This window comes from Myxine glutinosa, chromosome 3 (genome assembly GCF_964187855.1).
Source record: "Myxine glutinosa chromosome 3, kmMyxGlut1.1, whole genome shotgun sequence".
Classification (NCBI taxonomy): domain Eukaryota; kingdom Metazoa; phylum Chordata; class Myxini; order Myxiniformes; family Myxinidae; genus Myxine; species Myxine glutinosa.
The window spans coordinates 145479302-145623480 of record NC_136263.1 but is presented as its reverse complement, the minus strand read 5'-3'; positions in this window follow the sequence as shown (position 1 = coordinate 145623480).

Sequence of the window (144179 nt, the reverse complement as noted above, 5' to 3'; positions counted from 1 at the left end):
ATATTATAACACCCTTTTCTTCTTTTCCTACAAAAGGATGCTTTCGTCTTGCTCACCAAATCTATTCATTCCAAAAAATATATATAATACCATCTCTTACAGTTCCTCCTTTCTACATTCCCTAAACTATCCAGAACTCCACCCCTCCTTCAGTGTCCTCAAACGTATTTTTGACTCGAAGGTCTCAAACTCATTTTGCAAAAAATGTTCGTTTCCCATGAATCGTACACTTTTCAAAATCCAATCTCACCCCTCCCCTCCAAATCCTCCCCATCACCCATCCCTTTCAAATCTCCCCCCTTGCCCCTTCCCTCCCCTCCCTCCTAAACTCCCCCCACACCCCTCCCCTCCGAGACTCTCCCTCGCTCCTCCCCTCCTAGACTCCCCTCTCACCCCTCCTCCTCAAAGCATCCTCCCTGCTTCTTCCTCCTTCCAACTTTCACCTTCATCTCCCCAAACCTTCTGCCTTGCTCTTCCCCCTCCTCAAATAATACCTCACTGTGCCTCACCCAATCTCCATCAAACCTTTTGTCCGCCCCATTCTTCCCTTTCTCCAAGCTATTCTGAAATCTCTGACACACCTTCAACAGCTCTCCCTACCTCTTCCTCCTCTTCCACATCTTACCCTACCCCTCCCCCCCCTGTTCTGGACCCGATGCTCCCCCTTCCTCTTCATTAACGGTATGGACCTCAAACATCCGGGGCCTTCCCTCAAACTTGACTGACCTCTCCATACAGGTTGCTTCTGACAAACCAGATGTGATCTGCTTAACAGAAACTTTCCTCCTTCATGATGTCTCTGATGCCTTGGTATCTCTCCCAGGTTACTCCCTCCTCCGGTATGATAGACCTGAGCCTCGTCCTGGAGGTGGGGTTGCTATCTTTATAAAAAACTCTCTTCCTCACTCGCCCTCCACTGCCCTCTCTCCACCTCACCCCCAGGAATACCTTTGGCTATGGCTTCCCCTTCGCTCCCACCTCTTGTTCATATGTGTGTTGTACCGTCCACCAATCAGCGATGACTCCATCTACATCTCACTGTCTGATAATATGGACCAACTTCTATCTACCCATCCCAACTCTCTCTTCCTCATATGTGGTGATTTCAATTGTCACCATGCCAGTTGGCTGGGTGTGGGTACCTCTCTCACCAGCCATGGCTCTTCAGCAAAGGACTTCTGCGACTCACTGGGACTGACACAATCTGTCAATTTCCCGACCCGGATCTCAGTCAACGGAGCATCTTCTCTTCTGGATTTGGTTATGACAAACTTCCCTGAAAATGTCTGCTGCTCTTCTTCTGCTCCAATCGGCTCATCTGATCATGTGCTTGTCAAAGTGGACATCTCTCTGACCATTCTCAGAGAGCCTCCTCAGCGTCGACGAGTCTGGCATTTCACTCAGGCCAACTGGCACGGTCTTCAAGCAGCCATCAATCATCTGGACTGGTCTCCCATCTCTACCGCCCGCCTCTGACATCAACTCATCCTGGGAATTCTTTCAAAGTAAATTGCTCTCTCTCATGCACAGATTTATACCATCTCGTCTTCAGTTGTCATACCCTTCCTCCCGTCCATGGTACACGGAATCTTGTGGTGAGGCTGTTGCCCTGAAACAACTTGCTTTCGTCTCCTGGAAAGCAAATCCAACGGAAGGAAATCTCATTTCCTTTCACAATGCCCGAAACAAGTGTGTGTCCACCCTCAGGAGAGCCAGGAAACAATATCTCACCATTCTCAAGATGGAACTCTCTTATCTGTCTCCCTCTTCCAAATCCTGGTGGCGTCTGGTCAAATCTGTTTCTGGTGTTTGTTCCCCCTCCATCCCCTCCCTCACCTCAAATGGCTTAACGGCTGACTCCGCACGTGAAAAAGCTGAATGCCTCAACTCTGTGTTTGCCTCTAAATCTTGTGTCCCAAACCCATCCCTCTCTGTACCCACCATACCCAGTCGTACCCAGCTGCTCCTGGACTCTGTGTCCTTTCCTCCTGACAAGGTGGAAAAGTTTCTGTCAACCCTCGACTGATTCTGCAACTGGTCCTGACGGCATCAGCCCACGGGTCCTAAAATCATGTTCTTCTGCTCTTTCACTCCCTCTTTCTGTTCTCTTCACCCTCTCTTTTGCTCAAGGTCATCTGCCGTCTGCTTGGAAATCAGCCAACATCACCGCTTTGCACAAAAAAGGTGCAAAAACAGATCCCAGCAACTACAGACCAATCAGCCTTCTCCCAATTATCAGCAAAGTCATGGAATCCATCATTGCTTCAGATATTAAATCTTTCCTCTTCTCCAATGGATTGATCTCTGATCATCAATTTGGTTTCAGACCTGGTCACTCTACTCTGGACATGCTGCTTCTGCTTTCTCAACAATGGATGGAGGTCCTCAACGCCAAACAGGAAATTAGAGCTGTCTCCCTTGACATTTCACGTGCCTTCGATACGGTCTGGCACCCTGCTCTGCTCTCCAAACTCTCCTCCTTTGGTATCCATGGAAATCTCCACGCATGGCTGGCAGACTTCCTCTCTGGTCGTAGTCAACGTGTGGCCCTGAATGGGTTTCTCTCATCTCCTCTTCCTGTTCAGGCTGGAGTTCCCCAAGGTAGTGTTCTGGGCCCTGTGCTTTTTCTGGTCTTCATCAATGATCTCTCTGACTCTCTTGAAAATCCTCTCTATCTCTTTGCTGACGACTCTACTCTCTGTCGCTCCATTCCTCATCCCTCAGATCGGCAGTCTGCAGCCTCCTCACTCTCTGCAGACCTGGACAAAATCACAGACTGGTCAAACAAGTGGAACATGTCTTTCAATCCTGACAAATCTCACACTCTTACAATGTCTCTCCGAAAGGACCGACTGGACAACCCTCCCATCTACTTTCTCAACAATCCTCTCCAAGAAGTTCTGTCGCTCAAGCTTTTGGGTCTCACTATCTGCCATGATCTTTCTTGGGAAAACCACATTTCCAAGCTGGCCTCCAAAGCCAGTCGCCGACTGGGCATCCTCCGTCGTGCGAAGTCCTTCCATGGCACACCTGAGCTCCTCACCACATACAAGGCTTTCATCCGCAGCTCAATGGAATACTGTTCCCCACTCTGGGCTGGTGCTCCTGCCTCACACCTTGCTCGGTTTCACGCTGTTGAGGCCAAAGCTTTCAGAATCATTGGAATCTCCTGCGATGTAGTCAACGCCGAGGGCCTTTCACTCACTCACCGCAGGCAGGTTGGTGGTCTTTCTGTCTTCTACCGACTCCTCTCCGGCCTTGCTCCCCCAGCTCTCTCTGTGCCTGTCCCCTCAATATTCCTTCAGGTCGCACAAGATCTGCCTGCAACCCTCTTCTGGTTAAACTGCCAAAGTCTAGGCTCTCTGCTCACCTTCACTCTTTCATTCCCCTTTTCTCCCGCCTCTGGAACAAACTCCCCCACTCCCTTCAATCCCACTCCTCCCTCCAGGTCTTTAAAACAGCTGTTCACCACCATCTCTTATCTTCCCCCATCGAAAACCTTGATCTTTTCTACCCCCGGTAATTCACCCCAGAGTCCTTGCAGTGTTCATATGTTTTAATCCTCTCCCACCTCCCCCCAAGTCCTCCCGATGTCCCTGCTCTCAAATGTTGTGTTTGTGTCCTTCCCCCTCTCTTTTGTGTCCTTCCCCCTCTCTCCCCATCTTGTCTACCGCTCCCCTTGTTTTTTTGTGTTTTGTGTGTCGGTTTGTCTTTTTGTGTGATTAATGTTAGCTCTTTCACGAGCCTCGATCTTGTATACAAAAAAAAAAAAAAAAAAAACCCACGAGCATTCAGGAGAGCATGGACACGTCGAGGCATGCTGTTCATGAGATTTGCCAAGGTTTGGACAGGAATCGCTTGCCATGCCGTGACAATAGCCTGCTGCAATTCACACACAGAGGTCGGCTGCTGGTCCAAGTGGTCGATTTGACGCGTTAAATCTGCCCACAAGTTCTCTATCGGATTCATATCCGGGGACATGGCAGGCCACTCCATATGCTCTACACCACGGTCAGCAAGAAAGTGTTGGATCATGCGAGCACGATGAGGCCGTGCATTGTCATCTTGGAAGACAAAGTTTCCGCGAAAGGCTGCACGAGCAAATGGAAGCAATGTTTCTTCCAGAATGACCCTGTACTTGAACTGGTTCAGGTTTCCATTCAGAACAATCAGGTCAGTTTTGCCCCCTGCATGAAAAGCAGCCCAAACGGTCACCCTACCACCTCCAGCTTGGAGTCTTGGCACTATACAATCTTCGTTGTGGGCTTCATGCACTTGTCTGCGCACTCGGACGCGGCCATCTTGACGGTAGACCAGAAATCTGGACTCGTCACTGATCGTCACGTGATTCCAGTGTCCTGGCTGCCATTGACGGTGCTCTCTGGCCCACTGCAATCGGCGCTGGCGGTGTTGTCTGGTCAGGCGTGGCTTTCTCAAGGGACGCCTGGCACGATAGCCTGCTTGAACCAGTCGTTGGTTGACTCGCCTTCTGGATACAGGCACATTTGTCAGTTGCTGCCACTCAGCCCTTAGTCGATTAGCTGACTTGGGCCAGCCATTGCAGACTAACCGGTGCAGCTGGCGATCATCTCTCCTTGTGGTTCTGCGTGGACGTCCTGGCCTCGGTATTGGAGTAGGGACACCCCTCTGAGCATTTCGTTTCAGGATCTTTGACACCTGACCTTGAGTGATGCCATCCTGCTGAGTAATAACACGCTGTTTCATGCCAGAATTTTGTAAAGCCACCAAATCCATATATATATATACAGTATATATATATATGACGGTAGACCGTCATATATATATATAAATAAATATATATATATATATATATATATATATATATATAAATATATATATATATATATATAAATAAATAGTCAGACCCCGCTATTCGCGGGGGATACGTTCCTGGAAAATTCGCAAATAGTGAATCCCGAGAATATGGGGCATTGTTTCAATGGCAAAAAGGGGGGATAGGTTCCCAAGTCGCAAAAATCCGCGAATAGAGAGGAAAAATCTGCGAATGGTAAGGCAAATCCCGAGAATGTCGTCGACAATCCGCGAAGGTCGATGAAAGTCCCGGAAATGGTGAGACAAAACCCGCAAAGGTCGATGAAAATCCCGTGAATGTATGCCTCGGCATTGTTTCAATGGGGGAAAAGGGGGATACATTATAGGTTCCCGGCGGTTCCTGATTCATAGAGGAAATTTTTTAAAGTTTAAAATGTTTTTTTTTACCCCAAATGCACATGATTACAGTTTCATAAAAAATGCTTACATATTAAAACACTAGGTACCATTTCCAATTTATTGAAAGAATGTGCTTACAGTTTATTAAAAGTGCTTAACCAGCTTGACCATACCTGACCGTGAAACCAAAAAAACATTTGCATTCAATAACTTGCAGGGTTGACATGTTTTCGTCGCTGATGGAACATCCTCCGAAGCGTTGTCATTGTGTAACATATCTGATGACGCTTTACCGTAAATTACAAACTGTAATCGATTTAATGAAGCGTTTGCATTCAAAAATTCACGGAGTTGACTTGTTCACACATCTGGTGGGTTATCCTGCGAGGCTCGCTTACAGAGCGGCTAAAATTTGAAAGCCATGGAAATGCAAATCACACCGCAGTGAATGTACGGCACTGTATAAGCAGGAAAGCAGGTCATGCTCGCTTGTGTACACGTCCAGCTGCTTTATGCATGGCTGGTGAAAGATGGGTTTTATAAATGTGTCAAGCTAACGGCTCATGAAAATCTTTTTTGTGCTCCTGAAAAACCATGAATTCGCGGAACATGGCTGTGGAGAGAAAAAAAAACGCGAATTCACGGAGCATGGCCGCAAAGAGAAAAAAAACACGAATTCGTCTAACATGGCCGCAAAGACAAAAAAAACGCGAATTCGTGTAACATGGCCGCAAAGAGAAAAGACGCGAATTCGTCTAACATGGCCGCTAAGAGAAAAAAAGCGAATTCGTCTAACATGGCCGCAAAGAGAAAAAAAACGCGAATTCGTCTAACACGGCCACAAAGAGAAAAAAACGCGAATTCATCTAACATGGCCGCAAAGAGAAAAAAAACCCGCAAACTCGTCGAACATGGCTGCGAAGAGAAAAAAAACGCGAATTTGTGGAACATGGCCACGAAGAGAAAAAACGCGAATTTGTGGAACACTAGGGCATGCCCGTACTATATCTATATCTAAAATTATATCCCCCCCCTCTATTTACATGAAATGGTTTGGTCCAAAGCGAACGGCTTGCGAGTACGGTGACAATCCCCCCCCCTCTATTTACATGAAATGGTTTGGTCCAAAGCGAACGGCTTCGGAGTTTGGTAAAGAAATCGCCATAGCGTGCCCAAACGCGCAGGAAAGCGAAAGAATCGCAAATTTAAGGAAATGCCCGTACTTCCGTAAGGAAGAGAAAAGAAATGAAAAGGAAAAACATTCCAAACCGCGAGGGAAAACAACACGGCACGTCGACACAACAACGTGTCCTGTGATTGGCCGTACGTCGCTGCCAGTAGCTGCCCCCAAAAAAAAGCTTTCACCGTCCGGCGACTGAATTTAAGGGGAAAAATAAAACGCTCTTCGCTTAAAACAACGCCCTTCGCTCTGACTGAATTGGGACAATGTTTTTATGTTTTTAATTGAATTACTATCCGTAATGGCGCACGCTCTCACGGGAGCTCCGGAAGGTCGTATATCGCAGTTACGATGAATCGCAAATTAGTTTTTATTAGTTTTAAAACATAGTTTAAAGCCAACATAGCGCCAACATAGTTTGCAAACGTGAAATAAATGAATACGCTCTCAAATGTGCCGTCCGAGGCAGAGTCTGTTCGCCACGTTCGGCACACGTGATAGCTCGCTGCTCTCTGATTGGTTGAATCGTTTTTTGGACATAGCTCGGTAACTGCTTGTCCGATTAATTTCAAACCTTGAAAAGGCACATCCTCGGGTCCCCAGCAATATACCTGGCAAGTTTCAAGTATATCGGACCGGTAGTTGTCGAGAAACAGCGGTCACAGACAAACATACATACAAACATACAAACATACAAACATACAAACATACAAACATACACACAGAGATTGCTGGAATTATAGATAGATGGCCGCGAAGAGAAAAAAACGCGAATTTGTGGAACATGGCCGCGAAGAGAAAAAAACGCGAATTCGTGGAACATGGCCGCGAAGAGAAAAAAAACGCGAATTCGTGGAACAAGGCCGCTGTAGGAGCTATGCTCCAACGTAAATCGAAAGAATGGACGCGACAAAAAGCTGGAATTCGCCCGAGTTTCTTTATTGTGTCAAATCAATAACCGCTGTTAGGCGGGCCAGGAAGTGATGCCACTTTCCCCAGGCCAAGTGTAACCGTGTGTGTGTGTGTGTGTGTGTGTGTGTGCTCCATTACGAGCCTTAGATCTTGTAAAAAAAAAAAAAAAAAAAAAAAAAAAAATCAACTCGGGTACTCTGAAAAGCCCGTTTATCGGGCAGCAATATATATACACATTATCCCGGAGCGTTTGCCCAGGAAAGGCGAGAGGGGGCATGCCCGGGCGTCCTGGACGAGGCCTGGCAAGTCGAGAGCGGGCGTGCCCGGGTGCGCCCGGGCGTCCCGGACGAGGCCTGGCAAGTCGAGAGCGGGCATGCCCGGGCGTCCTGGGCGAGCCCGGCATGGTGATCGCTCCGCGTCCTCGGTAGGTGCAAGGCGATTGTGTATACCCAGCGGTAGCCGCTACACACGTCCCCCCAGAATCGACTTGCACCGGCAGGGTCAATTTAAGGGGGGTCCTGATGACCCGGCCGAAGCGAACCCTGGCGGGTCGTGGGGGGGGGGGGGTCCGGTGTGGTGGTGGGCGGTCGAGTGGGGGGCACCGTGGATGGGGGGCGGCCTCGCCGCGGCGGAAGGGCCAACCGTGGCGGTTGGTCCACGTCCACGTGCTTGAGGCGGTCCACCGCAATCCGGTCCGACCTGCCGCCGATGTCGATGACGAACGACTTGTCGTCCTGTCGCAGGACCCGGAAGGGCCCGTCGTATGGCGGCCGGAGTGGCCCCCGATGTGCGTCATGACGCACAAAAACGTACTCCGCTGTGCGAAGCGCTGGGGGGACGTAGGACTGGGGGTCACCGTGGTGGGACGTTGGCACGGGGGCAAACCGTCTGGCGGTCTCCTGGAGGTCCGAGCGCTGGTGAGCTGCGGACCAGGGTCTGGTAGCATCTGGCACGAATTCGCCCGGGACGCGTAGCGCCTGGCCGTAGACAAGCTCAGCGGTGGACGCCCGGAGGTCCTCCTTGGGAGCCGTGCGGAGGCCCAAAAGGACCCACGGCAGCCGGTCGGCCCAACCGCCGTCCTGAAGGCCGGCCATGAGCGCGGCCTTCATGGAGCGGTGGAATCGCTCGCACAACCCGTTAGCTTGGGGGTGGTAGGCCGTAGTACAGTGGAGCTTGACCCCCAGGTTGCGGGCGACCGCGCCCCACAGCTCGGAGGTGAACTGCGGTCCGCGGTCCGACGAGATGTCCGCCGGTGCGCCGAAGCGGGCGACCCAGGTGGCGATGAAAGCCTGCGCCACGTCGGCGGTGGTGGTGGAGACGAGGGGAACGGCCTCCGGCCACCTGGTGGTCCTGTCCACCATGGTGAGCAGGTTTGTGAAACCCCGTGATGGGGGGAGGGGGCCAACCAGTTCCACGTTGACGTGGCCGAAACGTCGTTCGGGCACGGTGGAAGGTGCCAGCGGGGCCTGGGTGTGTCGGTGGACCTTGGCCTGTTGGCAGGCTGTGCAGGTGCTGGTCCAATCGCAGACGTCCTGTCGAAGGCCGTGCCAGATGAATCGCGCCGACACCAGCTTCTGGGAAGCTTTCCGGCCCGGGTGGGAAAGGCCGTGGAGGGAGGCGAAGATGCGGCGTTGCCAGGTAACGGGAACGATGGGGCGAGGCTGGCCTTGGGGGACGTCGCAGAGCAGGACAGTGTCCGCGAAGGGGATGTCGGCCAGGCGGAGGCCCGTGTCCGCCGCCCGGAGAGCTTGCACCGTGGTGTCGGTGGTTTGGTCCGCCGCCATAAGCGCGAAGTCCACGCCGAGGTGGACCGCATTTGCGCTGGCCCGAGAAAGACAGTCGGCCACGGCGTTGTCTTTGCCGGCGATGTGCCGGATGTCCGTGGTAAACTCCGACACGGCGGAGAGGTGGCGCTGTTGGCGGGCCGACCACGGCTCCGTGACCTTGGCCATTGCGTAAACCAACGGCTTGTGGTCAATGAACGCCGTGAAGGGTCGGCCCTCCAGGAGGTGGCGGAAATGGCAAACGGCCAGGTGTAGACCGAGGAACTCACGGTCAAACGTGCTATATTTGAGCTCGTTCGGCCGGAGTTGCCGGCTGAAAAAAGCGAGTGGATGCCAAACCCCGTTCACCCATTGCTCATGTACGGCGCCCACCGCGTAGTCGGAGGCATCCGTGGTGAGGGCGATGGGAGCGTTGAGCACCGGGTGAGCGAGCAGTGTTGCGTCGGCGAGGGCCCGCTTTGAGCTTTTAAAGGCCGCGTCCATTGCTGCAGACCAGACGACGTCGTGCTTGGCCGGCTTGCCCCGGAGGGCTTCGTAGAGGGGCCGCATGAGTTGAGCAGCGCGGAGCACGAAGCGGTGATAGAAAATCACCATTCCCAGGAATTCCTGCAGGGCCTTTATGGAGCGGGGACGCGGAAACGTGGTGATGGCCTCGACCTTGGTTGGCAGCGGCACGGCCCCGTTCTTGGTGATGTGGTGGCCCAAAAAATCAACGGCCGTCGTGCCGAAGTGGCATTTGGCCGGGTTGATGATGAGGCCATGCTCGCTGAGGTGCCCGAACAGTGTTCGGAGGTGGAGGAGGTGCTCGGCCCGGGACGTGCTGGCGACGAGGATGTCGTCCAGGTAAACGAAGAGGAACGGCAGGTCGCGCAGCACGCCGTCCATCAAGCGCTGGAATGCCTGAGCCGCGTTCTTGAGGCCAAACGGCATTCGCAGGAATTCGAATAAGCTGAACGGCGTGATGACGGCCGTTTTTGGGACGTCGGCCACCCTGACAGGTACCTGGTGATATCCCCGTATTAAATCGATCTTTGAAAAAATGACCCGTCCTGCCTAACGGGTGGAGAAGTCTTGGATGTGCGGGATCGGATACCTGTCGGGGGTGGTAGCGTCGTTAAGGCGGCGATAGTCACCACATGGGCGCCAGCCGCCCCCTGGTTTTGGGATGATGTGAAGTAGCGAAGCCCACGCGCTATCGGAGCGCCGCACGATGCCGAGGTGTTCCAAAGCGTCGCACTCGGCTTTGGCCACGGCGAGCTTGGCTGGGTCGAGGCGGCGGGCTCTGGCATAGACCGGCGGGCCGGTGGTTGTTATGTGGTGCTCGATCCCATGTCGTACTGCGACGGCCGAAAACGTCGGCCGTGTGAGGGCCGGGAACTCCGTGAGCAGGCGAGCAAACTCGTTCGCCGCCGGGAGGGCGCATGCCAGCTCGGTCGGAGCGGAGCTGCTCAATGTGCATGCCAGGGAGCTGAAGGTCTCGGCGTTGATGAGGCAACGCCGTTGGACGTCCACCAGCAGTCCTTGTGCGCAGAGGAAGTCGGCGCCTAGCAGAGCCATGGGCACACTTGCGGTTACAAAAGTCCAATTAAAGCGTTGGCCGCCGAAGCAGAGGGTGACGTTGCGTGGGCCGAAGGTGCGGATGGCCGATCCGTTGGCCGCAACCAAGGAGGGGCCGCAAACCACGGACTGCCTGTCCTGATCGGAGGCGGGTATGACGCTCAGTTGGGCGCCGGTGTCACACAGGAAGTGCCGTCCGGACGCTTTGTCCGTGATGAAAAGTAAGTTGCCCGTGTGGCCGGCGCTCATGGCTGGTAATGAACGCCAGCCCGGCCATTTCCCGGCTTGCCGAAGGTGCACGGGCGTCGGCATGTCTGGGCCTTCTGTCCGAACCTGGCATGATAATAACACCACGCCTGGTCAGGTGGAGGCTCCGGTCGTCGTGCTGGAGGTGGTCGGCGCGGCGTAGCGGCCGCCAATTGCGTCGGCAGTTCGGTCGTCGACCGTGCTGGGTGCTCGGGCGCCAAGGGCGTTGCTTCGGACGGCGGTGGGCTCCAGGTCGCTGCTCCAATGCGTTGGCCTGCCGCGGAGATCTTGTCGGCTTCCCTGGCGAGGGCGCGGGGATCCGTGATCGTCGTGCTTGCCAGGGCGAGGCATACGGGGCTATGCAGCTGACGGAGGAACAGCTCCCGGAACAGGAATGCCAGAGAGTGCTCGCCGAGCAGCGAAAGCATGTAGTCCATTCGCTCGGACGGGCGCGTGTCGCCGAGCTCGGGCAGGCCGAGCAGTCGCCGTGCGCGTTCCACTGATGAGAGGGTGAAAGCGTCGATGAGGAGCTTTTTAATCGCATCGTATTTATCAGCGGCTGGCGGGCTCTCGAGGAGGCTCAGGGCGCGGGCCGCAGTGGCTGAGCCGAGTGCTGCTACCACATGGTGGAACCGGGTGTCGTCGGCTGTGACGCCTCGCAGGGCGAACAGGGAGTCCGCCTGGGCGAACCAAACCGGCGTGTGAGCCTCCCAGAAGGTAGGCACTTTGAGGGCAACTGCCATGTCCATGTCGGGTCACCAATGTAGGAGCTATGCTCCAACGTAAATCGAAAGAATGGACGCGACAAAAAACTGGAATTCGTCCGAGTTTCTTTGTTGTGTCAAATCAACTCGGGTACTCTGAAAAGCCCGTTTATCGGGCAGCAATATATATACACATTATCCCGGAGCGTTTGCCCAGGAAAGGCGAGAGGGGGCGTGCCCGGGCGTCCTGGACGAGGCCTGGCAAGTCGAGAGCGGGCGTGCCCGGGCGTGCCCGTCGTGCCGGAGGGCTTGCAGCTGGGTTTCCATAAGCCAAGCTTCCCCATTGACATACTAATGAAATAACTGAAGTCCTATGGTGGCCTACGTGTTGCTTGTGGCCTAACTGTGGGGTGCAACCTTTAACCCTTTAATAATGTCATATTTACAAGAATGATGTCATACTTACACAAGTGTGGGTTCTCAAAACCGCAACAATATGCTACCCCTCAGCCAATGATGCTATCCTGCAGCCAATGATGCTGCCCCTCAGAAAATGATGCTACTCTGCAGCCCTGTGCTGCACAGGAAACAACGGCTGTTTATTGGAGCAACATCAATACTCCAGTTTGAATAAGTGGATATAAGCCAATTATGAATGTAATCATAAACGAATGATTTTTACAAAAGTTCTAATATACTAATATAAATTCTAAAAGAAATGTCAGCAAGTAACAAATCACCGATAAGTAGCTGATCTGTGCCTCATCTACCATTCATTCTCTCATCTGTTTATATATACACACACACGCACACACACACGCACACACAAACAAACACACACAAACACATATACCTACTCACACACACACACACACACACACACACACACACACACACACACACACACACACAAACACACACACACACACGCACACGCGCGCGCAAACATACACACACACATACACACAAACACACATACATACACACACACACACACACACACACACACACACACACACACACACAAAGAAACACACACACACACACACACACACACGAAATTGTGGTTCGTTATTCTCGTGTGAAGGTATTGAATGAACTTGGATGGAATCTCACATCGGAAAAGACATTAGTAAGCTTTGGTGTACTTATACATTAACAACAAGAAAGAGCAACAAGAGATTGCAGACCCTCGCCGGGACATCTTTATTTAAATAGCTGCTGTGTTTTTGCAGTTTAACGATGAAGTAGATTTATGTTAGTCCAATATGGCTGTCGAACCACATGACCGATAATGTCATCAATTTAATTCGCCCATACAATTTTTGTGTAGATCATGCTCAAGAAATTTCAAACTGATCTGATCAAGCGTTCCAATTGTCTAATTATGACAGCATAATGAAGGCACTGATGACATCATCATGAATATATGTTGTCCCCCATGGGAAGTACTTGATAATGAGCCATGATTAAATTTTTTCCATGAAGCGGTTTCTGAAATTTCGAGGTGCAAAGTCTTTCGGTTTTTCCAAGATGGCGCACTTACCACATGACCTCGGACATCATAATTATCATAAAAATTTCTACTGGAGGAAGCGCTGATATGGTTTAAAACTCCTGGTAATCAGACCAATGGTTGCAGAGAAAAGCATACTCGCGTTCTGTGCAGACAGACAGATAGACAAACACGCAAACAAGAAATATGTCATGCATAGCACGATACTTGTGAAATCCCTAGAATAAGCTGTTGGCCTCCGGTGATCTCAAAAATAGTTGGTGGTTGAATTATGTCAGCCGATATGTAAATCGTTTTCAAATTTCAAGTCAATCGGATGAAAATTGAGGATTTTAGAAATTAGAAAAAAGTGGTTGAACTTTGGCCTATGTTGACCTTTTGGCCTACGCTGATCTCAAAATAGTTGGTGGTAGAATTCAGTTAGCTGATGTGTAAATCCTCTTCAAATTTCAAGTCAATTGGATGAAAATTGAGGATTTTAGAAATTCAAAAAAAAGTGGTTGACCTTTGACATATGTTGACCTTTTGTCCTATGCTGATCTCAAAAATAGTCGGTTGTTGAATTCCGTTAGCCAACATGTAAATCCTATTCAAATTTCAGGTCAATAGGATGAAAATTTAGGATTTTAGAGATTGGAAAAAAGTGGTTGACCTTTGGTATATGTTGACCTTTTGACCTTTTGATCTCAAAAATATATAGGAATTTGGCAGACTACGAACCCTACCATTTGGTGAAGATTCGTGAAGATCGGTTAAAAACTGTAACCTGTAGGCAAGTATAAGTGAGCGGACAGACAAACACAAACACACGCACACACACGCACACACACACACACACACACACACACACACACACACACACACACACATACACACACACACACACACACACACACACCCACACACACAAACAAACACACAAACCAGAGTGATCAACTTACTTGTAAAAAAAATTTTTTTGCCAAATACCTAACAGACTCAAATGCAATACCCTCTCCTCAGGCAAAATCACAGATATAGCTGAGGAGCTAGGCCGGATAGGAGTCGGTAGAAGACAGAAAGAACACCTACCTGCCTGCTGTGTGTGTGAGTGAAAGGCCCTCGGAGTTAGCTTCATCGCGGGAGAATCCAATGATTCTGAAAGCTTTGGTTTCAACAGCGTGAAGCCAAGCTAGGTGTGAGGCAAGAGCACCAGCCCGGAGGGGAGAACAGTATTCCATTGAGCTGCGGATGAAAGCCTTGTATGTGGTGAGGAGTTCAGGTGTGCCGAGGAAGGACTTCGCACGATGGAGGATGCCCAGTCGGCGACTGGCTTTGGAGGCCAGCTTGGAAATAAGGTTATCCCAGGAAAGATAATGGCAGATAGTGAGACCCAAAAGCTTGAGTGACAGAACTTCTTGGAGATCTCTATTCATAAAGTAGATGGGAGGGTTGTCCAGTCAGTCTTTTCGGAGAGACATCGTAAGAGTGTGAGATTTGTCAGGATAGAAAGACATGTTCCATTAGTTTGACCAGTCTGTGATTTTATACAGGTCTGCAGAGAGTGAGGAGGCTGCAGACTGCCAATCTGAGGGATGAGGAATGGAGCGGCAGGGAGTGGAGTCATCAGCAAAGAGATAGAAAGGATTTTCCAGAGTCGGAGAGATCATTGATGAAGACCAGAAAAAGCACAGGGCCCAGAACACTGCCTTGGGGAACTCCAGCCTGAACAGGAAGGGGAGATGAGAGAAATCCATTCAGGGCCACACATTGACTACGACCAGAGAAGAAGTCCGCAAGCAATGCGTGGAGATTTCCATGGATACCATAGTAGGAGAGTTCAGTGAGCAGAGCGGGGTGCCAGACCGTATCGAAGGCACATGATATGTCAAGGGAGACAGCTCTAATTTCCTGTTTGACATTGAGGACCTTCGTCCATTATTGAGTCAGCAGAAGTAGCATGTCCAGAGTAGAGTGACCAGGTCTGAATCCAAATTGATGATCAGAGATCAAGCCATTGGAGAAGAGGATCTATTTGATATCCGAAGCAATGATGGAATGCATGACCTTGCTGATGATTAGGAGCAGGCTAATTGGTCTGTAGTTGCAAGGATCTGTTTTTGCACCTTTTTTATGTAAAGCGGTGATGTTGGCTGATTTCCAAGCAGATGGCAGATGACCTTGAGCAAAAGAGAGTGTGAAGAGAACAGAGAGAGGGTGAGATAGAGCGGCAGAGCAGGATTTTAGGACCCGTGGGCTGATGCCGTGTGGTCCAGTTGCAGAATCAGATTCAAGGTTTGACAGAAACTTCTCCACGTTATCAGGAGAGAAGGACACAGAGTCCAGGAGCAGCTGGGTTCGACTGGATAAGGTGGGTACAGAGAGAGACGGGGTTGGGACACAAGATTTTGAGGCAAACACAGAGTTGAGGCACTCAGTTTTGTCACGTGTGGTGTCGGATGTGTAGCCGTTTGAGGTAAGGGAGGGGATGGAGGGGAAACAAACACCAGAAACAGATTTGTCCAGGCGCCACCAGGATTTGGAGGAGGGAGACAGGTTTGAGAGTTCAGTCTTGAGAGTAGAGAGATAGTGTTTCCTGGCTCTCCTGTGGGTGGACACACACTTGTTCCAGGCTTTGTGAAAGGAAATTAGATTGCCCTCTGCTGGATTTGCCTTCCAGGAGGCGAAGGCAAGTTGTTTCAGGGCAACTGCCTCACCACAAGAATCCATGTACCATGGATGGGAGGAAGGGTAGGCCAACTGAAGACAAGATGGGATAAATCTGTGCATGAGAGAGAGCAATTTACTTTGGAAGAATTCCCAGGAAGAGTTGATGTCAGAGGCGGTGGAGATGGGAGACCAGTCCAGATGATTGATGGCTGCTTGAAGACCGTGCCAGTTGGCCTGAGTGAAATGCCAAACTCGTCGACGCTGAGGAAGCTCTTTGAGAATGGCCAGACAGATGACCACTTTAAAAAGCACGTGATCAGATGAGCCGATTGGAGCAGAAGAAGAGCAGCAGACATTTGCAGGGAAGTTTGTCATAACCAAGTCTAGAAGAGAAGATGCTCCATTGACTGAGATCCGGGTCGGGAAATTGACAGATTGTGTCAGTCCCAATGAGTCGCAGAAGTCCTTTGCTGAGGTGCCATGGCTGGTGAGAGAGGAACCCACACCCAGCCAGCTGGCATGATGACAGTTGAAATCACCACATATGAGGGAAAATTATTTTGATTATTATTGTCATAATATTATTTAATTAGTTAGAACTATTTAATACAAAAAGCATATTGTCACGAGGCAACAAATGTCACTGGAGCAATTTTATTTGCAAAGTTACACCGTTATAGAGTTTTAATAAGTGTGTGTGTCTAACTTGGCAAGTCACAATACATATTTGTGCTTGATAAAGTGGTTATTTATTACGTCAAGAAGCAGGCCCGACAGAAGCACACAGTGGTCTGTACGAGCTTTGTGTGTGTAAGTGTAGGAATTAAAGTTATTAGTATTCACACAAACTGCTTGGAGGGCCTAATCTACTCAAATACCATTTTGCAAATAACAAAAAGAACGAGCAAAGTGCTGTGAGCCCATCTGCACTGTATCACTTTTAATTACTGTAAACTTTAATACTTCATTTTAGAAACGAGAGAATAAAAAGCACCGAATGGCAAACACAAACCATGTGAATGAATCGTTATATTACTTTGGTCAAGCTCATTTGCAAGATTAATTTTACCTTTTATCGGTCACACAACCGTCCTCGAGCTATTCCCAAGGAAAATAAACCCTTCATCATTAACGTGAGCATGTATCTATATATATATATATATATATAGAGAGAGAGAGAGAGAGAGAGAGAGAGAGAGAGAGAGAGAGAGAGAGAGAGAGAGAGAGAGAGAGAGAGAGAGACTGACTGTGACTGTGACTGTGACTGTGACGTCAGTTGACTTACGGATAAATTACAAGTTCAATATCGGGCACAAAAAAACAAGTTACGCAATTCCTACCTGGGTTCCATTAAGATTTTAAAAGAAAAATTAAACGTTCGCATTTATGGCTAAAAATTAACATGCGTCACATGACCACATTTGGTGTAAGATTATGTATAATCACAGCAGTGGCCTGTGCTTCGTGCATCAGCAATCTTAACAAGGCTCTGGCATGTAGTATAGAGCAAGGCTCACAAGAGAACATTATGAAAGAGAGAGAGAGCGTGCATGACGCTGCCCCTTATGAGCGACCCCCTGCACTGGCTCACATGTTCCGACGATGGCGACTTCGCTCTACACAGGCTGCTCTTTGTCACATTAGCAGCAATTTAAAGTCTGCCACCAAGGTCATTGGGACAATATTGCTGAAGGGGAATTTGCTAAATTGCCTCTTCTTCAATGGTCGTCATTGCCTCCATCCCCCATTCTTCCCCATTGGAGTGCCACCATTTTTCGCTGTCACTGCTTAATTTTCCTGAAACTATTGAGGGGGAATGGGGGTGTTTGGAGTAGGAATTTGCAAGGGGATTAGTTTGTGGGGTCGATACAAAGCAGGCCAAGGTATGAGAGAGATAATTGACTTGATTGCGATTGTCAAGTATTGGAAGCTTGTAGTTATTGGACAAAACGAAACCCAGTTCTATCCTACAGACTAATCCAACTTGGCCATTAACTGAACCACTACTTCCGGGCAGTCCGGTAGGAGTAATGTAAAAAAAAAAAAGTATAATCACTTGGCAAGCTTTTTTGTAATTGTTACCTCCGCCACCAAAGGTGGATGTTATGATGATGGAGGTTATATGTTTTCACCTGTGTCTGTTTGTGAACAGGATATCTCAAAAGGTTGTCGACAGATTCGGGCAAAACTTGGTGGAGAGGTTAGGATTGTTACAATGAAGAATTGCTTCAATTTTGGCGAAGATTCGAAACCACATAGAGGATTTTTAAAAGTGATTCTTCACAATTGAGTGGTCGGGCTAAAACCGGTAAATAACACGATATCTCAAAAAGTTATCGACGGATTAGGACCAAACTTGGTGGACAGGTTAGGTGTGTGTGAAGGGAGAATTGATTCAGTTTTGGTGAATATTTGAATCCGGATCCGGATCAAAGAATTTTTAAGTGATTCTTCACCATTTACTGATAGATATAAAACTGATAAAATCGATACATTGACATTGACCGATACATTGACACATAGGTCGAAACCCGATACATTGACTGATAGCCACGATATCTCAAAAAGTTGTGGACGGATTCGGATGAAGCTTGGTGGACAGGTTGGGTATGTGACAAGGACAATTCGATTCGATTCGATTTTGGTGAAGATCCGAATCCGGATCCGGATATGAGAATTTTTTAAATTTCAAGTGATTCTTCACCATGGACAGATCAGGCCAAATACGATACACATATAGCATTGTATCTCAAAAACTTATGCACGGGTTATGACAAAACTTGATGGATGAGTTGGTTAGGTGGTAATAACAAGCCGATTTGATTTTGGTTCAGGTCCGAATCCAGATCCGACCCACCGGTGGGATACAAAACAATCTGTTCAGCTTGGCGGAGGTATCAAATATCTCTATTTGAAACATAAGAAACATAAACTTTGATAGCTTTGAAACATAAGTTCCGTTCTAGTTAGAAAATGTCATTGCTGGAAGAGGAAATGAGGAATTCATTCAATAACCATCGTGCTATATTTTTGTTATTATAGGATGGCAGGATAGCCGAGAGGGATGCGCACAAGCCTCTGAGCTATCCAGCCTGGGTTCGAATCTCAGCCCAGCTATAAACTGACATCCATGTGTTTCACAGGCAGGGTGAGGCATCAGTGTGTACCAACCCTCAGATGGGCATTGAACTGGGCATCCTGTCCCTTAAAAGATCACACAGTGTCTTTCTTGAAGAGTAGCGGAGTTATTGCCAGAACCATGAACAAAGTACAAATTCCTTCTCCAGCCCACAAGGGGAACTGTATCAGTGGCACAGCCGCACACAGAAATGATGTGAATCCACAATCATGTGTTGTGCATGAAATAATGAGGATTTGTTATTATTTGAACATAATATAATCCATTTGTGTTATTAAAAGTCAGCCATATTTGTGGGTTCGCTGAAATGCAATCAGAACACAACTTTGAGCACAACGGCTTCGACTCAAAAAACTTAAGGAATCTTTCAGTGAGAACATTTTGAAAGTAATTGCCACAACAAATAATTATTTCATCTCAGCAAGTTGCAATACAGGAAGTGAAGATTTGGACGTTTTTTGTCATTCATATGCACAGCAGGGGCAGCTGGTTGAAAGAAGTTCTTTATAAACGAGCCAGTTAGTTACTCACTGATGGTGCAAGACTCCAGGCCGCTCCATATGGCCTTTTCTTTCTGATTGTCATGTCGGAAGTGAGTTCTTGACTCATGGTGTTGATGGTCCCTTCCACCCACTGTCTTTGTGTCAAGGGCTTCGGAGATGCCGCGTGGAGCCATGCCTTGGAACCATTGACAGAAAATTGTCACAAGCATAAATAGCCAGCCTACTTATATTCCCAGTCGCTTTGCATTGTGCTGAAAAGCAACACCTCGAGCAATGCAGTAAGTTGTAATAGGTTAACGACGAGAAGTCTCTTATTATAACTTCAGTTTGTCGGCCTTGTTTTTAATTTTTCTACATACAGGCATAAGCATCGGCATCGGCCGATTACCGATCTGAAGGTTTAATTAATTATCAATATGAAGTGAACTTGTACAAACAAACTACTTCAGGTGAGCTTGGCCTAATCAACAACTGCAAAAAAAAGCCGACGTCAAACATTTCCTAATTTACAACACTCGCTTGATTATTTCAAAACAAATGCGCAAACAAGGTTGAAAGCTACAAGTATCCTTGAAGAGGGAGCAATTAACGAAGGAGAAGAAAAAAAAAAACTCTTCAAGAAGCCAGCCATATCGGTTCTAAAGTTTTTGGAGCTTTGCCAGGGCCGATCTCCGGCCTCCAGGCACAGTTGTAAAGCCACAAACGGTTCTCTGGCAATTGTTCTGCAATCATTTGTCAGGGACCAAGCCTTTCAATCTCCAACCAACACAGCTAGACAGCACAATGCAACGAGGCTTGCCAGTGCATCAGAGATTGAACTGTGTAAATAAACTGTCTGTATCCATCTGCTGGTTTGTATCAATACATACGAGATCTCTCGTAGAGATATGTTACACTGCACTATTATATGGGTTTGCTGTCGATGCATGCACGTGGGTTCAGCAAGGTATGTGTGCTAACTTATGTTCTATGGCATCAGTGTTGCTACTCTATATGCATTCTTCTTTTGCAGCTGAATACCACGAAATTTGCCCTTAAAACTCCCATCAGGCTCAAGAATATATATATATACACAAATAATTAAGTTAAGCACCCCCCCCGTTTTTTTACAACCTCGCACATTACAAGTTTGTTGTCGTCAAAACAGTGTAATATACCCATGATATTGCTATATTTTCTGGAGAAGTGATATTATGGTCACATAAAAACATAACAATCATGCCGTTTTCAATATTTTATTCTGAATAATTTAAGGTGAAATTTTTTGGGAATTTTAGGCATATTTTCACCTCAATTTAAGTATGGAGCTATAGGTCCATCACGGACAGTGTGGATGACGTTTATGTTTTCTAACGTACAGTCATTGTTCTGAGAAGACCTCTAGCGATCTTTGCGTCAATAACGTGTGTAGGACCCACGTGATCGGATCACTGACTCAACCCTACGTCTCATAGACCCTGTAAGCCGTCGTATGCGTTGCTGTGGCAGGTTGTTCCATTCCCGATGTAATGCACGTTCCAATTCATCCAGATTGGCTATTGGAGGGACCATCTTCGCAATTTGTCGTCCCAACATGTCCCAAACGTGCTCGAGGGGGTTCAGGTCAGGACTGTACGCAGGCCAGGGGATGGTTGTCACAGCACCTTGCTCCAGCAAGGCTCGGACGCGTCTCGCACGGTGAGGCCTGGCGTTGTCATCCATGAAGATGGGTCTGCTGGCGAGGGTGTGGTCATCGAAGTGCGGGATTACGGTGGTATTCAGGATTTCCGGACAACGCCAGGCCTCACCGTGCGAGACGCGTCCGAGCCTTGCTGGAGCAAGGTGCTGTGACAACCATCCCCTGGCCTGCGTACAGTCCTGACCTGAACCCCCTCGAGCACGTTTGGGACATGTTGGGACGACAAATTGCGAAGATGGTCCCTCCAATAGCCAATCTGGATGAATTGGAACGTGCATTACATCGGGAATGGAACAACCTGCCACAGCAACGCATACGACGGCTTACAGGGTCTATGAGACGTAGGGTTGAGTCAGTGATCCGATCACGTGGGTCCTACACACGTTATTGACGCAAAGATCGCTAGAGGTCTTCTCAGAACAATGACTGTACGTTAGAAAACATAAACGTCATCCACACTGTCCGTGATGGACCTATAGCTCCATACTTAAATTGAGGTGACAATATGCCTAAAATTCCCAAAAAATTTCACCTTAAATTATTCAGAATAAAATATTGAAAACGGCATGATTGTTATGTTTTTATGTGACCATAATATCACTTCTCCAGAAAATATAGCAATATCATGGGTATATTACACTGTTTTGACGACAACAAACTTGTAATGTGCGAGGTTGTAAAAAAACGGGGGGGGTGCTTAACTTAATTCTTTGTGTATATATATAATAATAATAATAATAATAATAATAATAATAATAAAAGGCAGTATCTGTCCGTCTGTCCGTCTGTCTCCTCCATAACTCCAAAACCATGAAACCTAGCGACCCCAAACTTTGCATGCATACACCTGGACCTCCAACAGATTGCAAGGATGAAAACTGGGTGTTTGGGTGTTATAACATCCTTTTTGAATATGATTAATGAGGTGCTCATAAGAAAAAAACCGGATATGGTGGTGTACCAATATGGCGGCCAGCCGTCTTGGTCAGCCCACTGCAACTCGCAGGGTTCTAAAGCCACAAAAAATTTTTTTGGGCCTACCCAAACGTGCCTTGCCTTGGAAACACGATCGATTATTATTACATAATTGAAGCATATCATCAAAATTTCGATTCGGATATGAGGATTGGATGCTGTAGACTAAATAACGTCCAAATTTGGAGTGAAATCTGACAAACTGTAGGCCTACCATAATCTTTCAATTTTATAACTAAGTGTACATGTGCATTTCTTTAAGTGAGGCTGGGAATCTCGTTCTGGTGTTAGTTTTTAACTATTTTTCTTTGTCAGGTAAAACGCATCTCGCTATACGAGATCGGTGCTGGTGATAGATATACGGTGGTATATATATATACTAGACGACCCATGACCCGTTGGGTCAATGTCAGTTTCAATAGATATGAGAATAGAACTAAAGCGAATGCTGGACATCATCAGGGAGATTATTTGGGCCAGCAAGCCATAAGGCTCACCTCTCCAGCGTTCTAAATCACTTACCTGTGACACGTGATTTCGGCCCTTATCTCCGATCACGTTTTTTTTTTTTTTTAGAAAAAAACACGCGACCCGTGGACTACCACGATTTTGTTGTCAGAGGACACTTCTGATGACGATGTTCTTTGTCGACGATCCTCCATTTACATAAACTCGCACATTCTCTTTCCTCTTCCCTCGACTGAGTGCCACATACAGCTGACCATGCTGGAAGACCGGTTTCTCCAGGTATACCAGCACATTCTCCATAGTTTGCCCTTGCGCCTTATGGATCGTCATTGCGAAGCAGGGTTGTATGGGGAACTGGCAGCGCTGCAAAGGGATATCCTCAGCTTCCGACAGATTTAGTCGGATCCGAGGGAGCATTACAGTTTCGCCTTCAAACGTTGAACTTATGATCCTCGCAACTATAATATTTCGAAGCATGTCCTCAACAATCATGCGCGTCCCGTTGCAAAGTTTCGGAGAGTCCAAGTTCCGCATCAAAATGATAGGGGATCCTTTTTTGAGCTCGAGGTTGTGCGGCGGCAATCCCGAGACTTCAACGGAATCTAGGAATTCCGTTGGGAAGTGCGTCGCATCAGTACCCTCAGTCACACTGTTGAATGCAGCATACTCCTTGCTAGCACCAGGGAACCTTGTGATGCATCTTGAATTGATGTTTCGCATAATATCGTTGAGGGGCACTAATATAGACCTTGCTGAAAAAACCTCCATCAGATTGGCGAATGATGGATATATGGTATCGATGCACTCATCGAGCCCACTCGCTGTCAGCAGTATATCCTCTGGCAAATCTATCTCATCATCCGCATTTTTCTCGATTCTATCCTCGCCGATGTCGAGCAAAAATCTTGAAAACTGCCCACTTCCGTCGGTCAGTCGCATATTCGTTCTCAAGTGAAACATTCCAAAGCTCTGCCATAAGTAGGACTTCTTTATGCACGCATTCTCAACGTCAGCATCACACCCTCTTTTCACCACGGGCAGAAGTTGACGGAAATCACCACAGCATATCGTCAAGATCCCTCCAAAAGGCTCGTCTTTGTCACATACATCACGCAACGTGCGATCCACAGCCTCGAAACTCTCTCTCCTGATCATAGGACACTCATCCCACACGATGAGTTTTGCACTTCGTACTGCTTCCGCACGAGAACTTGAAGGAATGTTGCTATTCGCGTCCATAGACGTGAGGTGTGATTCGTTGTCCGCGTCCGTAGCGCCGTCGGAGGGTTGATACGCCATTCTTCCTGCAAATAGTATTGTGTTTGTGCTATCGTTTTGCCGATCATCAAATGACAAATAAATTACATTGTGAAAATTAAAGATTTCAAATAAACCTATTTAAAGTGTATGCGCATATAAATAATTTAAAAAATCGAAGAAATATCTCTCGGTAATTTCCTGAAACATATTTTACTTCCGGGTAATAATGTTGAATGAAATAACGAAGATATATACTGTATGCCTGTTATTTTGGCGGTGTATTTTTGTATATCAACGTGGCGCGATTTTTAAAATATATCTCTGCAATTTCCCGTGTGTGCGTGAATGTTCTCAATTATTTATTTTACCGAGTCTAAAACCATCGATAAAAATGAAATCAGATGGCGAGTTAGATTGAAGATAAAGGCGTGAGACAGACTCAATGGCCTTGAAGATACAAGCCTTTCAGAATTCATTTCGTTCTATAAACGGAAACTTTCATCGGATTTTCTTCCCGTTTTTTTTCAACCGAGTCTAAAACTATGTTAGCGACTGTGAAAAATGAAATGATATATCGAATTTGATTTGAAATAAAACTGAGAGAGAGAGAGCAAGACACCACGGGCCAACAAAACAGGCCTCAAAGCTATGCGAGTTAATAAAATGGTGGATATTACTACTCTCTCAAAGGGGTAAGCCACGCCCCCGGACTGATCGAATGTTACACACAAACACGCAAGATTTCAATTTTATAATTATATATATATATATATATATATATATATATAGAGTTGGCATGTGAGAAAACGATCCGGTAAACTGTGCCGATCACCGAAATGGACATGTTGATGGATGGTTGACGAAATGGATGGTTGCCTATGCGGCGTTGTTGGTTCAGTTCAAAAAATTTTTTTTACTTTGTCAGGTAAGATGCATCTCGCTATACGAGATTGGTGCCGGTGATAGATATACGCATCTCGCTATACCGTATACGAGATCGGTGTTGGTATGTGTTACTCGGTGTGTGTGTGTGTGTGTGTGTGTGTGTGTGTGTGTGTGTGTGTGTGTGTGTGTGTGTTCCTGTCTGTCGTTTGTTGTTATCTCCATTTGCGGGTTTCAAGAGGTGTGACGGAGTCCTCCCAGGAACCCAAAGTATCCACCTCTTCTTCGTTAAGAGATCACAGATCATGGACCAAGCTGTTCAACTTTTTCTGAGTTTTGTTTTCCAAGGGCTCTTTTCAGGATCGTCACTGAATCACAGATTGCCTCCAATTGTAGTTCATTTGTGGTAATATTCACGGGAATGGTTTTTAAAATCACACTGAGGTTCTTCTTCATCATTCCTGTTGCTCCAATTATCACTCGTACAATTTTCGATGCTCTTCAGCTTCCAAGATTTCTTGACCCTCCTTCTTTGTCTATCCACACTCTGTCCAATTATTTTTGTATTTTCCTGCTCTTTTGTCATTCGCCCAGTTGTTGATGTATATTTCTTGATTTTTCTTTTTTATATTGTTGCGGAACCGGAGTACGGTGCTTCCCCTTAGCGGGGGGGCTTAATCCCCCTTCGAGTTGCACTGGCCGTCTCTGCTCCTGAAGCTGCCCAGCTCCCTCCACGAGGCAGGTGAGCAACCTCGTTCAAGATCGCGGACAAGATGTTATTTTGCCGAGCGGATTAGCAGCCCGCGGCTCAAACCATTAGCAATACTAAACCCGATCCTAAACGTTGGCCAAATCGTGCCACAGGTATTCAATGGGGAAATCACAAAGATGAACGGATGTGAAGAAACAAAAGGGGTAAAGAAAGAACACAGGTGTTTATTAATTATTTACACAAACCAAAATCAAGAAGAGAAGCAATCAAAGTAATATACAGAAAATGGAAGGAGCAGAAGGACACAGAGCAATTTCTAGCTTATACAAGCTTAACTTATACCCAGGACAATACAGACAGAACGAACTCACTCACACGAATAGGGAATTGCAGATTGGATTGGCTGGAAGGAGAGGAAGGTGGGACCACAAGGCTGGAAGGTTTGGCAGGGCGGCACAGCAAGCAGGTCCTCTCCGGGCTGGAAGCGAGCAAGGCGGCGGCGGCACACGTATCTCGTTCGTTGCACGCGGCAGGGCTGGTTCTTGCCTCGACACGCCTCTGGCTCTCTCGGTCATCTGCTGGTGGGGGCCCTCCCCTCACGGGTTATATAGCCACGCCCTACCAAGCCATGACCACACCTTACCAAGCCGTGCCCACCGAGTCCTGGTTGGGCGCAAGGGCTTCCTGGCTCCACCTCCTGAAGACGATGGGCCGGCCACGCCCTTCTCCCCCGAGTTGACCGCGTGCGTAATGGAGTTTGGAGTGAAGAAAACCTCCCAATGCAACGGTGGCGAACGCCACAGAAAACCGCCCAATGCAACGGTGGCGAACGCCGCAGAAAACCGCCCAATGCAACGGTGGCGAACGCCGCAGAAAACCGCACAATGTTACTGGCACTTTGAAGAGGCCATGGGGGTGTCGGAGGGATCTATCTTATTTGATCTGGGGCAATGCAGTGTCAATTAATGGGAAACAGAGCCTTAAACAAACAGAATAAGAAATAACTATTTAGAAGGGTATATGATTTTCTACGTGCATGCGATGGATTAACTAAGGGGACGACCTTTGACCTTTACAATTAACGGAGGTATTTACAAGGAATCATGACACTATTTACAGAGGGTGATATTTACAAACAAAGGATTCTCAAATCCGCAACAATATATTTATTTTGTGGTTTTTTTTGCAATTGATGGGGCTGTATTTGTTACTGTTTCATTTTCTTGTGCGGAATCTTCTATTCGCACCTGTTTTTGGAAATTCTTGATAAGGTGAGTTAGGGATACTTTTTCAGGTGTGTGTGTGTGTGTGTGTGTTTGTGTGTGTGTGTGTGTGTGTGTGTGTGTGTGTGTGTGTGTGCGTGTGTGTCCATGCCATCTTTTTTTTTATAATTTGAGCTTTTGTCATAAAATGTTCAACAAAGCTTCATTATGAGAATATGGAGAAAGCAAATTAATAATTTGACCAAAAGGTCAAAGGTCAACCTCACATAAAATCATCAATTTTTATCTGATTGAGCTGAAATATAAATAATTTGCATATTGGGTCACTGAATTGGTTCACCAATCAAAAGTTGGAAGCCGATTGCTTTTTATATCAACAGGTCAGAGGTCAAGGTCGCCTAAAATTGTCAATTGTTTTGTATTTTAAGCTGTTTTTGTCATGTTTAGCATACGGAAGAGGACGAAGTCCAAATGCAAAGTGGATGCGGACGAGCATTGCATTTTCAGATGCTTTCTTTTTGCAAATTGCATTGTTTTGTATTTCTGTATTTAAATGTACCTCATCCTCCCTAAGATGGACGTTAAGCTGTTTCCTCCATTTGGCGAGCACTACGGTAGTTGGTGGATGTTAACATTATGTTTTGACGATGAGTAAGCGAAGTATCACTCACTCAGCAAATTACAAATTTCTGCCCTAAACTACAGGGGAGCTCTACATCGTTGCCACAGTTGCACCTCCTTCCCCCCAGAAATGATCCATTCAACAGTCACGTGCTGAATACGCTCAAACAAATAAATCATAATGACTTCTCCATAATGCCATGCATTATTATCAGCTGATTGTCTTCCATGTAATGTAAGAATTCAGTAAAGCCTGGCATACATTATATATAAATTTGTGCGAATTTCTTAGAGCTGGGAGCATCAGTATTGTAAACTATTATATGATTTGTCAAAGTGTATTTATACTTACAATCAGGTATTCCACAGCTAACGATCAGCTGCGGATATTAAAATGCCAAATGTTTTTGGCGTGTATCTAGTTGCTCTTCATTATATTGCTGGGGCACTGGTCGTGAGCCAATCACCAAATGAGAAGAGCACGTGATCACTTTCTGGAGTGATTTCTGGAGTGCTGGTGATAGTTCTGTGATTATGGAGGAACATTGGATATCGGTTCAACCCCCCTGGCGTTAATTCAGCGATACACCGGGATTCAAACCCAGGATACTAGGATCCCAAGCCAGCACCCTAACCGCTAAGCCAACACCAGGCTAAATCAGCGATTATGGAGGAACATTGGATATCGGTAAATAATGTAAACTTGCGGAGATGAGGTGCGAGGCCCGTCATGTATGTTTGAAAGCTTGTCATGTCACAGCCGAGGCCATATTATAATTGATTACTGATTATGCCATGTTGTTTAAAGGAAAATAAGTGGAGTGGAGGGGTGGGATTGGCCAACTATTCTCCAGCATCAACATCCAGGGTGTCCATAAAAACATTTAGGAAATTTGAACTTTTATAACTTTTTTAGGTAAACAAGATAGAAACAAACTATAAATAGCCTATAAAAGCATAATTCATCAAGTTCTTATTAAATCTTTAGACTTCTTCTTAACCGCCATCTTTTGTAACACATCGTTCAATCTGATTTTCAAACTTGTTCAAAACATTCTCCAGTTGCTGCTGAGTAATTCCATGACTTGCATTTGTGATTGTAGTCCTTATTTCATTCAAAGAATGCGGTTTTGATTAGTAAACACCAGTTTTACATCACTCTATAAATATGTAGTCCAATTGGGGACAGGTCAGGCAAACGAGGTGGCCCTGCAATTTGTCCACGTCTACCGATCCACTTGGTTCTAAGTTATATATAATCTATAATATAATCTATAATAATCTATAATATATAAGTTATATATAATATAATCTAAGTTATATAATTATATATATTATATATATAAGTTCTAAGTTATATAAATCCACTTAGTTATACAAGTTCAAAGTTGCACAAGGATTTTATGGACACCCTGTATGTTACGGGACAGCGCACCATAACGAAATTTACCTGGAAATGGTTGAACAACGTTATTGGGCAATCAAACAACAACTACAAAAAAAAAAAACACGAAAATCGTTTTTTGGAGAGTTTGTGGGTTTATCGAAGACTCCGAAGAAATCTTATGGACCGACATTGTTTGCAAGATTTAATACTTCCAACATGGATTTGGATACAGACACTGTCACTTCCAAGTTTCTTCCTAGCACTGACAAATCGACTGCCATCAGTATTTCCAGATATGGTCCACAAGTATAGATTGTAACCAATATATATACATTTCCTCTTGCCATTCCCAGATTGGTACATTCTATGTGGAGTTGGCAAGATCTATGTAATGTCCCTGCAAGACACCAGCGCACGGAGGCAGACTTGAGCTTCTTGCAATTGTGTCTTCCTCCATCTTAACTGGCAATTGCTTCTTGCTGAAGACCAAGCTCCAGGGCCACAGCAGCTTGATTCAATCACCAGTCTGTGGTCCAGGCACGCAACAGCATATTTTTAGCAACATAGAAATATTATCAATGCATCAGGTGGGTTACAATTGATTCAAGCTGTTCATGTGGGACGCTTTGCATTTGCCAAGCTTCTGGCTATCCTGCGACTACAGTCGACATTCGGCATCACAAGGCATAGCATATTCATTTGCTCTTGGCAACAACCTAGTTGCCTTTTAAATTGCTTGTTCGGCTAACCGCATAGTACTTGTGCTGTGAAGGGAATGACGCTGAAATATCCTCGCGAAAAGAAATTATGTTGCTTTTTATGTTCCAACTTTGATTCTGATCAAACTAAAATGAAGACGTGCAGATACCACGTGGCCACAAGGTGGTGTGTTGTGGTGCAAACACATGTACAAGTATAATATGGCACTCGGTAGGGCACATGCCTCCGCCAGGCTGGACGGTTTACGTTTTGTATCCCACTGATAGGTCGGATCTGGATTCGGACCTGAACCAAAATTGAATCGGCTTGCTATTGTGACCTAACCAACTCATCCACCAACTATTGCCATAACCCGTCCATAACTTTATGAGATATCCTACTATTTATAGGTTTTAGCCCGATCACTCAATGGTGAAGAATCACTTAAAAAATTATCTGTTCCGTATCCAGATTAGAATCTTCATCAAAATTGAATCAATTCTTCCTTGTCCGACACACAACCTGCCCAACAAGTTTCGTCCAAATCCGATCACAACCTTTTGAGATATCCTGCTATTTATAGTTTTTAGCCCGATCACTCAATGGTGAAGAATCACTTAAAAAATTCTCGGATCCAGATCCGGATTCGAATCTTCATCGAAATTGAATCAATTCTTCCCTGTCAGACACACAACCTGTCCAACATGTTTCGTCCAAATCGGATCATGACTTTTTGAGATATCCTGCTATTTATAGTTTTAGCCCGATCACTCAATGGTGAAGAATCACTTAAAAAATTCTCGGATCCAGATCCGGATTCGAATCTTCATCGAAATTGAATCAATTCTTCCTTGTCAGACACACAACCTGTCCAACATGTTTCGTCCAAATCCGATCATGACTTTTTGAGATATCCTGCTATTTATAGTTTTAGCCCGATCACTCAATGGTGAAGAATCACTTAAAAAATTCTCGGATCCAGATCCGGATTCGAATCTTCATCAAAATTGAACCAATTCTTCCTTGTCAGACAAACAACCTATCCAACATGTTTCGTCCCAATCCGATCACAACTTTTTAAGATATCCTGCTATTTATAGTTTTTAGCCCGATCACTCAATGCTGAAGAATCACTTTAAAAATTCTCGGATCTAGATCCGGATTCGAATCTTCATCAAAATTGAATCAATTCTTCCTTGTCAGACACACAACCTGTCCAACATGTTTCGTCCAAATCCGATCATGACTTTTTGAGATATCCTGCTATTTATAGTTTTAGCCCGATCACTCAATGGTGAAGAATCACTTAAAAAATTCTCGGATCTAGATCCGGATTCAAATCTTCATCAAAATTGAATCAATTCTTCCTTGTCAGACACACAACCTGTCCAACATGTTTCGTCCAAATCCGATCACAACTTTTTGAGATATCCTGCTATTCATAGTTTTTAGCCCGATCACTCAATGGTGAACAATGGCTTAAAAAATTATCGGATGCAGATCCGGATTCGGATCTTCATCAAAATCTAATCATTTCGTCCTTGTCACATACCCAACATCTCCACCAGATTTCGGCCGAATCCTCCACAACTTTTTGAGATATCCACTTCACAAACAGACAGACAGACAAACAAGGGTGGAAACACCAATTCAATCGATTTTTATGTTTCCTAATTTACACAACGAAGACTTCCGATTTTTGGGGATCGTTTTTGGCAAACGACTTTCACGAATCGGCTGGCCAGGCCTGGCGTTCGATTGAAGGTGGCAGCCCTTTGTAATTTGTCCAGGGTACCGACGATAACTACCTATTTTTGTGAAAGATGCCGTGGCGTCTTTAACATCCGGTGCTAGCGGAGCGGTGCGCTCTATTGCGCTCACTATTGTCCTTCCAATGGGAGGCACACAAAGCACCAGGGTGCGCCTGTTTAGAGATGGGTATAGATTCGAACCCAGGCTAGATAGCTCAAAGGTGAGTGCGCCAACCTCAAAGCTATCCTTCCCCGTCCCCCACTCCTCCTCCACCCATGCATTAATTGTGTCACAGTTTACACATTCCTCAGATTTGCCACTTCTGCATTTACCGAAATTATTTGAGTTTAAGTTGGATATTACGTCATTGCTGATCCAACTAGTTTAAGTTTATTTTTAAAATTATGACATCATTGGTGTTGGCTTAGCGATTAGGGTGCTGGCTTGGTATCTTAGGATCCTGAGTTCGAATCCCGGTCGATTGCTGAATTAACACCAGGGGGGTTGACTCAGCCTGTCACCCCTCCGAGGTCAGCAAATTGAGTACCAGCTTTCTGGGATGAATGATCACGGTGTGTACCCCGACCTAGAATAGGTACACCCTGTATCCCTGCGCATCGTAAGAGGTGCCTAAGGGTTGGCGTCAGGAAGGGCATCCGGCCATAAAAAAAAAACATTGCCTCAAAAAGGGAACCATGATTGTCATGAGGCCCACAAGGCTAACCCCCACTCCAGCAAGGAAAATGGCCTTAAAACGATCATTCATTCATTGGTGATGTAGTCTGGTTGACATACTATTGAAGTAGTATGTCGAAGTAGTATGTCGACATACTACGTATTGGATTGAAAAAAGCCTTTAAGAATCATCATCTCCAAAACCGTGTAACAGATCGATGCTAAACTTCATATATATGATCGACTACCCATGGGGAATATTTTTATCTTACTATATTTCACCAAATGTCTGTCTGTCTGTCTGTTCCCAGGTACCGCAAAAACGGCTGAACCGATCGCAATAAAATTTTGGGTGGGTAATCCTGGGACGCCATGGAGTAAAATAGGCTATATCGTTTTTCCAATTTTTCCAATTTTTCCAATTTTCCAGTTTTTCCAAACGATGGAATAATATTTACCGATATGAACAGTGATGTGGCTTTTGTTGAAATTCTACAAATACTGTTTAGATTTTGATGATTTGCGTGTGATATGATTCAACGGATGTTTATATAAATCGTTTAAAATAAAAAAAAACCTTGAATTTCTGATATTTTGCCTTTTAATTTGCGTCTCCCAATTGAAGCCCCGCCTGTAGGGCGGGTATCGTTGCTAGTAACTAAAACATCATTGGTAAATACTATGCTGAAATTATTTGTGTTTAAGTTGGAGTCATATGTTGGCCTGCTGTAATAGCTGAGGGAGGCACAAGTAGTAAACAGGTTCCTTAAATTAGAAATGAAGCATCCTTACCTCATCCTCCAGTCATGTGTGCTCGAATACAGGCAAACCCTTACACTTATTTGCAAAGCTCAAACTAAGGGCAATTTTAAATGTCTTCTACTTCAAAGGGATCATAAATCAAGGCAGTTCTGAATAACCCTTTGCTTCCTGACATTTCAGCATGACAGCTCTACTCCATACAAACGGAAGAGGTTGATGGGAATGATGGGTATGTTCTGGAGGCCAAACCAGGATCTAACCATGCCCCAAAGGATAAGGCCAATCTATCGTCCTCAGGCACCTCCATCGAACCATCAGCCCGGTGACCATAAAATATGAGAAACGCCCCTGAAAACACAGGTCTTCTTCATGGCTTTATTTTCCCAAAGATCCGTAACCCTCGGTTCTATGGGACAACGAGCCTTGAGACATCTCCAAGCAGACTAGGCCTTTTGTCTCTACCCTTGGTGTCACGAGTTTGCCTGAAGGCCACTAGAAACAAAGGCATCTCTGTGTGTCATTGGGGCCTTCGGACGTCTCGGAGCAGAATCCCGGCATTTCACAGGTTTCGCCTTTGCATGTTTAGCACACCATTTCCAAAGCAGAGTTTGTTTCCTTAGAAATGCTTCCAGTCGTACTGAGCACAATGAGTCTTTTGGCCATGAACTTATGCTGGTGTCTGATGCACAGCTTGAGCGTGGTTTTACAACTTCAAATTCAGGATGTATATATTTTATGGCAAATTCCAACTATCATGGGACTTTTTCGATTTGATATCCTGATAACGACCTTATTTACTGATCCAATTCCCACTCATTAAGAGGCCTCATGTGCCCCGAATGGACCCAAGGAATGGACTAATGGTTAGAGTGGCTCGTCCCAGTCTGGCAAGGCGGTAGTTCGAACCTCGGCTGAGTCATACCAGGGCTTTAAAATGGTATGTGTTGCTTCCTTGATTGATGCTCAGCATTTAAAGAGAATAGAGCACAGACAAACAACCATAAGTTAGCAACCATTGGGCAGTCTTGATGAGCCTAATGGCTTCCTGTTTTGAAGTTCCTTGTCAGGGAACTCAAATCATTATTAGTGGATAGGACCAAACCTCACTGGATGGTACCCTCATCCACCTTTAGAGGCCATTTTTCCCCGCAGAGCAGGGGTTGGCCTTTTTCAGGGCACCTTGGTCCCATTTTTGAAGCAATGTTGTACGGCTGGATGCCCTTCCTGTCGCCAACCCTGTCAGTCGCCTCTTGCGACACGCAGGGAATTACCAGTTAACTTGTACTCAATGTGCCGACCTCAGAAGGCTGACAGGCTGTGTCAACCCCCCTGGTGTTAATTCAGCGATCGACCGGGATTCGAACCCAGGATCCTCGGATCCAAAGCCGGCACCAGGCTACCGCCAACACCAGGCTACCGCCAACACCAGGCTACCGCCAACACCAAGCTACCGCCAACACCAGGCTACCGCCAACGCCAGGCTACCGCCAACACCAGGCTACAGCCAACACCCGGCTACAGCCAACACCAGGCTACAGCCAACACCAGGCTACAGCCAACACCAGGCTACAGCCAACACCCGGCTACAGCCAACAGCAGGCTACAGCCAACACCAGGCTACAGCCAACACCAGGCTACAGCCAACACCAGGCTACAGCCAACACCAGGCTACAGCCGACACCTGGCTACAGCCAACACCAGGCTACAGCCAACACCAGGCTACAGCCAACACCAGGCTACAGCCAACACCAGGCTACAGCCAACACCAGGCTACAGCCAACACCAGGCTACAGCCAACACCAGGCTACAGCCAACACCAGGCTACAGCCAACACCAGGCTACAGCCAACACCAGGCTACTGGATGGTACCCTATTTTTTATATTTATATTATTATTGTTCTTCTTCCGTTTTGCACTTTTATTCACTTCTAAATTTGTTTTCTTTACAACTGCTTGCCCGATTGACGCAAAACTTTCAATCGTGGACCAACCGGACCAACAACCCATCGATATGTTTTTAATGATAACTTTCATGTTATAGGTCATGTGGTATGCCAGCCATATTGGATTAAAAAGAAAAAAGGAAAAGGAAAAACTTTCATGTTTTCTCTGAAACCGCTCAACGCAAGTAATTTAAATTTGACATATGTCATCAACTCACCATGGGGAATAAAGGTTGATAACGATGATGTCATCGGTGAAGTAGTGTGGCAGCCATAATATAATTGGACGAATCGAAATCCTTATCCGAAAAATTTGAAACTTCATATATGTGATTGGCTATCCAATTTGAGTTCAGTTTTAAATGTATGATGTCATTGATGACGTGGTCTGTTAGGCATATTGGATTGAAAAAAAACTTTTAGAATCATCATCTCCAGAAGGTCTTAACAGATTGATGAAAAACTTCATACATTTGATCGACTACCCATGGGGAATATCTTGATAACTGAAACGTCATTAGTCACGTGGTGTAGTAGCCATGTTGGCTTGAAGCTAAAAATCCTCTTCTCTCAAACCAATCATTGCAAAACTTTTAAGTATGATATCGACTAACAAAGGGGATAAAATTTAATGTTTGATAACCAATCACGTGGTCTGGCAGACATATTTGATTGAATGAAACTATTAAAATAAATCCTTCTCTTGAAACGCTTAATCAATCGATGCAAAACCTCAAATATAATAACGACTAGCCAGGAGAATTATAGTTTGAAGAGTATGACGTCATATATCACGTGGCCTAGCAGCCATATTGGAGTGAAGCGAAAACCTTAAAAAAACTCCTCTGAAACCACTTAAGTGATTGATGTGAAACTTCAAATATATGATAAAACAGCAGACTTGTCTTGGGTAAAATAGAAGTCTTGTCTTCCTAGTCATGTTCCGATTCGTGTTCAAAATATAACATCCAATTTAAATAAGCTGTTACACGATCATACACTGACTATCATAAACGATTAGATCTGATGGATGGACAGCTGGACATGAGTCAATTGCTCAACCCCACTTTTCGCTTTGCATGCACAGAGTAACCATCCATGTTGAAAAAGTTTGATAAGGATGATGTCATTGGTCACCTCGTCTTGCAGTCATATGTCATAGAGAAATAAGCCTTATCCGATCAATGCAAAACTTTATCTGTGTTTGACTACCCATTCTGAATCCAGTTTTAGAAAGATACTAGCTGAAAGCACCCGGCGTTGCCCGGGTTCTTTTTGAATGAATTTACTACGATAATGCAGCTTTTACTCGCGGCCGTAGAAGATTGACTACTATAATTCAGCTCAGCTTTTAATTGCGAAATGGGCCCAGCCCGGCCGATGCGGCTTTGACCGGCCTCGCCACATAGCCTATAACCTTCCCGGGGCCCACCCCGACATTTTCGGTTCTTTTTGAATGAATTTACTACTATAATTCAGCTTTTACTCGCGGCCGTAGAAGAATGACTACTATAATTGAGCTCAGCTTTTAATTGTGAAATGGGCCCAGCCCGGCGGCTGCGGCCTCTACCGGCCTCACTACCTAGCCCATAACCTTCCTGGGGCCCGTCCCGACATTTTTGGTTCTTTTTGAATGAATTTACTATTATAATTAAGCTTTTACTCGTGGCCGTAGACGATTGACAACTATAATTGAGCTCAGCTTTTAATTGTGAAATGGGCCCAGCTCGGCCGAAGCAGCCTCGACCGGCCTCGCCACCGAGCCTTTAACCTTCCTGGGGCCCGTCCCGACATTTTTGGTTCTTTTTGAATGAATTTACTATTATAATTCAGCTTTTACTCGCGGCCGTAGACGATTGACTACTATAATTGAGCTCAGCTTTTAATTGTGAAATGGGCCCAGCTCGGCCGAAGAGGCCTCTACCGGCCTCACCACCTAGCCTATAACCTTCCTGGGGCCCGTCCCGACATTTTTGGTTCTTTTTGAATGAATTAACTACTATAATTCAGCTTTAACTCGCGGCCGTAGACGATTGACTACTATAATTCAGCTTTTACTCGCGTCTGTAGAAGATTGACTACGATAATTCAGCTCAGCTTTTAATTGCGAAATGGGCCCAGCCCGGCCGAAGCGGCCTCAACCGGCATCTCGCCACCTAGCCTAAAACCTTCCCGGGGCCCGTCCCGACATTTTTTGTATTGGAGCTTTCCTCCTATCTTTCACCGTTCAGGAGATTAGCTTGCGCAGACAAACAAACAAAAACTTTCTTTTATAATATAGAGAGATAAGCACGCGATATAAGGCCGCGTCTATTTTGTCTTATTATTATAACTTTATACATGACCCAAAACAGAGAATATATAATTTGACCTGGATACATGTTTGAAAGTTTTACTTTTATTCAATAAATGGTGACATTTTGGTTTAATATCAGTTAGTTCAATAAAGGACATGCTCACATTGCAGCACATTGTTATTTTGTCAGGAAATGTATACTAATTCATTTATGATTTTGGTCTGTTTGTTGTATCATTAAGGAGGTGCGAATAAACCGCTGATACAGCAACCTCGCAGATAAGGACATTAATTTAGATAAGGACACAAATAAGGACCAGGTATTTGCACACAATGGCCTACTATTTTCGAAAGATAAACCGTCAACTGATTGTGTGTTAGATTGTGTGTTAGAAGTGTGTTATAAGGTGGATGGAGGTTATGTTTTCAGCCCATGTCTGTCTGTCTGTGAGCAGGATATCTCCAAACTTTATGGACAGATTTGGCCAAAAGTTGGTGGACAGGTTGGCTGTGTAAAAAGGACGAATTGACTAGATTTTGATGAAAATCCAGATCTGGATCCAGATACGATCATTGTTAAAGTGATTTTTCACCATTCAGAGATAGAGCTAAAACGATATATAGCATTACATCTCAAAATGTTATGGACGGATTCGGATGAAACTTGGTGAACAGCTTGGGTATGTTGTGACGTCACTTGGCTTGTGACGCACGAATTTATTCGATTTTGGTGCAGATCTGTATCTGGATCCAGATACTATAATTTTAAGTGATTCTTCACCATTGACAGATAGGGTCAAAAACGATATACATGGTATCTCGAAAAATTATAGACGGGTTATGACAAAACTTGGTGAATGAGTTGGGCAGGCGACAAGAACAAGCTGATTCGATTTTGGTTAAGGCGGATGCAGATCAGGCCAATCAGTGGAATACAAAACCTAAACTGTTCAGCCTGGGAGAGGTATGTGCTCTACCGAATGTCATTATAGTTTTAAGATATGCAACATTTGTCAACGATGTTCTTTATATGACATTATAATAATACTAGTATAATATCATGATAATAAAGAAATTTAATATAAGAGAAGGTCATTCATCACATCAAGCCTTCACATGCAATGGTTGTTTGTGCTCTATCCTTTTAAAATGCTGACTGTAGGCATGAAAGTGGTGGCACATAGCATCTTCTAGTTTTTGGTAAGACTCAATCAGGGTTCAAATCATCAACCTCTCACAGTGAGTGATATATATATATATATATATAATATATATATATATGTATATGTATATGTATATATATATATATATATATGTATATGTATATGTACGAATTTATTCGATTTTGGTGCAGATCTGTATCTGGATCCAGATACTATAATTTTAAGTGATTCTTCACCATTGACAGATAGGGTCAAAAACGATATACATGGTATCTCAAAAAATTATAGACGGGTTATGACAAAACTTGATGAATGAGTTGGGCAGGCGACAAGAACAAGCTGATTCGATTTTGGTTAAGGCGGATGCAGATCAGGCCAATCAGTGGAATACAAAACCTAAACTGTTCAGCCTGGGAGAGGTATGTGCTCTACCGAATGTCGTGATATATATATATATATATATATATGTATATATATATATATATATATGTATATATATATATATATATATATATATATATGTATATATATATATATATATATATATATATATATGTATATGTATATATATATATATATATATATATATGTATATATATATATATATATATATATATATATATATATATATATATATATATATATATATATATATATATATATATATATATACAAATATATACATACATACATACACGTACGTACGTGTGGCTTGAATCACATACGTGATTGATATTATTGTTCGGTACCTTCTGGGTGTTGTAGAAAGCTGAAATTTGGCGTGCCAACGGACATCAAAGCCGGTACACCGGGAAGAATCACAGAACTATCAGAATGCATCCGTAAATGAAAATTTATGTTAAAAAAAAAACTAAACACATATGTAAAAAATAATAATAATAATAAAAACCTCAATCAATATCTAGCATTTCAAAGTTGTAATTTCTGTAACTGTAAACTGTGAAATAAACATGCCAATAATGTCCGTAAATGAAAAAAATTAAAACCCTTACGTAAAATGTTATAAACACATCCGTAAAAATAAAAACCTCAATCGATATCTAGCATTTGAAAATTGTAATTTCTGTAACTGTAAACTGTGAAATAAAAATCTCAATGAAAATTTATGTAAAAACTGTAAACGCATCCATGCCTATTATATATATATATATATAACTAAGGAAGCACACTCACCCGATGACATGACACTGACGTCATGCACATAAATTATACCAACACCACCTCCAAACTAGGAGGCATCCATATGGTACTCAAGTCTTTGCAGACTGAGATTAAAGCTCTATGGACACAAATAGACAAAGGTAGAGATGTCGATCTATATTTCACCCTTGTTATGGGCCTTATGAGGCCTGCCTTTTTTAAATAAAAAATCAATCATTTAAACAGCCTTGGACGTGCACCTTGACCCCATGGCCAAGGCACACCGTCTATCTAGGCTGTCCCATTGGCATACACATGCACCTCAACCCAAAGGCTGAAGTACACGGTTAATCAAAACACATGCATCCTCACCCCAAAGGGCCAGAATGCATGGTCATACAATTGGACCCCTCCTCAATAGGAGTGAGTGCCCACGACTTCAACACCATGCCGCCCCGACGAGGGCTTATTTTTCTGTCATCAGGACAACATACTGCAAATTGCTTATTTGTGACCAATCTAAGCCATTAATATATACAGGTTGAACCCCCTAACTTGACTAGGAAGCAAGGACACAGATTGAGTCTCACCCCAGCAATTGCTGCACAACCTGTTAGCGACAAGTGTCACCTGTTGCTAACAGGTTGTGCAGCAATTTCTTTGGTGGGACTGAATTTGTGCCGTGCTTCCTAGTCAAGTTAGGGGGTTCAACCTGTGTATATACATGTACATGTACATGTACACATACACACATATCTGTTGAAAGACATTTCCTTCAGTTAAGTTGCCGTTTATTGAAATATTGAAAACATTTTGAACGCCAATGTTTTTTATGAAAGTATCATTTCTGCTGTTACACAAGATCAGTAATACTTCTTAGTTTGTTTGCGTTCACGGAACCTCTGCAGGGCAGAACCCACGGAAATGGTCGGTCCACCCATGGGCTTCATTTTGACCATTTTGGCGTCTGCATATTTGTGGTTTGTTTATGTACAGCTGGAAGATCCACCCGGAGAAGCCACAACCCATGGAAGCGGAAGAGAGGGACACTCTTCAAATGTTACACACCCGTGTCAAATACCGGCTGGAGTAGAAACCAGACAGATTAACGGCTCTGTTACATCAGACACGAAGTAATGGAAGGTAGTTTTGAGCCATTTATTTACAAAGCAGTATAAACCGCTCCTGACATCTGGCAATGAAATTTCCCCCAAAGATGTTGGTGTGTATCACATGGAGCTTTTGCGAAGCCATCGTTGCTTTCTCTAAGCCGAGATTCCCAAGCATGCTTAACTCTCCACCCGTGGGTGTGGGATGCAGTACACTACTACGTGTTGGGGGTGGGGGGGGGGGGGGGGGTGCCTTAAATAGCAACATAAGTCTCAAATAAACCGGTTTATGTTCGAAATGTGTGCACGCGGTTAGCTATGCACGTGGCTGAAGGAGGAAAAACACGAGAAGAATCCCAAATAGGAATAACAGGTTGACACAAGTGGGTCGTGCGGTAAGTCAGCTGGAGTCTGGGGGAGTCAGGCAGACGTGTTGGCCCGTCAGTGCGTCTCCTCCGTCTTCACGCCGAACTCCGCCGCACTCCACCGCACGCAATGCATCCCAAGCACCCAGCCCTCTCTCGTCATCCACAACCTCCACCTCCTCTGTTCATCACATCACACTTCCACTGTGGGTTCCACTTAATAGACATTTGCGTGAGCAATGCTTGCCAAGCCGGATCTTACAAATAACGTTCTACGTGCAGGAAATAACACGTGAATTGGTCACGTTGATTATAAATGTTAAAATTAATACTTACGAGGGGTCTTGTGGTCCAGGAGAAAAAGGAATGATATTAAAAGTGAATTGGAATTGACACTTCTTACATTCGGAGCTTTGCTCGTGTTGAGGATAGCGATGCGCATTGAATACTTGGTACAGTGTTTGTTGCGCTGATAGGTTGGCCTCCATCAAGGTACGAACACTAACCTCTAAGCTGCCAGGCCTGGGTTCGAATCCCGACCGAGCTATAAACTGTCATCCCGATGTTTCACCGGCAGTGTGATTCATCGATATGTGTGCAGTCCCTCGTTAAATGGGTGTTCCGTCTGCTGGCATTCATAGGTGGATGCTTAAGATCCCACGGCGTACTTCGCAAAGAGTAGGCGAGCTATCTAAAGTAGGCGAAAATTTACTGTCGCCAATATGCCACCTCATAGTCCCACAACGGGTAGATGCCATCGTTCACTGTCCTAAAAATAAACAAGTTTGATTTAAATCCCTTCAGCTGTCCTCAAGTATCATATTTTTTTACCAGACATGACAGGTTTCACATCGATCGGTGAAGCAGTTTCAGAGAAGGGATTTTAAAAAAATATCAGCATTCAAGCTAATATGACTGCCATACCACATGACATATGACCTTAAAAATATACAATCTGCATATGTATGGGTAAGGGATCACGTTTGTGAAGTTTCATGTTGATCGGTTAAGGTTCGTTTTTCTATCCAAGATGGCTGCCAAACCACGTGACCTGCAACATCATCATTTTCAAACTATATGCAACAGTTCTGTTGGATAAAATTTGTAAAAATTCGCATTGACAGGGTGAGCAGTTTCAGACATATAATTATTTAATATTTTCCTTCAATCCAATATGGCTGCCAAACCATGTGACCTATCATGTCATAAATTAAATATTTCAATACAAATGGGTCATAGATCATGTGCATGCAATTTCAGATTTTTAGGATAAGGAATTCGATTAAAACATTGATGGCTGGTATACCACTTCACCTATGATGTCATCATTATCATGCTTTTGTTCCCCATTGGGAGTACTTGACAATGTGCCAAGTTTCAAATTTTTCCATTCAGCGGTTTCCAAGAAATAATTTATTAATCATTTGCTTTTAATCACAGATGGCTGCCATACCACGTGAACTATGACGTCACAATTATCATAAAAACATTTTGTACGGGTGTCACTCCGACCCTGAAAGTTTCATTTCAATCGGACATATGGTTGCTGAGAAAAACTAGATTTAGCCCGTACGAACGGATGGACGGACGGACAACCCGAGAACATAATGCCTCCGGCGACTTCATCAGCTGAGGCATAAAAATTCCTGCCATAACCAATATGGGGAACTGCATCAGCGGAACAGCCACGTTCTCGTCCAATGATGCTACCCCTCAGCCAATGATATGCTACATCTCAGCCAATGATGCTACCCCTCGGCCAATGATGCTACCCCGCAGCAAATGATGCTACCCCTCAGCCAATGATGCTACCCCTCAGCCAATGATGCTACCCCTCAGCCAATGATGCTACCCCTCAGCCAATGATGCTACGCCACAGCCAATGATGCTACCCCACAGCCAATGATGCTACCCCTCAGCCAATGATGCTACCCCTCAACCAATGATATGCTACCCCTCAGCCAATGATGCGACTCCGCAGCCAATGATATGCTACCCCTCAGCCAATGATGCTACCCTGCAGCCAATGATATGCTACCCCTCAGCCAATGATATGCTACCCCTCAGCCAATGATGCTACTCCGCAGCCAATGATATGCTACCCCTCAGCCAATGATGCTACTGTTACGTGCTCCTCCCCAAACCCCGGTCATGGTGTACCTCCGAGCCCCGAGAGGGGTCATGGCAGAAAGATGTTTTATTCTATGTGTCAAAGATCAATGGTGAAACCACACCAATTGTTACCAACAAACAAGTATTGTATTAAGGTCACACAAGAATAACAGTACAATAACAATATTAATCAATTGTACAACCAATATATCATTCCTATGATGGTACCATCAGTTTCGTACAATATAACTCACTGTGCTACAAGTGAGTGAAAATAACATTCCCAATGTCTCTGTCCCGGCTTCAAGCCAAAGTCGATCCACGCTCCAGTAATCGTCAGAACAATGTCTAATCGAGACCAGAATCCCGTTCGGATGACAGTCACAGTCACGCTGCCAAAGCTGCGCAAAGGTGCCCTCAAGGCGAATGGGAAATCACACCCTCGGGTGTGGACGTTCCACGGCTCCCACTCGGCGAACCGCAGATTTCCCACTCAAAAGCCACGTTGCACACACACACCAGATTAATGTCTGAATGCGGTGAAAATGGTTGAAGCGAGATGACAAACCTTGAGCGAAGCGCAAATCCTGCGCGAGGTAAAAATGGCCGATGGCCCGTTCTCGTGGCGTAACGGCACTCTGATGATTCTCTCCAGAATCAACTGCAAAACCTGTCACGCAGGTTTATCTGTCACAGCGATGACAACTCTGTCGCAGGAATCCCTTTCCCGGGAAACCCAAAGTTCACTCATGACCCTCGTTCGCCAATCGTTTGCTCCAGTCCTCGAAGCAGCTCGGCTTCTTGTCCGACTCACTCGCTCCGCCTTCTCTTCCTCCTCTTCCTCTTCGTCGTCATCCGGTTCCGGTTTCCTTTAAAACATTAACTTTTTTACCTTTTGAAAATAGTAATCTCTATTTCCCTTAAACGACACCAATAATAGTACATGGAATCAAAAATGTTTACAGTGGATGAAAACCACAACAACGGAAGTGACGAATCCGTAACACACTGTTGACTGTGACTCCTCCTGTAGCCACTGTTCTTTCACCAATTTCAATGGTCCTCGCACTGAGTGTCCAAACACAAGTTCAAAAGGACTGAATCCCAATGACTCCTGAACGGATTCCCTCGTAGCAAACAACAATAAGGGTATTCCTTCATCCCAATCCTTGTCACATTCAAAACAATATGTTCTGATCATATTCTTTAATATCTGGTGAAACCTTTCCAAGGCCCCTTGGCTCTCTGGATGGTAAGTACTTGATCTTACTTGCTCCACTCCCAACAGGTGTACCACTTGCTGAAAAAGTGTTGACATGAAATTGGAACCCTGATCAGACTGGATGACCTGAGGTAGGCCAACCAAAGTGAAAAATTTAATCAAGGCCTTCGCAATAACTGCTGCAGTAATTTTTCTAAGAGGCACTGCCTCTGTGAACCTTGTGGAAGCGCACATGATGGTCAGCAAATACTGATGTCCAGCCTTAGTTTTAGGTAAAGGGCCTACACAGTCAATAATGACTCGGCTGAATGGCTCTTCAAAAGCTGGAATTGGTTTTAAAGGTGCGGATGGGACTTTCTGATTAGGTTTTCCCACCAGCTGGCAAGAGTGGCAAGATTTACAGAACTCCGCCACATCACGTCGCAATCCTGGCCAGAAAAAATGTACCAATATTCTGTCACATGTCTTGTTCACTCCAAGGTGCCCGGCCATAGGTGTCTCATGCGCCAAACTCAATATCTCCTTCTGGTACGGCGGTGGCACCACAATTTGGGAATGAACTTTCCACTCATCATTTGCTGGCACCTCCGGTGGTCTCCATTTTCTCATTAGTATTTCCCCTTTCATGAAGTAACCAACAGGTATCTTCATAGCCACTTCCTCTATAACCGCTTTACCAATTAAACTCCGGAGCTCCGAATCTCCGTGTTGTTCTTCAACAAGTCTCTTCCGGACCAGCACCGTTTGTTCAACCTCGTTCCCAGATGTCTCCGATGGACACTCCATTTCCTCTTTTGAATTTTCCTCCAATACCTCTAAGGAACCCAAATCCACATCGCCTTCCTTCTCCTTCTCTTCAGAGCACTTCCTACCCATAGCACGAGTCACTGCACAGCATGGAAAGATACCCGGAATCTCCTGCTCTAACTGTGCGGTGTTATTTTCCATACTGGGCTTTTCAACCAACATCGGATTACCAGAAACTCGACCACTGGCCAAATCATTCCCGATAATAAAAGAGATTCCCTCTTCAGGAAGAGTGGCTTGTAAACCTACGGTGACCGGTCCTGACACCAAATCAGACTTCAAATGGATGACGTGAAGAGGAGCTTTAACATAGCCCCCAACCCCCTGTAAAAGAACATTAACACCAGTTGCCGTCTTTTCTGACAATGGCAAAATGCCTTTAAGCATCAAAGATTGATGTGCTCCTGTGTCCCTCAATACCCTAACAAGTCTCTGGTTCGTTAAGTCTCCATCCAGTGACACAAACCCCTCTGAAAGGAAAGGTTTGTAACCCTCTTGAACAAGGTCGTTCTGTGATGCCGTAACTTTGGCATGGGAACCTTCACAAGGCACTGTCCTCCAAGGACGATTTCTCGCATTGGCCAATGCATTCGGAGTTGCACTAGTTTGACTCCGCTCATGATTTTTCCTTTTCAGGGCATAACATTGGGACATCAAATGCCCAGGTTTCTTGCAAAAAGCGCAAGTAGGCCCGGAGGAAAAACTCGTGGTCTGCCTCGGGCCCCCCCGGAAGATAGGTATGTCTCTGGAACTGCAGTCTTCTGATCCCTAAAAGTCGCGGTATCAGATTTGTCCCCATAGTCCTCTCCAGGCCGCCTCCATGAAAATTTGTTCTCCGAACCTGATTTTCCGTAACTCCCCTGGCTAACTCTAGGCGGGAAGTTAGGTTTGTGGAACCCCATCCTGTGTGTCAAAGCATAGTCATCTGCCACGGTTGCTGCCTCATACAACTCTGGTACTTTCTTCTCATCCAGATGTACTTTAATGTCCACGTGGACACACTGTTTGAAATCCTCCACCAAGATCAATTGTCGTAACAGATTGAAGTCTTTCCCAATCTCCTTCGAGTCACACCACCTATCAAACATGGTTTCCTTCATTCTGGCAAGCTCCACATGGGTCTCGCTCTCCCTCTTCCTGGCATTCCTGAAATTTTGCCGGTAAGCTTCAGGGACCAATTCATAGGCTTTGAGAATGGCTTTCTTCACTATCTCATAATCTGCACATTGGTCAATCGGTAAAGCCGAAAATATATCTTGAGCTTTACCCACCAGAACACTTTGCACTAACATAGTTCAGGACCCCACAGGCCATTTTAGCATTTGAGCCACCTTCTCAAAATGTAAAAAAAAACTTGGCTACCTCAGTTTCATTGAAGGGTGGAACCAACCTCACATGCCTACCAACATCCCAAGAGTTCTCACTCGTTGTCGAACTAGCCTGCATGGATACTACTTCTCTCCGTTCCCCCAGTAATTCCAGCTCCTTGAGTTTAAGTTCCTTCTGATACTCCATGTCACGTTCCTTTAACTCCCTTTCGGCTCTCCTTTCCTCTGCTCTTTCCTCTGCTCTTCTTTCTTCGGCTTCCTTTTCAGCTCTCCTTTCCTCTGCTCTTTCCTCTGCTCTTCTCTCTTCTAACCTTTCCTGGCTCTGCAGTTGCGTCTCCATTTTCCGGAGCTCCACATTTCCTTTTTCCTCTGGTAACCAATCCAAGGCAACCTCTTCCCATGTTCCTTGTCCCACTAGAGACTCCACCACCAATGTCTGCATCTCTGCTTTCTTCATATTAACTCGGACCTCCAAGTTAAAATATTTGGCCAATATCATGAGTTCCGATCTTTTTAACGCCTGGAACTGTGCCTCATTAGGGGAAGCCACAAACGTTTCTGCATCAAACACCATGCTGACTATCAGTTAGAACCTGTTAACCTTCACACAATTTTTTTTCCAATTTCTGAAAAAATTTGGGATTGTTAGGAAATTCCAAATTTGGGAATTTTGGGAATGTTAGGGAATTCTATCCAGGACAAGCCCCCAATTTCTGTTACGTGCTCCTCCCCAAACCCCGGTCACGGTGTACCTCCGAGCCCCGAGAGGAGTCACGGCAGAAAGATGTGTTATTCTGTGTGTCAAAGATCAATGGTGAAACCACACCAATTGTTACCAACAAACAAGTATTGTATTAAGGTCACACAAGAATAACAGTACAATAACAATATTAATCAATTGTACAACCAATATATCATTCCTATGATGGTACCATCAGTTTCGTACAATATAACCAAGTGAGTGAAAATAACATTCCCAATGTCTCTGTCTTGGCTTCAAGCCAAAGTCGATCCACGCTCCAGTGATCGTCAGAACGATGTTGTATCGAGACCAGAATCCCGCTCGGTTGACAGTCACACTGCCAAAGATAGGCAAAGGTGTCCTCAAGAGGCGACTGGGAAATCACATCTTTGGGTATGGATATTCAACGGCTCCCAATCGGCGAACCGCAAATTCACACTCAAAATCCATGTTACACACACACACCAGGTTAACCTCTGGATGCGGTGAAATGGATGAAGCGAGGTGAAAAACCTGGAGCGATGCGAAATCAGGCGCGAGGCAAATTGGCCAACGGTCCGTTCTCGAGACGTAACGGCACTCCAATGATTCTCTTCGGAATCAACCGCAAAACCTGTCACCCCGGTTTATCTGTCACACCGATAACAACTCTGTCGCAGGAATCCCTTTCCCAGGAAACCCCAAAGTTCGCTAGTGACCCCTGTTCGCCAGCGTTTGCTCCAGACCTCAAATCAGCTCGGATCCTTGTCGACCTCATTCGCGCCGCCTCCTTTTTCCTCGTCTTCTGCTCTTCTTCTTCGTCCTGTTCCTGATCTGGTTTCCAGTTTCTTTTTAAAACATTAATTTTTTTTACCTTTTGAAAACAGTTATCTCCAATTCACTTATACGATAACAATAATAGTACATGGAACCAAAAATGTTTACAGTGGATGAGAACCACAACAACGGAAGTGACGAATCCCTAACACTACCCTGCAGCCAATGATTTGCGACCCCTCAGCCCATGATGCTACCCCTCAGCCAATAATGCTACCCCGCAGCCAATGATATGCTACCCCTCAGCCAATGATATGCTACCCCTCAGCCAATGATGCTACCCCGTCAGCCAATGATGCTACTCCGCAGCCAATGATATGCTACCCCTCAGCCAATGATGCTACCCTACAGCCAATGATATGCTACCCCTCAGCCAATGATGCTACCCCACAGCCAATGATATGCTACCCCTCAGCCAATGATGCTACCCTGCAGCCAATGATGCTACCCCTCAGCCAATGATGCTACCCCGCAGCCAATGATGCTACCCCACAGCCAATGATGCTACTCTGCAGCCAATGATATGCTACCCCTCAGCCAATGATGCTACCCTACAGCCAATGATATGCTACCCCTCAGCCAATGATGCTACCCCACAGCCAATGATATGCTACCCCTCAACCAATGATGCTACCCTGCAGCCAATGATGCTACCCCTCAGCCAATGATGCTACCCTGCAGCCAATTATGCTACTCCGCAGCCAGTGATGCTACCCCACAGCTAATGATGCTACCCCGCAGCCAATGATGCTACCCCACAGCCAATGATGCTACCCCGCAGCCAATTATGCTACTCCGCAGCCAATGATGCTACCCCACAGCTAATGATGCTACCCCGCAGCCAATGATGCTACCCCACAGCCAATGATGCTACCCCACAGCCAATGATGCTACCCCACAGCCAATGATGCCACTCTGCAGCCAATGATGCTACCCCGCAGCCAATGATGCTACCCTGCAGCCAATGATGCTACCGCGCAGCCAATGATGCTACCCCGCAGCCAATGATGCTACCGCGCAGCCAATGATGCTACCCCGCAGCCAATGATGCTACCCCACAGCTAATGATGCTACCCTGTGCTGCATAGGAAACAACGGCTGTTTATTGGAGCAACATCAATACTCCAATTTGAATAAGTGGACATAAACCAATTATGAATGTAATCATAAACGAATGATTTTTACGAAAGTTCTAATATACTAATATAAATTCTAATATAAATGTCAACAAGTAACAAATCACCGATAAGTAGCTGTAGGGAGTAGACAAATAGGAGTGAATGTATCAGAACGGTGCTGCACAGGTGCATATGTCCTCCTCCATTTCCTAATCCACTATTTCCAACTACTTCATTTCCCCCCCCCCCCCCCCCCCCCCCCGCCACCCTCCACACTCCACGCACACTTTTCCGATGTGTGCCTCATCTACCATTCATTCCCTCATCTGTTTATACACACACACACACACACACATATACACACACACGCATACGCACAAACAAACAAACACACACACACACACACACACACACACACACACACACACACACACACACACACACACACACGGACAAACACACACACAACACTCCTTATGCCTGCCCTGCAATGGCAGCTGTTTTATCACTGATGTCAAAACATTTCCAAAGAGACCTGAAGGAATGTAACGGTGGGTGTAACGCCAGCATCCATGACGTCACGAAAACGGCAGCAAGCGGCACATCGACTTCGGATCTGTAAATATTTAACTTTTCAAAATATATTTCCACGACAGAGAGAGAGAGAACACCTTGCCAACCTGGGCCACGGAAGGCCACGGGCTTTCGGAGCTTTGAGAATACATGTTTTACTTCTAGCGGAGCCTTCGTCTTATTTCAGCCGCTTTGTTGAACAAAATGATTCTGGCGTCCAATGAATGACAGTACAATTTCAATGTTGCTCTATATTTTCCAAGTGTGGTTATTCTTGGACAGCGGACAGCACAGGTTTTCTTTTTGAAATTTTTGATTTAGACGATTGGCCTGATGTGCCAACGTTTACAGAAAAAGAGGTATTCTAAGGTATACTAAGGTATTCTAAGGTATTCTAAGGTATTCTAAGGTTGGGTAGTTCCAGAGATGAGGAAGACACTTTATCAGAACTCGAAAGTATCTAATCATAATATAGCCGTGATCTTTTTGTGCGGCATTGCTCATTGATGCTTATTCCCAAAACTAGACACGCCCACACACACACGGACAGGTGACCTTACCTGTGTGTGGGCAGGAAGGTACAATACAATAAACTTACAAGTTATGCACATCCAGAGGCATTGTAATGATGGAATGAAATGAACGGTTGCTGGCAGGATAGTCTGGGCCTTTGAACTGTTCATACGTTGGACTCCAATGTCGGCCGAGCTCGGCTGTCATCCTGATGTTTTGCGAACAACTTACAAATTCCTGCCAACTTCGATTGAACATCAGGCCTGGCCATCCATTTCGTGAAAGGCTTATGCCAAAAAACGTTCCACCCCCAGCAAGATGATGGAAACATTCGAGCCGTTAAAATAAAATAGTAGTAGGTCGTAGTAGTCTCAGGATAGTATTTGATGATCATGGACATACAAACATACACATGCACGCACATGCACGCACATGTGCATGAGTATAGGTGTCGTATCCCAGGTTGAAATCTCACGTACTGCGTTCATACCTATTCCTGGTTACCCTTGCCAAAGGAGAGGTGTATTACATTGGGTCCATTTGTAACTGGCGAAAATCGAAGATTTTTCAAGTATATTGGTCGGTTGCGTTTGTAGTTCTGTCTGTCTGTTTGTCTGACTGTCTGTCTGTTTGTCACCGGCCTTTTGTATAGGTCATCCCAATTGAGAAGCCTACTGATTTTGAGGTCAAAGGTCAACGGTCAAAGGTCAACCTACGCTTTTGGAATGAGTCTTTCAGAAACCAACTGGTCAGGCCTGACGATGGACTGGAAGTGGCAGGAATTAGTAATTTGATCAGAGTGTTGGCGATGATTTGCCTACTCTTTACAAAAGACTTCGGGAGATCTTTTTAACATCAGCTGACTAATACTAATAAACGGGACAGCCAGCTTCACATTCATGTCCATCGGAGTAGACGGTGCAATCACCTGCCTGCGAATCACCAATGAGATAGTGTATCGTTGGGCCGAGAATCGAACCCAGATTGGACATAGCAAAGGTAGGTGCGTTACCTCTGCAGCAACCTGTCAAGACGACAAGGTGCCCACAATATCTTGTCACCCATCTTACTATAATTTACCAAATGCCCGTCTGTCCGTCTGTTCCCAGGTACCGCAAAAACGGCTGAACCGATCGCAACGAAATTTTGGGTGGGTAATCCTGGGACCCCCTGGTGTGTTACTGGAGTAAATAGGCTATATTGTTTTTACAATTTTTTTTTCCATCCAATTTCCAATTTTTACAATTTTCCAGTTTTTCTAAACACGACGGAATAATACTTACCGATATGAAGTGATGTGGCTTTAATTTAAATTCTACAAATACTGTTTAGATTTTGATGATTTGCGTGTGATATGATTTAACGGATGTTTATATAAATCGTTTAAAATTAAAAAAAAGCCTTCAATTTCTGATATTTTGCCTTTTCATTTGGGTCTCCCAATTGAAGCCCCGCCCATAGGGCGGGTACCGTTGCTAGTTGTAAAAAATTTGACCTTACCTTTTATCATGTTATCCGACAACACTGAAGGGTTCTGCAAGTTTTACTACATGACATACATTTGCATTACTATTTCACTTTAATACACATTTTACAGTCACATGACACAAGCCTCAAGTGTCCAGTGGATCAATTTGTGCTCCATCATTGTCATTGCAGAGAATAATTTTGCGCCATTTTCTGTGGGACATTTTCCGGACCATTTGTGGGTGATCCCATTAAAATCAAGTCTCATGTGACGTTTAAGGTCATCAGTGCAACATCAGTTTAAGGTCGTCAGTTTCATAGCAACAATCTTGCTTATGAAGCCCCAAAGGGAATTATCAAAGGTCGACAGGTGTGGTCTTCCAGGTTGCCAGACCTGGCAACAGATTTTTCGGCCAATTTGCACTGCTGACCTCTGGTTGATGGTCTTCCAGTTCTTGGCATATCTTTGATGTTGCCTGTTGTAGAGTTTATGCTCCCAACACACAAGTGTCTTTTTATAGCGATCTTCGACTTGGTGGAATCGGTGCTGGAAGTCTACAAGCACCTCTTCCATTGTTTTCCCAGTTTTATGACATTCTTGAACCCAGACGCTGACAATAATCCATTGTTCAATGGTGTAATTGTTTGTATCACCCATGGTTACGTTCACTCAATCTGAAAAAAGGGAAAAGGAAACGAATTAACACTCTGTATGCAAAGGCAATGTCACAATTTTTAAAAGGAGTTACAAGACATTGTGGCCACGCTGTACATGAATATTATAATAATGCAGCAAACATGAATGTCACCGAAACTCTAAAATTTACTGTGGTGGAAATAGCGCCACCTTTGGTGCTAGCCGATATTACAAATCATATTCCTTTATCTTACGATATGGAGTTACAAATTTGAACACCTCGGTACTATTAAAAATTTAAATCCGAATCCTGGGACAATTTGCACCCAGCCGGTATCGATCTCGCAACCTCCGGACACAAAAATGTCTGCTAGGTTTGAATCCCACTCCTGACACCAAATGTCGTGTGATTCCCCAGGTGAACACCACAGGGATCACGAATGGCCAATAGCGAGCTTTAAGTCCGAAGCGTTCAGTTCAATTGCAGACTTGATACACGCTGGGAAAGAAAGGGAAAGGATTATTGTTGTAATCAATAAATTATCTTTCATAAATGACAAAAATTATAAAGTCATTTCCAAGAATGTGGCCCACCTAAGGTGGGCCGAGAAGTGCCTGCTCGTATGTATAGTGGGAATGAAAAACTTAATCTTAGTAATTTCAGCTACTTATAAATTCAAAGATAAAGAATTTAAAAAGTTTTTACTACTTGGACTTGTGAACATCTCTTTCGTAGGATTTTTTTTGGCACCCTATGTACATTATTTACAATGAACTCTAGTCTCTGAAGATATTAAACGCATGGGAAATTTCATAATCGAGAAATTAAAATTCTACCATTAAAATAATCTTTCTTTGGACTCAACTTCATTGCTATGTAGAACTTTTAACTCGATCAAAACGAAATTGAAAGAAAGGACTAGTTTTCATTATTTTGAGAAGTTTACAAATCCTTCAGACAAACTACGTGCCAGCTCATTTCACATCCTAGGCTCAGCTGTCTGTTCACCATGGAGTGTTTTGATGGAAATTTTTGTTTGTCTGCCATTCTCCAGATAGACTGACTTTGCTTTTTCCATTCATCTTCCAGAAATGTAAACCCGAACACCATTAGTAAGATTAAAAGCTGAGATCCTATAAATTTTCGTTGAGTGAAATGACTTCCTCGGGATTTCTCTCGATCATCTGTTATATAGGGATGTAGAAGAAAACTTGAGTTTCTTGTATGTTAGACAGAAGTCATGCTACTGATCAGCCAAGAAACTTGCACGTGGTACAAAATAATCCTTTAAAATGTAAATACATTAATCTGCCTTTTGGCTAGTCACCAAATTAACTTTCCCAACCATTAATGGTGCAAAGGAATGTTGAAAATGAAAACGAAAAGACCTTCTAACTTATGCTGAGATCGGTTTCTTATTGCTTGAAGTGAACTTTGTGATGCATAAAATGTCAATCTACAAGGCATTGGGCCAGGCATTTGGCCTTTCAGGGTTCCCAGGTATACGTTGATTCTGAAGATGCCCTGGCAAGAAGAGTTGGCTTGGGATTCGTGTGTGGTCATTGTGGTTGTGCTGATGCCTTGTGGAAATATGTCTTTAGCTGTGAAACCTTCCTCTCCTCGGAGAGCTCTAAAACTACATAGTATTCCAAATTCAGGCCGACTAAGTCGAAACACCAAACTGTCTAGAGAACCTTTATATATATATATATATATATATATTGTTATGTGTTACGCTTAACCAAACTCTGGCCCCTCAGAGTCTCGAGCGGGAACACGGCAGAAAGATTTGTTATTCTGAGTGTTCTAATAAACCATGGTAAAACCACACCAATGCAATTGTGTAGAACAAAATCAGTAATTGTATTTAGAACTCTCGCAGACACAATAATAACACTCTCAAAGAAAGTACCATGAAAATATCACTTGCTTCTCATGAACAATACACATGATGGTACCAGCATTCCCCAATACTCTCAAAGCAATAAACTCATGATACGCCAAACGTGAGTGGAATGTAACAATCCCAAAGTCCATGCACGAATCCCCACGCTGGGTGAAGGTCGAAGTCGTGCAGAACGGCAAGAACAACAGGCAGGTATCGGTGCGGCTGTGGATGAGGACTTACAAGGTGAGAGGTCGGGCAGATGGCGGCACGGGGTAACGATCCCCCAAAACGTGAGTGCAATCCACGCCCCATGTTCACCAACGATTAAGCAGATATGGAAACCAACGGCTATCCACACGATGATGTTGATATGGGAATTGAGCCAATATGGAAACCAAAGGCGATCCACACGATGATGTTGATTTAGGAATTAATCCGAAATGGAAACCAACGGTGATCAACACGAAGAGGTCGATATGGGAATCCCAACGACAAAACACAAAGCACCAGGTAGACGGCGTTTTCGAGGACAAAATGGCAGATCGGCCTGTAATGGAGGCGCTTGCTTTTCCACCAAAAGTAGATCACGCTCGGTGCCAAAACCTGAGACGCAGGTTTAATTGCAAACGCAATATGGGCCGATGTCGCAGGCAATCCCTTTCACGGGAAGCCTCAATTCATTCGCGACCAATGTCAAGGAAGTCTGCTCACAGCCTCGATGCAACTCATGGCTGTCTCTTTTCCCCTGCCTATTTTCCTCGTCTCTCCTCTTCCGGTTTCTTCGCCACATTTTTCTTTTTCCTCCACAAACATTTATTTTTACATTTTACTAAAGTCATCTCCATTTCTCGCAGAAATCTTAACAACAATATTACCTGAAACTAAAAATCCTACAAGTACATAATGGCAACAAAGGCGGAAGTGACGGATTTGTAACACTCCCCACCTTCAAGGAAGAAAGTTTTAACACGGCGACAACTTTCTTTCTATACAAAAAGTATCTTTAAAACCAAGAGTAGTACTCACCCCCATAAAACTACAAATCAAAACAATAAAAATATCATTACAGACGAATTGTTTCAAGTCTCTAAGGGTTGTAGGATTCCTCGCATACACTTTGTGTTTGAGGAAACCCCAAAGGAAGAAAGCACGGGGTGTTAAATCACAAGACCGTGGTGGTCATTCAACTGGACCACAACGGCCAATCCATTTGTCTGTAAAGTTCAAATCAATGGCCTGGCATACACTGGCAGCTTCATGAGCAGCCGCGCCATCATGCATGAACCACATTTGGCCATAATTGAGTGGAAATACATGCTGCTCCAACATTAGAAGGTAATTTGTAGCATTCACATTTTCTTCGAAAAATATTGGTCCAACAATGCCTCCAGAAGAAATGCCTGCCCAGACGGACACTCTAGCTTGATACTGGATGTTGTGCTCAACAGTAAATTGTGGGTTGTCTACTGCCAATATCACACTATTATGATGATTCACAGAACCAGATAAAGTAAACTTGGATTCATCTGACCACAAGACCCTGTTCTGCAAATCATTGTCCATATCCATTGACCCAAGCAATTAACCCAAGCATCAATGCCTCAATGCACCTGTCAAAATCATCCTCAGATAGTTGGTGAATTAATCTGGGTATGTATGGTTTCGCATTAAGGTCTTTTAGTATTCTTCGAATAGATGATCGGCTTATGTTGGTGACGTTTGATAAACAATGAGTTGATAAAGGTGTGTTACTGTCGAGTTGTTGTTGAATGACCGCTCTGCTTTCCTCAGTTTGACAGTACGAGGCCTACCTGGTGACTGTTTTGGAAGAATGCTGCCGGTTTCATCAAACTGCTTGTTTATTCTGCCAATGTTTCTTCTGGCAATTGCGTCAGCGCCACATTCGTTGACAGGTTGTCTGTGAACTTCAGCCGAATTTCAGATACAGAACATAAGTGTACAGCGTGAATTTTCTGTCTCACTATGTACTCCATCATATTAGGGCATCTAATTCACAATGAACTGAACTAATGCAAAGAAAAGTGCATGTAGCACAGTGAGCAAAGCTCACCCCGATCCATATCACATGATGCACCTCACCATGTTGTGTATCACGGGATGCCTGTGTGTGTAGATGCGGTCACATCCATTTACGAGTAATCATGGTTTGTTTTGCACCAAAGAACAATAATAAACTTAGTTGTTTGTTGCAGGTATCATTCTTCAAAATATGCCCAGGGATTCTGGACCACCCTGTATATGTGTGTGTATATATATATATATATATATATATATATATATATATATATATAATTATATATATATATATATTGTTGCGGATATGGGATTTACATCCATCCATATCCGCTTGTAAATATTCCCCTATTTCCTCCATACTTCCCAACTATCCCCAATCCCCCATTCCCTAGTCCCATTTTCTGTAAACAACACTCTGTAGACCCGACCTCCCCCTATTTCCCCCATTAAATGTCGCATCCAGGTCCACCGCATCTCACGTAGACAACTATAGGACATCTTGCTAGTTATTCTTAGTCTATGTCAGTTAAGGACTCGTTTCCATTAATTCTGACTCTTCGTTGCACCAGAATGTGATTGTATGGCACCGTTAGGAAGTTTAGGACCTCCCAATACCTCCCCGCAGCTCTTCCTCACGGTTCAACAACAACAACAACAACAACGGCGGCGGCGCGGGGAGTGTGCGTCCTCACTCTGGCTTGGTTGGTAGGGGGTGTTGGGAGTGCACCATGCCTTTCCAACGAGCCGCCATCGAGCATGTGCTCGACGGGGTTACCAGGTAGGGGCTCGCTGTCAGCTCCTCGTCAAGGGCGGAGCCCGGTAACCCCCGCACCCAATAGAAGCGGCGGACCGATCCCATCTGGGGCGGAGCCAACGAGCCGAGGGCGTGTCACTCCCCGCTGAGCATGCGCAGAAAGAGGGAGGTGACGTCAGATGCGCGCAGAGCTGAAGGAGAAAGGACGCACCCTCCGAGCGCCGAGAGACCTCCCAAAGATTGAGCTGTATCCTGTCCCTGAGCCAAGGTGCACCTTGTGCTATCGACTGCCTGTCGTTCCCTGCCATCAATCCCTGTGTAAGTCAGTCTTGTTCCGTTTGTCTGTGGTCTGTCTGGGATAGATAAGATTGTGTCTAAGTGCCTATCTCTTCTGTGTCTTTACCTCATTACCTTGTAATCTACCCCTTTTCTCCACCACCAATTATATCCTCCTCCGGAGGTCTTGAGAACTGTACCCCTTGTGTCGTTTCATTTATCCCAGTCGTTGTGTCCTTTCCAAATCATTGATTTAGCATAGCGCGACTTGGTCAACGTCGGGTGGAATCGGGTGAGTTGGGGAAGAATCGGGGGAATTGTTAGGTCGCGGCAATACCACCGCTCGGTAAATAACATCTAATCCGCGATCCGTAACAACTGGTGTCAAGGAGTGAGATCGGACCCAAAGCGCGCTTAACGCGCTCAAAATTACAAGTAACCGAAATTTGTTTTGTTTTAAAATAAAAACCCGAATTTTGAAAGTCGCGCTATGGCGGATCAAGACGGCTGGGTTCCGGTAGAGGAGAGTGAGGCAGGGTCGATCCAGGACCAAATTGAGGGACAAGAGGAGAGCGAAGCAGTGAGGGCAGCAGGTTCGCAAAATGGCGTCCTCACGCACGAGGTTGCGGGCGCGCAAAATGGCGCCTCGCACATGGCTACGGCGGCCGCACCCGCTGCACAAGTGGGAGGGATGGCCCAAATGCAGGCCCTCATGGAGCAATTTATGGTACAAATGCAGGCGTCCCTCAACCTGCAGAAGGACGATATGAGGGCTAATAGTGAGCAAAGAGGGCTGATAGTGAGCGATTGGGTGAGCGATTGGAGGGCCAAATGGGGGTAATGAGGGACGAAGCGAGGGCTCAGAGTGAGCAATTGGGGGTTATGAGGGACGAAGCGAGGGGTACCGGTGAGGGATTAGACAAGAAATTAGAGGGGTTAGACAATGGGATAGAAGGGGTGAAACATGGGTTAATGGGGGTAGAAAACAGAATGGCCGCTCAAGAGAATCAAATGGAAGGGATGAAAAAGGGGTTAGAGGGGTTAGAAAACAGTATGGAAGGCAAATTGAGGGACATAAGGGACCAAGCGGAAAGGGAAGTTAAAAAAATGGGGCAGCAGATAGAGGGGGTCAGAATGGGGGTAGAAACTAAATTGGATGCTCACAGGGAGGAAATGGAGCAGATGAGGGTGGCATCTGGGCAGGAGATGCAAGTGATGGGAGAAGAGATCAGAAGAGGTGTGAGTGAGGAGGTCGGAGGAGTGCGCGAGGAGGTGAGGCACTGTAAGGAGCGCATGGAGAAGGAGGTGAGAAAGGGTACTGTAAAATTGCAAGGTGGTATAGAGGAGTTGACGCTGGGAGTAGAACAACTGACAGTGGGACAAAAGGAGTTGGGGGACCAGGTCCAGAAGAACACAGCGGTAATAGAGGGTTTAAAATCGACACAGAAGGAGATGAAAAAGGACGTAGGGGTAATTAAAAAAGAGTGTCAGACGGTACATGAGGACCTGACGAGGAAAATGAACAAGTTGGTAGAGGTGATGGAGGTTAAAGAGCGGGAGGTGCGGGAGCACATAGAAAAAAATAAGGTGGAGTTAGAGGAAGAACTTAAGGGGGTGCACGAGGAGATGAAGGAGGTGAAGCAGAAATTAGAAGAAGTGGAAGAAGGGGTGAGCGAAATTAAGAAGCGACGGAGAGAGGATAAGAAAGAGATAAAGGAGGAAGTAAAAGAATTGGTCCAAAGTCTGTGTTCGGATCGTGATGATGTGCTCATTAACCGGATGAGGGATTCGCAGGTGATGGAGGAGAAGCGAAGAGAAAGAGGACCCGGTGTAAGTGGTGACCAATATGGTCGTGCGTATGATGCGCCAGGTGATTTAATAAGCTTGGGGGTCGAGATGGACCCGGATGTTCGTGAGAGGCCGTTGGTGAAGTGTGTGACAGGTTTGGTGTGCGAAAAAGGAGGTGTGCGAGAAAGTCCGACTCTGGGGTGTGTGAGGAAAAAGTGCGTGCCAAGGAGTGAGGGTGCTGTCGAGAGTGAGTCGGTCGTAGCGCGTGTGCGAGGGAGCACATGGAAGCGCGTAGTGAGGAGTGTTACGGAGGGTGTAAAGGGAGAATGCACGCCTGTGGTGAGTGTTACAGAGGATGTAACGGGAGAGGGTGTGCGAGAAAGATGTGTGACGGACAGGTGCATGGGGAAAGAGTGAGCTGTCAAAAGTAAGGAAGAGTGTACACCTGTGGTGAGTGTTACAGAGGGTGTAACGGGAGAGTGTGCGCGAGAAAGGTGTGTAACGGACGGGTGCATGAGGAAAGAGTGCGCTGTCGAGAGTAAGGGTGAGTGCGCTGTCAAGAGTGGAGGTGAGAGTAGTAAGAGTGACACGGAGCGCGAGTTGGTTGTGACAGGTGAGAAAGGAAGCACATCTGGAATGGTAGAGCGTGTGTGGGAATGCACGCTGGAATTGGTAGTGAGGCACGTGGTTGAGTGTGCGAGTGAGAGCACACCTGTGATTGTCACAGAGGAGGTGACCGAGGAGGGGGCGCGAAGAGGTGTGTTGGTGAGGTGTGCGAGCGACGAATGTGTGCCAAGGTGTTCGGTGGTCAGGTGTGTGACCAAGGCTGTGAGTGGAATGAGTGTACCTGGGTGTGTTAGAGAAGGTACGACGAGGAGCATGGAAACGGCTGGATATATGGGCAAGAAAGGGGTAGCGTATGCGTGTGAGCATGCAGGTGAGGCATCGACGGTAACCGGGTTAGCGGTTAGAACGACAGTTAGCCGAATCGGGCCCTCGGTGCGTGCCGGGCTTCGCGTGCCGCGAGAACCAGCGGGGATCCGAGCCACGGCGGGTTCGAAAGGACCGCCGTACGCGATCCACGCTGGGCCTCGCTTTGAACGGCCGCGTCCGTGCTCCACTAGGCGGAGCGGGCAGCCCGATAGGAAGGGTCGTCATGGCGACCACTTTTTGTTGAGGCATTCCGGCAGGTCGAGATCGGGCCATGGGATGGCTCCGTGCCGAGATGGTGCGTGGGACCTCGGCCCGGGTAAACCTCCTTCCCTGCACCGAATGCGGGACGTATCCAGCCGCTGGCACCAAACAACCCGCATTCATGGCTTGGCTGTACGAAGCCGAGCTTTAGAAGTGAATTGGCGCACCGAGAGGCATTAGTAAGTAGACTGTAATGACGAGGATAGTGTTTTGGCCCCGAAATTAGAAAAACAAAATTTGATGATTGGCAAAGGATTGGCAGTAATGATTGGCAGATGATGAGTAGTGATTGGCAAATTTTTGATTTGTTGAAATTTGATGTGCAAAATTGGTAGTGGGAGATGCCCGATGTGGTGGGATGGCAACTCTGTCATCCCTCACAAACTGGGGGGCAAAGAGCACTAGATTATGGGGGTGTATGGCAGTGAAAACTAGCCCGGGTGGGTTAGGATATTGTGTGTAGGGATCTAGAAGAGATGACATTAGGTAACGTTAAGATTAGTTAGTGACAAGGATACCTGTAGTGGGGACGCAGGTAGATTAGAGTGGATGATAATGACGAGGGAGCGCAATAGTTTAAAGGGATGACTGGGAAGCGCAAGTTTCAGAGGGGAGTAGTTAGATGAGATGATGCTGTGTGAGAACTGGACAGGTGTGTGGAGCAGTGGATGAGTAGTGAGTGTTGTGGATCAGCGCAAATGCGCTTGGGGGAGAGAAGGGTGCAGGCGGCACCAAGTATGAGAGCACAGGTGTGCAAGTACAGGTGTGTGGAATACATGGAGTATTGGAATGAGTGGTGTGGAGAGAGTTGGAGTAAGTGGTACGGAGTGGTGTGCATGGTGCGAAGGTGTGGATGGGGGAAGAGTGGACCCCTTTTCACGAGTACCCAGGGAGGGTAGTTTAAAGATAGTTAGAAGGTATAGGTAAATTGTGGTTGGATATTGGCATTTGTGGTGCGGTTGCAGAATGGTATTGTGGATGGGTGCATTGGTGTGGTGAAATTGGCTGGTCGTGTGGCCTGTTAGTATGAGTGTGAATGGTTGGGCACTCCGCCACTGTTAGATGTCGGCCAGGTGAGGCCGCAGGTGGGCTCTGGGAGCCGTTAGTGTCAGTGGGTGCCTGAGGATCCCCGGTGTGGATCGGGCAGCCCGTGCCAGAGAGGGTACTGAGGGGGTGAGAGTGCGAGAGGGCCTTCCCCAGTTAGTTAGGTTAGGGTGAGGAGCAAGTGAGCTCGGTAGGCAACAACAGTGGTGGAGGTGTGCAGGTGGGCGGACCAGCTGGGAGCGTCACACGACCCAGCCACCGAAATTGTGCGGGGGCACCGAGTGATGAATCGGGGGAGTGAGACCCCAACTTGAGAAGCACCACAGTTTGGTCAATGGGAATTGGTTTTTAGAACCCATAGTGTAAGTTGGCCAAAGGATTGGCAGGGAAAGACCCCGGGTAATGTAAAGTTGTTAAAGTCATTTAGGAAATAGTTAGGATTTATGAACCTGTCGCACCATACGCAGCCACTTACCTGAGGTGATGATGATGACTCCACACCTGTGTTCCTTTGTTTTGTGTTGCAGGAAAGGAGAATTGCTGTGTGGATTTGTGAGACGCATCACGACGTGGATGAGACATTGGGGTGATTCCTTCTCTCCCTCCTTAGGAGGGACTGATGATGAATTGGTGATGGCAAATTTTGATGTTGAGTTGAAGATGGCAAATTTTGATGAGAGTTGGAAATGGCAAATTTGATTGGTTAGAAGGGAGAGAAGACGAATTTTGTTTATGGGAGGAACGGGGAAGACAATAGGGACGTTTGTTGATGTGTAAAGTAGATGTTTATGGGTAGTGTTGTGTTTTGTGGATACAGTAAGGGGTAAGGGAGGGGCAATGTAGGTTACCTGGTTGGGGGGGGGGGCGTACGGTAGGAACGTACCTGTCTCACCTGGTTCCCATGTGCCCCATGTGTGCATTACCTAATATTGCGTGCACTTTTGCGCCCTTACCACCTTACTCACTTGTTTTCTTTTGTCTCCCACCTCCGAGGATCTGGCTTTGGGGCAGAGAGAGAGGAGAGAGAGGTGCTGGCTCCGCAGTTGTGGGCCTGTACTTTCGCTGCTTGCTGCCTGGATCGATACACCATATGGACCGCAATTTTTGTGGCCGCCCACAATGGACCGCAGTTCTTTTGCGGGCAAGCACCACCCGTGGATGGACCTCTGGGTCAACGTGGCACCTATGCCATACAGGTGAACCACTTATAGTTGGCCCCCCTGACGGCCACAATTTAGAAATGGACGCGGTTGGCGCCTTTCTTTATTTTTAAAGAAGCCAGAAGGCCAAGTGCACTCCATGAAGGCAAGACCAGCGGCAGAACATCGGCCGGCTGCGACACCACCGGTGACCATGGACACTTAATTGTGCATTTTTATGAACACTTTATTGGTGCACCGGATGGTGCTGACTGTGTGTATGGGGTGGTGCTTTTGGTGCTTGGATGGGGTGCTCTGCACATTATTAAAGGCCGTAGGGCCACAGGGCACTCGTGGGTTGGTGTATCGATGCTGGCATCCGTGCTCTCTCTCTATGCATAACATCTGCATGTGTTCCTCAAAGAACAGGTCCTGGATCGTAGTGTAAATATCAGTCTTGTGTAAATAATGCTCCCTACCGGCTGTATGTTTAGTTTGAGGATTCTTTCCGCGATTCGGTTATCCTGTGGGTGTGTTTCTGTTAGGAGAAGGGTGCAACGTCGCAGGGGGACATATTTACTCATTTGTGAACATCTGTAAAACTGTCGCACTCAGGGTTGAGTTAATAGTAGAGGGAACTACATCTGAGTGCCACACTAAAGTAGGTAAAAATTTATCGGGTCGGGACGCCCCGAGGTAGAGAAGGGTGCAATGTTGCGGATATGGGATTTACATCCATCCATATCCGCTTGTAAATATTCCCCTATTTCCTCCATACTTCCCAACTATCCCCAATCCCCCATTCCCTAGTCCCATTTTCTGTAAACAACACTCTGTAGACCCGACCTCCCCCTATTTCCCCCATTAAATGTCGCATCCAGGTCCACCGCATCTCACGTAGACAACTATAGGACATCTTGCTAGTTATTCTTAGTCTATGTCAGTTAAGGACTCGTTTCCATTAATTCTGACTCTTCGTTGCACCAGAATGTGATTGTATGGCACCGTTAGGAAGTTTAGGACCTCCCAATACCTCCCCGCAGCTCTTCCTCACGGTTCAACAACAACAACAACAACAACGGCGGCGGCGCGGGGAGTGTGCGTCCTCACTCCGGCTTGGTTGGTAGGGGGTGTTGGGAGTGCACCATGCCTTTCCAACGAGCCGCCATCGAGCATGTGCTCGACGGGGTTACCAGGTAGGGGCTCGCTGTCAGCTCCTCGTCAAGGGCGGAGCCCGGTAACTCCCGCACCCAATAGAAGCGGCGGACCGATCCCATCTGGGGCGGAGCCAACGAGCCGAGGGCGTGTCACTCCCCGCTGAGCATGCGCAGAAAGAGGGAGGTGACGTCAGATGCGCGCAGAGCTGAAGGAGAAAGGACGCACCCTCCGAGCGCCGAGAGACCTCCCAAAGACTGAGCTGTATCCTGTCCTTGAGCCAAGGTGCACCTTGTGCTATCGACTGCCTGTCCTTCCCTGCCATCAATCCCTGTGTAAGTCAGTCTTGTTCCGTTTGTCTGTGGTCTGTCTGGGATAGATAAGATTGTGTCTAAGTGCCTATCTCTTCTGTGTCTTTACCTCATTACCTTGTAATCTACCCCTTTTCTCCACCACCAATTATATCCTCCTCCGGAGGTCTTGAGAACTGTACCCCTTGTGTCGTTTCATTTATCCCAGTCGTTGTGTCCTTTCCAAATCATTGATTTAGCATAGCGCGACTTGGTCAACGTCGGGTGGAATCGGGTGAGTTGGGGAAGAATCGGGGGAATTGTTAGGTCGCGGCAATACCACCGCTCGGTAAATAACATCTAATCCGCGATCCGTAACAATATATATATATATATATATAAATATATATATATATATATATATATATATATATATACATATATATATATATATATATATATACAGTGAATTCAGAAAGTATTCAGGCCCCTTCACTTTTTTCACATTTTATTATGTTGCAGCCTTATGCTGAAATCGTTTAAATTCATTTTTTCCCTCATCAATCCACACTCGATACCCCATAATGACAAAGAGAAAACAGGATTTTAGAAAGTTTTGCAAATTTATTAAAAAGAAAAAACTGAAATATCACATTGACTTAAGTATTCATACCCTTTGCTATGACACTTGAAATTTAGCTCAGGTGTCTCTCATTTCTCTTGATCATCTTTGAGATGTTTCTACACCTTGATTGGAGTGCACCTGTGGTAAATTCAATTGATTGGACATGATTTTGAAAGGCACACACCTGTCTATATAAGGTCTCACAGCTGACAATGCATATCAGAGCAAAAACCAAGCCATGAGGTCGAAGGAACTGCCCGCAGAGCTCAGAGACAGGATTGTGTCGAGGCGCAGACCTGGGGAAGCTTACAAAAATTTTCTGCTGCATTGAAGGTTCCCAAGAGCACAGTGGCCTCCATAATTCTTAAATGGAAGAAGTTTGGAACAACCAGGACTCTTCCTAGATGTGGTCGCCCGGCCAAACTGAGCAATCGGGGAGAAGGGCCTTGGTAAGAGAGGTGACCAAGAACCCGATGGTCACTCTGGCTGAGCTCCAGAGATTCTGTGTGGAGATGGGAGAAACTTCCAGAAGGACAACCATCACTGCAACACTTCACCGATATGGGCATAATGGCAGAGTGGCCAGACGGAAGCCAAACAGTTCAATGTTGGTTTCATCAGACCACAGAATCTTGTTTCTCACAGTCTGAGAGTCCTTTAGGTGCTTTTTTGCAAACTCCAAGCGGGCTTTCATGTGTCTTTCACTGAGGAGAGGCTTCCGTCTTAATTACTTATATATATGTATATATATATATATATATATATATATATATATATATATATATATATATATATATATATATATATATATATATATATATGTATGTATGTTAAATATAACATTTCAAATCCATATCAATTTTGAATCACATTTGCAAGGAAGCGCAACAAGGAGACTCGTTAAAATGTTGTTTTTCAAATAAGTGCGAACTGTATATATTATGCCAATATCAGTCCAACATTCCTAGACAAAATATGGAAGCTCAAGATCTGCTCTGTGCTCCCACCAAAATACTTTTGGTGGTGGCATTCACCATTCTGCCATTTAGAGGTGGCATTCACTTGCGATCAAAGGAATTTGGGTTTTGCGTTGTGCAAGACATTAAATATTTTCTTTCAAACGATGTCCTGGTGGGCCACTAACAAATTAATTGGTTCTGAATGGCCAGTTGATTTCATAGCTATGTGGATATTGCTATCCTGGTCATCACATTAACGAATTTAAATTTGGAGAGTTGTTGGCTTTTGAGGTGGCACGCAACTTTCCGATGAGGTATCGACTCAGCTCATCCACACATCTGCTCTTGCCAGCAGCTTCAGGGAACACTTGATCCTTCATTGTAGGGAGGTTGGGGGAGGGGGGTGTAAGGCAGGAGTAGCAGCTCTTGTGGAGGGACTTGCACGTGCTTCTGCTTTCGCGCCAAAACAGAAACAGACCCGGGGCTTGACAGGTGGGATAATGGTCTTGTCCACATCATGGGTATACCACGACAAGTGGCCATCATTTATTATGAATGCACAGGAAGGAGAGGGAGTTTCAGACATGTGCTATGATCAGTTAGATCAAAAGGCGATTTTAAACAGTTAGCACACATGTCAGGAGGCTAATTCAACCATTCATCGATTCACATGACATGGGCGGAGTTTTACACTGCGAGGTGAATGTTTGTATGTTCATGTTCTGCTGCAGCCATCTTTGATTTTGAGTTGGCCGATGGTATGACTTAAAGAGAAGCTACAGATCTGTGTAAGTGAAGCATTTAATCGTCAATTTGTCTCTCACAGGAAAACACCGACATATTGAGCTTTAGGCTGACCTCAGCCACAGGGCCAAACGTAAAACACATGCGCGAGTGTCGTGCAGGGGCAGAAGGAGATGCAGGGGTGGGCCATACTATCAAGAAGAAGAGGATTTCGGGTTAACCAGCAGCTGCCATCTCGGTACAGTGGGCCTGCATGCCTTGGGGCTGAATTCACAGGGTACTGCACACAGCTGCTCCCACCGGCTCTCCATGACCTGTCATCTCCAGACTGAGATCGCTGGGCCTGCTTACTCCCTACAGGCTGGCAGCAAGTGGCGAACGGATCGAATGACAAACATAACTGACACTCGCCTAACGCTTCCCAGCTGCTGCTGGGCCACAGCCCGAGCGCGCTTGTAAGCACTGACTGTGGTTCACATGTGTAACCTCAATTTGTCATAATGTGATACGAAAAAGGTAGCCTTTAATATCCACAAGGTTAATGCAGCAGGTGTGATTACGAATAAACATAAATATTTATGCACTTATATTATTATCCCCACGCTTAAAAGAAAAAGGGATGGGGTGGGGGTATTGTAATCAGGTCCGTCATCTGTCTGTCTGTCTGTCTATCCGGTTCTGATCTCGACTTTATGTCTTGCAGGGCTTTACCCGTTCACTTTGGGAAGGAGCTTCTGGTCCACGTCGACGAGGGTTAATAAACACGAACACATGTCCATCAATGTTCCATCTTCAGGGGGGACTGACTGCTCGATAAAAATGAGAATGAAATTATCTTCACGGAATCAGCAGCAGTGACATGTAGACCTGCTAACCATACTGAGATGTAGCGGCTGTAGCTCTGCTAAGTTCATGCCCAATAGGAGGAGCCCATGCAACTGTTTAGCCAAAAGAGCCTTTTATTTACATATATATGTACTGTATGTATGTATATTGTATATAATGTATGTATGTACACATACATTATATTTACTATATATATATATATATATATATATATATGTATATATATATATATATATATATATATATATATATATATATATATATATATATATACACACACACATACATTATATTTACTTATATATATATATATATATATATATATATTATATATATATATATATATATATATATATATATATATATATATATATATATATATATATATATATATATATATATATATATATATATATATATATATATATATTGTTGCGGTTCTGAGAATGTGCATATATGATCATTAAAGGTTAAAGGTTTGCCCCCATAGTTAGTCCACATGCAACACGTAGGCCACCTTAGAACATTAGTTATGTCATAGTATATGTGAGAATAAGGCCATTTCCAATAGTGATACCTGCGTTATGTAAAAGAAATAAGAGTAGGTCCCGTTCATTTTGCGGCCCACCCTCCAAATCGACCTCGTTGGGCAGAATCCATCCCGCGCCCTGATTCGGCTAATCCACCTCCTTTGCCAGCAGCGTTCGCTGCTGGCAAGGGTTCTCGCTCAAAACCAGCCAAATGCCACGAGGTAGGCCTGGAAAGGGGGAGGAGCACGAGGTCGGGGTGTGGCCACGTCAAGCAGACGTCAAGGGCGGAGCCGGTAAGAGCCAACAACCAACCAGGGCTCGGGTGAAATGGCGTGAGGGGCGTGGTAAGAGCGCGGCTAACAAAATCCAGAGGGTTCGCTGGGTGGCGCTATATAACCGCGCGCACAAAGCCCTTCGAGAGGACTTGAGGACTGGCCAGAAGGAATATATGAGGACTAGAGGACTGGCCAGAAGGAATATATGAGGACTCGTTGGAAGGTTGGATTTTTGAGGACTCGTTGGAAGGCTGGGTTATTGAGGACTGTACGGAGAGGACTCGCATGTTTGGGCTTGCACATTGTGAAGAGGACTGAAGGAATCGCGCTTGGTAAAGAGGACTGGATTGTGCAAAGAGGCCTCGTGAGGAAAACGCATTAAGAGGCGCGTTCGAGCTGCCGATTATTACGTACGCAGTTGAGCCGCGAGTGTAACCGCCAAGCCAGCCTACCTTTCGCCCGCATTCCGCCCTATAATTGTCCACTCCGCGTAAACGACATGAGGAGAGTTCCTGGCCCCTGCCGCCTGACCATCTGATTCGCGGTACGAGTCGGGGACCGGAGTGAGCTGCCTGGACGCCATCATCCCCGGACCATCTACCCTGACCATCTACATCCCCATGTGAGTGTGTCTGTGTGTGTGGGCCCATTTGTCCAGGGATAAGTTAAGACTGTATAAGATTCACTGTGTGTACTTCTCCTCCTTCCTGTACAAATTATTAATAAACCAATCTGTTCTTCCTGTTTCTTCCTAATTCGACCGTATCAGTCTTTTCCTCCATTGGGTAAGCGTGGCACGATTCGGAACCGCTCAAATCGGGTTTAGTTCTGTTAACAGCTCGGATCACGGCTCGCTATCGCTCGGCGTTGCCACTACAACCATGATTCGGGCGGGGTTATTTCCTTGCTTTCTGGGAGGCGTTGGTAATTAGGTAATAGGAATAATTCGGCCTACCACTCTATTAAGCGCTGACCGGAAGGAACGTCATAGCCCCGGATCGCGTCGGCTAGTAAAAGACAAGGGGACTAATCCCCCCTTGGTAAGGGGAAAGGCCGACGTTGAGATCCGCGACAATATATATATATATATAATTATATATACATTATATATTACTATATATATATATATATATATATATATATATATATATATATATATATACAGTATATATATACATATATATATATATATATATATATATATATATATATATATATATATATTGTTACAGATCGCGGTTTAAGATGTTAGTTACCGAGCGGTTTGGTATTGCCGCGACCGTTACAGGATCCCTGACTCACCCGATTCACCCAGAACTTTGGCCGGATCGCACCACAACTAGTCAATAGGGAAAAGACAAAGGCGACACAGATGTGAAGAAGAAGAAGCAGAAGACAAAAAGGTTGGAAATCCCACTAAATTTATTCCTACTATTTACATGCTCAAAGTAACCAAGGAGAAGGAAAGATAATAAAATAATATACAGAAGGATTAGAGACACAGTGCAATTATTAACTTATAGTTATACAGCTTAATTAACCCAGGACAGAACAAACTCACGTATACAAGAAGGATGGAATGGAATGAATGTTGGAAGGAGGAATGGGAAGGTTCAGCTGGGGCAGATGGTTCGGGCTTGATCCCGCACGGGACGTCGGCTGGACCTCGACGGCCACCGATGCCACCGCTATCTGGTCCCCGCGGGGTAATGGGTTTAAGCTGCTTGGTGGAGTTAACGCTGCTTGTCTGGCTCAGCTCAGGGCACGTCTGCCGTCTCTGGCGCAACCGCTGGTAATGGCCCTTGGCTCTTCTCTCTCCTGGTCCTGGTGTCTCCTCACCATTGACAACCCAACGCAACCAACGCAACCACTGACCCCTCGACGCCACCACTTCTCACCACCGACTTCTTACCACCGCAACCAACGCAACCACTGACCCTCCTCTGGCAACCGACTCAGACCAACTCAGAGAGCATCTCTGACCAACTCCCTGTGACCAACTCAAAGTGCATCTCCGACCAACTCCTTGTGACCAACTCAAAGTGCATCTCCGACCAACTCCTTGTGACCACTTCCGTTTTGCGCCTTTTATAGCGCCTCCAGCGATTACGCCCCCGGCGTTTTGGACACGCCCATCGGGGTGCTCACCTCGGCCCTGGTTGGTCGCGCGACCTTCGGGCTCCGCCCTGGGTGACGACGGGCAGGCACGCCCCTCCTCCCCTCTGACGAGGTGGAGACACGCCTTTCTTCTCCGACTCAAAGCACATGGTCAATGGCGGTTATTGGAGGGGAGGTGATTGGGAATCGAGGGCTCAGCAGTGACGAGAGGGGATGTAATATGGAAATGGAGGTTTTGGGGATGGGAAGGAAAGGGAGATTTTTGGGGATGGGAAGGAAAGGGAGATTTTTGGGGATGGGAAGGAAAGGGAGATTTTTGGGGATGGGAAGGAAAGGGGATCTATTCTCTTTCACTGGTGCAATGGAGTATTTCAATTAATGGAAGACACAGCCTTACACTAATACACATAATAAGGATATAACTATCGAACATGGATATTCTATGATTGGCTGACGTGTATGCTTGTAGACTAATTATGGAACGCCCTTTTGATCTTTACACAGCTCCGGAGGCAGGAGGCACAGAATAACAATAACAACAATAATAATAATTCACACCAATTTACCACAATACAACACAATCAAAAAAATACAGTCCTCATCTCCGCAACACTGCACCCTCCTCCTCTTAGGCACGTCCCGGGCCTACAACTTTTACTTTTAGTGTGACACGTAGGTGTAGTTCCCTCTATTTTTAACCTGACCCTGAGTGCGACAGTTTAAAAACATAAATAAATGTGTCCCGCTGCTCCATTGCACCCTGCCTAACAGACTTACGCCCACAGTTAACCGAATCGCGGAATGGTCTTCAAACTATACACTGACGGTGGGGAGCATTATTTACACTTGACGCTACTTTTATTTACAAAACTAACCCAGGACCTGTGATTGTTCTTTCTGGGGGGGAGACAGTCTGCTCTGCATCGACGCACCATGAAAGCACCATAAAAACGCCTCAATACACACCCAAGCACCAATCGGTGCAGTCACCATAGTTCATCAGTGTTCCATAAAAATAAAATCAACAACCCCTAACCCTGCAGGTGATCTCTTGCTCTTCGGCTCCCTCTGCTGGTTATTATATTTGGTCTTCCAGATGTTGTCATTCTTTTGCTTTGCTTACTGGCGGCCTATTTGCAATAAAGTGTGCCCAATGTGTCCTTTTTATTTCCGTTTATTTATGGCCCACAGGGCCGACTACGTGTGGTTCACCTGTGGGGCATCGGTGCCCTGTGGCCAAGGTCCGCCAGCAAGATTTCGGGCCCTCATGGCCGGTTCCAGCAGAGGGGCCATGCCCCAACCCATGGGGTCCATAAGTGGTGCTCGGCCACAGGCATGTGGTCCATAATGTGGTGCATCGATGCAGACAGCTGGTTCTGGGAATGTCGGGCGCACAATGGTCGACCCACGCACGCTCCCCTCGGCACCCAGTGGTGCACAGGTCATGTGGGAGACAAAAGGGGAAAGACAATTGAGCAAGGGGTAAGGTCACAAGGGTACACATCAATAAGGCAATGCAAGGCGAAATGCGTACGGAGGGCGAAGTGAGAAAGCTCGTCCCTACCGTACGTCACCCCCCTGTCACCTACCCTACCCTTGCCCTTACCCCATATGTACAAAAATCTACACATTTACAAATTCGTCACTACTGTCACGTCTTCCCCATATTTCCCCTATACCAAATTCGTCTCCACAATCCCTCTACTTCAAAATTTGCCATCACCAAATTCATCATCAATCCTCATAAGGAGGCAGAGATGGAACATCAAAGCACAATGTCACACCCACGTCATGATGCGTCTCACATTCCAAAACATTTGCATCAAAAATAATTAAACATGGCATGGTGCGGAGTACCTATCACCTCAGGTGAGTGGATGCAGATGGTGCGAGGAGACTTCATCCTAACTACTTTCTAAATGACATTAACACACTTTACACTACCCAGGGTCTTTCCCTGCCAATCCATTGGCCAACTTACACTACGGGTTCGAAAAACCAATTCCCATTGACCAAACTGTGGTGCTTTTCAATTTGGGGTCTCACTCCCCCGATTCATCTCCCGGTGCTCTAGCACAATTTCTGGGCTGCGACGTGTACCTCTCCCAGCAGGTCTACCCACCTGCACACCTCCACCACTGTAGTTGCCACCCGAGCTTACCTAGCTCCTCACCCTAACCTAACTAACTGGGGACAGCCCCTCTCCTGGCTCTGTCACCCCATGGTGCCCTCTGGCACTGGGCTACCCGGGTCCGTCCTCCGGATCCTCGGGCCCCATCCACAACAACTACTACCGGCTCCCAGAGCCCACCTGCGGCCTCACCTGGCCGACATCCTCACAGTGGTGGAGTGCCCAAACCAACTACACACACTAACAGGCTACACGCCCAGCCATTTCCACAACACCAATGCACCCATCCATATACCATTCTGTCACCCGCACCACAGATGCCAATATCCAACCACAATTTACCTGTACCCTCTACCTAACACTTACACTACCCGCCCCGGGTATCCGTGATGGGGGTCCACTCTTCCCCCATTCACACCTTCGCACCATCCACTCCACAATTTCCACCATTCTCACTCCACGACCATCCATTCCAATACTCCAGATATTCCACACTACCATTTATTCCACACAGCCACATATACCTGCTCTTCATTCACCTGTCGTTGCACACCTGTGCAATCATACCTGGTGCCACCTGCACCCTCCTTTCTTCCTGGACCATTTGGTCAACACAACACGCAATCACCGCTACTCCCTCATACACTGCTCCACACACCTGTTCAGTTGCACACCTGTGCAATCACACCTGTTCAATTACACCTGTTCAATCCTCACACACACGGCATCATCTCAGCTAACTACTCCCCTCTGAAACTTGCGCTTCCCAGTCGTCCCTTTAAACTATTGCGCTCCCACGTCATTATCATCCACACTAATCTACCTGCGTCCCCACTACAGGTATCAGTCACTAACTAACCTTAACGTCACCTAATGTCATCTTCGCTAGATCCCTATCAATATCCTAACCCACCCGGGCTAGTTTTCACTGCCATACACCCCATAAGCTATTGCTCCTTTGCCCCACTCTGTGAGGGATGGTGGATTTGCCATCCCACCACATCGGGGGTCTCTCTATCAATTTTGCTCGTCCACATTCCAACCAATTCAAAAATTTTCCATTTACTGCCAATTCTACCCATACCATCATCAAATTTTGCTTTTTTCTAATTTCGGGGCCAAAACACTATCCTCATCACCCGTCTACTTATTACATCCTCTCGGTGCGCAATTTCCTTCGAAAGCTCGGCTTCGTACAGCCGAGCCATGAACGCGGGTTCTTTTGTGCCAGCGGCTGGATACGTCCCGCATTCGTGGCAGGGATGGGGGCTTACCCGGGCCGAGATCCCACGCACCACCTCGGCGTGGAGCCATCCAATGTCCCGATCTCGACCTGCCGGCACGTCTCAATAGAAAGTGGTCGCCATGACGACCCTTCCTATCGGGCGGCCCGCTCCGTCTAGTGGAGCCCGGACGCGGCCGTTCCACGCGAGGCCCAGCGTGGATCGCGCACGGCGGTCCTTTCGAACCCGCCGTGGCTCGGATCCCCGCTGGTTCTCGCGGCACGCGAAGCTGCCCGACGCGCACCGAGGGCCCGAGTCGGCTATAAGTCGTTCTAACCTCTAACCTGGTTACCGTCGACGCTTCACCTGGATGCTTACAAGCATACGCTACCCCTTTCTTGCTCATACATGCAGCCGTTTCCATGCTCCTCGTCGTACCGTTTCTTACACACCTCGGTACACTCATTCCGCTCGCCGACTTGGTCACACACCCGACCACCGAACACTTTGGCACACATTCGTTGGTCGCACACCTCACCAACACACCTCTTCGCGCCCCCTCCTCGGTCACTTCCTCCGTGACAATCACAGGTGTGCTCTCATTCGCACACCCAACCACGTGCCTCACCACCAACTCAAATGTGCCTTCCCACACACGCTCTACCATTCCAGGTGTGCATCCTTCCATTCCAGGTGTACATCCTCGCTCACCTGTCATAACCAACTCACGCTCCGTTTCACTCTCACTACTCTCACCTCCATTCTTGACCGCGCACTCACCCTTACTCTCGACAGCGCACTCTTTCCTCATGCACCCGTCCGTTACACACCTTTCTCGCGCACACCCTCCCGTTACATCCTCTGTAACACTCACCACACCGCGCTTCCATGTACCCCCTCGCACACGCGCTTCGACCAACTCACTCTTGACGGCACACTCACTCCTTGGCGTGCACTTTTTCCTCACACACCCCATGGTCGGACATTCTCGCACACCTCTTTTTTTGCACACCTGACCTGTCGCACACTTCACCAACGGCCTTTCACGAACACCCGGATCCAAAGCAACCCCCAAGCCGACTGAAGCTTTCCTCACATCATATACATTGCCACTCACCTCCGTACTTCGTCGTCGCACCTCCTCTGCCACCTGCAAACTTTTTATTTGGTTAGTGAGCACCTCATCATGATTTGAACACAGACCTTGTACATATTCCATTACCTCCTCCTGGATTTCTCTCTTAGTTTCTGTCCGTCCCTTCTTAATTTCACTCACCTCTTCTTCCACTTCCTCTAGTTTTTGTTTAACCTCTTTTATTTCTCGGTGCGTCTCCTCAAGTTCGTCCTCTAGGGCTACCGTGACCGTCTCTATGTGCTTCCTCACCTGCCGGTCCTTTGTCTCCATTATCTCTGTCACCTCGTCCACCCTCATTGTCAGTTCCTCCCGTACCATCTGACATTGCCTCTGTGTCGCTATCAAGTCATTTTTAATTTCTTTTTGTGTCGCCTTTAACCCTCCGAGTACTGCAGTGTTCCTTTGAACCTGCTCCACTAACTTCGTTTGTCCCTCTGTCAGCTGTTCCACCTCCTCCGTCAGATCTTCTATTCCCCCTTGTAACTTTGCCGTATTATTCCTCACTTCTTTCTCCATACGCTTCTCACCTCGCTTTACCTCCTCGCATAGCCCCGAAACCTCCTCCTTCATCTCCTCCCCTTCTTTTGTAGATGCCGCCCTCATCTGTCCCAATTCATCCCTCTGAGCATCCAGTTTGGTTTCTACCCCGATTTTTACCTCCTCTATCTGCTCTCCCATTTGTTTAATTTTTCGGGCGGATTGCTCCCCTATCTCCCGCAATTTGCCTTCCATCCTATTTTCTAACCCCATTAACCCATTTTTCACCTCTTTTATCCCATTGTCTAACCCCTCAAATTTCTTGTCTAATCCCTCACCGGTACCCCTCGCTTCGTCCCTCATTACCCCCATTTGGCCCTCCAATCGCTCACCCTGAGCATCCATCCGGTTCCCCATTACCCCCATTTGGCCCCCCAAGTCATTCCTCAGGTCTTCACTTGTCTGGACCATGAGCGCCTTTATTTGTTCCATAAATAGGCCCCAATCCATCGGCGGCGCTGCTACGGTCACGGGCGCGGCTAAATTTGGCGCCACAATAATCATGTGCGCGAGGCCGCCATTTTGTGCGTCTGATACTCCCTCAACCGCCTCCTCATTGCTCCCCTCCATTTGATCCTGGGTTACTCCTATCCCCTCTATCTCTCCCACCGGCATCCCGTCGCCTTGACCAGCCATGGCGCGATTTCAAAATTCAGGTTTTGTAAAACAAAACAAATTTCGGCCGCTCCAAATTTTGACCAAATTTTTTTTTTTTTTTTTTCCTCTATTCGTTTTTTTTTAAAATTTGGTCGGGCCTCGAATCCCACTCCCAGACACCAATTGTTACAGATCGCGGTTTAAGATGTTAGTTACCGAGCGGTTTGGTATTGCCGCGACCGTTACAGGATCCCTGACTCACCCGATTCACCCAGAACTTTGGCCGGATCGCACCACAACTAGTCAATAGGGAAAAGACAAAGGCGACACAGATGTGAAGAAGAAGAAGCAGAAGACAAAAAGGTTGGAAATCCCACTAAATTTATTCCTACTATTTACATGCTCAAAGTAACCAAGGAGAAGGAAAGATAATAAAATAATATACAGAAGGATTAGAGACACAGTGCAATTATTAACTTATAGTTATACAGCTTAATTAACCCAGGACAGAACAAACTCACGTATACAAGAAGGATGGAATGGAATGAATGTTGGAAGGAGGAATGGGAAGGTTCAGCTGGGGCAGATGGTTCGGGCTTGATCCCGCACGGGACGTCGGCTGGACCTCGACTGCCACCGATGCCACCGCTATCTGGTCCCCGCGGGGTAATGGGTTTAAGCTGCTTGGTGGAGTTAACGCTGCTTGTCTGGCTCAGCTCAGGGCACGTCTGCCGTCTCTGGCGCAACCGCTGGTAATGGCCCTTGGCTCTTCTCTCTCCTGGCCCTGGTGTCTCCTCACCATTGACAACCCAACGCAACCAACGCAACCACTGACCCCTCGACGCCACCACTTCTCACCACCGACTTCTTACCACCGCAACCAACGCAACCACTGACCCTCCTCTGGCAACCGACTCAGACCAACTCAGAGAGCATCTCTGACCAACTCCCTGTGACCAACTCAAAGTGCATCTCCGACCAACTCCTTGTGACCAACTCAAAGTGCATCTCCGACCAACTCCTTGTGACCACTTCCGTTTTGCGCCTTTCATGCGCCTCCAGCGATTACGCCCCCGGCGTTTTGGACACGCCCATCGGGGTGCTCACCTTGGCCCTGGTTGGTCGCGCGACCTTCGGGCTCCGCCCTGGGTGACGACGGGCGGGCACGCCCCTCCTCCCCTCTGACGAGGTGGAGACACGCCTTTCTTCTCCGACTCAAAGCACATGGTCAATGGCGGTTATTGGAGGGGAGGTGATTGGGAATCGAGGGCTCAGCAGTGACGAGAGGGGATGTAATATGGAAATGGAGGTTTTGGGGATGGGAAGGAAAGGGAGATTTTTGGGGATGGGAAGGAAAGGGAGATTTTTGGGGATGGGAAGGAAAGGGAGATTTTTGGGGATGGGAAGGAAAGGGGATCTATTCTCTTTCACTGGTGCAATGGAGTATTTCAATTAATGGAAGACACAGCCTTACACTAATACACATAATAAGGATATAACTATCGAACATGGATATTCTATGATTGGCTGACGTGTATGCTTGTGGACTAATTATGGAACGCCCTTTTGATCTTTACACAGCTCCGGAGGCAGGAGGCACAGAATAACAATAACAACAATAATAATAATTCACACCAATTTACCACAATACAACACAATCAAAAAAATACAGTCCTCATCTCCGCAACAATATATATACATTACATATACATATGCATACACATATATATATATATATATATATATATATATATATATTGTTACAGACGCAGCTTTAGATGTTATATTGACCGAGCGGTGGTGTATTTAACCGCGTCCGAACAGTTACTCCCCGATTAAAACCCGATTCCACCCGACGTTGACCAGATCGCCCCACAGATATTCAATCGGGAAATCTCTAAAGCGACTGAAAGAGAATGAAAAAGAAGAAGAAGAAGAATACGGAGGAAGAACAGATTTTATTATACACACACAAGCAATGGATGGAAGAAGCAGTAACACAGCGAATCGTTAACTTACACTATTCATTTTTACTTAGCCCCAAGACAACGAGTAGGACAGGACGTTCACACTTACACAGGGGATATTGCAGGCAGGTAGGGCTTGAGATGGATTGCTTGAGAGGGAGGCAAGGTCGGGAGGCCGCAGTTCGCAATTCCTCGCGGTTTTGGTGGGAAACCCTCCGTCGTGTATCCGCTGCGGTAGACGTCACGCGCTGGTTCGGCACACCTGCTCCTCTTCTTGGGGTGGAGCCGTCTCCCTCCTTTCAGCGCGTCTCTCCAAAGCTGGTTTCCTTGCCGAGTACCTCTCCTCTTTGGCTTGGAGCGTTTCGCATCTCACCGCTTCTCTTGGTGCAGCCTCTTTGCTCATCTCCCAGGGTCATCTCGCAAGGCCTCTCCAAGTCATCTGATAAAGCAGTCCCTTACAGTCGCTTTTATCACCTCGGGCGGAAGCGGATTTAAGCCGCCGGCTCCGAGGGCACGCCTACCGGGTCGCTCACCGCGGTGCTGATTGGCTGCTAGGGCTGGTTCACTCCTTCCCTCTTATGACGAGGTGGAGACACGCCTTTCTTCTCCGACTGTAAGCACATGGGCAATGGCGGTTGAAGAAAACCGCCCAAAATGCAGAAGGCAATTGGAAGGGAGGTTTTGGGGAAATTGGAAGGGCCTACGCTTATTTTGTTTGATACAATGCAAAGTCAATCTAGTGGGAAACACATATTTAGCCTACATGGAATAAGGAAATACACTATTTAAAAGATATATCGTGACCTGCGTGTAAGTTTCATGGAATTAACTAGGACGACGGCTGCGACCATTATTTACATTACGAGGATGTTACCGTACTTTTGTAACGTTCACATTGTAACGTTTCCACATTCGTTACACTGCACCCTCCTTTCTTCAGGCCCGTACTCGGGCCTATTAAACTTTAACTTAGTGTGACACGTAGGTGTAATTCCCTCTACAATTAACCTGACCCTGAGTGTGACAATCTTAAAACACAAATAAGTATGTCCCCCTATTGCATTGCACCCTGTCTAACAGACTCAAGCCCACAGCTAACTGAATTACGGAATTATTCTCAAACTATACATTTACGGTGGGGAGCATTATTTACAATGACGTGATTTCTTATTTACAACGCAACCCAGGACCTGTGTTTTTTTTTTCTTTTTTCTTTTTAGGGAACAAGAGAAAGAAATTCCTGTTGGGAGGGAGGAGACAGCACGCATTGCATCGATGCACCAGTACCAATACCACCAAAGCACCCAAAAGCACCAAAAGCACCACAAAGCACCAAAAGCACCACTCGGTGCGCAGTCACCATGGTTCTTAATAAACACAACAAAACAACTGGTGGTGGTCTTCTCTTTCTCTGCTGGGCCGATGTTCTTCCCGACGTCTTCTGGCTTCATGCGGCCTAGTTGGAAATAATAAAAAGCACAACTTGTGTCCATTTTTATTTAGGGCCTCAGGGGCCAACTAAGGGTGGTCCACCTGTTTGGCATAGGTGCCACCTTACCGAGGTCCGCAAGCAAGATTCCCTGGCCACTATGGCCGGTCTCCAACAGAGGTGCCCTGCCCCAGAACCTGGGGTCCATCAAGTGGTACTTGGCCGCAGAACAGCGGTCCATACAGTGGTACATCAACGCAATGCATGCTGGTTCTGGGAATCTCGGGCGCACAATGGCCACCTCACGCACGCTCCCATCGGCACCCAATGGCGCACAGGTCATGTGGGAGACAAAAGAAAGACAATTGAGCGAGGGGTAAGGTCACAAGGGTACACGTCAATAAGGCAATGCAAGGTGAAATGGGTACGGAGGGCGAAGTGAGAAAGCTCGTCCCTACCGTACGTCACCCCCCTGTCACCTACCCTACCCCTGCCCTTGCCCTTACCCCATATGTACAAAATCTACACATTAACAATTCGTCACTACTGTCACGTCTTCCCCATATTTCCCCTATACCAAATTCGTCACCACAATCCCTCTACCTCAAAATTTGCCATCACCAATTCATCATCAATCCTCATAAGGAGGGAGAGATGGAATTACGCACAATGTCACACCCACGTCATGATGCGTCTCACAATCCAAACATTTGCATCATAAAAAATAATCAAAACATGGCATGGTGTGGAGTACCTGTCACCTCAGGTGAGTGGATGCAGATGGTGCGAGGAGATCCTTCATCCTAACTATCCTCTAAATGACTTTAACACACTTTACACTACCCGGGGTCTCTCCCTGCCAATCCATTGGCCAACTTACACTATGGGTTCTAAAAACCAATTCCCATTGACCAAACTGTGGTGCTTCTCAATTTGGGGTCTCACTCCCCCGATTCATCTCCCGGTGCCCTCGCACAATTTCTGGGCTGCGACGTCTAGCTCTCCCAACAGGTCTACCCACCTGCACACCTCCACCACTGTAGTTGCCACCCGAGCTTACCTAGCTCCTCACCCTAACCTAACTAACTGGGGACAGCCCCTCTCCTGGCTCTGTCACCCCATGGTGCCCTCTGGCACTGGGCTACCCGGGTCCGTCCTCCGGATCCTCGGGCCCCATCCACAACAACTACTACCGGCTCCCAGAGCCCACCTGCGGCCTCACCTGGCCGACATCCTCACAGTGGTGGAGTGCCCAAACCAACTACACACACTAACAGGCTACACGCCCAGCCATTTCCACAACACTAATGCACCCATCCAAATACCATTCTGCCACCCGCACCACAGATGCCAATATCCAACCACAATTTACCTGTACCCTCTACCTAACACTTACACTACCCGCCCCGGGTATCCGTGATGGGGGTCCACTCTTCCCCCATTCACACCTTCGCACCATCCACTCCACTCCACAATTTCCACCATTCTCACTCCACGACCATCCATTCCACTACTCCAGATATTCCACACTACCATTTATTCCACACAGCCACATACACCTGTTGTTGCACACCTGTGCCCTCACACCTGGTGCCACCTGCACCCTCCTTTCTTCCTGGACCATTTGGTCAACACAACACGCAATCACCACTACTCCCTCATACACTGCTCCACACACCTGTTCAGTTGCACACCTGTGCAATCACACCTGTTCCATTCTCACCTGTTCAATCCTCACACACACGGCATCATCTCAGCTAACTACTCCCCTCTGAAACTTGCGCTTCCCAGTCGTCCCTTTAAACTATTGCGCTCCCACGTCATTATAATCCACACTAATCTACCTGCGTCCCCACTACAGGTATCAGTCACTAACTAATCTTAACGTTACCTAATGTCATCTTCGCTAGATCCCTACAATTATCCAAGCCCTCCCTGGCTCGGTTGTCATAGCCACCCCATAAACTATTGCGCATTTGCCCCCACCTGTGAGGGATGGTGGATTTGCCATCCCACCACATCGGGGGTCTCTCACTATAAATTTTGCTCGTCCAAATTCCAACCAATTCAAAATTTTTCCATTTACTGCCAATTCTACTCACTTTTCTAAATTTCGTTTTAAATCACTATCACTATCACCATCACAGTCCACTATATCCTAGCCTCGGTGCGTCGTGACATCATTAAACTCGGTTCGTAAAGCCGAGCAATGAATTCGGGTATGGTTTGGTTGCATGCAGGTTGAATCCGTCCGGCTTTCGGTTCAAGGGAGGTGGTTTGGTTGGGCCGAGATTCCACGCACCGTCTCGGCGCGGCACCTTGCGGTCCTGGGCCCGATGGCTCAATCTCCCCTGGTCGGAACCCCGTCCCCACGAGGGGGCACCATTCCGCTTCCTCCCACTCGCCCTTGAACCGGCCCGGTCGCCTCGCCCGGCAAAGCCCGGACTCGACCGTGCGGGGCGGGGCCAAGCCCGAATCGGCAACGACGCTTCGAAGAGAAGCGACGCAGCATCGATCCGCGCCGGGCCTCGCACCCAACCAAGCACCCCTCGCACCGAGTGCTCGCATCGGCTATCCGTCGCTCTAACCACTAAACCGGTTACCATCGGTGCTTTACTTGCATGCTTACAAGCATACGCTACCCCTTTCACCCTCACAAAACCTGGCGTTCGAACGCCGTCCGTACATTCCACCAACGCTCTCCCTGTTACACACCACACCTCTCGCGCACACTTTGGTCCACACCTCTCCTCCGTTACGTCCTCCGTAACACTCACCATGGGCGTGCACTCTTGCATCCACCCACTAACGCGCTCACATGGGCTCTCCCACACCCGCGCCATGACCAACTCAGGTGTGCTTCCTCGCACACGTTCCACCACCACCTTACTCTCCGTGTCACACTTCGTACACCCCGACGTGCATTCTCGCTCGCACTCGGTTTCACACTCGCGCTCCGATGTGCCCTCTCGCACCTGCGCCATCACCAACTCACTATTCGTGTCACACTCCGTACACCCCGACGTGCATTCTCGCTCGCACTCGGTTTCACACTCGCGCTCCGATGTGCCCTCTCGCACCTGCGCCATCACCAACTCACTATTCGTGTCACACTCCGTACACCCCGACGTGCATTCTCGCTCGCACTCGGTTTCACACTCGCGCTCCGATGTGCCCTCTCGCACCTGCGCCATCACCAACTCACTATTCGTGTCACACTCCGTACACCCCGACGTGCATTCTCGCTCGCACTCGGTTTCACACTCGCGCTCCGATGTGCCCTCTCGCACCTGCGCCATCACCAACTCACTATTCGTGTCACACTCCGTACACCCCGACGTGCATTCTCGCTCGCACTCGGTTTCACACTCGCGCTCCGATGTGCCCTCTCGCACCTGCGCCATCACCAACTCACTATTCGTGTCACTCTCCGTACACCCCGACGTGCATTCTCGCTCGCACTCGGTTTCACTCCCACACTTTATAACACACCCACTCGCCGACGCACACTTTTTCCTCACACGCGTGCCATTTCCACTCACACGGGACCCTTCACCAACGCCCGGATGCTTCCTCGATCCCAAGCGCGCGAAAATTATTTTGTCGCCAAACATCCTCTTACAAAATCTCCCCGCACAATACACAACAGCACGACTCACCTGGGGGATCCTTTTCTCCACGCGAACCTGCAAACTTCCATTCGGGTTAAGCACAGCATCGTGATGTGAGCAGGGACTTTGTACATAATCCATTTCTCCCTGCAATTCCCGGGCTACCTCCGTCATCTCTTCAATTTTAATTCCCAGCACTGCTTTTTCTTTATTAACCTCGGCGACCGTTGGCTTTAATAAAACACCCTCTACCTCATCGGTCGCCGGCTTTTCCAAACCCCGTGTCGCGATTTCTACCCCCGTCATTGTACCCGTGCTTTTCTCCGCTTCGCTCAACCAGCGCTTTTCGACTCGCGTTACCTCCTCGTGCACCCCTGGGACCCTTTCGCCCAACTTGCGGTCTCTGTCCCTCTGCTCCCTTTTCTCCCTATCGGCCCTCATTCCGTTTATTGTTGCTTCAATTTGCTCACTGTGAGCCTCCATTTCCTTACTCAATTTCTCCCCGTTTATTCTCAGCATCTCGGCGAATTGCGCCATGAAGGCTTGCATTTGGACCACCGTTGGTAGTACAAAGGGTGCGGCCGCAGCTGCCCCCTCAACCACGTGCGCGAGGCCGCCATTTTGTGCACCTGGTACACCCTCAACCACACCTTCTTTACTCTCCTCCACCATTTTCCCCACTTACATTTCCCCGAGGTCCTGGGTCGATTCCCCCCTGTCTATCTCTCCCACCGACATCCGATCGCCTTGATTGTCCATGGCGCGATCTCAAAATTCGGGTTTTGCTTTATAAAACAAAATAAATTTCGGCAGCTTGTAATTTTGAGCGCGTTAAGCGCGCTTCGGGTCCGATTTCGGGTCCGATCTCCCTCCTCGACACCAATTGTTACTCTAATAGTACAATTGGTGTTCCAAAATTTGGGCTTAACAAATTTAGTCCCAGGTCCAAATCCAACTCCTCGACACCAAATGTTACAGACGCGGCTTTAGATGTTATATTGACCGAGCGGTGGTGTATTTAACCGCGTCCGAACAGTTACTCCCCGATTAAAACCCGATTCCACCCGACGTTGACCAGATCGCCCCACAGATATTCAATCGGGAAATCTCTAAAGCGACCGAAAGAGAATGAAAAAGAAGAAGAAGAAGAATACGGAGGAAGAACAGATTTTATTATACACACACAAGCAATGGATGGAAGAAGCAGTAACACAGCGAATCGTTAACTTACACTATTCATTTTTACTTAGCCCCAAGACAACGAGTAGGACAGGACGTTCACACTTACACAGGGGATATTGCAGGCAGGTAGGGCTTGAGATGGATTGCTTGAGAGGGAGGCAAGGTCGGGAGGCCGCAGTTCGCAATTCCTCGCGGTTTTGGCGGGAAACCCTCCGTCGTGTATCCGCTGCGGTAGACGTCACGCGCTGGTTCGGCACACCTGCTCCTCTTCTTGGGGTGGAGCCGTCTCCCTCCTTTCAGCGCGTCTCTCCAAAGCTGGTTTCCTTGCCGAGTACCTCTCCTCTTTGGCTTGGAGCGTTTCGCATCTCACCGCTTCTCTTGGTGCAGCCTCTTTGCTCATCTCCCAGGGTCATCTCGCAAGGCCTCTCCAAGTCATCTGATAAAGCAGTCCCTTACAGTCGCTTTTATCACCTCAGGCGGAATTAAGCCGCCGGCTCCGAGGGCACGCCTACCGGGTCGCTCACCGCGGTGCTGATTGGCTGCTAGGGCTGGTTCACTCCTTCCCTCTTATGACGAGGTGGAGACACGCCTTTCTTCTCCGACTGAAAGCACATGGGCAATGGCGGTTGAAGAAAACCGCCCAAAATGCGGAAGGCAATTGGAAGGGAGGTTTTGGGGAAATTGGAAGGGCCTACGCTTATTTTGTTTGATACAATGCAAAGTCAATCTAGTGGGAAACACATATTTAGCCTACATGGAATAAGGAAATACACTATTTAAAAGATATATCGTGACCTGCGTGTAAGTTTCATGGAATTAACTAGGACGACGGCTGCGACCATTATTTACATTACGAGGATGTTACCGTACTTTTGTAACGTTCACATTGTAACGTTTCCACATTCGTTACAATATATACATATATATATATATATATATATATATATATATATATATATATATATATATATATATATATATATATACACAAACATGCATACATAATATGCGTATGGAGTTGGCATTTCTTGGATGATTGTTAATATCGTTCTGAGAACATTTTGAACACCGCACGGAGTACTGTGGCACAAGGCTCATGTTGTTTTGAGAGAACACTGGCCAGTGTGAAAATAGCTGGAAATATCTCATGGGGCTCTTTGCTGAAGTTTGAACAGGAGGATAAAAATGAACAGACCACATCATTCACAATGCTGATAAACCTTGGAGCCTCTGAGCTAATGGAAGGCCATAAAACTGTCGATACTTTGGATCCAAAGCAAAGGAACAGCGATAAATCCATCAAAACTCTCAGCGGGGGCATTTTTCCGACACAATCTCCAAATGCCGAAGCCTGGTAAAACAGTTTTCGCAAATATTCTTGGCCACGTCACATATTGCAAGCATGGCAGCAGCAGATTTCCAGACAAGTTTACTATAGAATTTGACTCATTGGACAGTTAAAATTATATTATTTGGGAATTATATTCCGAAAATACACAAACATACCCACACACACCTTCAATAGACACATTTAATCCCTCTTCCTTGTGAGATTGGCCGAGGGGAAGGTTTGGCCCAAGCTTTTCATGATCTAGCTGGCCAAGCCTTATGTTTGACTGGAGCTGATTTGCGCAGGAATTTGTTACTTGTTCATGGTCCTGGGATCCCATACCTACTCTTCACCAAAGATACTGTGTGATCTTCAACTTCCATCAAAGTAATACTCACAGATGGGACACCCAGCTTAACATCCATCCGAAGGCCGATGCACTTTATGATGCAACTCCTGCTTATGAAGTACAATTGGGACAGTTTATTGTCTGGTCATTAATAAAAGCCAGTTCATCTAATATACGAGCACAAAGCTCTTCTAATCACTGACTGACTAAATGACTGACTGACTGATATTAATGTTCGATACCTTCCAGGTGTCCTGTAAAGCTGAAATTTGGCGTGCCGATGGACATCGAAGCTGGTACACTGGGAAAAATAATGGAACCGCCGGAAAGCGTCCGTAAATGAAAATTTACATTTAAAAACCGTCACTGATATGGAATAAAAAGGCAAAACAACCTCAATCAATATCTCGCATTTGAAAATCGTCATATCTTTAACTATAAACTGTGAAATAAACATGACAATAATGTAAGTAAAATTGAAAAGAAAAAGCTTTTTTTTTTTACTTTTTTTTTTTTAAAGGCGTCCGTAAAATAAAATACAACAAAAAAACCTAAATTGATATTTTGCGGCAGGTCGGTGATGCTTGCCTATAATCATAAAGCTTATATTTATTATCTCCCTACGTATGAAGCACGGGTTGTTATTGTTTACACAATGTTTAAGCATACCTCACTCGTATATATATATATATATATATATGGCGGGTGCGAAAAAATATATATAAGCAAAAGAACCCGAAGCTGCTGGGTAACAATGAGTCGCTTCCTGACCGGAATATGAATGGGGGGGGGGGTGGAGGGAGGGAGAAGGGGGGTGGAGGGAGGGAGAAGGGGGGGTGGAGGGAGGGAGAAGGGGGGTGGAGGGAGGGAGAAAGGGGGAGGAGAGGAGGGAGGAGGAGGGGAAGGGAAGGGGGGGCGGGAGAGGAGGAAGGAGGAGGGGAAGGAGTAGGGGAGGGGGAAAGGGGGAGGGGAGTAGGGAAAGGGGGAGGGGAAGAGAGAGAGGGAAATGGTGAGGAGCCGGCAAGGGAAGGGAAGAAAAGGGAGTGGAGTGGACGGGGGACGCAGGGTGGAGGGGAGAGGGAGAAATGAAGAAGGAGAGCAGAAGGGAGGGTGGAGGGGGAAATGTGGGAGAGAGGTGGGAGGGGGGCAAAGAGGGGTGGTTTTGGCGAGGCTATGGAGGAGCGCGGTGGAGAGAGAGATGTGAAAGAGCGTGGAGCGAGCAAGCGGGGGGGAGGGAAGAGTGACTATATCGCACAAACTTGTTAGTCAATGAAAAAATCTGTACAAGACAACAAAAAGTCAGCTCTGTCTACTGTAACGCCATGGCTTGCAAAAGCAGCCTCAACAGTGTTCACCAAGTGGTGTTTGACCTTGTTAAGCATATTCAGAAAGGGTGTTATAACACACCCAAACTTCCCCAGCCTTGTGACTAAAAACAAAAACCGAGCTCTGTCTACTGTGACGCCATGGCTTGCTAAAGCAGCCTGAATGGCGTTCACCAATCACAAATTTTGTCAGGTTGCACTCCAGATTTGGACATTATTTAGTCTACAGCATCCAATCCTCATATCCGTATCCAGAGTTTGATGATATGCTCAATTAAGTGATTATAGCCGGCGAAGCCGGTGTTGTCAATGAACGCGTACGTATTATGTTGAAAGGCCAGATTTTGCTGGATCCCTTGGCTTGAGAATTTCGAAGCTTTGACGCACCAAATCGCTCAATGGAGGCCGCCATCTTGCGGGTGCGGAAGTATGCATAACAAATTGAAAAAAGTTCAAAAGGAGTTTCTTTCACCCGTCTTTGTTTGATTCACAATCTTATGCACCTCTAATTTGTAATTAAAATACTTTAAAACCAACCTCGTTATCCTCAACGAAAATCGTCACCAAACACCCGAACCAATGAGATTCGAGCATTTGAAAAAATATTTCAAAAACCAAATCACTCAATGGAGGCCGCCATTTTCCGGATGCGGAAGTATGCATAAAAAAATTGCAAAAAAGTTCAATACGAGTTTGTTTCACTCGTCTTTGTTTGATTCACAATCTAATGCACCTTTAATTTGTAATTAAAATACTTTAAGACCAACCTCGTTATCTTCAACGAAAATCGTCACCAAACACCGGAACCAATGAGATTCGAGCATTTGAAAAAATATTTCATAGCCGGCGAAGCCGGTGTTGCCAATGAACGCGTACGTATTATGTTGAAAAGCCAGATTTTGCTGGATCCCTTGGCTTGAGAATTTCAAAGCTTTGACACACCAAATCGCTCAATGGAGGCCGCCATCTTGCGGGTGCGGAAGTATGCATAACAAATTTGAAAAAGTTCAATAGGAGTTTGTTTCACCCGTCTTTGTTTGATTCAAAATCCTATGCACCTCTAATTTGTAATTTAAATACTTTAAGACCAACCTCGGCCCGCACGAGCCTGGTTATCGTCAACGAAAATCGTCACCAAACACCGGAACCAATGAGATTCGAGCCTTTGAAAAAATATTTCAAAAACCAAATCACTCAATGGAGGTCACCATCTTCCGCATGCTGAAGTATGCATAAACAATTGCGAAAAAGTTCAATAGGAGTTTGTTTCACCCGTTTTTGTTTGATTCACAATCTTATGCACCTCTAATTTGTAATTAAAATACTTTAAAACCAACCTCGTTATCCTCAACGAAAATCGTCACCAAACACCGGAATCAATGAGATTCGAGCATTTGAAAAAATATTTCAAAAAGCAAATCACTCAATGGAGGCCGCCATCTTCCGGATGCGGAAGTATGCATAAAAAAATTGTGAAAAAGTTCAATAGGAGTTTGTTTCACCCGTCTTTGTTTGATTCACATTCTTATGCACCTTTAATTTGTAATTAAAATACTTTAAGACCAACCTTGTTATCCTCAACGAAAATCGTCACCAAACACCGGAACCAATGAGATTCGAGTGTTTGAAAAAATATTTCAAAAAAGCTTATTATGCATTTCGGAGGGTTAAAACGGCGTCAAATATTCTAAAATTGACGAAGAATTATTTTTTAGAAATCTCGCGGCCGTAGGGGATAGTTTTTCACGGCCGGAAATATCCGAAGTTGAGACGGAATTCACCGAATTAATCAAGAAGTAAATTTTATCAATTTTAATCTCATCCAGAATGCAAATGGTGTCATTTTAGGTCTGAATTTGCGAAATTTTGTGAGCTGACCAATCAGCGATCAGCGATCAGCTTAGGTCAGCCAATCAGCGCCATCGACACGGTTTGATTAACGACAGTCACACATTGCCGTTGAAACGGCGCTATCTTCTGATCTGTCGGCACTGATCTTACTGCAAGCTAACTTCTTCTGGTGGAAGAAGCCGCAGTGCCTGGGGAGAACCAGCCCTGACAGCGACTGAAGTTAGAAGACTACACACATACTGTGAAAACGTATATTAAGCCCAGTTAAAATTTCTTAAAATAGGCCCGAAGCTAGCACATCGTATAGTTACTTCCTTAAGCTTCTTGTGACATTTATTGTATGTAGGTATTGGGGAGGACTGTCTGCTCTTCTCTTTTACCAAGTCTTATCAGATGCGGTACCTACTACACCTCCCTACTACCAACTACCTAACCTACTGATGCCATAGTGATGGGTAAAATAGTGGCAAGAGGCTTTGGCTTCGCCGGCTCATTGCGGCTTTGCAGTCGGGTACTAGTAATCGATCGCGTTTCCAAGGCAAGGCACGTCTGACAATGCCGAAACAAAATGGCGGCTTAAGAACCCAGTGAGGTGCATTGGGCAGACCAAGATGGCGGGACACCATATTGGTAAGCCACTTTCGATTTTTTACTTATGAGCACCTCGTTAATCATCTTCAAAAAGGATGCTGTAACACACCCAAACACCCAATTTTCATCCTTGCAATATGTTGGAGGTCCAGGTGTATGCATGCAATGTTTGGGGCTGCTAGGTTTCATGGTTTTGAAGTTATGGAGGACACCATATATATATATATATATATATATATACATATATATATATTTTTTTTTTTTTTTTTTTTTTTTTTTTTAAGAAACAGGAAGTAAATTCCTGGGTGGGGCTAGTGTGAAAAAGTACTGACTCAACCCAGGACTCAAACCCAGGAACTCATCACTTAAGCGGTGGCAGCCCACTGAGCTATTGAGTCTCCGGGATATCCTCAGTGATTTCTCATAAGAACACTGTGAGCTTTATAATGGCCGATGTCTTACGTGCCTGCGAGGCAGACCCCGGATGTGAGTGTATGTTTGCATATGTAAGTGTGAAAGTGCATTGAAGATGAACTCATCTAACAATTTAAGAAACAGGAAGTAAATTCCTGTGTGGGGCTAGTGTGAAAAAATTCTGACTCAACCCAGGACTCAAACCCAGGAACTCATCACTTACGCGGTGACATCCCACTGAGCTATTGAGTCTACAGGATATCCTCAGAGCATGCAAAGTTTGGGGCCGCTAGGTTTCATGGTTTTGAAGTTATGGAGGACACCATATATATATATTACTACTAGTTACTACCACTAGTAACTACCACTAGTTAGTCTCACTTCTCAAAAACGGTTAACAGAGCCCTGGTGTGAAGCTCGCCCTCCTCGGTGAATGGCTGTGGATGGTGCAAAGGGATCTCACTTCCGAACTACTCTAATAGCATTACACATCTAAACTACCCCGGGGTCGTACCCTGCCAATCGGCCTCTTTTAAACTATGTGGTTCTAAGAACCCGAAATCCCATTGCCCACACTGTGGTGCCCTCCAAATTTGGGTCTCACCCCAACGAATTTTCTCACTGTGCCCTCGCACAATTTAGGGGCTGGGTCGTGTGGCTCTACCAGCAGGTCTACCTACCTGCGCACCTCCATCACTGAAGCCGCCTCCCGAGCTTGCCTGCTCCTGCGACTACCTAAGCTGCTCCTGCGACTCCTGCGACTAGAGTCCCGGGTTTCCCCCTCGAGCCCCTGCCCTGCCTGGCACTTACCCCCTCGATGCCCACCTCAGCATTGGGCAACCCGGGTCCTTCCCATGGAACCTCGGGCCCCACTCACACTCTAACCTAACCGGCTCCCATAGCCTACCTACGGCCTTACCTGGCCAACAAGCTACCAGTGACGGAGTGCCCCAATAACCATACTCACCAATTAATCCACACGCCCAGCCATTCCACCATCTCCTGCACCTCACAAAACACTACTTTCTACGACCCGCACCACAGGTGTCAATATCCATTCAATTTACCTATGCCCTCGACCTGGCTTTAAACTACCCCCCCCCCCCCGGGACTTTCGCGAATGGGATCCACTCCCACCCATTCACTCCTTCGCACCATGCATTCCACACCAATTAATTCCCCACCTTTTATTCTCACACCACTACTTTTACACACCAATACACAATTCCTCAAACACACTACAACACAATTCCAGTCAAACACACAGCATCATCTATCTACCTAATTTTCCCCCTAAAACTCGTGCTTTCCTCGACGTCCCTTTGCACTATGCACACCATTTTCTTTAACAACCACCGAAACGCTCTACGTCCCCTCTACAGTTCAGGTGTCCTACTTAACTCTTGCCCCTAATGTCTTTCTAAATCCCTATCATTATCCTAGCCCTCCCTCGGCTAGCTTCGGTGCCCCATGGAGGCAACCATTGCTGGCCCCTCCATGGGCCTAACACTGCCATCCCCCTAAACTAATGCTCATGGGGCCCCCATGGGAGGAATGGTTACACTACCATTCCCCCACGTGGGGTACACTACTCTCCCCAGTCCTCTACACTACGAGCCCCCATCTATGGAGGTACTTGGTCGCGGCTCAGCCTTGAAGGGCCAAGCAATCCATGTGGGAGGTTGGTCGCCTGTGTTGGTTGTCCGTCCGGCATTGACGATCCGTGGGGGGAGGGATTGATGGGCCCAGGTGCCGGGCTTCATCCCTGCTCGGGGCCTTTCTGTCCCACGCGCGATGACCCAACTGGCCACGGTCAGAGCCCGTCACCCAATAAGGTGCATGGCTCCGAAATCCAAACCTCCCCTCAAACCCGGCCGATCGCCCTTGCCGCCATACGGCGCCAACCATACCATGCGGGTGCCGGAGGCACGAATCGTGCATGCCGGTCCTTGCAAGACCGATGCAGCACCGATTCCCTCCGGTCCCCGCGGCACACAGCTCACCGGGGGCTCGCATACGCTACTCGTCCCGCTAAACTCTACCCCGGTCTGCGTCGATGCCTGGGCCGCGTCCTCACAACTCGAGACCCACTCCACACTCACACACCCAGGTGCACATGCGCCCCCTACACACTCCGTTGTCACACACTCTGGTGCACACTCTCTTTCCACACACTCCGGTGTGCACTCTCTCTCACACTCCAGTGTGCACTCTTTCTCACACTCCGGTGCACACTCTTTTTCCACACACTCCGGTGTGCACCCTTTCTCACACTCCGGTACACACACTCTCTCACACTCCGGTGCACACTCTTTTTCCACACACTCCGGTGTGCACCCTTTCTCCACACCCTCTGGTGTGCACTCTCTCTCACACTCCGGTACGCAGTCTCTCTCCACACACTCCAGTATGCACTCTCTCTCACACTACGGTGTGCACTCTCTCTCCACACACTCCGTACCACTACCAGTCGCACACCTCACAATGGGCCCTTCACGACCGCCCAGGTCTCGCCTCTCTCCCAAGCTCGCCGAGCACCCGTCCGCACCAAACACATTCCCGCCATTTTTACTCACCTTGGGGCTCTCGTTCCCCTGCTTCTCTGCCAGCACCTGCAAACTTTCCATTTGGTCAGCAAGAACAGCATCACGGTGAGAACACGAACTTTGCACATGCTCCATAACCTTCTCCCTTGATTCATTCCCTGTCTCTTCTGTCTCTTCAACCCCAATTATTTATTTGTCTACCTCCTTTATTCCCCGGTGCGCTTTTACTATTTCCTGCTCTAACTCGACGATCGTCGACGCCCCCAAAATTTCGTCTTCCAATTCGACCATCGTCGGCGCCCCCAAAATTTTCTCTTCCAATTCGACCATCGTCGGCTTCTCTACCTCCCCCGTCGCTACTCTCATAGCCCCAGTCAGTTTGGCCATGCTCCGCTTTAACCCGCTCTCCACGTGTTCCTCGTACCGCTTCACCTCGTCACGTACCACCACGACCTCCTTGCTCATCCTACGCCCAATCTCCTCCCCCATCTTTTTCATTTCTTCACCCGACTTGACCATGTTGCGCCTCGATTCCTCCCTCATTTCTTTCATTTCCCTTTTTGATTTGTCCCCCTGGGTATCCATTTTTTCATTCATTTTATTCATGCCTTCACCCGACTTGATCATATATGCCCTCATTTGTGCCATAAATAGGCCCATGTCTCCTGGCACTGCGGGCTCGGCTTCCGCCACCACGTGCGAGGCGCCGCCATTTTCCTCACCTACTGCCACACCCTCTTCAGCTTCCCCTACTACCAACTCTTCCTGCTGGTCCTGGGCCATTAGTTCTTCTTCATTTATTACTCACACCCGCACTCGGTCGCATTGGCCAGCCATTGCACGATCTCAAATACATTTGGTTTTAAAACTAAATTTCGTACGCTCGTAATTTCGAGTACGTGAAGCGCACTCCAGGTCCAAATATCCCACTCCCGGACACCAATATGTTGGTGTCCAATTTTTTTGTCAGGGTTCAAATCCCACTCCTGACACCAATTTGTTGCGGATCTCGAGCTCGTCGACGTACTGAGGGGGGATTAAGCCCTTCTCCCCCTCGAGCTTCGAGTCCACGAGGCCGCTACCCACTTTACACTCGTGGGGGCGGATTGCTGAGCAATTCCAGCTGCCAAACCCGCAGCGAGCGCGTGGAAGGGTTTCCGGGTCAATTACCCGAGTACCTTCGATACACGTGCCGCTGCGAGGACATGGGCTGAACCTCACATGAGTCATGCTGGTCTGATACGCCTGAGCAGTTTGCGTGTCACGTAACTCGTGCCGTTAATTACTATGAACCTGATCGAGTGGTTTTATCTTGTGCAATGCGAGGCCAATGGTGAAAAGACGTAAACGTCCAAGTTGGAAACAAACACAGGTTTATTAACAAATGTACAATGGTGAGAGAAAAGAGACACAGGAGAGAAATTTAACCGTTCTTACTTACGTTCACAGACAAGGGCCCTCTGACTCACTCGGGGAAAGTGAGGAAGAAGAGGACAACCTCAAAGCGCGGCTGCTTAGTGCAGTTCGCCCCGGACGGCTCGCAGGGCGTTTCCCCTTGAGGATGTTCGCGGCAGGGACGTCGACCTCAGTCGTGCATGTACGGGAATCCACACAGCGTGTCCCGAAGTCAGCGAGGCGAAGCGCATGTGCAGGGAGTCCAGGCAGGGAGATCGTCAGAGTACAGAGCCAACGAGAGAGATCGTCCTGAGAGAGCCTGAATCTCAAGAGAGCGAGGGCAAAAGAGAGACCACAGCCAGGGAGAGCGGGGGCAGAGACACCTGGGCAGAGCGCTGAGAGCTTCTCGGGGGTCCGGTGTGGGTCTTGTATCCCCCTCGGAGCCCCCACTAGAATGTTCCACGGGTCTCCACTGGCCGACAGGGGTCACGTGTTGTGATAGCCCCCCCTCCCCATCAGTTATTCCCCTTAGTTCTCATTGGCCGCCATTATTGGCCACTCCCCTTTAGCTCCAATTGGTCGACGTTGTTGGCCACTCCCCTTTAGCTCCCATTGGCTGTTTGCCGCTTACCAGCCACGCCCTCCGACTCCTCCCTCGGGCCTCCTCGATTTGTCCTAGGCCCAGCACATGGCATTCCAGGCCCAATGAGGCCTACCCTTACTTACCTGCCTCAATGCATACTAACACTGGGAAGGAGACTATACTTAACATTTAATAAGAAATAGCTGGCTAAAGCGAGGCTACATGTTGTGGTGTAACTAACTAAAAGGGTGGTTGCCTTTATTTCCAAAACCACAACACGATCCCCCTCTCTGACCAGACTCGTCCCGAGTAGACCTTAGTCGGAACAACCGGTAAAGTCTGGCATTTAATTTTACATTTATCATTAATATGACACATAGGTGTAATCCCCCTAACATTTATTGTAACCCATGTGTGCGACATTTTTTACACTAGATATGTCCCTCCTAATGCGTTGAGCAGCTAATCTATCAGACTCACACCCACAACTATCCGTGTATTTTCGGAATTTTCAAAATAAACACATAGCCGGTGGACACATTCTTATATGTACAAGCACAGAACTTAACCTTTATTTACAATACTATGACCCAGGACCTGGACTCAAGGAAAATAATTGGAGAAGGGAAATCAAGGCACTTGCTGCTTGCATCTTGCATCTTCTTGTCTTGTGTGTGCGGGCTAACAAAACCGGCTGGCCCTGACCGGAATACAGGCCATGTGAAACATCAGGGCCATCTAAATATTCACATCTTCACACTTTGCACACAATTGCACACACTTTTTTTTTCATTTGCAAGCAGGGCCACTCGTCACGTGGTCCAACTGCATGGCCTCAGTGCCACTCACAGGTGGTCCAAAGGTGCAAGGTGAATTGCAGCAAGATACTGCACAGCAGAGGTGCGGGGCCACAAGGCTTGTGGTCCATAGGAGCAGGAAAATGGATTGGCAGCAAGGTGCTGCACAGGTCGGCCTCCAAATGGTCCTGGGGCGGGGAGGGAAGACAAGGCGCAACAGCAAAAGGAAAAGCACACAGTAGCACACGAAAAACACGAAAAACAAGCACACGAAAAACAAGGTGACCAGGCACCACCATACCTGGTGTGGTACGAGGGATGCGGCAGAGCGAGCGGAGTAAGCTCGTCCCTAACCGTCCGTACCCACCACCGTTGGCTACACTACCCTAGCCCCCCTTGTATTTACAATCCGTCTCCACGTCTTGTCTCCCATATCCCCCTCTAACTCCAAATTCGTCCCCAAATCCCCCCCAGGAAGGAAGGGATGGAACAAAACAATGTCTCACTCACGTCATGATGCGTCTCACTGTCCAAACAGCTTACAGAGCCTTGGTGTGAAGCTCGTCCTCCTCGGTGAATGGCTGTGGATGGTGCGAAGGGATCTCACTTCCTAACTGCACTAATAGCATTACTCATTTAAACTAACCAGGGTCGTACCCTGCCAATCGGCCTCTTTAAACTATGTGGTTCTAAGAACCCGAATTCCCATTGCCCACACTGTGGTGCCCTCAGAATTTGGGTCTCACCCCACAAATTTTCTCACTGTGCCCTCGCACAATTTCAGGGCTGGGTCAGGTGGCTCGACCAGCAGGTCTACCTCCCTGTGCTCCTCCTTCACTGCAGCCACCTCCCGAGCTTTCCTGCTCCTTTCAACGACACTAACTGGGGAAGGCCCTCCCTGGCACTTACCTCCTCGATGCCCACCTCGGCATTGGGCAACCCGGGTCCTTCCCTGGGATCCTTGGGCCCCACTCACGCACTAACCCTAACCGGCTCCCAGAGCCTACATGCGGCCTTACCTGGCCAACAAGCTACCAGTGACAGAGTGCCCCAATAACCACACTCACCAATTAAGCCACACGCCCAGCCATTCCACCGTCTCCTGCACCTTACAAAATACTACTTTCCACTATCAGCACCACAGCTGTCAATATCCAAGCAATTTACCTATGCCCTCTACCTGGCTTTAAACTAAGCCCCCCCCCCACCCCCGGGCTTTCACGAATGGGTTCCACTCCCCCCCATTCAATCCTTCGCACCATGCATTCCACACCAATTATTGCACACCATTCATTTTCACACCATGCATTCCACACCAAATATTTGCACACCACTTATTCTTACACCTCAATACAATTCCATCCACACTACAACACAATTCCGTTTATTCTCACATACACAGCATCATCTACCTAACTAATTTCCCCTACAACACGTGCTTCCCTGTTGTCCCTTTACACGATGCACACCCTTTATTAACAACCACCTAATCTCTCTACGTCCCCTCTATAGTTCAGGTGTCACGACTTAATTCTCAGTCCCTATGGCCTTCTAAATCCCTATCATTATCCTAGCCCTCCCTCAGCTAGCTTCGGTGCCCCATGGAGGCAACCATTGCTGGCCCCTGAATGGGCCTAACACTGCCATCCCCCTAAACTAATGCTCATGGGCCCCCCGTGCGAGGAATGGTTACACTACCATTCCCCCACGTGAGGTACATTACTCTCCACAGTCCTCTACACTATGAGCCCCCATCTACGGAGGTGCTTTGTCACAGCTCGGCCTCGAAGGGCCGAACGATCTATGCGGGTGGTTGGTCGCCTGTATTGGTTGTCCGTCCAGCATTGACGATCCGAGGGGGGAGGGATTGATGGGCCCAGGTGCCGGGCTCCATCCCTGCGCGGGGCCCTTCGGTCCCACGCACGATGACCCAACCGGCCACAATCCGAGCACCTCACCCGATAAGGTGCGTGGCTCCGAAATTGCAAACCTCCCCTCAAACCCGGCCGACTGCCCTTGCCGCCATACGGCGCCAAACATACCGTGCGGGTGCCGGAGGCACGAATCGTGCACGCCGGTCCTTGTGAGACCGACGCAGCACCGATGCCCTCCGGTCCCTGCGGCATACAACTCACCGGGGGCTCGCGTACGCTACTCGTCCCGCTAAGCTCTACCCCGGTCAGTGTCGATGCCTGGGCCGCGTCCTCACAACTCACGACCCACTCCACACTCACACACCCAGGCGCACACATGCCCCCACACACTCCGTTATCACATACCCAGGCGCACACTCTTCTTTTACACACTCAGTCGTCGCACATGCCAGTGCACACTCTTCTTTTACGCACTCAGTTATCACACATGTCGGTGCACACTCTACTTTTATGCTCTCAGTTATCACACATGCCGGTGCACACTCTTCTTTCACACACTCCGGAGTGCACTCTCTCTCACACTCCAGTACGTACTCTTTCTCCGCACACTCCAGTACGCACTCTCGCTCACACTCCGGTGCGCACTCCCTCTCCACGCACTCTGGTACGCACTCTCTCTCACGCTCCGTACCACTACCACTCGCACACTGCACAATGGGCCCTTCATGACCACCCGGGTCTCGCCTCTCTCCCAAGCTCGCCGAGCACCCGTCCACACCAAACACATTCCGCCATTTTTACTCACCTTGGGGCTCTCCTTCCCTTGCTTCTCCGCCAGCACCTGCAAACTTTCCATTTGGTCAGCAAGCACAGCATCAGGGTGAGAACACGAACTTTGCACATGCTCCATAACCTTCTCCCTTGATTCATTCCCTGTCTCTTCTCTCTCTTCAACCCCAATTATTTATTCGTCTACCTCCTTTATTACCCGGTGCGCTTCTACTATTTCCTGCTCTAACTCGACGATCGTCGGCGCCCCCAAAATTTCCTCTTCCAATTCGACCATCGTCGGCGCCCCCCAAAATTTTCTCTTCCAATTCGACCATCGTGGGCTTCTCTACCTCCCCCGTCGCTACTCTCATAGCCCCAGTCAGTTTGGCCATGCTCCGCTTTAACCCGCTCTCCAAGCGTTCCTCGTACTGCTTCACCTCGTCGCGTACCACCGCGACCTCCTTGCTCATCCTACGCCCAATCTCCTCCCCAATCTTTTTCATTTCTTCACCCGACTTGACCATGTTGCACCTCGATTCCTCCCTCATTTCTTTCATTTCCCTTTTTGATTTGTCCCCATGGGTATCCATTTTTTCATTCATTTTATTCATGCCTTCACCCGACTTGATCATATATGCCCTCATTTGTGCCATAAATAGGCCCATGTCCCCTGGCACTGCGGGCTCGGCTTCCGCCGCCACGTGCGAGGTGCCGCCATTTTCCTCACCTACTGCCACACCCTCTTCAGCTTCCCCTACTACCAACTCTTCCTGCTGGTCCTGGGCCATTAGTTCTTCTTCATTTCTTACTCCCACCGGCACTCGGTCGCATTGGCCAGCCATTGCACGATTTCAAATAAATTTGGTTTTAAAACTAAATTTCGTACGCTCGTAATTTCGAGTACGTGAAGCGCACTCCAGGTCCAAATATCCCACTCCCGGACACCAATATGTTGGTGTCCAATTTTTATTGTCAGGGTTCAAATCCCACTCCTGACACCAATTTGTTGCGGATCCCGAGCTCGTCGACGTACTGAGGGGGGATTAAGCCCTTCTCCCCCTCGAGCTTCGAGGCCGCTACCCACTTTACACTCGTGGGGGCGGATTGCTGAGCAATTCCAGCTGCCAAACCTGCAGCGAGCGCATGGAAGGGTTTCCGGGTCAATTACCCAAGTACCTTCGATACACGTGCCGCTGCGAGGACAGGGGCTGAACCTCACATGAGTCATGCTGGTCTGATACGCCTGCGCGGTTTGCGTGTCACTTAACTCGTGCCATTAATTACTATGAACCTGATCGAGTGGTTTTATCTCGTGCAATGCGAGGCCAATGGTGAAAAGACATAAACGTCCAAGTTGGAAACAAACACAGGTTTATTAACAAATGTACAATGGTGAGAGAAAAGAGACACAGGAGAGAAATTTAACCGTTCTTACTTACGTTTCACAGACAAGGGCCCTCTGACTCACTCGGGGAAAGGGAGGAAGAAGAGGACAACCTCAAAGCGCGGCCGCTTAGTGCAGTTCGCCCCAGACGGCTCGCTGGGCGTTTCCCCTTGAGGATGTTCGCAGTAGGGACGTCGACCTCAGTCGTGCATGTACGGGAATCCACACAGCATGTCCCGAAGTCAGCGAGGCGAAGCGCATGTGCAGGGAGTCCAGGCAGGGAGATCGTCAGAGTACAGGGCCAACGAGAGAGATCGTCCTGCGAGAGCCTGAATCTCAAGAGAGCGAGGACAAAAGAGAGACCATAGCCAGGGAGAACGGGGGCAGCAGAGAGTGGGGGCAGAGACACCTGGGCAGAGTGCTGAGAGCTTCTCGGGGGTCCGGGGCGGGTCTTGTATCCCTCCGGAGCCCCACTAGAATGTTCCACGTGCCTCCACTGGCCGCCGGGGGTCACGTGTCGTGATAGCCCCCCATCAGTTACTCCCCTTAGTCCTCATTGGCCGCCGTTGTTGGCCACTCCCCTTTAGCTCCCATTGGCTGTTTGCCGCTTACCAGCCACACCCTCCGACTCCTCCCTCGGGCCTCCTCAACTTGTCCTAGGCCCAGCACATGGCATTCCAGGCCCAATGAGGCCTACCCTTACTTACCTGCCTCAACGCATACTAACACTGGGAAGGAGACTATACTTAACATTTAATAAGAAATAACTGGCTAAAGCGAGGCTACATGTTGTGGTGTAACTAACTAAAAGGGGGGTTGCCTTTATTTCCAAAACCACAACAATATATATATATATATATACATATGGTACAGTGCTTTATTTGTGTTGAATCATGTTAAATATATCAGACAGCTAATTTGGGTGACCTAAACTTGCAAAGTGTTAATGTTGTTACAAAAGTGTCTCAACATCTACACATTCATCTGTTTTGCATTTAAATTTCCACCATTATTCCAAAAATAATTTCCATGCAACAGACATTATTAATTAATTAGAGCATCATGTATGTTGCACTGCATGAGACGTATATTTATAATCCCTGTCTAACTCCGACCCAATACGACCGCCGTTGTTAGTAATATTGCAGCATGTGTAGAGTGTAAAGTGTTGGTAAGAGCGAGAGGATATAAGTAGATATATGTTTAAATTTTCCATCCATTGGTACTCTGCACAAATAGCAGGCCATTGTGGTTGGTGTCTGATTTAAATTACCTCCTGCTATTACAATACTTCCTGCGCTTCCTTCGATGTTGGGTGGTCCTAATGGTCAGACTTGTCCTTTGATTTTCCTAAATGCTGTGTTACCAGCATGCCTGTCGCTTGTTATACAAACCACTAAGTAAGTTAATGTCCAACCAACAGCCTTAATACTTGAAGGACAGCTTTCTCTGATCTGGAAAATTGGACATGCAGTTTAAAAAAAATTTTTTTTGCATTTCTGAAACAAATACAATGTTCACCATCATATCCATTCAATATGAAATCTATATGTAATCCTTTATTGCACTCATCAAGCAACGCCAGTGAAGCAAAGCTATAATAAAATCAAAATCAAAGATTACTGATGGAGAGACATTGTGACGTCACAAGGCAATACAGGTAGGCCTATATGTGGCTGATATGACATCACAGGGCAGTACAGGTAGGCCTATGTGTGGCTGATATTACATCACAAGGCAGAACAGGTGGGCCTATATGTGGCTGATATGACGTCACAAGGCAGTACAGGTAGGCCTATATGTCGCTGATATGACATCACAAGGCAGTACAGGTAGGCCTATGTGTGGCTGATAATACATGAAGCGGATAACATGTCACTTGGCAGAATACCCTGTTTGGTCCTAGATTCCATCCTGGTGGAATCACACTCGACCATCTGGTGGAATGTTTGTCGATGGCACTGTATCTTGGAGCACCCTGTCCTTTAAATGAGAGTTTGTAATAATTTGGATAGTTTCAGATTTTGTGATGTATTTTGCAAAAGTAATTCTTTGGTTGACCACCTAGTCTAAATTGTACACCTGCTTCCATTGTGTGATTTATCACGTTTGCCTCATTACGGACATCCCTGTCTAGACGATTAACCATTGCTGACGAGCCGCCAATGAGAGATAATATCAGATCATTTCGGATCACCGAGAACTTTATATCTTCAAAACATTTCAGTCCTGAATCGCACGGAATGTGAAATTCAAACTTTTTTTTTTTGAAATACCGACTTTTTTCTTTCCTGGAAGTTCTAGCAGAATCCATGTGTTTTATACCTTTACCACCCCCCCCCCCCCCGCCTTCCCATGCCCCTCCCCAAGCCCTCTCCCTCCCACAGATCTCCCGATGTCCCTGTTCTCTGCTGTTGCACTTGTGTGCTTCCCCCTCTCTCCCCATCTTGTCTCCCGCTCCCTTTATTGTATGTTTTGTGTGTCGTTTTTTTTTTTTGTGATTGATGCTAGCTCTTACACGAGCCTCGATCTTGTATCCCAAAAAAAAAACTTGACCTAAATTTTTGTTCATGACCACTCTTGTTTGTTTAGTAAGGGAAACATATGAAAATCTGTTAACTAAATTGTTACCAAAAAATTTCTTCACCAATATGTTTGTAAAGGTGTGTAATAACACGTGTTAAAATGTTGAAGGTCAACTCCCGTGGGAAACCCAGAAAAAAAGCTGTTGAATTCGGGTACCGAAAAATTATTTTCGAGAATTTTTATTTTTTTTAATCGGCCCTTAAGTAACTTATGAGGGGTCAAATAAGGGTTTTTCATGATTCTGAGTTGATTGTTAACATTTATATTTTCACTTTTACATTTACACACAAAGTAGCTTTTATTTCACATACATATATAATACTCAAGAGTTATTTCTCATTCACAATGTCAGAAGTTTCAACAGTCACTGTCTATGTCTTCTTCAGACTCAACAACATCATGACTCCAGTTTCTGCATGTAATGCCATTACAGACTCCACAGGCCGAGATGCACGTGACCCCATTCTTCTTGCAGCTGCATCGCCGGTTGCTGCAATCTCCATGACAATTACAGCTCGTGAACTGCAATAGCTCCTCAGGAGCCGTGGGGTCCAGTGTAGGAACTGGCTCATACCCATGCACACCTATTGTCCATCCATAGTCACTGGGGTTCAGAGACATGCTCTGTAGAAGGATCCAGTCCCGGGTCTGCAGGTAGGCATGGAGTGAATGTTGTGCAGCTGCACCCTCTGTTGGAGGTAGAGTCTCTGGTTTGATCACTCCTGCCGCTGCCTTCCTTGAGAACATGTTGTACTGAATTTCACCCAATGTAGTATCTCGTCCATGGTAAATGTACTTGAAAATCGCAGTACCAGCCTGAATCACTGTTTCCTTGGTGGCTTCTGTGTCAAGGAAGATGTCGATGTACTCAGCCGCGTCCCCTTCGCAAAACCTAAAAAAAAGGTACAGTGTCTCTTCTGCTACCAAGTCGTTGATCCCTTCCAGGCGTCCAGTGACTTCAGTGCCCCAGTCATCCCCGCGACTCCGTGCTGTCTTCAGCAAGCTTGCCTTCAGTGTATCTGCAGTCAAATTATCTGGCACTCTGTATTTCTTTCTAGCTTGTGCTGGACTATTTTTGTAGAGCTGGGCTGGTTGGTTGCAAAGAATGCATACATCCTTATACAGGAGGTCAACTGACTGTGATCTTCTAGAACTGCAGCCAGTTGATGAACTGAACTCACAAGTAGTGCGTCTTCTCTTCAACTTTGATGACTCTTTCTCTGCCTTTGATGCTTGAGCTGACTTCTTGGTGGTTGCAACAAAGTTGTTGTACAGATCATTTTTACACTTCTGGTGGTACCTCAGTTTTCCTTCCTTTTGAGCCTCCTTCATACGTTCCACAACAGTAACATTTTCGACAGTTTCTGCTTGTTTCAATAAAGTTGAGTATCCCTTTGGAGTTGCCTGTATGAGCCTTTCAGCTGGTGTATCCGAGCGTGCACAGATGAAGCAATTGAGCACAGGTGGAGTAACGTCTTCATCCATATTGCTAGACTCCATGTCCTGCAAAGTAGAAAATGAGACATATTTAGAAATTATTTTTCCACAAAGGAGTGTCTGTGGTGAAATATAAATGTTAACAATAAACTCAGAATCATGAAAAACCCTTATTTGACCCCTCAGAAGTTACTTAAGGGCCGATTAAAAAAAATAAAATTTCTCGAAAATAATTTTTCGGTACCCGAATTCAACAGCTTTTTTTCTGGGTTTCCCACGGGAGTTGAACTTCAACATTTTAACACATGTTATTACACACCTTTACAAACATATTGGCGAAGAAATTTTTTGGTAACAATTTAGTTAACAGATTTGTGAAATATCTCATAAAATGCCCTTACTAGTTAGATACATGCGACCTGGACTTTTGTTCATAAAATAGTTTGAATACAACCTTGACAGGCATACTTATTACCTTGATGTATGATGCTTGATGCCCGTATGCTTTAAATTCGAACAGGATTGATGTTTTCATTGACCAGAAATGTCATCATTATTCACTTCTACACTCTCTTTGGTATCTCACTCGCCACTCACCGCCATCTTGATTTTCAGCAAATGCGATAAGGCGGAAAACACGTGGATATGGCCGTTGTCCCTGTTCTATAAAGAAGGACTGAAACTATAAATTCAATTACCAACAATGATTTTTTTTTTTTTTTTTTTTTTTTTTTTTTGTATACTGAATCGAGGCTCGTGAAAGAGCTAACATTTATTTCACAAACAAATCAACCAGACAAACAAAATATCTAAAAAGAGGGAGCGGAAGACAAGATCGGGAGAGAAGGGGAAGCACACAAACACAACATTTGAGAGCAGGGAGATGTGTGGGAGGGAGAGGGCTTGGGGGAAGGAGGCGTGGGAATGGGGGGGGGGGGGGGTGGGGGAGGGGTGGGAGAAGTATAAAACACAAGGACACCAAGGACTTCCAGGACAGAAGTTGCTATTTCAAAAAAGTGGATTTGGGGTGAAATTAGCAGGAGAAGAAAAGATCAAGGTTTTGGATGGGGGAAGATAATAGATGGTGGTGAACAGCTGTTTTAAAGACCTGGAGTAGGCTGGGCCAAATCGGAGGTGATTTTCCTAATTCAATGTAATTTACCTAAAAGTTGTGAGTGGGTATCAGGAACAAAATCATGAAAAAAAAATTCAAAAATATTGACGTTTTACGGTCAGACAGCCCGTTACCATAGCAACAGTTACAGACGACTCAAAAAATGCCTAAATTGACGATTTCTCAAGCTGTGTTTGACCCCCAGAGTTGATTCTGGTACCAAAAGATGCAGAATTGAAAGCCAAGGATGATTGGATAGCTTAACAATGTCTGTGACACAATTCAATACCACTTTTATCCAAAAAACTGATTTTTGTCTGAAATTTCAAGCATATTTATGGAAAAAAATTGAAAATTTTGCTTTTTAATCATAGGATAACCATTAATCAAATTAAATTTACTTTAAATTGTCTTTTACAACCTTGTATTGTCCAGTTTTTATAACTGTTATAACGTTGTTTAAATTTGGCCATCTTCATTTCAATAAAAAAAAGTTAACAAAAGCAGCTTACAATCATTAATTTTAATGCCTGCTTTCGGTTGTTACTGTAACCATTCATCAGGCAAGTATGCTGTTTTTGTTTACTTTTCTCATTCAAACATTATATTAATAATTGTTTTTTTATTGCACTGCATCACATAGGCAATTAGGCATGGATACAAAAGCCAAGACCGTGTTGTGGCTCTTCGAAAAGTGTCCCCCCCATCTTCAATCTACCAGGAAACCAGGGATTCACTGGCCCTTATCCACCAACAGGGGAACTGGTTGTTCTCCAGTACCATGGGTATCACAGACATCTGCAGGAAACCAGCCACCTTCAGTCTAGCAAAAAGGATGCAGTCAAGCTTGTAGTGAAGGACTTGCAGGAACGTCGGCAGCTGGGAGATATCTACACACCCGAAGAGCTGGAAGACATAACCAGTCTCGCTGCATTCATGTCAGTCTTCTACACTAAAGCGTGGTTGACATGTACCAGTGCTGCAGATGCACCATCTAACGACCTGTACCTGATGAAGAACCTCCTCAAGGCTGAGGCCAGTATCGCAAAGAATCCAACAAAGTGGCCTGCCAAATTTCTGTCCTTTGTGACTGTGGCCCGAGAGAAGCTACAAAACCATTTGTGGTACCTCTCAGAGAGATTGATCTCTTTGGCACTCTTCTCGGACAGAACGTCATCTGACAAGCAGACTATGAGAAGGGCTATGCTCAGGTACCATGGGACTGCACATAACATGATACAGGAGATGCCAGCCTCACAGCAATTGGGGAGTAAAGCCCTCAAAGACTTTGTTGGTTACGACTCTTGGAGCATGTTTGAACTCTTGGGTATTGACTCCAGTTTTGTCAAGCTCCCCGTTGCACAGTGGCCCACCGCAGACAGCTATCGTCATGGCAAGGAAGTTGTGGCCAAACTCCCAGTTGTCAATGACGCAGCAGAGCAGACACTTGGACTCGCCACAGATTTGAACACTAACAAGGCCCCCAAATCTGAGGCGCAGCTCCAGGCTCTATACAGGGTTGTGAAGGGCGTCAGGGAGAAGCTGCATGGATTGGCAACATCCACTGAGGTTGTGACTAAGAAGTCATTGGCCTCCATTGATTACAATTGGGACTAGGTTTTTTATTTTGTTATCAATGTTCAATGTCAGACCTTAAATTTGAGACAAAAAAGCTTAATCAATGACAAAAGTTAATTTAAAGTACATTTAATTTGACTATAGCTCTGATTAATGATTATCCTATGATTAAAAAGCAAAATTTTCATTTTTTTTTCAAACAAATGCCTTAAATTTGAGATGAAAATGAGTTTTTGGGATAAAGGTTGTATTGAATTGTGTCACAGACATTGTTAAACTATCCAATCATCCTTGGCTTTCAATTCTGAATCTTTTGGTACCAGAATCAACTCTGGGGGTCACACACAGCCTGAGAAATCATCGATTTTAAGAATTTTTTGAGTCGTCTGTAACGGTTGCTATGGTAACGGGCTGTTTTACCGTAAGACGTCAATATTTTTGAAAAAACATTTCATGGTTTTGTTTCTGTTACCCAGCCACAACTTTTAGGTAAATTACAACCTTGTAGTATGAAAAATTGAGAATCACCCCTGATTTGGCCCAGCCTACCTGGAGGGTGGAGTGGGATTGAAGAGAGTGAGGGAGTTTGCTCCAGAGGCGGGAGAAAAGAGGAATGAAGGAGTGAAGGTGAGCAGAGAGTCTTGATTTTGGCAGTTTAACCATAAGAGGGTTGCAGGCAGATCTTGTGCGACCTGTAGGAATATTTGGGGGACAGAGCCCAGAGAGGGCTGGGGGGGCAAGGCCAGAGAGGAGTCGGTAGAAGAGGGAAAGACCACCAACCTGCCTGCGGTGAGTGAGTGAAAGGCCCTTGGAGTTAGCTTCATCGCGGGAGATTCCAATGATTCTGAACACTTTGGTTTCAACAGCGTGAAGACGAGCTAGGTGTGAGGCAGGAGCACTAGCCCAGAGGGGAGAGCAGTATTCCATTGAGCTGCAGATGAAAGCCTTGTATGTGGTGAGGAGCTCAGGTGTGCCAAGGAAGGACTTCACACGACGGAGGATGCCCAGTGGGCGACTGGCTTTGGAGGCCAGATTTGAAATGTGGTTTTCCCAAGAAAGATCATGGCAGATAGTGAGACCCAAAAGCTTGAGTGACAGAACTTATTGGAGAGGATTATTCAGAAAGTGGGTGGGAGGGTTGTCCAGTCGGTCTTTTCGGAGAGACATCGTAAGAGTGTGAGATTTGTCAGGTTTGAAAGACATGTTCCACTTGTTTGCCCAGTCTGTGATTTTGTCCAGGTCTGCAGAGAGTGAGGAGGCTGCAGACTGCCGATCTGAGGGATGAGGAATGGAGCGACAGAGAGTAGAGTCGTCAGCAAAGAGATAGAGAGGATTTTCAAGAGAGTCAGAGAGATCATTGATGAAGACCAGAAAAGCACAGGCCCCAGAACACTGCCTTGGGGAACTCCAGCCTGAACAGGAAGAGGAGATTAGAGAAACCCATTCAGGGCCACATGTTGACTACGACTAGAGAGGAAGTCCGCCAGCCATGCGTGGAGATTTCCATGGATACCAAAGGAGGAGAGTTTGGTGAGCAGAGCGGGGTGCCAGGCCGTATCGAAGGCACGTGATATGTCGAGGGAGACAGCTCTAATTTCCTGTTTGGCATTGAGGACCTCCATCCATTGTTGAGAAAGCAGAAGCAGCATGTCCAGAGTAGAGTGACCAGGTCTGAAACAAAATTGATGATCAGAGATCAAGCCATTGGAGAAGAGGAAAGATTTCATATCTGAAGCAATGATGGATTCCATGACTTTGCTGATAATTGTGAGAAGGCTGATTGGTCTGTAGTTGCTAGGATATGTTTTTGCACCTTTTTTGTGCAAAGCGGTGATGTTGGCTGATTTCCAAGCAGATGGAAGATGACCTTGAGAAAAAGAGAGGGTGAAGAGAACAGAGACAGGGAGTGAAAGAGCGGAAGAACAGGATTTTAGGACCCGTGGGCTGATGCCGTCAGGTCCAGTTGCAGAATCAGAGTCGAGGGTTGACAGAAACTTTTCCACCTTGTCAGGAGGAAAGGACACAGAGTCCAGGAGCAGCTGGGTACGACTGGGTATGGTGGGTACAGAGAGGGATGGGTTTGGGACACAAGATTTAGAGGCAAACACAGAGTTGAGGCATTCAGCTTTTTCACGTGCGGAGTCAGCTGTGTAGCCGTTTGAGGTAAGGGAGGGGATGGAGGGAGAACAAACACCAGAAACAGATTTGACCAGATGCCACCAGGATTTGGAAGAGGGAGACAGATAAGAGAGTTCGGTCTTGAGAACGGAGAGATATTGTTTCCTGGCCCTCCTGAGGGTGGACACACACTTGTTTCGGGCTTTGTGAAAGGAAATGAGATTTCCTTCCGTTGGATTTGCTTTCCAGGAGACGAAAGCAAGTTGTTTCTGGGCAACAGCCTCACCACAAGATTCCGTGTACCATGGACGGGAGGAAGGGTATGACAACTGAAGACGAGATGGGATAAATCTGTGCATGAGAGAGAGCAATTTACTTTGGAAGAATTCCCAGGATGAGTTGATGTCAGAGGCGGTAGAGATTGGAGACTAGTCCAGATGATTGATGGCTGCTTGAAGACCGTGCCAGTTGGCCTGAGTGAAATGCCATATGAAAATACATGTAGAAACACTCTTCCTTTTATAAACCAAAGGCCAGGTAAAATTTCAACAGCCATCATACTTGGTGGTAATTCGTAATTACCTCTGCCACCGAAGGTGGATGGAGGTTATGTTTTCACCCCTGTCTATTTGTGTGTGGATAAGGTATCTCAGAAAGTTGTGGACGGATTCGGACCAAATTTGGCAGAGATGTAACGTATGTGACAAGGACGAAATGATTCGATTTTGGTGAAGATCGGGTTTCGGATCCGGATACTACAATTTTATAAGTGATTATTCACCATTGGGAGATCGGGCCAAAAATGATACATAGCAGGATATGTCAAAAAGTTGTGGACGGATTTGGACGAAACTTGGTGGGGAGGTTGGGTGTCTGACAAGGAAGAATCGATTCAATTTTTGTGAAGATCCGGATCCGGATCCGGCTAGTATAATGTTTTAAGTGATTCTTCACCTTTGAGAGATTGGGCCAAGAACGATACATAGCAGGATATCTCAAAAAGCTGTGGACGGATTATTTTGATTAAATGTGATTCTGTATTGTGATTTTCTGGTCTAATCTGGGATACAAAACGTAAACTGTTCACCTGGCGGAGGTATGCTCTCCACTGAGTGCCGTTCTAGTTTTGAAGGGCTTTCTGTGTGAGACAGAAACACCAATGACAAATCCATCGGCCAATGTCCCTGGGTTTAGAGAAGGGGGCGTCTGTCACCAATCTGATTTCATTAATGTCAGGGATAATAGGATAATGTTGGGGTTCACAAAGGAAGGGGAAGAAGGACAGGATGGAAGGAGAAAGCTGAGGCTTGAGGCCTGGGCTCTCATCACCTGTGTGGATACGATTACGAGATTAGGGAATTGAGGCTCAGGTTGTTCTGAATGCCAGGCAGGTAACTGAGCGCGGACACACGGTCTTCAATAGTGCGGGAACCAGAGGATGAAGAGTGATGGACGGGAGTTGGTGTGGTGAATGGTTAAAATAATTTGGAATTTTCTCAGCTCCTCTAAATCAAGGCACCGTGGGATGCTTAAACATGCAATGCTAGCATGTAGGACAACCAGCTTATTGCATCCTGAGCGATGATGTACTTACTGATCAATCACCTTGTCTACGAAGCACCAAAACAGTTTCTAGATCGGTCAGAGATCGAATCCAGACGAGAACAACACAAAGACAGGTGTTCCGCTACGTCTCAGCAATCCTGGCAGATGTGGTATTAGGTAGCATTAAGGCAGTTAAGTAGTTAACATTCAACATCGTTGTCAGGATTAATTTGAATTTAAATTCTAGTCTACTTTTCTTTAGATCAGAATTAGTTTTAGAAAAGATAACGACAGCTTAAAAATGACAATCCCAAAAAGTGTCCAAAATTCCAAAGCGTGTCCAAAAAAAAAAAAAAGCAAAGAAAGCAAAAAACAGTGTCCAAAAATGTCCAAAAAGTGTCCAAAAAGTCTCCAAAAAGTGTCCAAAAAAGTCTCCAAAAAAGTGTCCAAAAAGTCTCCAAAAAGTGTCCAAAAAGTCCATAAAAAGTCTCCAAAAAGTGTCCAAAAAAGTCTCCAAGGTGTCCAAAAATATCTCCAAAAACAGTCCAAAAAAGTCTCCAAAAAGTGTCCAAAAAGTGTCCAAAAAGTGTCCAAAAAGTCTTTAAAAAGTGTCCAAAAGTGTCCAAAAAGGTCCAAAAAAAGTGTCCAAAAAGTCCAAAAAAGTCCAAAAAAAAGTGTCCAAAAAAAGTTCAAAAATAGTGTCCAAAGGATTTGTCTTACTTTTATTTTTATTTAAAACTGAATAAAGAATCGTTTTAGGTTATTTTCGAAATCATTGATTATATTAAGCACCAATTTTTTTGCTCATCTCACTGATAATGTGACGATTTTAAAAAGCTTTATTGATAATAATGTAGCAGTGGCCAAATAGTTTAATAAGGGGAACATCCGAAACAGGTACTTTGGACACGGTATCAGATATTATTTTTGGGACACTTTGGGACACGGTATTGCGACACCCCTGTATCAGATATTATTTGCCTATTACGCCGAGATGTGTTATTAAGAATAACAATTGATAATGACAATTGGCACTTACAACGTGATGGCGTCGAAATATATATATATATATACGAGTGGGGTATGATTACACATTGTGTAAACAATAACAAACCGTGCTGCCTATGTAGGTACATAATAAATAGAAGCTTTATGATTATAGGCAAGCATCACCAACCCCCCTGTTAGATATCAATTTAGGTTTTTTAATTATTATATGGGCCCGTCAGGTTGTCATTTGTTACACGTGATGCTGAGGAAATAGGCAGAGTAGGTAATTTATAGACAGGGTAGACTATCGGTCTTGTTTGGAATATGCCAGCAAATGCCTTCTCAATGTCAATCCCGATGTTAAAACACGAACCTGTGTTGAGTCGTATAACATGTGGCTTCTTACCTTTGTCATCGAAAATTGATGGAGGTTATGTTTTCATCTGTCGGTTTGTTTGTCTGTGAACTGGATATCTCAAAAAATTATGGACAGATTCGCACGAACCTTGGTGAACAGGTTGGGGGTTTGATAAGAAAGAATCGATTCGATTTTGGTTCAGGTCCGAATCCAGATCCGACCTGTCAGTCGGATACAATGCGTAAACTGTTCAGCCTGGTGGAGGTATGTGCTCTACCGAGTACTGATGTAGTTGTCTCTGGATTTTCACTGCTTGGGGTTTAGGACCTCTTTAACCACAATTGCTTTGGATTAAACAGAAGGAAAAATATATTTAGCAAATTTGAAAAGTTGCATTAATCTATATATATGGAAGCAGTTTTTGATTTGCATAACCCAAAAAAACACAATACAGTAATGAAGAATGAAATCTATCTATAATTCCAGTAATCTCTGTGTGTGTGTGTGTGTGTGTGTGTGTGTGTGTGTGTGTGTGTGTGTGTGTGTGTGTGTCTGTGTGTGTGTTTGTTTGTCTGTGACCGCTGTTTCTCGACAACCACGGGTCCGATATACTTGAAACTTGCCAGGTATATTGCTGGGGACCCGAGGATGTGCCTTTTCAAGGTTTGAAATTAATCGGACAAGTAGTTACCGAGCTATGTCCAAAAAACGATTCACCCAATCAGAGAGCAGCGAGTTATCACGTGTGCCGAACGTGGCGAACAGACTCTGCCTCGGACGGCACATTTGAGAGCGTATTCATTTATTTCACGTTGGCAAACTATGTTGGCGTTAAACTATGTTTTAAAACTAATTAAAACTAATTTGCGATTCATCGTAACTGCGATTTGCGACCTTCCGGACAGTGAAGACTTCACTTCCGGCAGCCAATCACAGAACGCGTTGTTGCGAGCCGAGCCGAGCGCCATTACGGTTCGTAATTCGATTTCTTCCGGAGAAAATAATAATTTCTCGATTTCTTATGCGCATTATTTCTCCCAGAGCGAAGGGCGGAAGCGAAGAGCGTTGTTTGTTTTTGTTTACGGGCGTACGGGCGTACGGGCGGGGTAGAGCGTACGGGTAGCGTTTTTTTTTTTTTTTGGCAAGGAACGGGCACCCACGTACGGGCATGCCCTAGTAATATTAATAATCATAATAATAATTGTAATAATATGAGTTTCCTTAGGAGGAATTTAAATGTGGGATCAGGCTATGAGGAACCAAAATATACACGATATATATATATAAAAAAAAAAATATATATATATATATATATGTGTGCCTGTGAGGAGCTGTACTGGAGTCTGCCCTGATACAGTGATGATCCACGGGTTTCAACTTAGGAGAGTGCCATCGATTAGTGTTCTGGCACTGTATGTTCTGTATATATATATTTACATGTGTGTGTGTGTGTGTGTGTGTGTGTGTGTGTGTGTGTGTGTGTGTGTGTGTGTGTGGACAGACACACCAGCTGGTAGGATGGTCTCGAGCAGTGATGCTCAAACTTTTTTGTCCACGACCCAAAATTTTCAAATCACATTCGCCTCCTGGCCCAAGTGGTAAACCTACCGACTTGGTATTGGTAATTACCATAAAAATTGTCGGAGAAAACGCTTTCGACATGAACACCTCCCTCCACCCCCCAAAAATCCCTGTTTTTAAGAGGTTTTCTTTCCATTTTTGAAGTCATAACCGTGGGTTTGAGAACCCTCGGTCTAGACATATGCGCACTCACCTCTAAGCTGTCTCGACTGGGTTTGAATCCCGACACAGCTATAAACTGTCATCCTGGTGTTTCTCGGGCAGGGAAATTCATCAATGTGTGTGTAGTCCCTCGGACAGACATTACAGAAGGTGTCTTGTCTGCCAGCATTAGTTGGTGGATGTTAAAGATTCAACAGTGTCCTTCTTGAAGAGTAGGCGAGATGTTGATGGCTCAATGGCCAAATTCCAAATTCTTGCCCTAATTACTGCTGCGAAGGCAATGGCAAACCCCCCATAGTATGACCCTTGTCAAGAAACTCCTTCGGCAGCACCGGCACTCTGTTACAGAGTATGGTACATCAGCAGAAGATGTTTTTTTGTGTGTAGTGAGTTTGTCCAGAGAAAAGTAAAACTTCTGGGCCTGTAAGTCTTGCACCTGTTTGGAAAAGTTGAAATGTGTTTTCACGTGGAATGGTGTACGTCACTCGGGGCCAACTCCACGCAGTCAATTCGAAAATCCCGGAACACATTCAAGGAAACTGAGACACAAGACATGCTAATGGACCATGTACACCTGCAGTGCAGTATTCATGTCCACATGTCCAAGCAACATACAATTTATGGAATATACATGTTTTATTTTGAATAACACAATGCTAGGAGCTGGTTCACCCCCGGTCATTCCACTGATACTTGTATTATTCTTATTAATAATGGCCTAAATGTTGCATTCCTGGACCCACATTATCAAGGAAGCTTCACACTCATTTGCCATTTTCGGTGATCACATTTCTCATTCTCTGCCATCACGGGATGTGGACCGAAGAAATCCCCTCCAGCCTGGAATCAGACACCGGGGAAGTGCCAATTTGTTCCAGGGACATCCAGCGGTGCCAGCAAATGAGCGCAGTTTTTCCATAGTTTATCCTTGTGCACCTGTCACATCCTTTCAGCCTGTTTGACGTGTTACATTTACAGGCCCCAGTGAACGTTAACGCAAAAGTGTCGACCTTTCGTATATTTCCACTATGACATGATTATCCCAAGTGTCTCTAATATAATCTATCTGTCCTGCCTAACTCATTATTCACCAGACTCTGTGATGTAATGGTTAAAATGTCTGCTCCGAATCTGGGTAGTTGGCGGTCCAAACCTGAGCTGAGTCATACAGAAGACTTGAAAAGGGTACTTGATTGATTCAATCAAGTGCCCTTTCCGTTACTCGATTCAGCATTATTTTTAAAAGAGATATACCATGGACAAACAACAAGGCACAGACGTTGGTGGGGCGAATGGTCATCTTCTGCATTGAAGTTCCTTGTAGGGAAGTAGTATTATAATTTGTCCTCCTGGCTATCTAGAACTAAAACACCTCGGTACTTTTTACCTGCGACATGCCACAGGTCTGGAAGAGCTCCGCATCGTTGTTGTTGCTGTTGTTCTTGACTCCACCCACATTTTCGCTTGACTCCACCCACATTTTTCACTTGACTCCACCCACATTTTCGCTTGACTCCACCCACATTTTTCGCTTGACTCCACCACATTTTTTGCTTGACTCCACCCACCATGGCACCCGGACGAAATAATATGGCCACCATCTTGGATTTCTGATGGGCCTAAGACCTCAGGCCGGTTGGCCTCTGCTGGTTATACACTGGGACCAGGGTTCGTTGCGTTAGTTTTCCATTGGCTTTGGGAGAGTGTTCCTCACAATGAGGACCCAGAAAAATTGAATCATATTTCGAATAAAAATTATTAGTAAGGTTTAATCAAGCCCATCAGCACGCATAGTATGTGCCTCCCTAAAAAAATAGCATTACGTAAGTTTTGAACGGCCAAATATTGGGGTTAAACAATCCGTGACCATGTGACGAAACAGGTCGTACTGACATAACGGTGGCGGAGGCTGACATGGATGAGAGGTGTGAAGTTAATCTTTTAATAGCGCATTAAAAGCGCGTTTTCCAATTCGGATTTTGTTTTCGGTTGTGACCACAGTGCGGTCATTCTTGATGAATAGACAGCAGTCTTGAAAACCGCAGTCAGACCCTCCACCAGTATGGCATGGACAATGTTTTGACACCATGAGGAGGCTGTCAGGTCTTCAAATAACCATGTTTGAAGCGGAAGGTCTCTTTTCTTTTTCATTGATCTGGTATTCATTCACTGTGATTTCTCCTTGAAATTAAAGGCCGTACCACGATTATTTTGCAATAATGAAAACAATTAATTATTATTATATAAAGTATCTATGACAAATGTGGTGAGCTTGGAGCTTCCGTTGTACATTGCAGGTTTTCGGAGAAGTTAACATCACCAACTAATATCGGTACAAAGCACGTTTTGAATTGACAAAAGTACACAACGATGCGGCTTAAATCAATGAAGCAATCGAAGGACCATGACCTACCTGATAATAAACGGCTTTCCAACTTTCTATTCATTCTTCAGAACCAACTTTCTATTAATTCTTCAGAACCAACTTTCTATTCATTCTTCAGAACCAACTTTCTATTCATTCTTCAGAACCAACTGGCTATTCATTCTTCAGAACCAACTTTCTATTAATTCATCAGAACCAACTTTCTATTCATTCTTCAGAACCAACTTTCTATTCATTCTTCAGAACCAACTTTCTATTCATTCTTCAGAACCAACTTTCTATTAATCCTTCAGAACCAACTTTCTATTCATTCTTCAGAACCAACTGTCTTCATTCTTCAGAACCAACTGTCTATTCATTCTTCAGAACCAACTTTCTATTCATTCTTCAGAACCAACTTTCTATTCATTCTTCAAAACCAACTTTCTATTCATTCTTCAGAACCAACTTTCTATTCATTCTTCAGAACCAACTTTCTATTCATTCTTCAGAACCAACTTTCTATTCATTCTTCAGAACCAACTTTCTATTCATTCTTCAGAACCAACTTTCTATTCATTCTTCAGAACCAACTGTCTATTCATTCTTCAGAACCAACTTTCTATTCACTCTTCAGAACCAACTTTCTATTCATTCTTCAGAACCAACTGCCTATTCATTCTTCAGAACCAACTTTCTATTCACTCTTCAGAACCAACTTTCTATTCATTCTTCAGAACCAACTTTCTATTCATTCTTCAGAACCAACTTTCTATTCATTCTTCAGAACCAACTGGCTATTCATTCTTCAGAACCAACTGTCTATTCATTCTTCAGAACCAACTTTCTATTCATTCTTCAGAACCAACTTTCTATTCATTCTTCAGAACCAACTTTCTATTCATTCTTCAGAACCAACTTTCTATTCATTCTTCAGAACCAACTTTCTATTCATTCTTCAGAACCAACTTTCTATTCATTCTTCAGAACCAACTTTCTATTCACTCTTCAGAACCAACTTTCTATTCATTCTTCAGAACCAACTGCCTATTCATTCTTCAGAACCAACTTTCTATTCACTCTTCAGAACCAACTTTCTATTCATTCTTCAGAACCAACTTTCTATTCATTCTTCAGAACCAACTTTCTATTCATTCTTCAGAACCAACTGGCTATTTATTCTTCAGAACCAACTTTCTATTCATTCTTCAGAACCAACTTTCTATTCATTCTTCAGAACCAACTTTCTATTCATTCTTCAGAACCAACTTTCTATTCATTCTTCAGAATCAACTTTCTATTCATTCTTCAGAACCAACTTTCTATTCATTCTTCAGAACCAACTTTCTATTCATTCTTCAGAACCAACTTTCTATTCATTCTTCAGAACCAACCGTCTATTCATTCTTCAGAACCAACTTTCTATTCATTCTTCAGAACCAACTTTCTATTCATTCTTCAGAACCAACTTTCTATTCATTCTTCAGAACCAACTTTCTATTCATTCTTCAGAACCAACCGTCTATTCATTCTTCAGAACCAACTTTCTAATCATTCTTCAGAACGAAGCAGAAATTTGAGGGCAAGTAGAGGTGCAAGATTGTTGAAAATGCACACTTTTTATTTATATTTTTTGCTTAAAATGGGATTTTCAATAAAATGCAGTACAATACTGTCTTGTTTGGCTGAAGAGATAACTATTGTGAATTATTCCTTAAAATGAACATCATTACCAAATCTCACACAAGGACTCACACAACGAACCTCAATGGTGGACGAGGCCATTCAGCCCTTCAAGCCTGCACAATCCTGTCAACACTCATATACCTCTCTATGCCCACTGCTTGTAAGTACCAACTGAACCCCAATTCTGATTTAAACCCATTCATAGTCTCTGCAGTCACCACCCATCAAGGTGTTCTGTCAAAAGTTTTGTTCCCACACCTACATGATAACAATTCCATGATGAATCACTTCATTATCACAATATTTCAAACAACTCTAACACAGTGGTACATGATAGAGTAGTTCCAGGGAGACCAATGGATTGGGCTGTTGGTGGATTTCACCGAGAATTGGATAGGTATCTAGAAGCATTAACCACTCATTAATTACTCTGAGTGAAACACCTCTGCGTAAACGTCATCTCAAGCTGTGCCCCTCGAGTACGAAATGTAACAAAGTATGGAAAAGATGTTAGGTTTGTGGCATTATAACAAGATTTCATCACTTCCTGTGACTCTCTCTCAATTACCATCTCTCCTTCACCCTATGTCAGTCTGTTCCAGAAGCGTTTTTGATCCTGCCCTGCTCCGAAAAGACGCACACATTCTTCTGGTAACTCTTTCCTGGTTAAACCCCCAAATCCAAGCTTCTCACACATATTCACAAATTTATTCCTCGTTTCTCACATTTGTCAAACCACATGCTGTAGACGAATCGCACTCTTCCCTCTCGGGCTTCAAGCAGGCAGGGCACCACCATGTCATGTCGTGTCATCCCCCATCCTATTGCAACAGTCTTTTCTACCTCCATTAATCCTACCTAACCTAAATAATCCCTCTAACCTGCAGGTTACTGTGTTTCCTCCAACACTTTCTCTCATATTTTCGTGTGGGTTCATTCCCTGGCTTTTTGTGTCCCCCTTCCCCACCCCTCACTGCCTAAATGTCAGTGCATTTCTCTTTTATCCACTGTCACATCACTCTTTATTGAGCCAAGCTTTTGCATACAAATACAATTTATAGGACTTTTTAGACAACGAACTATCATTTTATTTAACCTATTCTTCAAAGAAAGCTGCATAACGTGAGGACATCTATTAAACATTTCTCTGTTTCTTTGGTGTATGATATATATAAGAGGGGGTTGTTGTATAAAGGGCAGGGGGTTGTTGTTATATGAAATTTATATGATAACTTATATCGACATTTCATGTGGTACGTGTTTGGGAGTCCCGGGGTGCTTGTCTCTATCTACACCATCGCTGGCGACTCATCAGCTGGTCCAATGACATCGATGCTCGTGCACCAGGAAAAATCACAGAACCATCGGAAAATGAAATATTGAAATATTTCATCCGTAAATTAAAATGTATGTAAAAAAAAAACAACCGTAAATGCATACCTAAATTATTTTTAAACCTCAATAAATATCTACCGTTTGAAAATTGCAATTTCTAGAACTGCAAACTGTGAAATACACATGACAATAATGTCCATAAATGAAAAAAAGGAGAAGCGTCCATAAATGAAAATTAACGCAAAAAAAACGGAATCCTCAATCGACATCTAGCATTTGAAAATTGTAATTCATATAAATGTAAACTGGGAAATTAAAATCTCAATAAAAATTTATGTAAAACTGTAAACACGGACGTAAAATAAATAAATAAAAACCTAAATTTACTGTATATCTTGCAGCAGGTCGTTGATGCTTGCCTATAATCATAAACCTCTATTTATTATGTAACTATGCATGAATCACAGTTTGTTATTGCTTACACAATGTGTGAGCATACCCCACTAATATACATACAGACTTGGCATTTAATATGGAATATATATATTTTTATTGACGGGTTTACTTTCTGAACTCAGTATATCAATCTGGTGAGTTTCTTTTACGCTTCGGTGATTTCTTTGTCAAAAGAACCATGTCACTGATTGTCTTTCGCAGCAAGAAGTCAATAACAGGATTATATCACAGGTGGCGTGACAAAATGTAAGGACAGGTACATTTGACGATTGGCCTCACAATGGGGTATATAAGGGTTGTTCCATTCTGTATTAGTGTGAAACAACTGCTGCACGTCTACAAAAGTTATTACCGCTTCCTCTGGAGATGGTCCGTCAACTTGACAATGCTGTTTGTCATGGAGTGGTGGCTTTACGAAATTCTGCCATGAAACAGCGTGCTATTACTCGGCAGTATGGCATCACTCAACGTCAGGTGTCAAAGATCATGAAACGAAATGCTCAGAGGGGTGTCCCTACTCCAATACCGAGGCCAGGACATCCACGCAGAACCACAAGCAGAGATGATCGCCAGCTGCACCGATTAGTCTGCAATGGCCGTACAAAGTCAGCTAATCGGCTTAGGGCTGAGTGGCAGCAACTGACAAATGTGCCTGTATCCAGAAGGCGAGTCAACTAACGACTGGTTCAAGCAGGCTATCGTGCCAGGTGTCCCCTGAGAAAGCCACGCCTGACCAGACAACACAGCCAGCGCCGATTGCAGTGGGCCAGAGAGCACCGTCAATGGCAGCCAGGACACTGGAATCACGTGACCTTTAGTGACGAGTCTAGATTTCTGGTCTATCGTCAAGATGGCCGCGTCCGAGTGCGCAGCCAAGTGCATGAAGCCCACAACGAAGATTGTATAGTGCCAAGAGTCCAAGCTGGAGGTGGTGGGGTGACCGTTTGGGCTGCTTTTCATGCAGGGGGCAAAACTGACCTGGTTGTTCTGAATGAAAACCTGAACCAGTTCAAGTACAGGGCCATTCTGGAAGAAACATTGCTTCCATTTGCTCGTGCAGCCTTTCGAGGAAACTTTGTCTTCCAAGATGACAATGCACGGCCTCATCGTGCTCGCATGATCCAATACTTTCTTGCTGACCGTGGTGTAGAGCATAAGGAGTGCCCTGCCATGTCTCTGGATATGAATCCGATAGAGAACTTGTGGGCAGGATTAACGCATCAAATCGACAACTTGGACCAGCAGCCTGCCTCTGTGCGTGAATTGCAGCAGGCTATTGTCACTGCATGGCAAGCGATTTCTGTCCAAACCTTGGAAAATCTCGTGAACAGCATACCTCAATGTGTACATGCTCTCCTGCATGCTCGTGGGGGTTACACGAAGTACTGAACTGTAATTTTACTGTCCGTAATCCCAGTCGTAATTTAGCTTTTGTTTTTGTTGAAAAATTTTTTTGGCTAATGTGCAAAATAAAGAGATTCTTCTGGAAAACGTACAGAAGTTTAACACAGTACTGTCCATGAATTGAGTTCGATATCAGTTCACATCACTTTCAAGGATCAATGTATTTGCTTCGAAATGTCAAATGTGGTTTTTGTTTCTTTTAAAGGTCACATTAACAAAATCTAGAATAATTTCAACATAATTCCAATGAACTTTTGGTTCTTAGTCATCTTGAAAAGTAAGTTCACCCCCACAAAAAAAATATTCCATATTAAATGCCAAGTCTGTATATATGTAAATATATACGGGTTTTTTAAAATGTAAATAGATATATACAATGCCTCCAGAAAGTATTTGTACCCCTTGATTTTTTTCACATTTTGTTGCGGTACAAGCTGAATTTAAAATGGCTGAAATTGAGTTTTTTGTCAATAACATACACATAATACCCCATAATATCAAAATGGAATTTTTTTTGACTTTTTTACAATGAAAAGTTCAAATGTCTTGAATCAATATGTATTCAACCCTTTTGCTATGACACTCCAAAGTGAGCTCAGGTGCATCCAATTTCCTTTGATCATCGTTGATGTCTCTACAACTTGATTGGAGTTCATCTGTGGCCAATTCAATTGATTGGACATGATTTAGAAAGAAACACACCTTTCTAAATAAGGTCCCACAGTTGACAGTGCACGTCAGAGTAGAAATTCTACCATCAAGTCCAAGGAACTGTCCGTAGAACTCCGAGATAGAACGGAGGAGGCATATATCTAGGGAAGGGTATGCAACAATTTCTAGAGTGCTGAAATTTCCAAAGATCACAGTGAGCTCCATCATTAGGAAAAGGAAAGAATATGGAACTACCCAGACTCTTCCTAGAGATGGCTGTCTGACCAAACTGGGCAACTGGGCCAAAAGGACCTTTGTCAGGGAGGTGACGAAGAAGCCAATGACAAATCTGACAGAACTACAGAGTTCCTTGGCTAAGATGGGAGAACCTGCCGGAACGACAACAGTTTCTGCAGTACTTCACTAATCTAGGATTTATTGGAGAGTGGCCAGACAGAAGCCACTTCTCAGAAAAAGGGACATGACAGCACACCTGGAGTGTGCAAAAAGGCATGTGAAATACTCTGAGAGCATGAGGCAAAAGTTTATGTGGTGCTATGCGATGCAAATTAAACTCTATGGCCTGAATACAAGGTGCTACTTCTGGCGGAAACTGAGCACATCTCATCACCCACATAACACCATATTGACCATGAAGCATGGTGGTGGCAGCGTCATGCTATGGGGATGTTTTTCAGCGGCAGGGACTGGGAGACTTGGGAGGCAGGGACTTGGAGGGAACAATGAATGGAGCCAAATACAGACAAATCCTTGAGGAGAAGCTGCTTCAGAGTGCAAAAGACCTCAGACTGCGACAAAGGATTTACCTTCCAACAGCCCAATGACCCCAAACATACAGCCAAAGCAACAATGGAATGGCTTAAGAACAAGAACGTGAAAGTCCTCGAGTGGTCCAGACAAAGCCCAGACTTGAATCTGTGGAAAGATTGAAGATTACTGTTCACCGACGCTCCCCATCCATCTTGACAGAATTCGACCAAATTTGCAAGGAAGAATGGGAGAAACTCCCCAAATCCAGATGTGCAAACAACATATCTGATACAGACATACCCAAGAAGACTCGAAGCTGTAATCCCTGCCAAAGGCGCTTCTACGAAGTATTGACTCAGGGGGTTGAATACTTATTTAATTCAATATTTCTGTATTTCATTTTCAATAAGTATGTAAAGATTTCTAAAAACATGTTTTCACTTTGTCTTTTGGGCGTATATTGTGTAGATCGGGGACAAAAAAAAAATTAAATTTCATCCATTTTAAAATAAGACTGTAACACAAGAAAATATGAAAAAAGTCAAGGGGTGTGAATACTTTCTGAAAGCAATGTATATGTAAATTTGTAAGTTAAAAGGTCAAGCATAATATTATTTTATCGTTACACTGAAAAGGAGAATATGATTAAGTTCATGAAAAATATCTGGAAGATGCCATTTTGTAATGATCAATACCAAAATGATGTAGCTTTCGATTGCCATAAAATGTCTCATCGTGCCCTTAATTTCAATTGTTTTAATCATCACATGGGGCTTGTGAACCAATCAGGCATGGTCTGAAAATGCATCATTTGAAATTGGTCTAACTGATAATGTCCTCTTTGAGATTGTAGGACTACTTCCGGATTTAAAATGAGAAAGCATTAACCACTAATTTGGTCCCTTGCAGGAAGTAGCTGAGATTGGCCTTGTGTGCCCCCATCAACCAAATGGCCAGGGAGATGACAGTCGATGGGAAAAACTCAATGACATCATAAGTGCAGCTGATGACGGCAATGCTTTTTCTCTGATGTCACAAAGTGCTGTATCCTACCAGCACGTAGACTCGTGGAGCATCACCGAGCAGTGTTTTAGTAGTCTTTGTGTGGTCTGTTGGTGTTGAGGTCATGGCGATTTCCAAAGCAGGACAATTGTTGGGAAGGAAAGTAATAACGCAGTAATTTGACACAGAAGCATACAGGGCTTGGTTTCCATTGTTTAATGGGCTGTACTTATCTGCTCCTTTAGCTGAATGAGTTTTAAGGTGGTGTCTTTTTGTAACAGGACTCACCGAGATTGCTACTTTATTCTAAACAATTTTCATCATATAATATTATGATATGAAATAAAGCTTCAGTGGAATTGATAAATGTTGTGGAAATCTCGTGTTCAGGTTGTGCAATTGCAAAAAATAAAATCACTCTCAACTTACCTGCTTTGACGTTCCCTCTGCACCCCCACCTTAATCCAGCTCTGCATGTGAGTGACTGTTATGCGGACTTGGGGTTAGGAGGGGGGTTGAAGACTTCAAGAAGGAAAGCGAAGTGGAGGACAGAGCGTTGGAGTAGAGGGAGAGGGGAGGAGATGGGATTGCAGAAAAGGGATGGAGTTTGGAAAGGGGGGTTGAGGCTTTGGGAGGTAGGGAGGAGGAGGTGTATATTGATACAGATTGAACAAGTAAGGGGAGAGGATGCATCCCTGATCTGACCCCTTTTCAAATTCCAAACCATTCTGTCTCTCCGTCCTCTGTTCTTACTGTAGTTTCTTGTTTAGTGTTTTTGGTTCTTATCAGATTTATGGTTCTTTTGTGTATATGGTTTTTATGATTGGTTCTTATCAGACATATCAGGTGCTCTGAATCCCCTCTTCTCTCAGCATATTCCACATCAATTAATGAGCAACACAATTGAAGCTTTGCTATAATCTATAAAATAGATATACACCTTCCTTTGATAAACCCTTGCCTTTTCCATGATCCACCTCAGATTTTTGATTTGATTTCCGGTACCTCTTCCTCTTCTATAACCTGCTTGCCAATGGGCATTTATCGGTTAATGAAGTCTTCAATTCTGTGTTGAATGATCTTTAGTAATATCTTGCCAGCATATCAAATCGAGGCAATGCTTCGGTTATTTCAGCATTCTCATGCATCCCCTTTCTTTGGGAAAGGCATTGTGACATGGAAAACTGGGGGCGAATCTATAGCTAGATTTTATTAATAATAGTATTGTACATACAGTATGTCCACGCAGGATATATTATACTTGTAACAGGAAAAATGACAGAGTAAGTCGTATTGTAAAATGTGCACTGGGAGAGTAGTGAGGTTAGCTTTAAGACAGTGCAGCGTAAGTTAATTGTGTAAAACCTGCTTTTGAGCAAGACCAGGAGCTGATATATATATATATATATATGTCAAGTCATAGATTCTTTATTGACAATTCTCTGTTATGACAGCCGACGGCATGTCCCAAGTGAGGTAAACCCCGCCGGGAACGCGAATAGAGCGGCGTGCAGGGAGTGTTGAGATTCGTGCGGAGGCACGAGGGTGCGCGCCAAGACGGGGGGGGGGCGGCGTGGCGTCATGGCGTTAAGATGGTAGTGCCAGGTCAATCGGCGATCTCTGAATTTAAATCGGATTTTTGTCATGTGTGTTGTGAAATTAAACGTCTATCCGAGAATCCTGGCAATGTTCGTTTTGTCAAAAGGTGGTACAAACCTGCGTTTCCGCCGTGCGGCTCCGTGGAAGTTAGAGTAGAGTTATTGTGTTTTTAGGCAAAAGCCGAGCGAGCCGCGAGTCACGGGTGTGCGGTATGAGGTTGCTCGGAGGATGTGTGCCCAAATGCATTGTGGGTCATTGCGACTTTGCTGAATCTCGGACGCTGGATGTCGGACGTTCATGCGCGCGTGGAATGTGTAGTTTCAAGCGGAGTGCTCGAATTGCAGATATAAACTTGAAAAACATTAATTATATAATCATAGCGGCGCCTGAATTCTAATAAACATGCTTCAGTTTGTGTTTAAAATGAGGTCATGCTGGACAATGGTATACGTGTGCTTTTTTCAAGGCTGGTCATAAAACCACGCCCACATGCGCTTGTTTTTGCGTAATGCAAGTAGAATGACATGAACCTATCGTTAACTATATATATTTTGTTTTAATCTCAGCAACGCATGACTCTGTATAAACATGCTTTGGATTACTCATGTACACAAACCCATAAAATATATGGGTTTGTTTGGCTAAGCATACACTCTTCTCTTTGTGAGTTACAGTTCTGTTTTCTCGGAGCCCAGAAAAACAATTGGTCCAAATGATAAAGGAAAGGCTGACTCCCCCGAATGATAACGGTGGGAGGGACTCTCGCCAGTCGCTTCGTTCTCTCGGAGATTTTTCTGATAAATCGTATTTGGTATATAAGTGAATGAGAATCAATGCGTTGCCAGGAAGGCTTGACTTGGCATGTTCTTGCTGTAGATTGCTGTAGACGTCGGTCTCCTCCGGATCCGTATAAGTTGGCTTTAATAAAAAACTGCGTCATTTTCCAGGCTATTTGTGGACTTCTTTGCAAACGAAGAGCTGATTCTTCACAGATGGTACCAGGAGTGGGGTGTCAACAGACGCGGAGGACGGGAAGCGGAACCCGGGCGACGGAAGGAAGGCTGCTCGAGGCCGGGACGCTGGCACTCTAATTTGATTAAGGTGAGCAATTGTCTTATACCAGAGGGCTATCTTTCCAAATTTGTACCTTGCTTCTTCGAACGGGTTCAGTCCGCTTCCCTGTCATCCGCGCTGTCTGCACTCGAACAGAATTGTAAGTAAAGGCTCATTTAGGCCTCAGAATGACGTGGTTTTGTTAAAGCCAGGATAAACAAGTAAGGATAAACAAGTAAGGACTTAACAGTAAGCTTAAAGTTACAGTTAGCACCAGGAGGGGAAAGTGAGGTCGGACAGCCGTAAAGGTTGAGCCAAGCCAAGAACTTTCCAGGAAGGATCAGCCCAGAGCAATAAGATGGGAAGCAAGCTAACGAAAGAAAGGGAACCCCTTAAAGGAACCCCGGCATCTTTCATGTTTAAGAGGCATCATTTTGCCGCGGTAAGACCATTAAAGGACTGGGCTGTGTTAACTAAAGATTTAAGTAGTCCCTGGCCAGAGGAGGGATCGTTTGCACTTGACAAGTTGGAAGTGTTGAACGGAGCTTTGGATAAGCTACAAAGGGAAAAGAAACACTTCCCACCCGATTACTGGAAAGTGTATGGCTGGTGGGAAAAGGAAGGAATGAAGCGACTGGCAGCCTCAAGACAGGCTAGCTTGGCAGGGGAAGTACTGAAGCTTCAGGGCCAAAAGAAACAAGCTGACAGGGTTCAGCAGGACAAAACAATTAAGGAGGTAGTTAAGCTAGCAAATCAGCGGCTAATGCCGCTCGTCCATAATCCGGACCAAGACCCCGCGACAGGGGAGGTAGCCACCATGCCCCCACCCCCCCAAGCCCTGAGCCCTGTCCCCGGGCTACAGGCGCCACCTCTCCCACCCCCGCCCCTGTTCCCCCAGGGGTTAGACCCCCATAAAACTAGACCAGCCGCCCCTCAGGTTCACCTTAGCCCGGGCAATCCTTTTAGAGGACAAGAAATTAATGGGGCGGACAGCGGGTTCACGGCCCCAGAGGGGCCAGGAGAACTGTACCCCTCATTGGAAGGGTGCACGGAATCAGAGAACCCACAACCTGCAATTGGGATGTGTCCTTTAAAAACAATAGGACTGAACAGGGGGGCACCCATTAACATCAGGATACCCTGGAGGGAATCAGATTTGGCGTCTATGCAGGAGCGGGTGAGAACCCTGCTGGCTGAACATCCCGGTCAGATACCAGAATTTATGCGGTTGTGGATACAAAATACAGGCGCAGATTGGCGAGACGTCTGCCACATGGGGAAGGCTGTATTGCCAGCGCGGGTGTGGGACCAGGCCAAAGTACACGCACGCTGGCCAAATGTAGCACCGCCCCCGGCCCAAACCGCGGCCCAGACCCTCGCTAATTGGGAGGCCCTGGTCGACTTATTGTTGGCCGGGGTACACACCGCACTGATGCCAGCCGCGGGGCCAGATTGGAATAAAATATACGGCCTAAAACAGAAGCATGGCGAGGCAGCCCTCGATTGGAAAGAGAGGGTAGAACGAGCAGTGTTAAGGTGGGGAGGACTGGGCCAGGTGCGGGCACAAGATCTCCCTCACGCTGTAGTGAACAACTTTTTTGTAGAAGGAATGAGACCGACAGTTAAGAAGCGCATTCAAACGGCTATGATAGGATGGAGAAACACCCCAACCGACCAACTAGTCGAAGCGGCCGAACAATGTGGCGAGGGCGACGAGAAGAAGGCCGATGTTAAGGACGACATGTTGCAAATGCTCGTCCAGGAGAAACGGGACCGACTCAACCAAAATAAGAAGGGAAATCAAGGCCAAGGACGGGCCCAGAATCGGGACACCAGGTTAGAGCCCAACGAAGAGTGGGGGCGCGACGACGAAAACGAAAATGACGCTGATGACAACGACAATGGACGAGTCGACATGCGGACAAAAGGGCCCCCTCCCCAAAATTGGAACCCACAAGGGCCCCCTCCCCAAAATTGGAACCCACAAGGGCCCCCTCCCCAAAATTGGAACCCACAAGGGCCCCCTCCCCAAAATTGGAACCCACAAGGGCCCCCTCCACCGCAAAACTGGAACATGCAGGGGCCCCCTCCACCGCCGCAGAGCTGGGCCATGCAACCACCCCCTCCACAGACCTGGGCAGTACAAACGCCCCCTCCCCAGAACGGGTATCCACAGGGACCCCCTCCCCAAATCGATGGGCCTCCCCCAAGTTATTGGACCCCAAGCGGAGCAAACGGGAATGGGCCGCCACAATGGGGACAGCGGAACCAACAGCCTGCGAGGCGTCCGACGCAACAGGGTCAGCGCAACAGTAACAGGCATCCCGCATCCACCGCTCCACAAGGGGCGTGCTTCCGTTGCGGACAGATGGGACATTGGAAACGTGATTGCCGGGGGCCCCGCCAGGGATACCCGCCACAGAGAAATCAAGTAGCCTATTGACGGGACGCCGGCGGGCCGCCCGTAGAATGCCCCCTCTTGACTATGACACCAACCGAGGAGCCGACCTGGACACTAGACGTGGATGGGCAACCGGTAGATTTTCTCGTAGATACGGGCGCGACTCACAGTACTATTAACGAAGGGCAGCTACCATCTTTGCGCCCCACTGATAGAGATGTTCAGATAGTGGGAGTTTCAGGCTTGCCCCAAGCGCTTCCCATTTCAGAAGAGGTAAGAGTGGTGTGCGGCCCATTAGAGGCTAGACACGCTTTCTTGATGACTACCACCGCCCCGACTAACTTGTTGGGACGGGATTTACTCTGCCGTTTAGGCTGCCAAATTTCATGTACGGAGCAGGGAGTTTTTGTAGACGTCGCGGAATCCAAACGCGATCTGTTAATGACGGCATTGTCTCGGCCCGGCCCCACCGCATACTGGTGGAGCCTGGGAAAGGGGGCTTTGGCCTCTTGGGCACACGTCCTAGACACAGTATGCTCCCAGAGTGACGGGTTGCGAGATTGGCTGCACGTACACCAAATTACAACAGACATAAAGGACAACCCTCCCCATTGCACGGCCTACTACGATGCTAGGGGCGATGACGACGAGTACCGAGGAAAGATAAAGGGGTCAATAGGTAAGAATTCGGACCTAACATTGTCAAATATATGGGTTGGACGGGAGGGAATAGGCGTCGAGGTAACCCTAACCGCGGAACAGCGGGCGTTGTCTCAGTACCCCGCAGGGGTGGACGCCCATGTTACCCTCACCACCGCCAAAGGATGGCCGGCGGAAAGTATAGGATGGATGATGGGGCGTTTGCGAGAAATTCCGTGCAGCGCCATTTATGAAGTGGACCACTGGACAGTGACGATGCTCGACAATGACGAAGGGTATTTGATCACCCTTGAGGAGCAGAGTATAGAAGGAAAATTTGAAGAGACAGACCTGCCCCCAAAGGGCAACCACGTTGTACGAACGGTGTCTCAGGGCCCGGGCGAGTCCGATGACCTCTTGGAGGAGGTTCCGGCCGATTTGTGGTCCCAACACGACAACGATGTCGGGCGAATTCGCGATGCCAAGCCTCTGGTAATACCGGTCCAACCAGGAATGTCCCTCCCAAACGTGAGACAATATAAATTGCGGCACGAGGCCGATGCGGGCATAGAGCCAGTGATTCAATCTTTGGTGAAACAGAAAATAATTGTAGAAACTAACAGCCAATGCAACACACCAATTTTGCCCGTAAAGAAACCAATGCAGGATAAATGGAGGTTCGTGCAGGATTTGAGGGAAGTGAACAAAGTCATACAAGGCATACACCCAGTGGTACCGAACGCGGAAGGCCTTATGACATCTATTCCACCGGACGCAACACATTTTACCGTCATTGACTTATGCTCGGCCTTTTTCTCCGTACCCATCGCACCCGAGTCACAATACTTGTTCGCCTTCACCTTTAGGGGGCGCCAGTTCACCTGGACGGTGTTACCCCAAGGGTTCTCCGACAGCCCCACCCTGTTCTCCCGAGCGTTGCACCGCGATTTGGCAGACGTGGAACTAAAAGGGGGTTCGGTGTTGTTGCAATACATTGACGACTTGTTGATTTGTTCCCCTTCCAAGGAAGCCTGTGAAGTGGACTCCATGGCCCTGCTAAGAGCCTTGGCGGCCAAGGGCCACAAGGTGGGACGGAGAAAGCTCCAATTTGTACGGAAGGTAGTAACCTATTTGGGTCATGCCATTTCACACGGGAAGCGGGAACTGCATGTTGGACGGGTGACCGCCATCATGGAATCGCCACGGCCAAGTACGCAACGACAGATGTTGCGCTTCCTAGGTATGACGGGTTACTGCCGCTCTTGGATAATTGACTACGCGCTACTTGCTAAACCGCTGTACGAAGCCACTAGAGTAGGAGAACCAAACTACTTGGTTTGGACGGACGAATTGATGCGCTGTTTCGAGGGGCTGAAAAAGGCATTGGTAACGGCACCGACTTTAGGACTCCCCGATTATGCGAAACCATTCACCCTTTACACTCATGCAATAAGGGGTTTTGCTCAGTCCGTTTTGACACAGACTCATGGAGATAAGGAACGACCGGTAGCCTACTTTAGTAAAAAGCTGGAACCGGTCGAGCAAGGGTTTCCGGTGTGCCTGCAAGCCGTGGCAGCGGCTAGGTACGCTGTGGAAAGGACAGCGGACATTGTGATGGGGCACCCGGTAACGCTACAGGTACCGCACTGCGTCACTTCACTGTTACTACAGCGGACAACACAACATTTGTCGACCACTAGATTAATGCAATACGAAACAGCACTGATTACGGCCGCCAACGTTACCATTAAACGTTGCACTACACTCAACCCGGCCTCACTGATGCCCACCCCAGAGGAGGGCGAACCCCACGTATGTGTCGATGTAGTACAGCAAGTCTCCACGGTACGTCCGGACCTGAAGGACGTTCCCCTCAACGACCCCGATCGTGTGTACTACGTCGATGGGTCGGCTAAACGCGGATGGGACGGCTCTTTGCTATCTGGATACGCGGTGTGTTCAGATAGCGAGACGGTAGAAAGTGGGCGCCTTCCGCCCACATTTTCCGCCCAGCAGGCGGAGCTGTGCGCCTTGACTAGAGCATGCAGCTTGGCGGCGGACCTGGCCGTCAACATTTATACAGACTCAGCATACGCGCACGGGGTAGTTCACGACAAAGGGGCAATCTGGAAGATGCGAGGCTTTCTCACATCCGCGGGTTCGGTCATAAAGAACGGCGAACTGGTTGAAGGGCTACTCCAAAGCATCTTGCTTCCCCGCGCTATCGCGGTAATTAAATGTCGCGGCCACCAAAGGACAGACTCTGACGTCGCCCGAGGCAACGCCAGAGCAGACGCAGCGGCAGGAAAAGCGGCCAACCAACAAATAGGACAGAACATGCCGATGGTAACGCGAGCAAAGGGGGCACACACGCAAACTGCCAACGTACCGACCTCAGGACCTACCCCCTCCCCGCAAATTGGGTGCACCATCATCACCGCCTCACCAACTAATGAGGACGTTATAAAACTTCAAAACGCAGCAACAGCAGCCGAACACAATGACTGGGTAAAAAGAGGGGCCACACGCCCCGGACCAAATGCGATGTGGACCCTTCACGGAAAACCGATAGCACCCAAGGAACTACTGCCTTGGCTGGCACGTATGGGACATCAAAATGGCCATGTGTGCCAGAGGGGGGTGATGGAACAGATAAACTATACCTGGGCGGCACCGGGACTGTCGCGAATCGCATCAGAGGTGTGCCGGTCATGCGCGGTTTGCCAACAACACAACAGGGGGGCACCCCCTAGGCACCCACATAATGCGGGCCATCCTCGGCCAATCGGGCCCTTCTGTCATGTCCAGTTCGATTTTATTAACATGGAACCAAGTATGTCGTTCCGATATGTCCTGGTAATCGTGGACATGTTCACAAAATGGGTCGAGGCCTATCCATGCGTCAAGTCAGACGCCCCGACAGTAGCCAAGCGCCTCGTGCGGGATTTCATGTGCAGATTCGGCATCCCTCAGAAAATTTCGTCAGACAAAGGGGGCCACTTCACGGGAGAGGTGATTAAGGGTATCCTAAAGGCACTGGGCGTGAAACAATCTTTCCATTGCGCTTATCACCCACAATCAGCGGGACTTGTGGAACGCACCAATGGGACGCTGAAACTCAAGGTAGCCAAGATCTGTGCAGACACAGGTTTGAAGTGGCCGGAAGCACTCCCGCTGGCGTTAATGAGTATCCGGTCCACCCCGGGCTGCACCACGGGCCTTTCCCCCCACGAGATATTAATGGGACGACCTATGAGTTTGCCTGTTTCGGCACCGATGGACATGTCCAAACTTGACTTGCCTGTGATGGATGACATGCTTTTAAAGTTTTGCAGAGGATTGTCCAACGTGGCACGCAGAATTCACGCCCGGGTACGAGAGGCGTTGCCTGAACCAACAAGCCACGCCATCCACGACTTCCAGACCGGCGATTACGTGCTCGTAAAACACTTCACCCGCAAGAACGCCTTGGAACCAAGGTGGAAGGGACCAGTCCAGGTGTTGCTGACTACACCAACGGCAGTCTTTTGCGAGGGCAAGACTTCGTGGATCCACGCCACGCACTGTAAGTTGGCCATACAAGCACCAGACACTACACCACAGCAACCACAGTAAGGATGGGCCTAATCATAGGTACAATACTATTGATAGCGACAGCAGCTAGGGGAAACTCCGATTCCAATAGATGCGAAAACGAAACCCGACACCTCACCGTAACATGGGGACAAAGAGTATCACTACCATGTTTCGAACAGAAAGCCCTGCACACAAATTGGGTGAACATAAATTGGCTAGCACTGTCGGCAGGGCCTGGACGCGTTGGCATGGTACTACAAAAGCAACGAGAGTTCCGGGAAGACGGGCAAGCTAGCATTAAGACCTTGGCCCAACCAGGATACCAATGGGGAACCCCTGATTTTAAGCTACAAACACGCACACGCCTAGGGAAAGACATGACCATGCAGGTCCGGTGCAGCGTCTGGACCCCTGGCGCGGCCGGTGGCGAAAGGAACTACATACCATGCATCGAATACATACTCACGCCACAACCCCAGAATAAGGCCCCAAAGAAGGGTGAAAACACATATTGGAAAGTGGCCAGGGAGGTGGCAACAATTCAAAATAGGACACACTGCTGGTCGTGCATGCGCTTTCCCCAAGCAGGCACCACAGGAATACACATGATAGTGCTACCTCTGTCCCTCAATGACCTCTGCTCACAACCTATCGATTCCCCATGTTTAGTCACCACGCTGGAAAGAGAAGGGGTTGACAACGGCAAGAGTTGCAATCGACAATTTAATTATCGCCCGTCAATGATTGCCCATGTGGCCGAGAGGCCTGCCCCCGTCTGGGTCAAACCACAGAAAGGGAGGGTCTGCCTCCAGGGTTCCGGCCACTTGCGTATGGGAGAATCAGAATGCGCCTACACTCTCCCCGGAAAGCTGGGACAAGGGAGCTCGGGGATTACATTACGAATAGTACTGCAAGATAAACGCAACCACAACATAACGGCTATAACATTCTCTAGGGGGGTTAGTAGGATTAATGGGGTGGTAAAGGGACTCCAGTGCTTATCCACCCACCTGGTCCCACCCCATGGGACAATGTTTATATGCGGCGACAAGGCTTACCCCTATTTACCAAATAATTGGGGGGGCACATGTTATCTGGGTTCAGTCCTTCCTGACGTTGAGATACTGGATGAGCTAGACCCAAAGTCCTTGGACAGGCGTAATAAGAGGTCAGTCATGAATGAAGATGGAACCACTAAACTACACGGGAGTCTATGGGAAAAGGTGTTTGGTTTCTTCTTCCCAGGAGCGGGCACAGTCATGGATAGTTTCCGAATAGACAAATTGGCTTTGACCCTAGAAAAGGTGGCAAACGACACCGCTACGGCTCATGACATACTATTGGACACGGTAATTCACATGCGTACAATGGTGATGCAGAATCGGGTGGCTTTGGACATGCTCCTGGCAGAGAAAGGAGGGGTATGCGGAATTATAGAGGGAAAATGTTGCACTTACATACCCGATCCATCTGAAGGAGTGTCAGCCGCAATAGTGAGACTAAGGGAAACTAGCCACGCCCTGACGATCGATCGGATCGCGCGCGAAAATTCTTATACATTTAGCTGGCTCACTGACTGGTTCCAGGGATGGACGGGCACCATAGTGAAGTGGTTATTGACCGCACTGGCTGTGATAATCGGGGTAGTAATTTGGGGGGCACTAATGAAATCTCTAGTCCTCCTCTGTATGAGAAAGTATTTTACAGGATGGAAAGTGAAAAAGCCGCCGACAACGACTATGGTTCTGACCACAGAGGCCGTCGACCTGAACGGGTCCTTCAACAAGGCAGACGTGACCGGCGCTCCAGAAAATTGCATTGAATTTTGTGACGACTGTGATACTTGTGTGGATCCCATGTGGGAACTGGCTGCTGCCTGTAACGGTGTATGTGATGACTGTGATACTTGTGCTATAAACCCCTTGCGTGTACTGGCTAACGCTGCTTATGTATTACAAGCGGACAGCTGCACGCCCCCTTCCGACCCAACTATGGATCTGATTGCGACACTGGGTCTGGCGGTCGAGGGACCCGACGTGGATATCCTAGACCCGCAAGCCGACCAGGCGCCCATGGGAGACTTTGACATAAAGGAAGTCCCTCTCTTTTCTTCAAATGTTTCGGATCTCTTTGATCCAAATGTTTCGGATCTCTTTGATCCACATGTTGCGGATCTCTTTGCTTCAAGTGATTCGGATTCGGATTTTTACGCTCTGTACCCTGACCAGGAAATTGAGACACAAGATACTGACGACATTTTGTATTCCCCAGAACAGCAACACGTGAGGGACCTCATGGGCATGACCGTTGATTAACTTCGAAGATCTGCAAGGACTGCGTCTGCAAAGGGTGGGGGGAGCCAGTTCCGCAGGGGAAGTGATGCACCCTCTGGCGGAGCAGAACCTCATCTGGACCAGACGTCTTCGTTGTGGATCCGAAACGTTAATGAACTTTCATGTTCTGAGCCCTCAGGTTCCAAGCACGCACCGCACGACACGCTCGCCAAATCGCCAGGCGAGGCGCTTTGGGTGCACGATATGCCCTTGGGAAATACCCGCATTGCAATTATTTTTTCAACACCCGCATTACACAATTATTTTTCAATAAAGCCCGATGTGGCACGTTGTCTCTTAAGATACTTTGTCTCGACGAGACAAGAGGAAGGAATGTCAAGTCATAGATTCTTTATTGACAATTCTCTGTTATGACAGCCGACGGCATGTCCCAAGTGAGGTAAACCCCGCCGGGAACGCGAATAGAGCGGCGTGCAGGGAGTGTTGAGATTCGTGCGGAGGCACGAGGGTGCGCGCCAAGACGGGGGGGGGGGCGGCGTGGCGTCATGGCGTTAAGATGGTAGTGCCAGGTCAATCGGCGATCTCTGAATTTAAATCGGATTTTTGTCATGTGTGTTGTGAAATTAAACGTCTATCCGAGAATCCTGGCAATGTTCGTTTTGTCAAAAGGTGGTACAAACCTGCGTTTCCGCCGTGCGGCTCCGTGGAAGTTAGAGTAGAGTTATTGTGTTTTTAGGCAAAAGCCGAGCGAGCCGCGAGTCACGGGTGTGCGGTATGAGGTTGCTCGGAGGATGTGTGCCCAAATGCATTGTGGGTCATTGCGACTTTGCTGAATCTCGGACGCTGGATGTCGGACGTTCATGCGCGCGTGGAATGTGTAGTTTCAAGCGGAGTGCTCGAATTGCAGATATAAACTTGAAAAACATTAATTATATAATCATAGCGGCGCCTGAATTCTAATAAACATGCTTCAGTTTGTGTTTAAAATGAGGTCATGCTGGACAATGGTATACGTGTGCTTTTTTCAAGGCTGGTCATAAAACCACGCCCACATGCGCTTGTTTTTGCGTAATGCAAGTAGAATGACATGAACCTATCGTTAACTATATATATTTTGTTTTAATCTCAGCAACGCATGACTCTGTATAAACATGCTTTGGATTACTCATGTACACAAACCCATAAAATATATGGGTTTGTTTGGCTAAGCATACACTCTTCTCTTTGTGAGTTACAGTTCTGTTTTCTCGGAGCCCAGAAAAACAATTGGTCCAAATGATAAAGGAAAGGCTGACTCCCCCGAATGATAACGGTGGGAGGGACTCTCGCCAGTCGCTTCGTTCTCTCGGAGATTTTTCTGATAAATCGTATTTGGTATATAAGTGAATGAGAATCAATGCGTTGCCAGGAAGGCTTGACTTGGCATGAGATTGCTGTAGATTGCTGTAGACGTCGGTCTCCTCCGGATCCGTATAAGTTGGCTTTAATAAAAAACTGCGTCATTTTCCAGGCTATTTGTGGACTTCTTTGCAAACGAAGAGCTGAATCTTCACATATATATATATATATATATATATATATATATATATATATATATATATATATATATATATAATAATAAAAGGAGCCGTGTCTGTCGTGTTATAACTTGAGAACGGATTAAAGGCTTTCAATAAATCCAACTACGGTGGATTCGGGAAACTCCCGGGAGTGTTTGTGAATGAATGAATGAATGAATGAATGATCGTTTCAAGGCCAATTTTTCCAGCTAGAGCAAGGGGTTAGTCCTTCGGGCTCCATGACAATCATGGTTCCTTGTTTGAAGCAATGTGTTTATGGCCGGATGCCCTTCCTGACACCAACCCTTGGTCGCCTCTTACGATGCACAGGGATACGGTGTACCGATTCTAAGTCGGGATACACACCGGGATCATTCATCCCAGCAAGCTGGTACTCAATTTGCCGACCTCAGAAGGATGACAGGCTGAGTCAACCCCCCTGGCGTAAATTCAGCGATCGACCGGGATTCCAATTCAGGATCCAAGCATCCCAAGCCGGCACCCTAACTGCTAAGCTAACACCAGGCTTTTTTGTATACAGAGTCGAGGTTCGTGAAAGAGCTAACATTTATCAAACAAACAAATCAAACAAACAAGCAAACAAAGTATATAAAAAGGGGAGCGGTCGACAAGATGGGGAGAGAAGGGGAGGAAGCACACAAACAACATTTGAGAGCAGGGACATCGGGAGATGTGTGGGAGGGAGAGGGCCTGGGGGGAGGCAGGATAGGTATAAAACGCAAGGACACCAAGGACTTCCAGGAAAGAAGACAAAAGTCACCTCAAAAAAGTGGATTTGGGGTGAAATTAGCGGGGGTAGAAAAGATCAAGGTTTTGGATTGGGGAAGATAAGAGATGGTGGTGAACAGCCGTTTTAAAGACCTGGAGGGAGGAGTGGGATTGAAGAGAGTAAGGGAGTTTGTTCCAGAGGCGGGACAAAAGAGGAATGAAGGAGTGAAGGTGAGCAGAAAGTCTTGATTTTGGCAGTTTAACCATAAGAGGGTTGCAGGCAGATCTTGTGCGACCTGTAGGAATATTTGGGGGACAGAGCCCAGAGAGGGCTGGGGGGGCAAGGCCAGAGAGGAGACGGTAGAAGATGGAAAGACCACCAACCTGCCTGCGGTGAGTAAGTGAAAGGCCCTCGGAGATAGCATCATCGCTGGAGATTCCAATGATTCTGAACGCTTTGGTTTCAACAGCGTGAAGACGAGCTAGGTGTGAGGCAGGAGCACCAGCCCAGAGGGGAGAGCAGTATTCCATTGAGCTGCGGATGAAAGCCTTGTATGTGGTGAGGAGCTCAGGTGTGCCAAGGAAGGACTTCACACGACGGAGGATGCCCAGTCGGCGACTGGCTTTGGAGGCCAGCTTGGAAAAGTGGTTTTCCCAGGAAAGATCATGGCAGATAGTGAGACCCAAAAGCTTGAGTGACAGAACTTCTTGGAGAGGATTATTCAGAAAGTAGATGGGAGGGTTGTCCAGTCGGTCTTTTCAGAGAGACATCGTAAGAGTGTGAGATTTGTCAGGATTGAAAGACATGTTCCACTTGTTTGCCCAGTCTGTGATTTTTGTCCAGGTCTGCAGAGAGTGAAGAGGCTGCAGACTGCCGATCTGAGGGATGAGGAATGGAGCGACAGAGAGTGGAGTCATCAGCAAAGAGATAGAGAGGATTTTCAAGAGAGTCAGAGAGATCATTGATGAAGACCAGAAAAAGCACAGGGCCCAGAACACTGCCTGGGGGAACTCCAGCCTGAACAGGAAGAGGAGATGAGAGAAACCCATTCAGGGCCACACGTTGACTTTGACTAGAGAGGAAGTCCGCCAGCCATGCGTGGAGATTTCCGTGGATGCCAAAGGAGGAGAGTTTGGTGAGCAGAGCGGGGTGCCAGACCGTATCGAAGGCACGTGATATGTCGAGGGAGACAGCTCTAATTTCCTGTTTGGCATTGAGGACCTCCATCCATTGTTGAGACAGCAGAAGCAGCATATCCAGAGTAGAGTGACCTGGTCTGAAACCAAATTGATGATCAGAGATCAAGCCATTGGAGAAGAGGAAAGATTTCATATCCGAAGCAATGATAGATTCCATGACTTTGCTGATAATTGGGAGAAGGCTGGTTGGTCTGTAGTTGCTAGGATCTGTTTTTGCACCTTTTTGTGCAAAGCGGTGATGTTGGCTGATTTCCAAGCAGATGGCAGTTGACCTTGAGCAAAAGAGAGGGTGAAGAGAACAGAGAGAGGGAGTGAAAGAGCGGAAGAACAGGCTTTTAGGACCCGTGGGCTGATGCCGTCAGGTCCAGTTGCAGAATCAGAGTCGAGGGTTGACAGAAACTTTTCCACCTTGTCAGGAGGAAAGGACACGGAGTCCAGGAGCAGCTGGGTACGACTGGGTACGGTGGGTACAGAGAGGGATGGGTTTGGGACACAAGATTTAGAGGCAAACACAGAGTTGAGGCATTCAGCTTTTTCATGTGCGGAGTCAGCTGTGTAGCCATTTGAGGTAAGGGAGGGGATGGAGGGGGAACAAACACCAGAAACAAATTTGACCAGACGCCACCAGGATTTGGAAGTGGGAGACAGATAAGAGAGTTCGGTCTTGAGAACGGAGAGATATTGTTTCCTGGCTCTCCTGAGGGTGGACACACACTTGTTTCGGGCTTTGTGAAAGGAAATGAGATTTCCTTCCGTTGGATTTGCTTTCCAGGAGACGAAGGCAAGTTGTTTCTGGGCAACAGCCTCACCATAAGATTCCGTGTACCATGGACGGGAGGAAGGGTATGACAACTGAAGACGATGAAGACGAAGACGATTTTGTGAGCCAAAAACATTATTTTTTATGGGTACATGGACACGCTTGTGAAAATCTATATTATAAAAGCAGCCATGACTGTCTGTTTGTCGTGTTATAACTTGAGAATGGATTAATGGATTTCAATAAATCCAACTACGGTGGATTCGGGTAACTCCCACCTCCCGGGTGTTTGTGATCCAAAACAACACACGTTTTTTATTATTTTATTTTTAATGGGTACATGGACACACGTGTGAAAACTGCAAAAACCAACAAATGACGTTGATTATCCCTGCACGGAGAGATCTCCCAGGAATCCTTTTTTTTTTCTTCTCCCACAGATTAGCCATCTCACCAAAGATTGGCATTTCTGTCAGAGAAGCGACAGGTCTTATATTCTTGTCCATATTATGTTCCCGACAAATATATATATATATATATATATATATACTAGCTTGGCTCGGCTCGCTGCGCTCGCCTCACCGAGCGTCGTTACAGAGGAACGGGCTTACTTTAGCTGAGGATAATGACTGTACCTGAGTTGCTGTGTTGTCATGATTTACACCAATCATAATACAAACAATTACTTTGCACAAATGTATTTGTTGTGTTTGTGATATTACATTTTTATAGGCAATTAAGGTTGAAGATTTAGGTTGAAAAAATATATAGAATTCAAAAAAGAACCCGTCAGCACATGCATACGGGAGGGGTAGGTGCAGACTGGAAGTTTGGGACGATTACGCCTCACCACACATAATTTAAAACACCTCACCACCACGTAATTCAAAACACCTCACCATCAAGTAATTCAAAACACCTCACCACCAAGTAATTTAAAACACCTCACCACCAAGTAATTTAAAACACCTCACCACCAAGTAATTTAAAACACCTCACCACCAAGTAATTTAAAACACCTCACCACCAAGTAATTTAAAACACCTCACCACCAAGTAATTTAAAACACCTCACCACCAAGTAATTTAAAACACCTCAACACCAAGTAATTTAAAACACCTCACAACCAAGTAATTTAAAACACCTCACAGCCATAAAACACGTAATAAAAACACCTCACAGCCATAAAACACGTAATAAAAACACCTCACAGCCACGAAATTAAAAATACCTCACCACCACGTCATTTAAAAACACTTCACCAACAAGTAATTCAAAACACCTCACCACCACGTAATTCAAAACACCTCATCACAAACTAATTCAAAACACCTCACCACCACATAATTAAAAACACCTCACCACCACGTAATTATAAATACCTCACCACCACGTAATTCAAAACACCTCACCACCAAGTAATTCAAAACACCTCACCACCACATAATTCAAAACACCTCATCACCAACTAATTCAAAACACCTCACCACCACATAATGAAAAACACCTCACCACCACGTAATTATAAATACCTCAGCACCACGTAATTCAAAACACCTCACCACCACGTAATTCAAAACACCTCACCACCATGTGATTTAAAAACACCTCACCACCACGTCATTTAAAAACACCTCACCACCACATAATTCAAAATACCTCACCACCATGTGATTCAAAACACCTCACGACCACGCAATTCAAAACACCTCACCAACACGTAATTCAAAACACCTCACCACCACGTGATTTAAAAACACCTCACCACCACGTCATTTAAAAACACCTCACCACCACATAATTCAAAATACCTCACCACCACATGATTCAAAACCACCACCACGTTTTTAAAAACACTTCACAACCACGGAAACAAAAGTTTGAGGGAGTCGTTAAGTGACAACAGACACTGCCCAGATGAGTAGATATAGAGATAAAATAGTTTGGCTCGGCTGGCTGCGCTCGCCTCACCACGCATCGTTACTGAGGAACGGGCTTATTTTAGCTGAGGATAATGACTGTACCTGAGTTGCTGTGTTGTCATGATTTACACCAATCATAACACAAACAATTACTTTGCACAAATGTATTTGTTGTGTTTGTGATATTACATTTTTAAAGGCAATTTAGGTTGAAGATGTTGGTTGAATGTTATTTTTTCAAGAAAGAACCCCCCAGCACATACATAGTGGAGGGGAAGGTGCAGACTGGATGTTTGGGACGATTACACCTCACCACCACGTAATTTAAAACACCTCAACACCATGAAATTGAAAACACCTCACAGCCATGAAACACGTAATAAAAACACCTCACAGCCATAAAACACGGAATAAAAACTCCTCACAGCCATAAAACACGAAATAAAAACGCCTCACAGCCATAAAACACGTAATAAAAACACCTCACAGCCATAAAACACGTAATAAAAACACCTCACCACCACAAAATTAAAAACACCTCACAGCCATAAAACACGTGACAAAAACACCTCACAGCCATAAAACACGTAATAAAAACACCTCACAGCCATAAAACACGTAATAAAAACACCTCACAGCCATAAAACACGTAATAAAAACACCTCACCACCACAAAATTAAAAACACCTCACAGCCATAAAACACGTAATAAAAACATCTCACAGCCATCAAACATGTAATAAAAACACCTCACAGCCATAAAACACGTAATAAAAACACCTCACCACCACAAAATTAAAAACACCTCACAGCCATAAAACACGTAACAAAAACACCTCACAGCCATAAAACACGTAACAAAAACACCTCACAGCCATAAAACACGTAATAAAAACACCTCACAGCCATCAAACATGTAATAAAAACACCTCATAGCCATAAAACACGTAATAAAAACACCTCACCACCACAAAATTAAAAACACCTCACAGCCATAAAACACGTAACAAAAACACCTCACAGCCATAAAACACGTAATAAAAACACCTCACAGCCATCAAACATGTAATAAAAACACCTCATAGCCATAAAACACGAAATAAAAACATCTCACAGCCATAAAACACGAAATAAAAACACCTCACAGCTATAAAACACGAAATAAAAACACACCACCACGAAATTAAAAACACCTCACAGCCACTAAATTAAAAACACCTCACCACCACGTCATTTAAAAACACCTCACCACCAAGTAATTCAAAACAGCTCACCACCACAAAATTAAAAAAACCTCACAGCCATAAAACACGTAATAAAAACACCTCACAACCACAACATTAAAAACACCTCACAGCTATAAAACACGTAATAAAAACACCTCACCACCACAAAATTAAAAAAAACACCTCACAGCCATAACACACGTAATAAAAACACCTCACAGCCATAACACACGTAATAAAAACACCTCACCACCACAACATTAAAAAAACCTCACAGCCATAACACACGTAATAAAAACACCTCACAGCCATAAAACACGTAATAAAAACACCTCACCACCACAACATTAAAAACACCTCACAGCCATAAAACACGGAATAAAAACACCTCACAGCCATAAAACACGTAATAAAAACACCTCACAACCACAAAATTAAAAACACCTCACAGCCATAAAACACGGAATAAAAACACCTCACAGCCATAACACACGTAATAAAAACACCTCACAGCCATAACACACGTAATAAAAACACCTCACCACCACAACATTAAAAACACCTCACAGCCATAAAACACGGAATAAAAACACCTCACAGCCATAAAACACGTAATAAAAACACCTCACCACCACAACATTAAAAACACCTCACAGCCATAAAACACGGAATAAAAACACCTCACAGCCATAAAACACGTAATAAAAACACCTCACAACCACAAAATTAAAAACACCTCACAGCCTTAAAACACGTAATAAAAACACCTCACAGCCATAAAACACGTAATAAAAACACCTCACAACCACAACATTAAAAACACCTCACAGCCATAAAACACGGAATAAAAACACATCACAGCCATAAAACACGTAATAAAAACACCTCACAACCACAAAATTAAAAACACCTCACAGCCTTAAAACACGTAATGAAAACACCTCACCACCAAGTAATTCAAAACGCCTCACCACCATGTAATTCAAAACACCTCATCACCAAGTAATTCAAAACACCTCACCACCACATCATTAAAAACATCTCACCACCACATCATTAAAAACACCTCACAGCTATAAAACATGTAATAAAAAACCTCACCACCACAAAATTAAAAACACCTCACAGCCTTAAAACACGGAATAAAAACACCTCACAGCCATAAAACACGTAATAAAAACACCTCACAACCACAACATTAAAAACACCTCACAGCCTTAAAACACGTAATAAAAACACCTCACCACCAAGTAATTCAAAACGCCTCACCACCATGTAATTCAAAACACCTCATCACCAAGTAATTCAAAACACCTCACCACCACATCATTAAAAACATCTCACCACCACATCATTAAAAACACCTCACAGCTATAAAACACGTAATAAAAACACCTCACCACCACAAAATTAAAAACACCTCACAGCCATAAAACACGTAATAAAAACACCTCACAGCCATAAAACACGTAATAAAAACACCTCACAACCACAAAATTAAAAACACCTCACAGCCTTAAAACACGTAATAAAAACACCTCACAGCCTTAAAACACGTAATAAAAACACCTCACCACCACATCATTAAAAACATCTCACCACAACGTAATTATAAATACCTCACCACCACATGATTCAAAACCACCACAACGTTATTAAAAACACTTCACAACCACGGAAACAAAAGTTTGAGGGAGTCGTTATGTGACAACACAGACACTGCCCAGATATATATATATATATATATATATATATATATATATATATACAGTCACGTGATATATATGAGTGTATGAGTGTCGTGATATATATGATATATGAGTCACGTCACAGCCACGGGTCCGATATACTTGAAACTTGCCAGGTATATTGCTGGGGACCCGAGGATGTGCCTTTTCAAGGTTTTAAATTAATCGCAGAAGTAGTTACCGAGCTATGTCCAAAAAACGATTCAACCAATCAGAGAGCAGCGAGCTATCACGTGTGCCGAACGTGGCGAACAGACTCTGCCTCGGACGGCACATTTGAGAGTGTATTCATTTATTTCACGTTGGAAAACTATGTTGCCGTTAAACTATGTTTTAAAACTAATTAAAACTAATTTTCGATTCATCGTAACTGCGATTTGCGACCTTCCGGACAGTCAAATGAGGACGTCACTTCCGGACTTACGGATAGTCATAGTGACGCTGAACGTGGCGAGCAGACGCTGCCTCGGACGGCACATTTGAGAGCGTATTCATTTATTTGACGTTGCAATCTGTGTTGATTGTTGTAAGGTACGATCGATTGTAGTACATACATATTTATATTTTGTACATATTCATTACGGGCACGTCACGGGTACGGGTACGGTACGGGTACGGTACGGGTACGGTTCCGGGTACGGTACGGTTACGGGTACGCCACGTACGGGCACGTCCTAGTTTCAACAATATTGATAGATAAAGGTGATATAATATAACAAATATCATGAAACATTTACATTTTGTAGTCCATTGTATAATTTAAATAAACATAAATGCAAATTTCGCATGTGGAAAAAGTAAGTACACCCCTACATTTATCATTACTTCAAATACCTAAAATTAAAATCAGGTGCACCAGCTCAGGTGAAAATGATTAGAACATCGTTAGACAGGATATTGGAGGAACCTGTCTAATTTAAACCTCGGACATTTAGTTTGGTTTGCTCTTTGTTGTTGAAGTGTGTGGCGTCACCATGCCTAGCTCAAAAGAGCTCTCTGAGGCCTTCAGAAAGAAGGTTATAGATGCCTACGAGTCTGGGAAGGGATTTAAAAAGATCTCCAAACAATTTGAAATCAATCATTCGACTGTCCGGAAGATCATCTACAAGTGGAGAAGATTCCAAACAACTGCCAACTTGTTCAGGCCAGGCCGCCCCAGCAAGTTCAGCCCGAGAGCAGACCGCAAGATGCTGAAATAAGTCTCTAAGAACCCCAGAATGACATCACGGGACCTACAGGTAGCTCGTGCCACTGTTGATGTCAAAGTGCACGAGTCTACCATTAGAAAGAGGCTGCACAAATTTGATATACATGGGAGGTGTGCCAGGAGGAAACCTTTGCTGTCCAGAAAGAACATCAGGGCAAGACTAAAGTTTGCCAATGAACACCTCGGCAAAGACCAGCACTTCTGGAAGAATGTGCTCTGGAGAGATGAGTCAAAGGTAGAGCTATTTGGCCACAGTACCAGAAGACATGTTTGGCAAAAACCAAAGACAGCATTTGACCACAAGAACCTGATACCAACTGGAAAGCATGGTGGTGGAAATATTATGGTTTGGGGCGGCTTTGCTGCATCAGGGCCTGGGCAGCTCACCATCATATAATCCACTATGAATTCTTCATTGTACCAGAGGGTGCTTGAGGATAATGTGAGGCCATCTGATGGGAAGTTGAAGCTCAACCGAAGGTGGACCTTGCAACATGACAATGACCCTAAACATACCAGTAAATCCACCAAGGAATGGCTGAAAAGAAAGAAATGGAGGGTTCTGGAACGGCCAAGTCAAAGCCTGGATCTAA